Source organism: Euprymna scolopes, chromosome 33, assembly GCF_053919585.1.
Source record: "Euprymna scolopes isolate OS-2025 chromosome 33, ASM5391958v1, whole genome shotgun sequence".
In the NCBI taxonomy this organism is placed as follows: Eukaryota; Metazoa; Mollusca; class Cephalopoda; order Sepiida; family Sepiolidae; genus Euprymna; species Euprymna scolopes.
The window spans coordinates 39,398,924-39,543,102 of record NC_136514.1 but is presented as its reverse complement, the minus strand read 5'-3'; the positions used below and the strand labels follow the sequence as shown (position 1 = coordinate 39,543,102).

The 144,179-nt window shown below is 33.4% G+C and overlaps 1 pseudogene; it reads left to right on the top strand.

Moving 5' to 3' along the window:
• The first annotated feature begins 61,025 nt into the window (after nucleotides 1-61,025).
• On the top strand, nucleotides 61,026-61,165 carry LOC145258442 (U2 spliceosomal RNA; annotated as a pseudogene).
• The last annotated feature ends 83,014 nt before the right edge of the window (nucleotides 61,166-144,179 follow it).

The window sequence follows — 144,179 nt, the reverse complement described above, 5'->3', positions numbered from 1 at the left end:
CGCCTAATCTCCATTTGTTTATCGCTTAATACGCTAATGGCAGTTTGTTAAGCATATATATATATATATATATATATATATATATATATATATATATATATATATATATATATACATACACACATACATACATACATACATACATAATGGCTGCATCTTTCCAGATGATCACCGTCACATTGAGTTCTCCCAATCTTGTCGCCTATGCCATCTCAGATGACTCTGCACTCCCGCTGCAGATTTGCACATCTTGAAGGAGATGTGACATACAAATTGAGCAATTTCCATCGAGTTGACTTCCTCTGGAGGTTTAAGGGTATTTCTATTAACAATCACATGTCTTCTCAGACCAGCAGTAAACTTGCAAACTTTGCTGTATGTTAAACAGATCGTTTGGTTCGGACTAGTAGGTGCAAAGTTGACCTGAACAGGAGTTTTGTGCGACTTAAGATGGTTGACGTAGCCAGCTTTTGACAAAAGCATTTGATCACAAGTGTCGCATTTCAAGCTCTGTGTCAATTAAACCCTTGCGAAGCTCTCACTTCAGATTGCTGTGGGCCTGCTTTCTTTTTCTCTAGAGCATCACAACTTTCCCGTACAAGCTTTCGCCACTTCAGCCTTTGCAGAGTAAGTTCTTCTCATGTGTCGATGTCGATTTCTAAGACTTTCAAATTATTCTTTGTGGAGTCCCTGAACCTCTTCCTAGACTGGTGTTGAGGGCGCTTGCCATTTTCCAGCTCCCCGTACAAAAATTGTTTTGGCATGCCTACAATCTTTCATTCGCCCACCCAACGCATGTGAGCTCTGATTACAAAGATCTCAGCATTAGAGCAACATACTCTCACAAGGACTTCAGTATCGGGTACTTGTGCTTGCCACTTGATGTTTAAGATACGTCTCACGCATTTTTATTGAAATCGTTCAAGCCATTTATTTAATTATTTAATTTGATGCAATGTCCATGTCTCCGATGAATATAACAGTGTGGTTAGCATACAGGTCTTGTAAACGCAGATCTTAGTTTTGTTTGTGATGCCACGATCAGACCACACTCTCTTCTCCAACCTTCCAAGGTCCTGGATATGACCTTAAACTATATCCAATGGTGAGGCCCCAGCTTACAGGCCTTAGGGAGTGTGGAGCCACCCTTTAATTGCCATTGCTCTCAGGTCCACTCTGACCCGGAGTAGTAGTATCTGTTAACGTCCCAACTATGAGTTAAATAGAATACGACTTAAAAAAAAATATACTATATTAAAAAATCGTTCTTCAAAATCACCAGATTCGGCATTAAATAACCTGAAAAGGGTTGATATGCCGTAAAACAAAACAACCAACCAGCCAACCTTCCAAAAGCTACAAATGCCCTCTGAATTCGCCTGTGGATTTCAGTGTCAAGACAGCCATCCCTCGACAGAGAACTACTAAGGTGCACAAATGAATCAACTACTCCCAGTCTACCACCACAGTCACAATAAAATGTATACACTTTTTCAATTATCTCAACTTGCTACATGAATACGTTATAATACGTTCCCAAGGGAAAGTCACTTTCAGCAGGATTGAGCACTTCCCCTCTATCATCATGGCGTAAGAACATATCTTGACAGTCACCTACGAAACAGATAGTTAGGGCGAAGAGGAAGTATCGAGTACTGTACACGCTCACCAGATTTGATTCCCCCTCATGGATTTTCTCTTTGGGGGGCGGAGTTGGGAGGGCGGTGGCATGTTAAACACAGAGTGCACACCACAAAACCGAGCTACAATGAATGAGGTAAAAGCAATCATTGAAAGAAGATGTGTCAACATACTAATTGAACTGATTAGAAACGCTTTCGATTCAATCAGTGGGCGTTGTCAGCTATTCAAGAACCACAATGGCCAATAATTTGAACACTTTTGATAATTAACTGGTTTCTATATTTTTTCACATTATTTTGATGTATAAAATTTTTCTTTCTTATAAAAAAAAATGTAGGTTTTATGGTCATTTAAAGAGTGCCTACATTTTATTGGGGCACCCTGTATATAAGAAAACGACCACGGCTCTCAATTACGTATGTAACAGCGTATATTATTACTTTAAAGAAAACTACATTTTGGATGGATCCTCAGTCTACACTTGCGGTTCCACGGAAACATCGGAAATCTAATCAGTAAAGCGACAAATACAAACTGACCGCTCTTTAATGGAAAGTTTAAAAGAGGATATCCAACACGTTTGGGATGAGGACAATGTTCTAATGGTAAACAACACAGACTGGCGACCCGGCTGTTCCAAGTTCGAATCCAGTTCATTACACAAAAATCACTTAAGATGTTGGCAACCACCTCATGCCCCCCCCCCCCGTAATCCCCGTTGTCTTTTTAGAAAGAAACCAATGTCAAGAATAGAATCTTTGGGTTCATGGGATATGTTGATAATAATAATGATGATGATGATGGGCCGGTTGAAGAGCGGTCACGATAGAAACATATATTGATGCGAGGATCGTTTCAAAAGTTCGACTCCCTATTTTTAACCAAAAAACATAAAACGCTTTGCCACTCACATCTTCGTCGCCACTCTGAAATCGACGAACTCATCTTCCAATAACAGTGCCAACATCAACTGCATAAGCTTCATAAACGTTCAACATGCGCCGGTAAATGTTGATCGGTTCAATTTTTTGTGCGTATAGGAATTCAAGGGCGCATATGTGCTGCTAACGCCCTTCAATGACAGGGATTGTTTTCTTAGAGTTTCACACCGTAAACTTCTTCAACAGAGAAATGAAACTTTCAGGTCATTAATGCATGAGCGCAGTCATCATAACAATGCAATTTGCAATCATCTCTGATCCATTTGAGCGAGATAAAACAAAAGTGGGCATTACTTTGGAACGCCCCTCGTACAACACCACTATGAGTATGGATTCAGAAAGGTCCCATTTTTTTTTTTTTTTTTACTTACTTCGCATTAGAGATGCTGTGATTTTGATCTTATTAAAACATGAATCAAAAATATTCCGTCGGGGTTTCACATGCTTCCTAGGGGAACCTTTGAATTAAAAAAAAAAAGATAAATAGTCGCCCCCATACGTAATTATATAACGTAGACAAGGTTAGAAACACAGATAGAATCGTGTTAACTCAAAGCAGTGTAATAATAATAATAATAATAATAATAATAATAATAATAATAATAATAATAATAATAATAATAACAACAACAACAACAACAACAAAACCCTTGAATGTGGAAACTAACACACAGAAGCAACAAGTGCGGGCCAGACAAACTGATGCAAAGGCGAAACATGAAACACTACCTGGAACCAAGAACACTGAAACCCCATTACCACATCACTGTCCCCCCCAAAAATCGAGACCAAATAACCAGGTAGAGTCAAACCGGAAGAAAAGACCGATGAACTGACCAGACCTCAGCCGAATAAGAGCGAAGAGAACTGGGACCTTGGGGAGGCTTATTGCCACTCAACTCCCAGCAAAGACCAATAGCTGTTGCCAACGAAAAATCAATGGCAAGCAGCTGTTGCGGTAATGCAAATTTATTTGCAAATGTTATCAAAAGAGGTGGAGAGTATTGGAATCTGGGAGTCTTGTTGTCAAAAAAAAAAGTGAGAACAAACAGCCAAGTAGAGTCAACGAGAAGGGAAAGATCGAGGAGAGAGTACTGACCAATTCTCCGTTGGATAAGTGCAAAGAGAACTGGGACATTGAGGAGGCTTATTGTCACTCCAGTTCCAGTGAAGACCAATAGCCGCTGCCAACGAGAAATCAAGCAGCTGTTGCGATAATGCACATTTCTTTGCAATTACTATCGAAAGAGATGGAGAGTACTGGAAATCTGGGGAAACTAGTCACTCAGCTTCCAGGGAACACCACAGGCTGTTTTCGAGGAGAGAGCTTTGATAACCTGTGTGAAAGCTCCTTGTGAGCCAATACAACTACTACTACTACTACTAATAATAATAATAATAATAATAATAATAATAATAATAATAATAATATGAAGGTTGTTTTAAAAGTAAACTCTATTTTTTACTCAAAAGTTTAAGAACTACGAGGACGTAAGTGGTTCCATTTAAACGAGCGACCTTTTGTACCTCAGAATGTATTTTATCTACATAGTCACTTCTATTCCTAATGCACTGTTGTCAGCTTTTTGTTGATGACTCAATCGTAAAAGTCAGGAGAACTTACATCTCGGTCGCCACCCTGAAATCGAAGAACCCATCTCTTAACTGTGAAGACATCAACTGCACTGGCTTTGATAGACATTCAACAGGCGCCGGTGGATGTTAATCGGTTCAATTTTTTTCTGCATGATCGAATTCAATGACACATTACTGCTTTTGATGCTCGTCCATGACAAAGGCTGATTCTGAGCCTTTAACACCGTCAGTATCTGCAACAGAGAAATAAAACTCTCGTGTCATCAATGCATTAGTTCAGTCATCATAACAATGCATTTTGTCTATCCCCTCTGATTTATTCGGGCGGAGTGAAAATGAGGCATTACTTTTGAAACATCCTTTGTAGATAGACAGATATCAGTTTAGACGTATAATCATAAATGTAAGTGTTTTTAGAGGCGGCGATCTATAAATTAAAATACATTACGAAAAGCTTTTTTATTATACAAAAGGTTTATTCCAATAATTTATAATTCGTATTTATAATTTAAATACAATTTAAAGCATACGGTGCAGGCCGCTCGCGCGTAAATTAGCATAATATAGAGGTCCAATTGTCACAGACTATATGCATTAAATTAGGCTGTATTTCGGCGATAAATAATAAAATAGTCTAATCGGCTTAAATTGCACGAACGAGGTGGCCAGTTAACAGACCCATTTCGCGAATTTATTCGTTTCTCAAGTATTTCAAAATGATTTTCCAAATAGTTTTTATGTTTTAATGTTTGCACAATTTGCAAACGCAACTCTGATGTCAGTCTCTTCGTGATAAATTGCAAACCGAGCTGAACTCAAAATAACCGGTAATTTCCAAATCTGCAATTAAAGAAACTAGTATTGTCAGTTTAATGTAATGTAAGAAAAACATCCTGTATATCTGCCAGGGAATCTGTTTGTTATAATGCATCTCTTTCTTGTTTCATGCAATAATGCGTGTGTTTTTTTTTTTTTTTTTTGGGGGGGGGGGGTCATAAAACAATAGAGAGCTCTAGACAGTCAATATTGCGCAAGTAAACATATATTGGTATTATCCGTATATTAATACGATAGCGTATGTGTTATTTTGTGTGTCACGCTAACATCTTTTTTTTTCCGAATGACTGTCATTTAATCGTTATGACTATACATTTTTCGAAATAAATAAATTCTTCATAAGTTTTGGTTTCGGTTTCGATTAAAGCTGAATCCCCCAAGTCATATGGATATATATTTTTTTATATTTTGAAATCACTCCAAAATATAAAAGAATCGATAGAAAACTAACTCTATAATAATATATACGAAATTTGCCTTAATAAAATATCATATTTAATCGAACGGGCTACGCCGGGCGTCCCTGCTAGCTTAGATAAATACTTTTGCAGTTTTAACAAAAGAGCTACAATAATATCAGAGCGTCTCCATTTACGCTGGACACTCACAGAAAGTCAACATCGATATATTACATACGAAATAGTCCGCTGTGGAATTTCCACAGGTCCCGCTAGCATAGTTCCCTACCTTCGTAGCGAGCGTCTAGATTGCAAAGCACTCTGACTTTCTTGGATCTCTATTGAGCTGTGATACAATATATAGATATGGTATTCTATCTGTGTTTTCTGCTTTCCTGACTGGACTAACAAGAAAAAAAAAATAATAATACGAGCATGCATCTCGCTGCCGTTACATACAAACAAGAGGAAAGAAAGAAAGAAAAATCCGGGTCGGCATTTTTTTAAATTTTTTTTTTTTACCGCAAGCATTTAATACTAACTGATGAATGTGATGTCTGTACGAAGTCCATGACTCAGAGCCATAAAGATGGTTGGTTGGTTGTTTTTGTTTTACGGCATATCAACCCTTTTCCGGTTATTTAATGCCGAATCCAAAGATTTTGAAGAAAAAATTTTGAATAGAATATATTTGTTGTTTTCAAGTCGGTTTCTATTCAACCCATAGTTGGAACCCTAACAGATACTAACACTCCGGGTCAGAGTGGACCTGGGAGCAATGGTAATTAAAGGGTGGCTCCACACTCCCCAAAGCCCGCAAGATGGGGCCTCACCACTGGATATAGTTTAAGGTCATATCCAGGACCCCGTAAAGATGGATAGAGCGAACAAGAGCACGATAAACAAGAATTTTGTGTCCAGTCGGATACCCCTTTCATTCCACAAGCGGTGACGAAGGCTTCCAAAGGCACGGGGTTCCTTGGCAATCCTGTGAACAATTTTATTATCAAAGGATCCACTATGATTAACTTTGCTGCTGAGATAGGGAAACGACTAAACATAATTTATATCAAGACCATCCACATTCAGTTTACGCTCGGGAAATCTATACTCGGGTAGATTTTGTTATACGCCTTCAGCTTGCTTTTGAGTAGGAGAAGGCTGATGTACTACCTCAGTCTTTTTTTATGCTTATTGTCAGTCCAAAGATTCTACTTGCAGCTGGAAAGCGATTGAGAAGAGCCTGCGCTTCTTCGAAGAATGTTGCCACCAGATTAGCATCGTCGGAAAAAAGTAAATCGCGAATAACTTCGGTTCTTAGAAGAGTTTTGGCTTTGAAGCGTTGATGCTTAAACAATCCATCAGATGACTTAAAATGAAACCTGACACCCATGTCAATGTCACTAAATGCATGTTTCAGCATAAGTGAGAAGAAAAGCGCAAAGAGAACTGGTGCCATTACACAACTCTGTTTGGACCAATTTGTAAGACTGAAGGCTTCGGACATCATGCCATCAGAGATAACATTAGCCCTCATCACCTCATGAAAAAAAAAATAATAATCACGTTTATCATGCTTTCGGGGATACCAAGCTTTCTCAAGACTTGCCAAAGAGCGCCACGATTCACAGTATCAAAGGCCTTAAGCAAGTAAAAAAAAAACACCATATACAATTTCTGATTTCTCTCCCGGTCCTTTTCTGCCACTTGACGGAGTGAAAATATCATGTCACTGGTGCCGCGACCCGATCGAAAACCACACTGGTACTCAGGATACACCTCATCAACGAGATACTTGATGATTCTGTTTAGTCAGTTGAGAAGTAACCTTGGGGTATTGTATTCCACGGGCGGTCAGTTTTAGGAAAAAATCACTTTGTTCGTTGAATGTTCGTTTAGTTTTAGGCACATGGAAAGTAAGGGAAATTATAAATAGTTGCTGTAGCTAGAAAAGTGTTCGTTGCAAATGTTTAGTTTTTTAAGAGGGGCCTACCAGCCGAGCACCTACCATGAAAATAACGATAAATTGTTAGAAAGACCAGGGAAGGAGGGAAAAGGCTCTCGCTCACTAGATTTCGAAGACGATTTTGTACCCTGTCAAGGCAAGAAAGGTTGCTCTGAGCAGTCTCTTTCCAGATGTGGTTACAGTGTTCCAGCTAGGTAAGTAAAGACTATTTCTATCACTCACTCCAAGTTCTGTATTCAAGAAGGAAATTAAATTTTTGCATCTTATTATAGTCTAGCCCGGGTGTCCGGTGTTGCCCGGATGTTTGGAGGTGTGTGTTGAGCAAAAAAAAAAATAAGTGGTAGTAGGCAGGCAGGCTCGAACCCGTACCCCGAAGGAGGAAAATAACATGAAAAGACGTAACGTCTTTGTCGTTGCGTCCATCTACAAACCGGACGTGGCGAAGGTTTAAATTAAGGCTAATCAATCGAAAACAGATGATGACTTTCGAAAATATCGGCGAAAAAAAAACGACCTCTCCTTGTAGAAAAATGCCTAGTTGAGAATGAAGGAATTAATGTTTTTAGCCAATTTTTCGATATTTGTTGTCCGAAGGGTCGAACTTCAAAATGCTACCAATCTCGTGAAAATCCGTTGCCTCTGTCGAAAGTTTTAGGCATACATACATACATGATGATGATGATTGCAACGTCTTGTCAGACACTTAAAGTCCATGAGCCCAAAAATGATTTCCATCGCCACAGGACCATTTTAATAGACAAATGCCTGAGGGAGTATCTATACACAGATGATGTTATAGAGTCTTAGCTTTGTACGACAGATAAGTCTCTCTCTCGGTTTAAAATGTTGAGATCCAGTAACAAGCAAGAGCCAGATATCCAGCAACAAGTTAAACTGCAGACCAGCTTAATGCGGGTACTGGTCTCCCGCTTTATGGTTTTTTAAATCAGAGATTTACTTCTCCTAGAAAGGTTGCCTTCGCCACGGCTTGCTTGCATACATACATACATACATACATACATTTAAACAGACGGGTGATATTTATATTATAGATTAAATACGCTCGTTCCGGCGTGTTCGTTTTTGCATCAGATTTCAAGGGGCGAAAAATAAAAATATTTATCTGTTATGAAATCCTACATACTCTCGTTCCAACATGCGCCTTTTCTTTCTCACGTCAAGTTTCAAAGGACGAAATTCAAATGTTGGACTATTATTTACTACTAAATACTCTCGTTTCAGCGTGTTCTTGTTCTTTCTCACCTAAAGCTTCAAAGGACGAAATGAAAACTTTTGCATATTATTTACAACCAACGAAAAATACAAACTTGGGAATTAATAATAGCATTATTAAACCAATTTTTACTTTTAATGACGCTATAAACATACAAAGAATGGAATCGAAATAAACAGAATGGCCTTAACGTTCTTCGTCTGTAAATTTTGAATTGGCGATAATTTTTTGGCGTGTATGTTCAAAAGCCGAGACTACAATCGCCAGACGAGGATTTTCTCCCCCTCCTATTTAAACGTGATTTTGTTTTTCGCCTTCATCAAATTCTGTTGATAATTAAAAGCATTGTTTGGAATGTTTAGCCGCGTCAACAAGCGAGAAAATCTCATCTAACTCCGCCTTAGGTTCATCTTCTACGACACGATCGTCATCGCTCCGTCGATTGTGTTGCTGTCTCGACTGAACAAACGAACGAAGGGAATCTGAAAAATAAACCATCTAAAAAGTTAAAATAAAAAAAAAACACAAGCGTGCATTTAATATGGACGTGGCTTTTCAAACAGTGCCATGGACATTGTTTTTAGGGAAATTGGACTTTTAGTTTTAGACGTTATTTCGAAATTCGATGAAACGGACAAAAGTTTAGTGATCACAAGGAAACGTTATTCACACCAATGGAACATACTTGTAATTACTATTCTACGAAAATATGATCAACAATTTGAACGCAACCTAAATTTATGTCTGATAAAATATATATATAGTATAAAATATATATATATATGTAGATTAACACCAGTAGTCGAACGATTATATATATATATATATATATATATATATATATATATATATATATATATATATATATATATATATAATCGAACGATTATATATATATATATATGTATATATATATATATATATATATATATATATATATATATATATAATCGTTCGACTGGTGTTAATCGTGACACCCTGCACTGAAGATTCCAGAAAGGATGAAACACTAGTGTCTGTAGGTATTTAATTATTATAGTAAAAAACATAATTATGACAGCCCCTTTAAGAAATTGGTTTCTTATCCTTGAGCACTTTCGGTTGAATTAAAGTCGATCAATTTAGCTCTTATGCATAGATCATCGTATAACGATTAGATCACTGTCTGACAGGCGTAAAGAACATTTAAAAAATTATGTTAAATTCAACGTTATTTCACGTGGTTAATGGTAGCCGAATGGATACGGTCTTTGCTAATCGAGCCAGAGTTGTCTCGTGTTGCCGAGTTCGAATCGTTTGACTGGTGTAAATCGTGACACCCTTTACTGAAGATTCCCCAAAAGGATGAAACACTAGTGTCAGCAGGTATTTAATTATATATATATATATATATATATATATATATATATATATATATATATATATATACACGTAGATTTTGTTGTTGATTTTTAAACGATCTTATGATTAGCGTTGGAGAGCGTTTTTTTTTAGAAAATCGCCGATTTTTTATTTGTTATTATTATTTTTTAAATGTAATCTACGTATACGCATATTTCGGGGCCCTATTTTCAGCGTAACTTTACTGTTATTAATTTGTACTTATATATTACAGTCCGGCGTCTTAATCCATTACGCTATGAAGTTTAGTTTTTAACGTGTATATATATATATATATATATATATATATATATATATGTATATCTATGTATATATATGTATATATATATATGTATATATATGTATATATATGTATATATGTTTATATGCACATATATATACGCCTGCATATATATGTATATATGTATATATACATGTTTTTATGTATATATATATATACATATATATACATATATATGCATATATATAAATATATATATGCATATATATAAATATATATATATATATGTATATATATGTATATATATGTATATATACATATATAACTGTTTTAAGCACTGTTGATATATGGTATACAATATTCAAAGTTTAACGATTTTAATACAAAAACTAGTGCAGTCCTTATTTTCAGTTTTTCAATATTGAGTACTTTATATATACTATACACCTTTTGTACAGCACTAGATCTTGAGAAAAAGATATATAAACCTTTCTATAAACCAAATGAGAAACTTAAATTGCTCTTGACATATCAAAGGCCTTCGACAAGGTATGGCATAAGGGTCTACTTCACAAGATTTCCAGCTACGGTATAACTGGAAATGTTTTCTCAATCATTAAATCATTTCTTTCCGATAGGCTCATAAGAGTAGTGGTAGATGGACAAAAATCGGAGGCCTGCAATATAAATGCGGGAGTCCCTCAGGGGTCAATCCTGGGCCCAACTCTCTTCCTGATCTACATCAATGACCTCCCTAAACACATACTTAAATCATTCGTTGACATCTATGCTGATGACACGACCATCTACGGCAACACATCAAAGGCTGTAAATGACGAAGTTCTCTCTGATTCTCTCTCTCTCCTCTGATCTCGAGCGCGTGGTAGAGTGGGGGAAGATGTGACTGGTTACCTTTAATGCATCCAAAACACGAACTCCTATCCTTACATCATCAACGCTCTGATCCCCATCTGGCATTAATTGTGATGGATGGCTCTCGTCTGGGTGAGGCCCCGTGTTTTGACAAGCTTCTGGGTTTGACCTTTACTCCTGATCTGAAATGGAACACATACATCAAGTCTGTTGCCAAGGTCGCTGGAAAGATGGTGCGATCCTTCTACCGCCCCAAAAGATATCTCACTACTGATGCAATTCTCTATCTATATAAAAGCCAAGTACGTCGAAGGATGGAATACTGTTGCCATATCTGGACAGGAGCTGCTAAAAACAGCCTATCCTGCCTTGACAGAGTACAAAATAGACTTCGTGGCTTAGTGGGGGGTGCCCTTTTCTCTACCCTGCAACCTCTCTCCCACAGAAGAGACGTTGCGAGCCTATCCTTGTTTTATCGTTATTTCCATGGCAGGTGCTCGTCTGAACTCCAATCTCTGGTCCCCCCTCGCTAATCTTTCACGAAAAACACCCGTCTAGCTGAATCCACTGTCAAAAATTTCCCCCACTCTATATCTGTGCCTAAATCAAAACGCGGATTCCATGAACAAAGCTTCTTTCTTAGAACTGCACGCCTGTGGAACTCTGTTCCGTCTGCCTGCTTCCCGCCGGACTAAAACTTGGATGTGTTCAAGTCCAATGTTAACAAATTCCTAATGAACCGCCTCCTTAAGTAAACACTTCATCAAATCTCCACACTAACGCAATGTACTTGCAATAACCCTTATCCCTGAGTGGCTTCCGGGCCTTGATAAGTGGTGATCACTGTGTAAAAAATAAATAAATAATAAATACATGAATAAGGGTTTATGCCATCCTGCCACATTGTTAAAAATATGGTAGCTAATGTTGGCAAAAGGATATCAAGACATTCTTCTAATTCCATATTACAAGCAGAGCCATATTATAACGAAGCACTCCATAAAAGTGGATTTAATGAGAACATAAAATACTAGCAAACTCAAATCAACAAGAAAAAAAAACATAAGAGGCGGAATATAATTTTGTTCTCAGCCCTCTTCTCGCTTAAAACTGAAATTAGACTAGGCCATTTTCCTTAGGTTTATGGGTAAACATTTGCTACAAAAACACAGACTACATAAAATTTGAATAGGAACACTGTGAAAGTTAGTTACTTGACAACACTGTCGATTAAGTCAATCATCTCTGGAGAACCAAAGAAGATAAAAACTCAGGCTATTCTTACAGGTCCAAAAATGAGTTCCCACTAGGAGAGTGTAAGTCTGAATCCTTTGTATACGAAGCTACCATTACTGACTAATCTACAAACGTGTCTGAAACATACATTGAAATGGCGCGAGGTTTGTATAAACAAAGATTTTAATTACATGTGAGCTCCTTTAGAGTGAAGACAAGGATTAAAACAGCCTTACCTACCTGCGTGTGGGAGTTAAAAGAAAAGGGGGCACATTTTACTATTGAAAATTGAACACAAACCCTTAGACTCCCCTGAATATAAACAGTGCTCGCTTTGCAGTGCTGAAAAGTACCATATTCCACGATTCATTCAGGATCCAGTAAAAACAGTTGTTTAAATGTGCGGAGCGAATGCCTAGTGTAGCATTTTTTCTTAATCCCCCCCCCAAAAAAAACATAGGCTACATTTAAAATTATAAAATATAAATTTAAGTTTTTAAATTTTAGCTTTAAATTTAAATTTGATTTTAATTATAAATATAAATTAAATTTTACATCAGACCAATCTGTTCGATTAGTTTTTTAGAAAAAACTTCGAGAAGTAAAATTAAAATTTATATAAGATAAGTTTCTGCAGACTATTTAAAACAAATTTACACTCGACCTATATTAGATTAGGAGATTTGAAGGCGAATAAAAGCAAGTGTAATAGTGTGTAGTATAGAATAAGAATAAATTTAAAATCATGGATTACAATAGAAAAATGCGAGCATGAAAAGTAATATGGTTAAGCTTAAACATGGAAAAGAAAAGGACTAGTTGTTAAAACTAGAAAAAATGACAAGATATTCTAATAAAAATATAAATTCATAACTTAAAATATAGCAGCATTAAGAATTTTTTAAATTCAATTCATAACATTATATAATTAATTCTTAATACTGCAATATTTTTAGTTGTAAACTTAACATATTTTTACAAGAAAGTCTTTTCTTTTCCAGTTTTAACAACTAGTCCTTTACTTTTCCATGTTTAAGCTTAACCTTAATACTTTTCATGCTCGCATTTTTTTATTGTAATATATATATATATATATATATATATATATATATATATATTATTATTATTATTATTATTATTATTATTATATACTTATTGACTGCTGCCATGGACGTGCTTCAGAAGCAGAGATGTTATAAATTTACTATACTTTTTACTAGAATATCTTGTCCTTTTATTTTCCAGTTTTAACAACTAGTCTTTTACTTTTCCATGTTTCCATATATATATATATATATATATATATATATATATATATATATATATAATTTTCTGAGCCAGTTTTATTTTTATCATTTTCCAACAGATAATTAACAGAAAAATAAAAACGAAATTAAGTTTAGTCCCTATTTACTTGATTTCCCAATAGACACAGGATAAGTTTTTAATGTATGTAGGTCTATAACAGACATGACGGGAAAACAAATGAACACATATCTAAGGTAATGGCATTGTTGTCTTTTCTGAACCACTAAAGGAAGACCTCCAATCTGTAGTGGAATGGGGACATAAATGGATGGTCACATTCACTGCTGCCAAGACTAAGCTTGTTTCCTTCAATAACTACAAGAAACCTTCTCTACCACCAATAGCAATGGCCAAAGGCACAATACCTGATAGTACTTCCTTTAAACTCCTCGGCCTAACCTTCACAGGAACATGAGTTGGAACCGTTACATTAAGAGCATTGCCAGGACTCTTACGAAGAAGATAGGCTCTCTCTACCGTGCTAGAAAATTACTAATGCTTGAAAGTATCTTGCACCTCTATAAGGTCACCATTCGCCCATGTATGGAGTATTGTTGTAACCTTTGGACTGGTGCATCTGCTACTAGTCTCTCACTACTAGACAGGGTTCAAAAGAGAGTCGCCAACTTGATAGGTCCTGAACTGTCATCTAAGCTTAATCCTCTGTCCATCGACGAAATTTTGCATCCCTCTGACTGTTCTACAAGTATTTTAATGGTGAATTCTCCGACGAACTGTAAGCACTTTTACCACCTTGACGTAAATACCCCCGACAACAAACCCAACTAGCAGCTAAATCCCACCCCTACACAGTAGAGATCACTCGATGTAAGAGAGCTTTGTACTCCAGTAGTTTCTTCCCCAGAATCGCTAGACTTTGGAACTCCCTTCCGGGACCCTGCTTCCCTAACTGTACTGACATGCAGAAGTTCAAGTGCAATGTGAAACGACATCTTGCTGGACAACTCCCTACATAGTACCTCTGTAGCTTATGTCCTTTATAGTATTCCACTACATCAAAGTGACAATGTGCCTTGTTTGGGCTGAAAATGTAATAAAAAAGGTATATATACAAGAGGGATAAATTTAAATATCGTATAATATAAATAAAAATAATTATCATCCATTCGAATTAGACTTGAAAATATCCAATTTTAAAAGTGTTTGTGTGTGTGTGTGTGTGTGTGTGTGTGTGTGTGTGTGTGTGTGTGTGTGTGTGTGTGTGAAGTCGATCAGACCTTTACAAAATTGTCTCTCTTAAGCCGAGTTTTCGAATTAGTTAGGATAAAAGATAATTCCGGCTAACACCGAAAAAAAATAGTTTACATATATTATAATTATTAATAACAGAACAATTTAAACAAATTCTCCCTTTTTCTCTTACTTTTTTAAAATTCTTTTCCTTTTCTGTTTCTGTTTGTTTCGCGTCCAAAATATTGAACGGACAATTTCTTTTAATTAAATCATTTGAAATTGAAGGTTTAAAAAAACTAGATTTGAGTGAGATCTTGTAATGTATGTGTATGCTTCCAATTATAAAAAGATGAAATAGATCGGCTGAAGAGAGCTTGATATGGGGTCCTGAAACGGTTTCCTACTATCCGGTTTGAAACCGACGGAACAGATTACTTATCTCATCTAACCTTTCTGAATATACATATATATATATATATATATATAGTATATATAGTATATATATATATATATATATATATATATATATATAGTACTGTTTCATTGATTCATAACTCATCAGTGCGGCACGATATACACCTTTTCAAAGCCGTGGATCGAACCTGCAACCATCGTGTTTACAGCCGGCAGCTGTAACCATCGGACCACGAATCAATGCCCGCAAATATTTCTCCTCAAATGTCTATTAAATTGACATTTGCCCGTCGCTCAAACTATCAGTTTGTTTACAAACAAACAGTGGGCTTCGCTTAAATACGCGTTGGGTGAAGATAGATATTACGAAGTGCGCAACCCAAAGGGGGGGGCTTATTAGTCATTCACATACAGTACTGTTTCGTTGTATCACAACTCATCAGTGCGGCTAGACATACACATTTTCCCAGCTGTGGAACGAACCTACAACCGTGCTGTTGACAGTCACCTCCAAACACCCGGGTAACACCGGGCTGAAATTCTAGTATATATATATATATATATATATATATATATATATATATATATATATATATATATATATATTAGAAAAATAAAAGCAACGGGGTACCTGAAGCATCAAGCTGAGGTAGCGAACCCTGACGATAATATACACTGTTTTCGCCTTGAGTTTTATTTATAACGCAAGTAAACATCAAATATACACGATATTTTTTATTTTGGTTCTTAGTTGAAAATTATTATACCGTGTTGATTTTAAATTTAACTTGAACTTTAATATTATAAATTAGGTTTTTTTACTAAATAATTGGACAATCAGTTGTGATTTTTCTATCAAGATATATATGTATATATATCTATAAAAGTGAAAGTGTCTGTCTGTCTGTGTATCTGTGTATCTGTGTGTCTGTGTGTGTACATTTCCCTACGCAATAACTCTGTCAATTTAAGTCTACAGACTCGAAATTTGATATACAGGGTATTGAGCTTTTGAGAAAATATTTGTGATCGGTGTTCGGCCAGAAATGTGGCTGTTAAGATGTCAAAGTTCAATTTTGGGTCTAAACACTTGAGATTTTAGATATAGGTTCCTTCGACATGTATCTAGCATAATAACTTAATTGGAGCCGAAAACAATAAATTTTAAGGGGTCATAATAGGGGTCAAAGTTAAAAAACTTGACCACTTTTTTTTTTTTTTTGCTCAACATACATCTCCAAATACCCGGGCAACGCCGGGCACCCATATATATATATATATATATATATATATATATATATATATATATATATATATAAGCATAAAAAACCTCATCAGTATGCCCTGTATTGAAGAATTCAGGTGATAATTCATCTCCCTCTCAGTACAGACCAATAAGTCTCCTGTGTGTCATGAGTAAGTTGCTGGAATCCATATTAAATAGAGAAATAGTCAACCACCTCAGCAGAAATAACATTCTAAGTGACACGCAATATGGTTTCCGTTCTGAAAGATCTACCGCAGATGTGCTAACGGTTATATCTCATAGGATTAGTGAATCTCTTGACAAAGGCTTCCTTTCTATGGCAATTGCTCTTAACATATCAAAGGCCTTCGACAAGGTATGGCATAAAGGCCTACTTCACAAGATTTCCAGCTACGGTATAACTGGAAATGTTTTCTCTATCATTAAATCATTTCTCTCTGATAGGCTCATAAGAGTAGTGGTTGATGGACAAAAATGGCCAGTATTAATGCTGGAGTCCCTCAAGGGTCCATCCTGGGCCCAACTCTCTTCCTGATCTACATCAATTATCTCCCTAAATACATACTTAAATCATTCGTTGACATCTATTCTGATGACACGACCATCTACGGCAACACATCAAAGGCTGTAAATGACAAAGTTCTCTCTGATTCTCTCTCTCCTCTGATCTCGAGCGCTTGGTTCAGTGGGGGAAGACGTGACTGGTTACCTTTAATACATCTAAAACCAAACTCCTATCTTTACATCGTCAACGCTCTGATCCCCATCTGGCATCAATTGAAATGGATGGCTCTCGTCTAGGAGAAGCCCCATGTTTTGACAAGCTTCTGGGCTTGACCTTTACTCCTGATCTGAAATGGAACACGTACATCAAGTCTGTTGCCAAGGTCACTGGACAGGTGGTGGGATCCTTCTACCGCTCCAGAAGATATCTCACTACTGATGCAATTCTCTATCTATATAAAAGCCAAGTACGTCGAAGGATGGAATACTGTTGCCATATCTGGGCAGGAGCTGCTAAAAACAGCCTATCCTGCCTTGACAGAGTACAAAATAGACTTCGTGGCTTAATGGGGGGGTGCCCTTTTCTCTTCCCTGCAATCTCTCTCCCACAGAAGAGACGTTGCGAGCCTATCTTTGTTTTATCGTGATTTCCATGGCAGGTACTCGCCTGAACTCCAATCTCTGCCCCCCCTCGCGAATATTCTACGAAAAACACCCGTCTAGCTGAATCCACTGTCAAAAATTTCCCCCACTCTATATCTGTGCCTAAATCAAAACGCGGATTCCATGAACAAAGCTTCTTTCTTAGAACTGCACGCCTGTGGAACTCTGTTGCGTCTGCCTGCTTCCCACCGGACTACAACTTGGATGTTTTCAAGTCCAATGTTAACAAATTCCTAATGAACCGCCCATTAAGTAAACACTTCATCAAATCTCCACAATAACGTAATGTACTTGCAATAACCCTTATCCCTGAGTGGCTTCCGGGCCTTGATAAGTGGTGATCACAGTGTAAAAAAAATATATATATATATTTCTAAATTCCACACTTTTCTAAGTTGGTAACTTATTACTTTTCAAAAGGTAACTATTACAACATTGCTTTGTTCGCGACTAACATGTCTGCACAATTATGTCATTGCTACATTTTTAGTCACTTATCGGATAATCACCTTAAAAAAACAGAAAACATCATTTTAAACAAATTACATTATTCATACAAACAAAACGCTGTGCCATTTTTTCTCGTTACGAAGATCACGACATCACTGTACTTCATATATATACTAGCTGTTATTACTCAGCGTTACGAGGTCGAATCATATTGCCGAGTGGAGGCTTTTGTCACATAATATTTAAGATACACCGAATATCCTTGCTTGTTACGATTTATCTGAAAGTAGATCATATGTTGGATTTATGGAAATATAAAGCACATCTATCTTCATCTATGCAAATTAAACGAGAAATAACTCTCATTGCTTAAAAGAGGAAATAACTAACAGTTTGAATAAATAAAACTTAGTTCTGTTTTTAAACGTGGTGTCAGTAATAATAATTTAAAGTAAATTTAATTGATTAAAAATTAAATGAAAAATAAATTAAATAATTCAACTTCAAAACATATCTCTAAATAGAACAATAAAAACAATTCTGTTGCTAATGGTCATTAATAACATAGAGCTAATTATGAAAATACATTTTTTATTGCAAATGAGGTTACTTCCTGAATGTAGAATTCCTTTTAATAAATCTTATCTATAGAAATCATGCTAAAATGAAAGTTTTCGTTTTCAGTATGAAAATTAATTTGCCAAACTTTTATAACAAAGTGCGGATGCACCCATGTCAGCAGCAGCAGTAGCAGCAACCAACATATGCAAATGACCAAGCCATGTGCGAGAAATGATGTTAAAGTAAAGAAGAAGAAAAAACAATTATAAAAAAGAAAACCCTGACCCGAAAAGGACAGAGATAGACGTATTACACACGTGATCCAAATATGACAAAAACAAAATGACACGTTCTAAACATGGTCGGACAAAGACAGGGTATCACGTGTTCGACACGGCACAGTCTTCTTAAGTACATTGAAGATTATCGAACAAGCGACAATTTTTTTTTATAGAAAGTACCTGTAAATAAATGTCTGCTGTATCAACTGAAAATAAAGTGAGTCGAATTATTTCCTTGGATTTGTTTCCTTGCAACTGTCTGCATACAACGTGTCGGTTCCGAGTGTTGACATGTAACGACTATGTTACACCTCTTGTACGTATTATCAAATTGTGAACAACATTACGATAATTTACATTTATAAATTATTATATATAGATAGATAACAAGCAGACATACACTGCGCATATACTGATCAGAATAATTGATCGACAAATAGATGTATTCATTTTTGCGATTATTATTTTCATAAGATTCGATACGCGCGTGGAATCTTTAAAAATCGGACAATGCCGTGTAGAATGAATTGGCCGATATTAATGAATTGAAGTGTATCATTCCTGTCAATAATGGCGATCGATTCATCGTAAAGTACGAACGTAAATGATACTTAAGTGTGTATAAAGAAAGGCGGGAAAAGAATTAAACATCTATCGGTGCATAAATGAGGGAAAGGGAAAGGGACACAGAGAGAGAAAGAGAGAGAGAGGGTGGGTGAGAAGTTGAAGAAACGATAAATAAGAACTCAAATAGATAGGGAAAATAAAATTGGACAAAAAAGTATATTTAATTCGGAATCAAGCTATGAGTAGTAAATGTAGATTTGGATAATAGGCAAATTTAAAAATCAAGACGTTAAAAGAGAAAAAAGATGGCCGCCCATATATTTGATCTAGTTCACAATTTGAATATGAATGACCATTTTTACTCATTGCATATATATATATATATATATGTGTGTGTGCGTGTGTGTGTGTGTGCGTGTGTGTGCATATGTGTATATATATGTACACATATATATATACGTATATATGTATATATATGTGTGTGTATATATATACACATATATGCGTGCATGTGCATGTACCTGTTTGTCCATATATATATATATATATGTGTGTGTGTGTGTGCGTGCGCGCGTGTGTGTGTATGTATATATATATACATATATATATGCATATATATACATATATATACACACACATATATATACATATATATGCGTGCGTGTGCATGTACCTTTTTTCCATATATATATGTATGCATATATATATATATATATATATATATATATATATATATATATATATATATATATATATATATGATGGAGTAACTATCGCAAAACACAATTGCAACTACTCTTCGTAGTTTTTCGGATTTTTGTTATCATGTCCATATTCCTTTTATTTTTTTTTTTTTAAGGTGATGAGTTCCTATTCTTCTGACGAGTTAGGGCAGGATAGAATAAAGGATTGACATAATAATTATGTGATTTTTTTTCTGCGCTATGAAACAGTTGCTGTTAATAATTGAATATTTAAATACTGAAAGAAATAAACGGTAAGATGGACAACATCTTGGAATTTGGAATATAAACGTTGTCATTTATTTGTAGTTACATCGAGCTTCATAAATTAAAGTATTGGTATAAAGTATGAAATATTAAATAAGCATATATATATATATATATATATATATATATATATATATATATATATATATTAATTTTTTTTATTTGGGAAGTGGTATTATCCACTGGAGAGCCATGTATTTAACAACTGTCCTGTTTTTTAAATTCCGAAACACATACATGGTAATCAGCTGATGATCCCCGTTTTCTATTTACAAAATTTTAGTTAAGGTTTTCTCTTTTCATCCTTATGTAGTTAAATTTTGTTTTAAAATTGAAGATTTGTTCGAAAACGGCTTATGCAAATGCTAAGTCTATTTCTATTTAACAATTTTAGTTTTGTTTTTTGTTTTTCATCCTTAGATAAATGAATTCTCTTTTGCCATCATAAACTTTTTAGAAGTCGGATTATGTAGGCGCTAAGTCTGTGATAAGTTAAAGTTTATATTTTTTTAACTTCCGGGAATTTAAACTGCATTCTTTATTTTTATTTTTGCAATTTTATATTCAAAGCTTCATTAGACTATATATATATATATATATATATATATATATATATATATATATGTGTGTGTGTGTGTGTGTGTGTGTGTGTGTGTGTGTGTGTGTGTGTGTGTACTAGCATGGCGGCCCGGCGTTGCCCGGGTGTTTGGAGTTGGACAAAAAAGAAAAGGGCAATTTTTTTAACTTTGACCTCTATTATGACCCCTTAAAATTTATTGTTTTCGGCTCACATATGTAAACAGACAGACAGACGGACACACAGACACGTTCTGTATATATATATATATATATATATATATATATATATACACTTGTGCCCGATATTATTCATACCCCCCTTGAAAATTGAGTTTATTAGGTGTAACTTTGTAAGAATTTATTGTTTACGTCCATATTGATACATATTCTTAATAAACCTCTTCTGATCATTTTCGTCATTTTAAAATCTCGGGATACTTGTAATAAAAGAAATATACAGCTATTTATAAAATCTGCAATGTTCAAAAATAATCATACCCCCTTATTTTTTCAGTATTAATCGAGTTTCTGACTGTTTGTTTCCTGTTTGATTCTTATTTTGAATGCTTTTATACAAACTTTGATTAATTAAATCGTTTTTTGCATTTTTCAGAAATTAAAATGATATCAACTGAAAACCAATAAAAGAATAAAAATTATTAGAATGGGGAAGAAAAAAGAGCTTAGTAATGATCTTAGGACTAAAATTGTGAATTCACATAAGGATGGTTTAGGTTACAAGTCAATTTCCAAGAAATTTGAGGTCCCTACAGCAACAGTACAGAGCATCATCAAAAAATTCCAGAGCCACCACACAACAAACAACTTGATTGGTAGAGGAAGGAAAAGGAAACTGTCTGCTAGAGCCACCAGGAATATTGTAAGAAGTGTTAATGCAAATCCAACCACCACTACTAAGGACATTTTAGAAAATCTGGAGTCTTCTGGCATAAAAATATCAAGACAAACATTGCAAAGGACTCTGCATGAAAATGGTCTGAAAGGAAGAAGACCAAGAAGGACTCCATTGCACACCGGAAAACACCTTGCAGCACGTCTAAAGTTTGCTAGGACCCATGTGAATTCTCCAGAGTCCGTTTTCTCAAGTATTTTGTGGACTGACGAAACAAAAATTGAATTGTTTGGCCATATGGATGCTTCTTACGTTTGGAGGAAGAAAGGAGAAGCTTACAACCAAAAGAACACCATACCCACGGTGAAACATGGTGGTGGTAGCCTAATGTTTTGGGGGTCCTTTTCGGCTAGTGGTCCAGGTAGTTTGGTCAAGATAGATGGAACCATGAAGAAGGAGCAATATTTGGAGATACTCCAGAAAAACATTAGACAGGATGCGGAGAAGCTCCATTTAGGACCAAACTGGATCCTTCAAAAGGATAATGATCCAAAACATACTGCCAAAATAGTCAAGAAATGGTTTGAGGATAATCAAATTAATGTTTTGGAATGGCCTAGCCAGAGTCTCGACCTGAACCCTATCGAAAACCTCTGGCACATATTGAAAACTGAGGTTAAAAAGCGGAAACCTAGAAATTTGAGGGATTTGGAGAACTACTGCATTGAAGAATGGTCAAAAATCAGTGTTGATGCTTGTAAAAACCTTGTTGATAAATATCCAAAACGGTTACAGGCAGTTATTAAGAATAAAGGGCATGCTATTGACTATTAGTAAGAGAGGTATGAATAATTTTGAACTAGTGCCATTATTGTTTTTCTTTGTATAATGTTTCAAACTTGCATAATTTATTTATTTGTTGAGTTTAAATTAAATGCTTATGCTTGATTTATTGTTTGAAATCCCTTTAATATTGTCTATCTTCTGGTTTGAGCAATATTCTTATAGAAATCTCAAAGATCCGAGGGGTATGAATAATATCGGGCACAAGTGTATATATATATATATATATATATATATATATATATATATATATGAGTGAATGAGTGAGAATGTGTGTGAGGACACTTCTTCAACCTATATACTCAATGAATTTTAGATCTACAGAATTGAAATTTGGTATATAGAGTATTCAGATATATGAAAAAAAAATTTTAATCGTTTTTATCCGCGAAAAAAGGCTGCTAAGTGGTCAAAATTGACAAATTGGTACGTGATGGGTCATCGGATTTTTCTCTGCTTTTAAACTGTTTTACGAATGTGCATGCGTGAATCGTCCACATGAGAAATTACTTGCATTCAGAATAAGTAGACTTGAAAACACTTCCTAAAGATCGTGTCAAGCTGACCTAATGATAATTATACTTAAACCACTGTCATTAGGTTTTGGTTTCGATCTCAGCTCGAGTACATATTGTTTTACTTCCAAGAAAGGAAATTTTTTTGAAAAAAAAAAAAAAAGCCTGCATGCACATGTCTCAGTTTCTTTCTGTTCTTTTTTTTATTTTATCTTTTTAAAAAAGAATTTAACGGTATTTCTGTTTATAATAAATTAAAATTTTGCATTAATTAAAATATAATATTTATGCATATTTAGCGACCGAGCAACGCCGGGCGGTGTTCGAGTATATATATATATATATATATATATATATATATATATATATATATATATATATATATAAATGTAAATGTTGGTTTGTTCTAAACGAATAAAACCATATTTCTACGTTACCAATTTATTTGAAATTTTCAGACAACCCATTTTTAGAGTCGAGGTATGTTTTTATGTTATTAAAATAAATTTACCTTGCGAATTATTAAAATATTAAATAAAATAAATATATTTTCGTAACCGTTAGTGCGAATCTGTTCTGTTGATAAAACTGAACTTCCGGTTCGATTAATTTCACTGCCACGAATTGACGAAAGATTTCATTTTCTGTTTAGTAAGTAAAAAAAACAAAAAAAACATAATTCATTTGTTTATCTTCCATATTTTTTAATTTACACATTTTTTCTTTATTATATGAGGCCAAAAAATAGTTTGTCGCTTGCTTTTTGAGTTTTTTGGAATAAAAAAAAACACGATTTAAAAAAATAGCGCGGATCACTCTCTGCATTAGCACCGAAAAATGTTACTAAACATTTATTAATAATTTCTCACTTTTACAAACATTTGATTTTAAATTTCTTTTTAAATGACGACTTTTATCGACTTCTTTTTTTTATTTAAATATCCCCCCAAATGGTGTTTATTAGCCCCCCCTCCAAAAGTGATGTTTATTCCGGAAGCTGGTCTTAAGATTTGGAGGTTGGGGGGGGATTCCAAGGTGTACCTAAGCTAAAAAAAAAAAAAAGTTTTTTATGCGCAGATAAGCAACAATTTTTTTTATTAACTTTTTTATTTTTACTTTTTTATTTAAAAATTAGTAAATTTTAATTGTAGCGTCTACCCCAGAAGTAATTTTGACAGTGACATTGAACATTCACCGTTTCCGGAGAGCTCCAAGAAAAAGACAAAAAAAAATTTGAGGAGTCTATTCACGCCGCTTCTTAACCGAACGAATTTTCTAAAGAAAATTAATTTATCGTTTCATCCCAACTTATCGCCAAAAACATTTGACCAGTCGGGAAGGATTTCTTTATTTTCTTTATTTTCGGACTAAAAATAACACGAGTGTGATACACCAGGGCAAATAAATTCACACCTATTATAACAAGCTAAGTCTGATTATTTGTTTTTAATTAAATTTTAGGGTTTGTATTACTGTACACATAGATTCGAAAAAGTTGTCAAAAAACAAATATATAACAAACAAATGTTATCAAAGGCAAGATAAGTTACTTTTCTGCCAAACTGGATATATTTTTTGTGTTTTTATTCAATGTAACATATTTATTCAGCTCGAAAAACATACAGTGTTTACCGATGTATTCAAAAATTCAAGATGGCGTCTCACGCCCTCTTTAACACCGTAAGTTTGGGAAAAAGGTGTTATAAATAAAAAACTATACAAAATACTATTAAAAACCCGCCGAATATATGTCAACCTATGTCACGATAACATATATTGAGCGGGTTTTTAACAGTATTTTATCTGGTTTTTTATTTATAATACGTTTTCCCAAACTTACCGTGTTAAAGAGAGAATCAGACGCCATCTTGAATGTTCCAATACATCGGTAAACACTGTATGGTTTTCGAGCTGAATAAACATGTTACATTGAATAAAAACACAAAACATATATCCAGTTTGGCAGAAAAGTAATTTATCTTGCCTTTGATAACATTTATTTGTTATATATTTGTTTTTTGACAACTTTTTCGAATCTATGTGTACAGTAATACAAACCCGTTTTTCTTTTATTAATTTGTTAAATGAAAGTACAGATAACCCGGTCGGTTTCTAATGTGATGAAAATCTAGCCCCCCCCCCAAAAAAAAGGGGGTACTCTGGATAATAACAAAACATTAAAATTGCCTCAGTCTCGAAAGATTTCTTCTCTACTGAACGAGGAAACAAACGGTGAAGTGTAGTTCACCTTCTGTTTCTCTCCCCCTCTCTCTTCCTCTCTTAATCTCTCTCTATCCATCTCTCCCTTTCCCTCTCTCAATCTATATTTCTCTCTATATCACCCTCTCCATCTCTCTTTGAGCCCCTTTCTCTAACTCCCTCTATCTCTCTCCTTTCCTCTGTCTCATCCCTCTCTGTTTCTAACTCTCCCCCTCTCTCTGTTTATCTATCAATCCCTTTATCTCTCTATCTCCTTCTCTTTCTCTATTTTCCTCTCACTTTCTCTTTTCTATCTATATATCTTCCTCTCTATCTGTCCATCTCTAATCCCTCATCCTATTTTAGTCTCCTAAATTAATTACAGTGAATAAGGCATTGTCAAAACATGGATAAATCCTATTTTAGTCACCTAATTTACTGACTGTGAGAATAGAAGTTATTTGGAAATTACTGCTACCTTCAACAGCGCCAGAAGTAACTGGTAAAACCTTTCTAATTAAATTGATTTTGGCAGCCATTTGGTAACAAAATGACATAGCCTTAGCCCTTGCTGCATGAGGAATACCTGCGACCTTGCTTGCCAAGTAGAAGAATTATTTATTCTACTTTAAAACATTCAATTTTTCAAAAATCTCATCTTCGACATCTCAAAAACATCCAATATGGGGAAAATATTGCAGAAATGCAAACTTATTGTTTAGGATGAATGCACAATGGTACGCAAAAAATCACTTGAGGCTCTTGGTCGATCCTTGCAAGATTTGCGTGGCAATGTCAGACCATTTGGGAATGCAGTAATATTGCTTGCAGGAGATTTCAGACAAATGTTACCTGTTATTCTTCAATCAACACCAGCAGATGAAATAAATGCTTGCCTCAATTACTCTACTTTTTTGTTCCATGTGAAGCTATTAAACTTAACTCAAAATATGCATGTCCAGTTGCCGACTGTTCGATCCGCACAAAAACTTTTGCATCACTTGTGGAAAATTGGGTACGAAAAAGTGCCAGCTGATCAGAGTTAAGGGCAAAATTCTTTGACTTTTAACTTCTGTAATTTCTGTAATTTTATTTCATCAAAAGAATAATTAGTTTAAAATGTTTTTGCAGATATTCAAATTATAAGAATTCCATTTGACTGAGTGAATGAGCTATTCTTGCAGGTCAATACAAAGATGCCCATGAACTTAACGCTATTATTCAATGTAAAATTCCAAGTGAGGTAGTCAAATACAAATCCATCGACACTGTTGTGAAAGCAGATAAAGTGGTTAATTATCAAACAGCTATATTTGTCAGGGATGCCACCGCATGTATTGCAACTGAAATTTGGTGTACTAATTATCATGTTGTGAAATATAAACCAATCCAAGCTTTGCAATGGCACATAGCTTGCAGTAAAAAAATATTAACAAACAATATCATAGAAACAACAATCTTAACAGGACCTTTCACAGATGAATATATCTTCATTCCATGCATTCCTATGATTCCACCGGATACATCATTACACTTTAGGAAATTGAACTTTCCAATTTTATTGTCATTTGCAATAACCATCAACAAAGCACAGGGAACAATCTTTACAATTGTGGGCCTTACAGTTACACACTGACTGTTTTATCACATGGGCAATATATATTACGTATTCAAGAGTCACCACACCGGAAAATCTCTATATCAGCTAAGAAAATGGAACAACAAAAACGGTGTACCCATGCAAAATGGAAAATTAAACCTATAAGAAACTTGCTTTTTCTCATGTTGGAACTTTTTCCATTGCGCAATTTGAGCCACAGCAACGCTTGGCAGGGTACAGCTAGTATATATATATATATATATATATATATATATATATATATATATATATATATATATATATATATATATATAATGAAAGTGTCTGTCTGTGTGTGTATCTGTTTATCTTTGGTCTGTGTGTACATTTCCCTACGCAATAACTCTATTATTTTTTAGTCTACAGACTCGAAATTTGATATACAGGGTACTAAGATTTGGGAAAATCGATGTGATCGATTTTTTGCCAGAAATTTGGCGACTAAGAGGTCAAAGTTAAACGATTTAACCTTTGAGATCTCTACCAAAATCCTCCGACAATTTTGAATCGAAACACTTGAGATTTTAGATATACGTCCTTTGGACATGTATCTAACTTAATAACTTGATTTGAGCCCAAAACAATAAATTTTGAGGTGTCATAATAGGGTTCAAAGTTAAAAAAAATTGACCACTTTCTTTTTTGCTCAACATACATCTCCAAATACCTGGGCAACGCCAGCCATCCACGCTAGTATATCTATAAAAGTGAAAGTGTCTGTCTATGTGTGTCTGTGTATCTGCGTGTCTGTGTGTGTACATTTCCCTACGCAATAACTCTGTCAATGTTTAGTCTGCAGACTCGAAATTTGATATACAAGGTGTTGAGATTTAGGAAAATCTATGTTATCGGTTTTCGGCCAGGAATTTGGCTGTTAAGGGGTCAAAGGTCAACGATTTGACTTTTGAGAACACTACCAAACTCCTCTGACAATTTTTGGTCGAAACACTTGAAATTTTAGATATAGGTTCCTTGGACATGGATCAAATTTAAAAAAATTGGCCGTTTTTTATTTTATTTTATTTATTTTTCTATTTATTTATTTTTTATTTTTTTTTTTTTTGCTCAGCATATAACTCCAAACACCCGGCAACGCCGGGCACCCATGCTAATATATATATAAAAGTGAACGTGTCTGTGTGTCTGTGTATATTTCCTACGCAATAACTCTGTCAATTTTTAGTCTACAACCTTGAAATTTGATATACAGTGTACTGAGATTTGGGAAAATCGATGTGATCGGTTTTCAGCCAGAAATTTGGCTGTTAAGGGGTCAAAGTTTAACGATTTGACTTTTGAGAACTCTACGACAATTTTAGGTGTAATCACTTGAAATTTTAGATACAGGCTCCTTGGACATGGATCTAACTTAATAACTTGATTTGAGCCCAAAACAGTAAAATTTAAGGGATCATAATAGGGGTCAAAGTTTAAAAAATTAACCGTTTTTTTTTTATTTATATTTTTTTTTTCGCTCAGCATACACCTCCAAACACACGGGCAACGCCGAGCCGAAAGATATATATATATATATATATATATATATATATATATATATATATATATATATATATTAGTGAGTGATGTAACGATTCCAATATTTTTCCCCGATTCCGCTACAGTTACCGACTCCATACTAAATTCCCGATTTCAATACAATTACCGATTCCGATTCTTATTAAATCTTTAAATATTTACCTATAAAATGTTATTTTGTCCCGATTACTGTAAATACATCTCTTAAATGTTCACATATTTTCTCAAACGTAAAGGGGGTGATCTGGGGATTTTAGTCTCACTGGAAGTTTAAATGTATAAATATTTATTATTTTAATATTAATACAAGCAGTGGAAGATTTTTCTTAAACCAAAATCAAATAAAATAGATATTAAAGGAATCGGTTTTGGAATCGGAGAATAGGCGCAAATCTTTCTGATTCCGATTCCGATACCCCAAAAAGCTCCGATGTTCCGATTCCCGATTCCGATTAATCGTCACAACACTAATATATATATATATATATATATATATATATATATATATATATATATATACTAGAATTTCAGCCCGGTGTTACCCGGGTGTTTGGAGGTGTATGCTGAGCAATAAAAAAAACAGCGGTCAATTGACACTTATTATAACCCCTTAATATTTGTTGTTTTGGGCTCAAATTAAGTTATTAAGTTAGATCCATGTCCAAGTAACCTATATCTAAAATTTCAAGTGCTTAGACCCAAAATTGTCGGAGGAGTTTGATAGAGTTCTCAAAGGTAAAATCGTTGAACTTTGACCCCTTGACAGCCAAATTTCTGGCCGAAAACGGATTACAAACATTTTCCCAAAACTCAGTACCCTGTATATCAAATTTCGAGTCTGCAGACTAAAAGATGATAGAGTTATTGTGTGTGGAAAATGTACACACACACACACACACACACACACACACACACACACAGACAAGTTCACTTTTATATATATATATATATATATATATATATATATATATATATGTGTGTGTGTGTGTGTGTGTGTGTGTGTGTGTGTGTGTGTGTGTGTGTGTGTGTATGTGTGTGTGCTTTTTAGAACAGTTAACTTATGTTTTGTTTTTAAATGTCGCATTTTGCGTTTCTTTCTTCATGTATGCACTTTGACGAAGACTCGTTTTACAAAGACAAGAACAGACACGAGATGTTAGAAAAGCGAGCAGCAATGAAGCGAGAACGGCATTTAATCTATTTAAAATAACAAAAGTGGTAATATTAATAAAAGAGAAAAAAAAAACAGATTTCGCGCGCAATCCTACACGCATGCGTACAAAGAATCAAGCAAACAAAAGTAAAAATGTTAAAGAAAAAAAAAAGGCAAAAATCTGGCTTATTAAAACCGATGGACAAAAGTGAATTAATATACAAAAATCGCTTTGACAGAAGCAACCAGATTCTTCATGTACGAACGACTACGTTGCGTACAAAGACTTTCATCGCCAAGAAACAAAAACACAACCCCCTTCCAAAAAAAGACTAAAAAAAAAAAAAAAAAAGACGAAAGTGCTGGCACCTCCCATTGGACACACCCACTGACTCTTACTGTCACTTATCTACTTCAACAAAGCGCCAATATTTAAAACTCCATTTTTAAATGAGTAACTTTTGATATATTTGTAAAAGATTTTAGAATTCAATTAAGCTGTATTAAATGGTTAAGATACCTCAGCTAAGATAGTGAATCCCCGTTTAGTGATCGAATTCATATACAATCTAAACCATACACACACACACACACCCAAACACACACACACACACACACACACACATACACCCAAACACACACACACACATACAAATATATAGTATGCAAATATTAGTGATGAGGCGATTCTAATATTTTTCCCCGATACCGATACAAATACCGATTCTGTTCTAAATTCCCGATTCCGATACAATCACAGATTCGAATTACGATTCTTCATAAACCTCTAAATATTTAACTATTTAGTTTTTATTTTCCCCCCCCCCCGCCCGATTACTGTAAAAACACATGTTAAATGCGCAGATATATTCCTAAATGAAAAAAATACGCTTGTGTGGAATGATCTGTCATTTCAAGTTTTATTGGAAATTTTAAATGAATCAATGTTTATTAATTTATCGTTATTACCAACAATAGGAAGAGTTTGCCTTAACCAAAATAAAAAAAAAGACAATTAAAAGAATCATTTTGGCATCGGAAAATTAGGCACATATTTTTTCCGATTACGACACCTCTGAATTGTTCAATTTTTCCGATTCCCGATTATGATTCAGATTAATCGTCCAACCCCCGGCAAATATATAATATGAGAACATACCTATGACAAATAGCTTTTTTAGAGGCATCCATGTTTAGTCCCGAAGGAAATCATTTAACCTATTACTAAGCTACCTCTCCTCGTGTTATTTGACATTGCTGAAGTTAATACTGAAATATATACAAATTATACCATCTTGTTTTATAATCTATTCATATCTATAAAAGTGAAAGTGCCTGTCTGTCTGTCTGTCTGTCTGTCTGTGTCTGTGTACATTTCCCTACGTAATAACTCTGTTAATTTTAAGGCTACCGACTCGAAATTTGATATACAGGGTACTGAGATTTGGAAAAATCGATGTAATTGGTTTTTGGCCAGACATTTGGCGATTAAGGGGTCAAAGTTTAAGGATTATACCTTTGAGAACTCTACCAAACTCCTCCGACAATTGTGGGTGTAAACACTTGAAATTTTAGGTATAGGTTCCTTGAACATGGATCTAACTTAATAACTTGATTTGAGCCAAAGCAATAAATTTTAAGGGGTCATAATAGGGGTCAAATTAAAAAAAAATTGACCGCTTTTTTTCTTTTTTTTTTTTTGCTTAACATACACCTCCAAATGCCCGGGCCACGCCGGGCACCCATGCTAGTACGCATATATTTTTGTTTAATCTATAAATGTGAACGTGTCTGTCTGTCTGTCTGTCTGTGTGTATACATTTTCCTACGAAATAACTCTGTCAATTTTCAGTTTACAGACTAGAAATTTGATATACCGTGTACTGAGATTTGGGAAAATCTATGTGATCGGTTTTCGGCCAGAAACTTGGTTGTTAAGGGGTCAAAGTTCAACGATTTGACCTTTGAGAACTCTACTAAACTCCTCTGACAATTTTGGGTGTAAACACTGAAATTTTAGATATAGGTTCCTTGGACATGGATCTAACTTAATAACTCTATTTGAGCCCAAAACAATAAATTTTAAGGAGGCATAATAAGTGTCAAATTTAAAAAATATGACCTTTTTTTTTGTTTTTTGATTTTTTGCTCAGCATACACCTTCAAACACCCGGGCAACGCCGGGCTCCCATGCTAGTATGTGTATATACACAAAATACTGATTAAACATATAAATTAAATATGTTCAAACTAAACTAAAAAAATAATATTTTTCAAAAGTGCTTAATACATATGCAGAGCTTTCATAAGGTATAAATAAATATAATATATAAACAAATAATTTTTTACAGGGGAATCATCACTTATCAAGGCCCGAAGGCCACTCGAGAATAAAGTTTTATGAGTGCCTGTTGGTTACCGTGACAACAGCGTAATTGTTAGCGGTGGAAATTGGGTATAATTTGGTTGTTTATGCGCGGCCCAAGAGCTTGTTTACAGTGGACTTGAACACAACCATATTGTAGTCAGTTAGAAAGCAGGTCAGCGGAACAGAGTTTCACAGGCGGGCAGTTCTAAGAAAGAATCTTTGTTCATGGAATCTGCGTTTATATATAGGCAGAGATAGAAAGTGGGGGAAATTGATGATAGTAGTTTTAGCTAGGGGAGTATTTTGTGAAAATTTAGCAAGGGGGAGACATAGATTGAAGCTCAGACGAGCACTTGCCGTGAAAATAACGATAGATTAAAGACAGGTTCGCAGCGTCTCTTCTGTGAGAAAGAAATTGCAGGAAAGAGAAAAGTTCATTGCCTACTATATTTCGAAACAACAAAAAGGAAACAGATCAAAATATGCCTTAAAAATCTTGTTCCTTCTTTCCTGGCGTACTTTCGCCCGTTTTAATTTTTTAAAAGAGATGTTTTTTCTCGAAATCATTAAAGACATTATACTATCTCGATTATATTTAACAGTAATTCCATATTTACGTATATGTGAACGAGTTTTGAAAAAAATAGATATTCGAAGGTTTTTTTTTATTTAAATATCATCTTCAGTTGTCTGTTTTTGTTCATATGTCACTTCACTTCGCCACTTCGGTATGCTACATTGCTTACAGCCTTCTTAAACAAATACCCACAATGCTTCAAACAAGCTACCTCTCCCTTTTATCATTTAGATATAAACATATTTGTAAAACATGTTTAATCATTTCCGACAGAGAACTGATGCAATAGCTTGTTTCTTTGTTTGTTTTGGTAAAAGATAAAACTCGCGGTCAGAGAAAACGCGATAGAAAAAATTCTGAATTGCCTATAGATGTTTTTTGTTTTGTTTTTGTCATATATTACTGATATATTGGTATTATGCATATAAAATAGAGTAAAAATTTTTTAAATGTGTCAATTATATGTGAATAAGCCGAGGAATAATCAAAATGGCGACTAAATTTTATCTGATTTCATGTTTATCTAAAAATGAAGCGTTTTTTTTCAATTTTATATGCAAAATACTTAGTGGATTTTAAATTAAAATTATTCCTTATTTAGTAATATGTAACAAACCCCAAAACGTCCATGAGAACATATGATCTTTCCTTACCAAGCAAATGACCATATCGCAAACATCCATTGCTCTACACCACATGGAAGGGACAATACAGTCTTCAAATATTAACATCCAGCGAGGCATCTTTCAAGGCGATAGCCTATCACCACTACTATTTTGCCTTGCAATCGATCCACTTAGCAATCTTCTTAAAAAAATATGATGCTGGATACAATCTCAGTAGAGGCAGAAGAAAAGATGAGAGTAAAAGAGTGAATCATTTACTCTTCGTGCTGAAACTCAATGCAGAGACAGAAAAACACCTTGTCTCTCTCTCTGAAAGAAATTGTGAAGATGTTCTCAGATGTCTGTATGAAGTTTGGATTTGACAAATGTGCTAAATGTACAATAAAAAACGACAAAAAGACAACATCTGAACATCCTCGGATCAATGACAGCCACATTGAAGATTTGGGAGAGGATGCCACATACAAATACCTCGTTATCGATGGAAACGTAAATGTGGAACATGAGAAAATGAGACGTAGGGCAGAAAAGGAATACACAGTACGTCAGAAAAAAGATCCTCAAATCTGAACTAAGCCCCAAAACAAAAAGTACTGCTATAAATCCGTTTGCGATACCTGTCATCACATACGGTTTCGGTATTATAGACTGGCCTCAATAAAGCATAAATAGGCTCGATACAAAGACCAGGAAACAGCAGAAAGGTTTAGGCATAAAAGTTGTCTTTGCCATTACTTTAGGGAAATAGAACAATACATCATTAACCATAAAATCACCACCACCACCACGACTACTACTATTACTACCACCACCACTACTATATAAATTTTCTCTTAGTCTGTTCGCCTGTCTTCCACCTTTTCTCGGAAACTACAGTCCGATTTGGCTAAAATTTTGTATGGACCTTTATCATAAGGTGCAGCGAACAAAGTATTATGGTATGCATTAGATGTGTAGTTAGAAATTAATAAAGATTAGTGTTTAATGCAAAAATGAGCACAAAATTAACCATATCCAAACATCAATTTGGCAAAAGGCATTCATTCTAAGTAAACGGGCTATAACTTTTGCCCTTTTTAAATAGGCTAAAAAGTCTAGTTTCATTAATAGCACTCAGATTTCACACACGTTTCTAGTAATTTACCACTGTAAAAAAAAAATTATTTCTCTGGAGTGACAGCAGCTCGCCATGGATTTTCCAGTTCCATTCTTATTTTAATTCATTTTGTGGTCTTATACAATACATGGACAGGATATACTTACCACGAGAAGACGTGGGGTAGAGCTCACTGCATTCAACCATGCATATCGAGCCACTTTAGTAAACATGGGTCAATACATTAAAAGTTCAACGGACATGACGATGAGAATGGTGAAAGACCATCATGATCATCTTTCTCAACAAACCTCAATCACAAAGCTTGGTGCAAACTTTGGAGGAGTCATACCGTAGAATACTGTCGAGGAACATGATAAATTAGCGAGATTGCAAGAATGAAAGTTAAAAATACACCGAAATAGAGATAGAAACAAGAAATCAAGCATGGAAACAAAATAAGAGAGCAGGAAAGTTCATAGATAAGCTGAACCAGGAGTACATAGATAAGAATGCTTCACTCCAATGGCTCAAGAGTGGGAGACTTCCATTTGACCAAGAAAGATTCAATGTAGCCGGGAAAGATCAGGGCTTACTTACAAATGGATTTAAAAAATGGTTAGCCTACAAATAAATGGTCAGTGTAGGTTTTGGCACTTGGCAATTGAAAGTCCAAGCCACCTAATGTCGGGATGCTAAACCTTTTTGGCACATGGCCTTTACATTGCCCACCACAACAAAGTATGTAAATACCTCCATTGGAAGATCTATGAAGAGATGCAGCTCGACAGATCGACGGAACATATGGGAACATGAACCACCACTTATAACATCAAATATGGAAACGTAGCCGTGTGCTATGACAAACATTTACAGGAGGGCAGATATATAAAAGACAAGGCCATCAAGCCAGACATTGTGATATGGAACAAACTGCATTCATTATTGATGTCACCGTCCCAAATGACTATAGCATTAATAAAGCTGAACGAGAAAAGATAACCAAGTATTAGGACCTAAAGAATAATTTAATAATGACATGGCCTCTGAAAGAGATACACATTATAGCAGTCTTGATAGGAGCAACTGGCCTAGTGAAAAAGAATCTTAAGAAGTATATGGAAACTATCCCTGGAAGACCAAGCTGTAATGAAATACAGATTGCAGCCATAAAGGGAACAGCATGGATTGCAGCCATAAAAAAATAACATCTATTCTAAAAAGAACCCTCGGATATAAACCCAAATCGTAATGAAATCAAGTGCTAGCCCCTTCATCTCTTAAAAAATACTCAAGTAAAATAAATTAAAAATAACTAAAACCGTCTTTAGCCTACGCAGAACTTTGCATGTCTTTTCCTTTGACCGAAAGTTTCAATATTTACTAGTTTTTTTTTTATTTATTTATAATTAGTTTTGACGCAAGCAGATAGGGTAAATGCGAGGACTTATCTAAAAGTAAAGCCTCCTATTTTTTAACTAAAACATTAAAGGAGCCACGAAGATGGGAGTGGTACTATTGTAACGAGCGACCTTTTATGCTGCAGAATTTACTTTTCTACATAGTCACCACCATTTTCAATACACTTTTGCCAGGAATCCCATGACGCATCTCTACTTCTGACGCACGTCCGTGACAGGGGATGTTTTTGTAAAGTCTTATATAATCAATATCTACAAAAGAGGGATGAAACTGTTAGGTCATGAATGCATGTTTAGTCATCATAACAATACAATTTGTATTTCCTTTAGTCCGTTCGGGCAGAATTTAAAAAAAAATAGGAGGCATTATTTTTAGAACGCCCTTCGGATCCAGAAAAATTAACTTGCTTGGAATCAATATGTTTTACTTTTGGAAGGTTGTCTAGATTTTTACAACTGATTTAGGGTTTGTTTTTTGTTTTTTATTTTGTTTTTTTTTTGCATCTCTGAATCAAGAAATGGCGTCCGTTTCTCTCAACTAGGCCAGGTGTTTGTGCCAAGTTGATTTTTAAAATAATTAGATCATGTGATAAAGTCGATAACATTGTTATTACATTATCAGCTGATTTTTGTCAAGACATTATCCTAAATATGTTTCTAATGGAAAAGGTGTTTTACCAATAAAATATATTGATTACCTGATAGAAACATCGATCACTGTAGACTGAATGGTGGGCATTGATTAAGATGAGTACAACTAAATTGCAAGTTGTGTTGCCTTTGTTCAAACTTCAGGGATCGAACTTCGATTTCTTCGAACTCCTGGAATGCTCAACGGCAAGGAGGTCTCTCTTCAGATTAAAACAATACTCAGCTAACATAACTGTTTCCCAGCGACTCTGATACCTGGTCTCCATCTCTTTCAGGTTCTAGTGGAATCTTTCCCCCCTGTTCATTACTCATTCAACCAAGGTTTTCAGGAAACCGGTCCATATATAAAAATAGGTAGTGAATCTTGAAGCTAATGTTACAACCTAGGTTTCAAAAAGCAGTCAACATGTTGTTGACAGTTTCCCCGTAGTTCCTGGCCTTATTGTAGCCAAGAAAAATCTTCACTGCCAGAACAATGCCTTCCGCGCTTCCAGTTCCACTTCGTTCATTGAGTTTTCTGAATTTTCGATCTCTGATGAGCTGCCGGATCTGAAGACCGTCAAAGATACTAGCTTTCAACTTCTCCATGGTGTGACCACACCACCTGTGGTAGTCGAATTTTACATTAATAATTAATATAATAATTAATATATATGTGCATATATATATATATAAAATATATTTGTAGTCATCGACATACAGTCCTGTTTCGTTGTATCACAACTCATCAGTGCCGCTAGACCAGCACCTCTCCCAAGCCGAGGATCGAGCCTAGAACCTTCGTGTATACAGTTGGCAGTTTTACCGCTCGACCACGGAAGCGATGTCCGCAACTAATCAGTCCGAATGTCCATTTAAATAAACATCCGTCCGCTACTTGTAAAGTGCTCAAACGTTTGTAAACAAACCGCGAGCTTCGCATTTTTCAGCTAAATTAAGTAGCGAATGAGATTATTTACGACAGTGCTCAACCCAAAGAGGGGGGGGGCTTATATATATATATATATATATATATATATATATATATATATATATTTATATGTATAAATATATATATATATTTATATATATATATATATATATATATATATATATATAATTAATACTATAGCTGAGTGAAGTTTTTATTATGTGGACAATCCCGGGCAATTCTCGATTACTTTGCTAACTCCATTTTTTTGGTCAGTAACACAAACTAAAATAAGGAAAAATAAGTTCATTTGAGCGGATTTGAGATTGATAATAATATATTGATACTAATATTTGTTTTCTAATAAAAAAACATACATTTCGAAAGGATGGTAGTGAAACATCGTATATGCTCAAGTCATACTTCTAGAGTCTTGTCGGCGTGAAAACCACCTCGATGGAAAAGTACCTCGATGAGTGATTATGTACGCTGGGTACTGGATGTGATGCGGCGATCACTGATTGGCTGGAATGGACCTGAGAGTGCCAAACTCGAACCCGTCACTCCATTATATAAGCTTATGCACGAGCAATTTTGAACAGATTTCGGAGTAATAACGACGAGTCTTGACAGAAGAGAGTCTGAAATGAGCTCCTGGCCGCTGAGCCGTATGCCCGACGTGGAGTATCGCCATGTCATGCCATGGCACTAGCGAACTGAAAGACCATAGGCTGAGTACGCCTGTCATGTTATGGTCCTTAGACGAAAATAGATTCGTTGCCCGAGAAAATTTCCCAGCTACCAAAAAACAATTTATACCATCAACACTTATCGGTGACAGAAGTACACCTTACTCACGTATGTGAACCGATAGAGACGACATTAAAAAAAAAAAAAACGAACTAATTTGTTTGTGACTGTTGATTGTGCCACCAGTATCAAAGATTTACTATACATGAAAAGGGCATTTCTTCGTGACGATTTCAAACACCTATATATATATATATATATATATATATATATATATATATATATATATATTCATACCTTTGTACCATTGTATTATAACAGACTCTGTAATTAGATAGTTTACATGTTAATATATCCTGTAGTCGTAGAAGACTGTCTTCGTCTTCATTGATGTTTTTCTTAATGGCTGTACCGGGTAATGTGCCTTCAGTTGCAGGAGCTAACCTTGAGTCGGAGTGGCGGTGCACGAAATTAGTTTAATCACAATGTGGGGGGGCCGTTTTCTTGGACTCAAGAAGATCGATAGCGTCTATCGTGAACTCTCCGAGAAAGAGAGTGAAGAAACCAGAAGCGACCAATAAACCTTGTCCCCATGTAGGCGATCAAGGCCAAGCTATCGTGTTTTGAGACTAGTTCTGAGTGACTAGAATAGCTGTTGGATTTTCTTAGGCGTTTCGTGATCGGAACCGCCTAAAATCGAACTGATATATCGGCAAAAACCCTTCATCGGGTTATATCCGGCGCCGGGACCAGGATGTGGCCCTTGGAATTGTGTCATAACTGCGGTCGTCGTGTTGTAATGTTCAATACGGGAAAAGCCCGTGTAAAGTAAGTGAAGTTGTAACAATCCTTGTCCAGGGAACCACTTGAGTAAGCCATATGTGCAATGGTGGCGGATAGTTCTTTTTATATATATTAGACATTTTAGCTCGTTAAAAACAAACGAAATTTTTAAAGTTTTAAAATTATAAAAGTTTATGCCAAATTGATGGTTTAATCGCATTAAATTTATACTCGTTATTTTTCGCATTAAATACTTACCCTTATTAATCTATGCGCCAAAAGGATACCATAATACTTTGATTGCTGCACCTTATCATAGCAAATGGTTCAGACAAAATGTCAGCCAAATCGGTCCAGTTGTTTGCGAAGAAAATGGAACGCATAGACTGACAACAGACAGACTAAGCAAAATTATATATATATATATATATATATATATATATATATATTGTGTGTGTGTCTGTGTATGCGAGTGTGTCTGTTTATTTTATATATATATATATATGTGTGTGTGTGTGTGTGTGCGTGCCTAATGTGCATACATTCCCATATTGAATATATAATAATCTATATCTTACCTTGCCTCATGTGTGTCGTCGTTATGTATATTTTTATCTATTACCTCGACCGTAATCAACCCCAACCATCACCCACCGAACGCCTGACCATTTCTTAGATTCAATAAGTCTTTTCGCAACTTCACCTCCCATTGCGTAGCGGACGGGCGTTTTTCCGAACCGGTTATTACGCCGCCGACAGTCGAATAAAACATACACTCCCCAATCTACAATCCGAGCTCCGGCACGGTCGGCACCGCCTCGTAATTGATAACGACGACACGAAAGTATCTCACTCTTTTCAAAGATCTTTTCCAGAAAAGCAATGAATAGGCTCTTAATTATTGTGAAAAATTTAGCGCCATTCTTTTTTTTTTTTCATTTTTGTTTTCTATTTCTTTTTTATGACTTTGTCTTGCTTTTTTTGTTTTGTTTTGTTTTCTTATTTCTCAACACGGTCGCTGATCTGATTGTGAAACTTGCGAGAGGATACGTGCAAAGGTCTCTTCGTTGCTTTTCGCTTTGCGATTTTCGACTTTCTATTGCCTGTAGACGTTTTCAAGCCTAAAGCATCCGTAACGAAAAGCGATCGGGGTTGGACAGAGTATAAGAGAGAGAGAGAGAGAGAGAGAGAGAGAGAGAGAGAGAGAGAGAGTACTTGAGAGAGAGAAAGGGGGGTCGAGTTAGTTAGAAAAAGAGAGTATGAAGGATAGCAGAGCGTGACAGGAACAGAAAATCACTCGGACAGAGAGTAAGAAAGAAGTGAAAAGAGGGGAAGAACAAGGGATATAGAGATGGGAAACAGACTAGAAAGGTCTTAAAATGAGACTTAGAATGAGAAGGAGGAAGACAAAAAAGTAAATGCACAAAGAAGAAACAGATTCGGCATTTCTTTAAAAGACAAAATGAAATAATACATAGATAGAATTAGGATAAAAAGAGATAGATAGATAGATAGATAGATAGATAGATAGATAGATAGATAGATAGATAGGTTAATAGATAGATAGATATTAAGTGGAAATATATATATATATATATATATATATATATATATATATATATATATATATATATATAACTACTTCATTTACTCACATAAAATTAATATACAAAAGTATAAATTTATGCGTAAACTTTAAGTATTTACTTCAAAAGTGCCCAATACGTAGGTAGAGCTAGTTATTAATTTATAAAACATATATGGCGATTAAGCTACACTGAATATTCCGCGTTTCATCTACTCTAGGATTCTTCAGATAGATAGATAGATAGAGAGAGAGAGAGAGAGAGAGTAGTTTGAGATAGATAAATCGATATATATATATATATATATATATATATATATAGATAGATAGATAGATAGATAGATAGATAATGATTGATTGAGTGACTGAATGAGGGGGATACAGAGAACTCAAAAAGAAGACATAAATTTAGTACATTTAAAAGAAACAAACAAAAACAATGTAGGAAGATGAACAAATAGATAATAGAAAGAAACAATATAATCATAAATAAAGAGGGGGTGATGGTAAGAAAAGGAGAGAAAGAGAGGGCGATGAAAATGAGGTGTGCAGAGACATATTTAGAAATTCTTTATAGGAGAAATAGAAAAATAATATAAGAAAGAGAGAGAGAGCGTGAGAGAGAGAGAAAGAGAGAAAGAAAGAAATACTGAGAAATACAAAAATGTCTTCTCACTCTGTTTTTTCTTTTCCCTTTTCTTTCCCGTAATCACGATCTGCTAACCTCCTACCGCTCCTCTTTTAGCGGTAAATTTTAGCAAACAATTTTCCAATAATGTCACCCGTGCCAAAAACTTTTCTTTGAAAAGATTTCTCCGTTTCAATTTTTTTTTCTTTTTTTTCTATTACTTTTTTTTTTCTTTTCGTTTTTATTTCGTTTTTTTTTTTATTTCAGAAAAATGTCTATCTCAAGTTTTGATCTTTTCCGTGTACAATCAGATTTTCTTGAAACTTCGGAACTCAAGATTTTTCGAGAATTTTAAAAATGTATGATTGATGTTTTCAAGATGCATATTAATGCTGTTTGTACGAGAAACCACGGACGAAATAAAAGAAAAATGGTTACTTAATTCGACTTGAAGATAAGGGTTCTTGGGAATTGAAGTTTAATGATGGGACAGTAGGGATGAAAAGAGTACCAAGTATAATTTACAGGATATTGGATTTGAAAACAATTATGTTGTAGTTTGTAGGGAAAAAATCCCGGGTAACGTGTTCCAAAGGCAGGAATTTCTTCGAAAGAAACTCTGTCCGTACTATGATACTATTGATCCCCCAAGGATCACTGTTCTGCATGGAAGTAGCGAAGAAAATGGAAACAGCGAAGAAAATGAAGAAATATGATTTTAAAAAAAAAGAGGAAGTAAGTTTATCAGCAGAACAATGAGTAGAAATTGTTCAACAACACACGCAAAAAAAAAAAGCTGGAGTGAAGTTATGAACAAGAACAAAATGACCGGAGATATATTTAGATTTAGTTTGCGGGAAATTTAACGAATTTTACGACAGTTACGAAGTGGATGCGGAGAATCATGGGTTTGCGAGGGTTGCGGACAGTTATGCGTTGGGCATTTGTGATTTGGAGACAGTCGAAAACAGGTTGTGATTCAAGAGATATGGGAAAATGAGTTCTTGATTTCAGCGTTTAAAAGGTCGATGGCGTCATACACACGCATTTAGACTGCAGAATATGTCGGAGTTTGTGCCTTATTTTATTTTATTTTTCATACTTCCCAACTCGTGAATGCTCTCTCGCCACCCGCCAATGTTAGAGATGACGACATATACATAAGAGAAAACAAGGGAGAAGACGACCACAAAACAACGTTATGGTCGGCGGTGTTGGCGTGCGATGAAACACTTGCTTTTAATATACAAGGTTGCTTTGATTTTAAGTACGTAGAGGAAGAAAGGAGAGTTCCTTTAGGTGTTTTTAGAAGGACTAGTTCTTTCTGAGAAGGTTATACAGTAGGAAGACCAAAGCTTTAAGCGTAATCGAGCACCTACCATTGGAAATACCGATAGAGTAGGGAAAGACTATCAATGTTTCTTCTGTGAGAAAAAAGGATGCAGGAGAAAGATGTAGCAGCAGTACACTGTCTCGGGTCGAATCTGACTGTGTAGCAGGAATCAGCTACTTTCTGGGGCGGTAAAATGATTCAACCATTTTCCCACAGAATTTGATGTCTAAAGGATTTGAAAGTCAGTCCTAGGAGCTTGTCGATGCAGGGGAAGAGGTTTAAGAGTCATTCTATTTCAACTGAGGCAAAACAAGTTAGTCGATATTTGTGTTTAGAAGAAAGTTTAGAGATTTATCGAGTGTCGGAACAATTTGTATTCTTCGGATTACCATTCTGATCGTGAAAGTTATTTTCACAGCGTTTCTGTCGATGTAACTTCTTAAAGTTTATTTTGTCGAACTCAGGATTTTTTTCTGTCGAACTCGAAAATCTGCACGAAATTTCTAACGGAACCCTTTATTTAATGCGCAGAGGTATCATGTTTTCGTTCCGTCAAACATAACTTGATGGAAGTCAAAATTTATTCGTAATTGTATTTGGAACGTTGCCTGCACGGAAGATTGAACCTTCAACTTTCTTAAGAACTTTCACCATTGAATTTTACCAAATGTTTTATCCGTGCAGACAATTCTAGGATGATTTTTAGGAAGGTTAAACCTATTTTGTTTTCTAATATTTAAGCTTACTAGTTATCATTGTATATCACTATTTATCACTACATATTACTATATATAAACGGTTTTTTGTTAGAGGCAGCGAACTTTAAATTAAAATACATCGCAGCAAAATACTTTTATCATACAAATCTGTGGCTTATTACAGAGCTCAGGGTTTGGTATTTATAATTTAACTAAAATTTCGGGCATAATAGCGCTTTATGCTGTATTTTAAGTGGTCTGTTGAGTCTGGTTTATTAGCTTAGACATGATGCTGTACATATCCCAAAGGAAATTGATTTAAAGAGGTAAAATTGCACGAATGAAGGGGCCAGTTTATAAATCCATTTCGTGAAATTATTCGTTCATTAAATGTGATGAAATGATTTTCAAAATAATTTTCACAATTTGCAAAAGCTGCTGAGGTTCCAGTCTATATTGTCACACCAAGTTAAATTCTAAATAAACCATAGTTTCCAAACCTGTAATTAAAGACATTAGAGTTGTCAATTTAAAGTTCGCCGCATCTCTTCGTCTCTTTGTCTCTCTGTCTCTGTTTTCTCTCTCTACGAAAGTATAGATTTATGCGTAAACTTAAAGTATTTACTTCAAAAGTGCTCAATACGTAGGTAGAGCTAGTTAGTAAGTTATAAAATGTATATGGCGATAAAACTATATAAGCCTGAAGAATCCTAGAGTGGATGAAGCCTGAAGAATCCTAGAGTGGATGAAACGCGGAATATTCAGTGTAGCTTAATCGCCATATACATTTTATAACTTACTATATATATATATATATATATATATATATATATATATATATATATATATATATATATATTTAAAAGAGTGTAGCCATCAACAATTGTGGGTTTTTTTAAAGGTTTTCATCATATTTTTATTTTAAAATATTTTTATAACGCGTTTCGAGCTTAGGGTGTGCTCTCTTCAGATATTTTCGTAAAAAGTTTTTCTTTAAAATGGGAGTTTGTAGATATGCCTCCGCTGATATTAAATATGTTTTTCATAGTGGTGCGATGCGTGTGTTCAGTGTTTAGACATTCTGTCTCCAACTGTAAGTGTTTCACTGTGACCGGTCAAAGTTAGTTTCAAAGAGTGTTTTTTAGTCCATATGGTGAAGGTTTTTATGGCTTCTTTAGGGTTCTTTTTAAAGACTTTCTTTCCCCATGTATAGCATACACTCACACACAATCACATACGCATACATATATATTCATGTACATGTACACATGCACACGCACACGTACGCAGGCACACACACATACACACACGTACATACATAGAAATATATGTAGGAGCATACATATATACACATATACATACCCACCCACACACTCACACACGTACCCGCATACATCCACCGCTAACAATTATTTTTATTTTTTTATTTTTTATTTTATATATATATATATATATATATATATATATATACACTTTTTTCCCCCTACCAAAACACGCATGTATATATGCGCTTAATCATTCAGACATACGTACACGCACCCACACACACACACAAGTAAGATGGAGAATAGGTAGAAAATATATATACACACACATACACGCACATACACACATATATGTACACACATATATGTATGTGCACATACACTCACAAACATCCACATACTATGTAGGCACATACACATACACATACACATGCACACACACAGACATATGCAGGGGCTCACACATACGCGTATATCCATATTCGCACGAACACATTTACCCACTCATACATGTGCGTACATATGTATATATACATACATACACACACATACATACGGATGTGTATACATTCATCCACCCATATATATATATATATATATATGGGCACATGCACTCACAATCCCACACACACATACATATTCATACATCCCACCTTATGTATATATTGGTTGAAGTTTCCTTTCCAATCCATGCACATATGCATACATGGATTCGGTCACCCAAACATAAGTGCACGTATACATACAAACAAGATGTAGCATAGATAACAGATGATATATAATTATACACACACGCATACACAATCATATGTGTACACCCACGCACACACACATATACACACGCACACACGCGCGCACATACACATACATACGTTTAATTTCTAGTTGTTTGTTTAGTTAAGAGAAATGGTACTGTACTGGGTATGGGCGCGCGCACCCGCGAAAGTGTGCGTGTGCCTTATTGTGCTTTTTTGTTGTTTCGTGTGTGAGGGTGCACACCTACCCAAGCATGCATGCGTGTAAGTGTAGTTTGTGTTTTGCCTATTTATGTGTATAATTATGGAGAGACGTTTAAGGCGGGGTTAAACTTTGTTATGAAATTTTTTTCTTGAGTTAGCAAGTAGAAGTAGTTGTCAGTTTGGAAGATGGGCATTATCTCGAATCTGCCTCCACTGCATGCGTGTATATGTTGTGATACATGTAGGTGTCTATTTTCCGCGATTTTGATGTTGGATCGGTGTAGGGCTACTCTATTACTAAGGTTTTTTGTAGCGCCTATGTAGGATTTATCGCATGCTGGACATTTTATTACATAGATCACGTTTTTTGAGGTGCAATCTAGGTTTTTTTTAATTTGGAATGTTTGTATGGGGTTCGCAAATGTGTATGTGTTTCCCTCTAATATTATGTTGCAGACTCCACATCGTTGTTTGTTGCATTTTGTGAATCCTTTTGTTGCGTCTTGATTGAGTTTGGATGAGGTAAGAATGCGTTTTAGGTTTTTGGGTTGGCGTTTGCTTTTTATTAGTTTTGTTGTTTTAAGGAAATTGTTTAGTTTGCTGTTTTGGTTAAGTAGGACGAGGTTTTTCGTTATCTCTGTGAAAAGTTCAGGGTTGTTTGTGTTGTGTGTGAAGACGTATGTTAGGATTTGTTCTTTGTTTCGTTCTTTAGGGGTTCTCAAATCTTCTACTGGTATATTTGTCGCCAGTTGGATCCCTTTGTCTATAAGTTGTGATGGGTATTTTCTTTTTCTTAAATTTATTCGTAGTTCCTTGAGTCGGATTTTTCGAAGGTTATTGTCCGTGATTATGGTGCAGATTCTACGTGCTAGGGTGTAGGGAATTGATTTTATGCAGCTTTTAGGGTGGTGACTTTTAAAGTGTAGGTATTGTTGGGTGTCTGTAGGTTTGCGGTAAATGTCTGTGATAATGTTATTGTCTTTAATCTTTATCAGTATGTCTAGGAAAGGTAATTCTGTAGAGCTTTGTTCTATGGTGAATTTAATTTTTGGGTGTAGGTTCTGGAGTATGGTGTGTAAGTCTGTGATGTCCCCCCATGTGGGTTTCCATAGGATGAAGCAGTCATCTAAGTACCTTTTCCATGATTCTACAAACAGTATTTTAGTGCTGTGGCCAAATTTTTGTTCTATTTTTTTATATAAGGTTTCTTCTAGGTAGGCTAATGTAAGGGTTGCGTAAGTCGGTGCCATTTTCGTTCCCATTGCTGTACCTAGTGTTTGGATGTAGTTGGTATTGTTGAATTCGAAGGAATTATTATTTAGAATTATGTCTATACTATCGATAATGAATTGCTTTGTGAATCTGGGATGTAGTGTTTGTGCGTGTCTGTTGATCCAAAATAGTATTGCTTCTTTTCCTAATTCATGGGGTATATTACTATATAAACTACTAACGTCAAATGTAACTAATAGTGTCCCGTTTTCTACTGTATGTGGTAAGGTAGTAAGAAAATGGATGTCGTCCCTTATGTAGCTCTTAACTTGATCTGTGAAAGGTTGTAATAAGATGTCTATTAAGTTGCTAAGTCTGCTTGTCGGACAGGCTGGTCCTGCTACAATGGGTCTAAATGTAAGGTCGCTAGGGTTTGGAGCGCTAATATATTCTGAGTTTTGTGTATCGATGGCAAGTTTTATTGTGCCAGATTTGTGTATTTTTAGGCAGTCCGTAGAAGTTGTTGGTCTTTGTAATGAAATTTGTGAGGAAGTCCTTTTCTTTCTTTTTTAATATTTTGTTGTGTGTTGTACAAAGTTTTGTGATTTTTGAGATGGTGGTGTTATCTATGTTGGTACTAATGGGTTTATAGTAGTGTTTGTCATCCAGTAATTCTGTAATTTTTGTTTCATAATACGTTCTGTCCATGATTACTACGGCACTGCCTTTGTCTGCTTCTTTTATTATTATGTCATTATTATTACGGATTTTTTCGAGTGCTTGTTTTTGCTTATGTGTGAGGTTGCTTCTGGTTTTGTGTTTTTTTTGGAGGTTAAGGTTCCAGAGATTTACGAAGTAGCTGTTTAGTTCTTTTGTGTTGTTCTGTTTATTAGGGAAATATGTTGATTTGTTTTTTATGTTTGGGTGACCGAATCCGTGTATGCATATGTGCATGGATTGAAAAGGAAACTTCAACCAATATATACATAAGGTGGGATGTATGAATATGTATGTGTGTGTGGGATTGTGAGTGCATGTGCCCATATATATATATATATATGGGTGGATGAATGTATACACATCCGTATGTATGTGTGTGTATGTATGTATATATACATATGTATGCACATGTATGAGTGGGTAAATGTGTTCGTGTGAATATGGATATACGCGTATGTGTGAGCCCCTGCATATGTCTGTGTGTGTGCATGTGTATGTGTATGTGTATGTGCCTACATAGTATGTGGATGTTTGTGAGTGTATGTGCACATACATATATGTGTGTACATATATGTGTGTATGTGCGTGTATGTGTGTGTATATATATCTTCTACCTATTCTCCATTTTACTTGTGTGTGTGTGTGGGTGCGTGTACGTATGTCTGAATGATTAAGCGCATATATACATGCGTGTTTTGGTAGGGGGAAAAAAAGTGTATATATATATATATATATATATATATATATATATATATATATAAAATAAAAAATAAAAAAATAAAAATAATTGTTAGCGGTGGATGTATGCGGGTACGTGTGTGAGTGTGTGGGTGGGTATGTATATGTGTATATATGTATGCTCCTACATATATTTCTATGTATGTACGTGTGTGTATGTGTGTGTGCCTGCGTACGTGTGCGTGTGCATGTGTACATGTACATGAATATATATGTATGCGTATGTGATTGTGTGTGAGTGTATGCTATACATGGGGAAAGAAAGTCTTTAAAAAGAACCCTAAAGAAGCCATAAAAACCTTTACCATATGGACTAAAAAACACTCTTTGAAACTAACTTTGACCGGTCACAGTGAAACACTTACAGTTGGAGACAGAATGTCTAAACACTGAACACACGCATCGCACCACTATGAAAAACATATTTAATATCAGCGGAGGCATATCTACAAACTCCCATTTTAAAGAAAAACTTTTTACGAAAATATCTGAAGAGAGCACACCCTAAGCTCGAAACGCGTTATAAAAATATTTTAAAATAAAAATATGATGAAAACCTTTAAAAAAACCCACAATTGTTTATGGCTACACTCTTTTAAATATACATTTTTTCTCTCGTTGGAACTACACAACCATCACTTTAAATATATATATATATATATATATATATATATTTATATATATATGCATATATATATATATATATATATATATATATATATATATATATATATATATATATATACCTAGATAGTATAGGTATCATTAATTATATGAAATAAGAAAATAGTTGCACACTATTTGAAGACACTTATTTTGAATAGAAATTTGAAAATTTTGAAAATTTTAAAGTGTCAGGAAAATGATCAAATCATTTTTATGTCCTTTTGACACTTATTTTGAATAGACACCAACAAAAGAACATAAAAATGATTTTATCATTTTCCTGACACTTAAAGTTTTCAAAATTTTCAAATTTCTATTCAAAATAAGTGTCTTCAAATAGTGTGCAACTATTTTTTATTTCATATTCCTACTTAAAACAAGATCGAACGCACACGTCAAAAATGTATAGCTCGTACTTCTAAATTTCTTCTCCAGGACTTACCTCCTCCATAACAACAAAATGAAGAAAAAAACTACAAACTGACTAACTACCCTTATGAGGCTATTTTTAGCGAAATATTGGACTTACAACACCAACAAAAGAACACAAAAATTATTTAATAATTTTCCTGATACTTAAAGTTTTCTAAACTTTCAAATTTCTATTAATTATATATATATATATATATATATATATATATATATATATATATATATATATATATATATATATATATACTAGCAAAAGTACCCGTCGTTGATTGGGTTCAAAAACAGCCTACAGAAAATGGACTCTTATTTATAAAAATATGATAGGTTATGAAAAGGAAGGGTTGTAAAGAGATAGCTTGGCATTTGGGGGTATCAAAACCAAAGCAAAATATGATGAAAGTAAAAATAAAATAGATAAACCCCGTAATTTATTATACCATACCTGTTCACACTGAAACACTTATCACAATATTCTGTGGATCTATATTGAAAAACCTTGTTAAACTTTGTGACATATTTCCATTCTATGGAGGTCAGGCGCGTTCAAATGAACGTTAAAATTAATTTCACTCTAAGTACGGTTAATCCATTCAGTCCAGTTTATACTCCCTCATGGATGGCTATATTCACAGACAACACTTGGAAGCAGAATATCTAGGTGGCAATATGGAAGAAGCTGTTGATGCAGCTATATCAGAAATAGATTTCATAAAAGCAAGTTCGTTGAATGGCAGATTATTTAAAAGATTTACTGAATTAAGAAAAAATTGCTACTTCGTACAGACGTTAGGTGGCTCTCCGAAGTAAGTCTTTATAGACTTGTTAGTATGTGGCAAGTTGTACTGAACTTGTAAAAATTCAAATCTGAATCTGCTTACTCAACTCAAAACCAAAAGGCAAAAAAAAACAGTAAATTTTGGATAATCTGAATAAGAATGCAATTAAATCAAACATATTTTAATTTCGGTGACATTTTAAATTTGTAAATGAACTCATTTTTTTTTACATTTTCACCCCAAACAACGTTGCCACTTTGATGTAGGGGGCTACTATGATGGACATAAGCTACAGGAGTACTATGTATGGATTTGGGCAGCAAGATTTTGGTTCACGTTACACTTGAACTTCTGCATGTCAGTACAGTTGGGGAAGCAGGGACCCGGAAAGGAATTCCAAAGTCTAGCGGTTCGTGGGAAGAAACTACTGGAGTAGAAGGCTCTCTTACATCTAGGAATCCCTACTGTGAAGGGGTGGGATTTAGCTGCTTGTCGGGTATTTACGTCGAGGGGGTACAAGTGCTTGCAGTTCGTCAGAGCATTCACCGTTAAAGTACTTGTAGAACAGGCTGAGGGATGCAACATTTCGTTGATGGGACAGAGGCTGAAGCTTAGATGACAGTTCAGGACCTACCAGGTTGGCGAGTCTCTTTTTGGCAACGCAAAGGAAGGAAATCTGACCTTGTTACTCGCTCATAAAAGATTTACGATTTTATAAATAAGTTGAAATACTGGAAAATACGACTTGACAAGCAAACTCTAAATTTTAATAGCATCAGATAAAGTCCAAAATATGTCATAGAATGTGCTAAATATCTGGAAAGCCTGAAGAAATATTTTGAGAGAAGATATAAGGAACTCATCAACACAGCTTATCCAATGTGATTTCAAGATTTAGCAAACTTTGAACCTGAAGATACTATGAAGCTAAAGTAGTTCAACTACTTTTAAATTTAAAAGAAAAATTCAAAGTTGTCCAGAAGAATTCAAGATGTTTTTTTTTTTAGATATATTAAAATAAAATCAACAAGAACACAAATTTATGACTTTGTTGAGCTAAGTATATTATCCTTTTTGGATACCTAGCTAGTAGAAGCGGGATTTTCAGCTTTTGCTAAAATATTTTCAAAAAGCAAAAACAATTTGGATGTTAACTAAAGAAGTGAGGCTTAGATTGAAACTAAATAAAATGTTGGTTATTTACTTTAAAGAATTAATTAAAAAGTACCAAGAGCAAGGATCGCGTTTAATACAACCTTTTTAAACATTTTTTTTTCAAAATTCAAATGCTGATTTCATAACAGTTTTTAAAAAATTGATTTTGTAAATAGTTTTTTCTAAATTTTTGTAAAATTATAAAACTGATTTGATTACAGTTAATGAATAAATGATTTTGTAAAATGTATTTTAGAGTAGTTCAACTTTTTTAAACAATTTTTGTAAAATTATAAAACTGATTTGATCACAATTAATAAAGAAATGATTTTGTAAAATGTATTTTTCTTAATTTTTGTAAAATTATAAAACTGACTTTATCACAATTAATAAAGAAATGATTTTGTAAAATGTATTTTTCTTAATTTTTGTAAAATTATAAAACTGATTTGATCACAATTAATAAAGAAATGATTTTGTAAAATGTATTTTTCTTAATTTTTGTAAAATTATAAAACTGACTTTATCACAATTAATAAAGAAATGATTTTGTAAAATGTATTTTTTTAATTTTTGTAAAATTATAAAACTGACTTGATCACAATTAATAAAGAAATGATTTTGTAAAATGTATTTTTCTTAATTTTTGTAAAATTATAAAACTGACTTTATCACAATTAATAAAGAAATGATTTTGTAAAATGTATTTTTCTTAATTTTTGTAAAATTATAAAACTGACTTTATCACAATTAATAAAGAAATGATTTTGTAAAATGTATTTTTTTAATTTTTGTAAAATTATAAAACTGACTTTATCACAATTAATAAAGAAATGATTTTGTAAAATGTATTTTCTTAATTTTTGTAAAATTATAAAACTGACTTTATCACAATTAATAAAGAAATGATTTTGTAAAATGTATTTTTTTAATTTTTGTAAAATTATAAAACTGACTTTATCACAATTAATAAAGAAATGATTTTGTAAAATGTATTTTTCTTAATTTTTGTAAAATTATAAAACTGACTTTATCACAATTAATAAAGAAATGATTTTGTAAAATGTATTTTTCTTAATTTTTGTAAAATTATAAAACTGACTTTATCACAATTAATAAAGAAATGATTTTGTAAAATGTATTTTCTTAATTTTTGTAAAATTATAAAACTGACTTTATCACAATTAATAAAGAAATGATTTTGTAAAATGTATTTTCTTAATTTTTGTAAAATTATAAAACTGACTTGATCACAATTAATAAAGAAATGATTTTGTAAAATGTATTTTTCTTAATTTTTGTAAAATTATAAAACTGACTTTATCACAATTAATAAAGAAATGATTTTGTAAAATGTATTTTTCTTAATTTTTGTAAAATTATAAAACTGACTTTATCACAATTAATAAAGAAATGATTTTGTAAAATGTATTTTTTTAATTTTTGTAAAATTATAAAACTGACTTTATCACAATTAATAAAGAAATGATTTTGTAAAATGTATTTTTCTTAATTTTTGTAAAATTATAAAACTGACTTTATCACAATTAATAAAGAAATGATTTTGTAAAATGTATTTTCTTAATTTTTGTAAAATTATAAAACTGACTTGATCACAATTAATAAAGAAATGATTTTGTAAAATGTATTTTTTTAATTTTTGTAAAATTATAAAACTGACTTTATCACAATTAATAAAGAAATGATTTTGTAAAATGTATTTTCTTAATTTTTGTAAAATTATAAAACTGACTTTATCACAATTAATAAAGAAATGATTTTGTAAAATGTATTTTCTTAATTTTTGTAAAATTATAAAACTGACTTGATCACAATTAATAAAGAAATGATTTTGTAAAGTGTATTTTCTTAATTTTTGTAAAATTATAAAACTGACTTTATCACAATTAATAAAGAAATGATTTTGTAAAATGTATTTTTTTAATTTTTGTAAAATTATAAAACTGACTTTATCACAATTAATAAAGAAATGATTTTGTAAAATGTATTTTTCTTAATTTTTGTAAAATTATAAAACTGACTTTATCACAATTAATAAAGAAATGATTTTGTAAAATTTATTTTCTTAATTTTTGTAAAATTATAAAACTGACTTTATCACAATTAATAAAGAAATGATTTTGTAAAATGTATTTTTTTAATTTTTGTAAAATTATAAAACTGACTTTATCACAATTAATAAAGAAATGATTTTGTAAAATGTATTTTTTTAATTTTTGTAAAATTATAAAACTGACTTTATCACAATTAATAAAGAAATGATTTTGTAAAATGTATTTTTCTTAATTTTTGTAAAATTATAAAACTGACTTTATCACAATTAATAAAGAAATGATTTTGTAAAATGTATTTTCTTAATTTTTGTAAAATTATAAAACTGACTTTATCACAATTAATAAAGAAATGATTTTGTAAAATGTATTTTTTTAATTTTTGTAAAATTATAAAACTGACTTTATCACAATTAATAAAGAAATGATTTTGTAAAATGTATTTTTCTTAATTTTTGTAAAATTATAAAACTGACTTTATCACAATTAATAAAGAAATGATTTTGTAAAATGTATTTTCTTAATTTTTGTAAAATTATAAAACTAACTTGATCACAATTAATAAAGAAATGATTTTGTAAAATGTATTTTCTTAATTTTTGTAAAATTATAAAACTGACTTTATCACAATTAATAAAGAAATGATTTTGTAAAATGTATTTTTTTAATTTTTGTAAAATTATAAAACTGACTTTATCACAATTAATAAAGAAATGATTTTGTAAAATGTATTTTTCTTAAGTTTTGTAAAATTATAAAACTGACTTTATCACAATTAATAAAGAAATGATTTTGTAAAATGTATTTTCTTAATTTTTGTAAAATTATAAAACTGACTTTATCACAATTAATAAAGAAATGATTTTGTAAAATGTATTTTCTTAATTTTTGTAAAATTATAAAACTGACTTGATCACAATTAATAAAGAAATGATTTTGTAAAATGTATTTTTTTAATTTTTGTAAAATTATAAAACTGACTTTATCACAATTAATAAAGAAATGATTTTGTAAAATGTATTTTTCTTAATTTTTGTAAAATTATAAAACTGACTTTATCACAATTAATAAAGAAATGATTTTGTAAAATGTATTTTTCTTAATTTTTGTAAAAGTATGAAACTGACTTTATCACAATTAATAAAGAAATGATTTTGTAAAATGTATTTTTTTAAATTTTTGTAAAATTATAAAACTGACTTTATCACAATTAATAAAGAAATGATTTTGTAAAATGTATTTTCTTAATTTTTGTAAAATTATAAAACTGACTTGATCACAATTAATAAAGAAATGATTTTGTAAAATGTATTTTTTTAATTTTTGTAAAATTATAAAACTGACTTTATCACAATTAATAAAGAAATGATTTTGTAAAGTGTATTTTTCTTAATTTTTGTAAAATTATAAAACTGACTTTATCACAATTAATAAAGAAATGATTTTGTAAAATGTATTTTTCTTAATTTTTGTAAAATTTTAAAACTGACTTTATCACAATTAATAAAGAAATGATTTTGTAAAATGTATTTTTCTTAATTTTTGTAAAATTATAAAACTAACTTGATCACAATTAATAAAGAAATGATTTTGAAAAATGTATTTTTTTTAATTTTTGTAAAAGTATGAAACTGATTTGATTATAGTTAATGAATGAATAATTTTGTAAAATGAATTTTTTTTAATTTTTGTAAAATAATAAAACTGATTTGATCACAATTAATAAAGAAATGATTTTGTAAAATGTATTTTTCTTAATTTTTGTAAAATTATAAAACTGACTTTATCACAATTAATAAAGAAATGATTTTGTAAAATGTATTTTTCTTAATTTTTGTAAAATTATAAAACTGACTTTATCACAATTAATAAAGAAATGATTTTGTAAAATGTATTTTTCTTAATTTTTGTAAAATTATAAAACTGATTTGATCACAATTAATAAAGAAATGATTTTGTAAAATGTATTTTTCTTAATTTTTGTAAAATTATAAAACTGACTTTATCACAATTAATAAAGAAATGATTTTGTAAAATGTATTTTTCTTAATTTTTGTAAAATTATAAAACTGACTTTATCACAATTAATAAAGAAATGATTTTGTAAAATGTATTTTTCTTAATTTTTGTAAAATTATAAAACTAACTTGATCACAATTAATAAAGAAATGATTTTGAAAAATGTATTTTTTTTAATTTTTGTAAAAGTATGAAACTGATTTGATTATAGTTAATGAATGAATAATTTTGTAAAATGAATTTTTTTTAATTTTTGTAAAATAATAAAACTGATTTGATCACAATTAATAAAGAAATGATTTTGTAAAATGTATTTTTCTTAATTTTTGTAAAATTATAAAACTGACTTTATCACAATTAATAAAGAAATGATTTTGTAAAATGTATTTTTCTTAATTTTTGTAAAATTATAAAACTGATTTGATCACAATTAATAAAGAAATGATTTTGTAAAATGTATTTTTCTTAATTTTTGTAAAATTATAAAACTGACTTTATCACAATTAATAAAGAAATGATTTTGTAAAATGTATTTTTCTTAATTTTTGTAAAATTATAAAACTGACTTTATCACAATTAATAAAGAAATGATTTTGTAAAATGTATTTTTCTTAATTTTTGTAAAATTATAAAACTGACTTTATCACAATTAATAAAGAAATGATTTTGTAAAATGTATTTTTCTTAATTTTTGTAAAATTATAAAACTGACTTTATCACAATTAATAAAGAAATGATTTTGTAAAATGTATTTTTCTTAATTTTTGTAAAATTATAAAACTGATTTGATCACAATTAATAAAGAAATGATTTTGTAAAATGTATTTTTCTTAATTTTTGTAAAATTATAAAACTGACTTTATCACAATTAATAAAGAAATGATTTTGTAAAATGTATTTTTCTTAATTTTTGTAAAATTATAAAACTGACTTTATCACAATTAATAAAGAAATGATTTTGTAAAATGTATTTTTCTTAATTTTTGTAAAATTATAAAACTGACTTTATCACAATTAATAAAGAAATGATTTTGTAAAATGTATTTTTCTTAATTTTTGTAAAATTATAAAACTGACTTTATCACAATTAATAAAGAAATGATTTTGTAAAATGTATTTTTCTTAATTTTTGTAAAATTATAAAACTGACTTTATCACAATTAATAAAGAAATGATTTTGTAAAATGTATTTTCTTAATTTTTGTAAAATTATAAAACTGACTTTATCACAATTAATAAAGAAATGATTTTGTAAAATGTATTTTTCTTAATTTTTGTAAAATTATAAAACTGACTTGATCACAATTAATAAAGAAATGATTTTGAAAAATGTATTTTTTTTAATTTTTGTAAAATTATAAAACTGATTTGATCACAATTAATAAAGAAATGATTTTGTAAAATGTATATTTTTTAATTTTTGTAAAATTATAAAACTGACTTTATCACAATTAATAAAGAAATTATTTTGAAAAATGTATTTTTTTTAATTTTTGTAAAATTATAAAACTGACTTTATCACAATTAATAAAGAAATGATTTTGTAAAATGTATTTTTTTAATTTTTGTAAAATTATAAAACTAACTTGATCACAATTAATAAAGAAATGATTTTGAAAAATATATTTTTTTTAATTTTTGTAAAAGTATGAAACTGATTTGATTATAGTTAATGAATGAATAATTTTGTAAAATGAATTTTTTTTAATTTTTGTAAAATAATAAAACTGATTTGATCACAATTAATAAATAAATGATTTTGTAAAATGTAATTTTGTAGTAATTTAATGAAGTGGACCACAGAACATTCCCCTAGGATTTGTGGTCCATGTAATAAAAAAGGTTGGACGTCACTGACATTGACTACAATGTATTTTGGACTACATCACTGCGAAGAGGTATGTGAACCTTCTTTACCAGTACACCGCAGGGGAAAGTCTCCGGCTAGAGTAAGCAAGCAATCGATTTGATGGAAAAATTGAAGATTTCACTGATTTAGATGACAATAAAACTATGGGATGGCGAAACATTTGTCAATCCTCATTCAATATTGGACAACGTCGAGTACTCCTGCTTATATATATATATATATATATATATATATATATATATATATATATATATATATATATATATATACATATATATATATATACATATATATATATATACATATATATATACATATATATATACATATATATATACATATATATATATATATACATATATATATATATATATATATATATATATATATATATATATATATATGGCACGGTCGTAAAATACTCTAAAATATGATATTTTAATCCATACAGATTTCGTATGTGTTATTATTATAGAGCCAATCCTCTAGGGATTATTATAATTCATTCAATATATAGTAGTCGTCCCATTACATGGCCCAGTCGTAAAATACGTTTATATATTATATTTTAATTTATACGGATTTAATATTTATTATTATAGAGCAAATACTCATTTTATTATTATATTGTACCCAATATAAAGTAATAATTTCAAACGTTTAAAAAAATATGACTTGGTTGCCATCAGCTAGAATCGAAACCAAAATATATAGCCAGTCAGCCTTTTCCCTTGACGTTTGTACTTTGTCTTTCCGCAGAGCAAAACTTATGAACACAACGCTGTAAAATGTATAAATATATATTTGCGCATGTGTGCAAGAGCATTTTAAGTCGACTTACGCCTGTTAAGTGTCAATTTTCTTTGGAATTTTGACCTCTAGGCAGGTATTTCTGCCGGCTAAAGATCAAATCAAATTTGTTACACAAGTCCAAAACCCTTATATTTTAAGATTCACATCTGCAGACCAAAAATTGACAGAGAAGTTTTGTAAAAATCTTTCATCAGCAGACAGGCAGACAGACAAGATCTCTTTATATATATATATATATATATATATATATATATATATATATATATATATATATATATTTGATTTCATTAAATCACTATAATTTTATATATATATATATATATATATATATATATACATATATTATTATATTATATGTATATTCAAGCAAGTATTATTAAATGCAGTGAAGACACTTTGCTTTATGATTCTTTTTTTTAATTTTTCGATTTTTTTTTTATATCGAAATCAAAAATATTAGTAAAAGTTCCATAATTGTTGTTGTCACGAACGCTTTCGATTCGTCCACGAATCATCTTCAGGTGTTGAAGTAAAAGTGCGAAGGTGCGAAAATGAGAATCAAACGTGAAAAATAAAATATACAGTAAACAGCGTTAGGTGATGATAAGTTAAATATATAGAGTCAATGACAAGTCGATTTAAAATATAGGTTGATGAAAAATTCGAGTATTAAAATCGGCAAGTTTGTGAAAACGTCTGTCCACTCCGAACTACCCAAGACATTTTAGAACGTTACTGCTTTTCTCAAATGCAATATCATTTTGAAGAGTTCTAATATATGACACTTCAAGTACTTTTAATTTTAGTCGCGTGCAAGCGACTCTATAAGTTACTCCGTCGGTCCGTCGGTCGGTCAGTCTGTCGTTCTGTCCGTAACACTTTTGTGCTTGGCCTTTTTGGTTAAGATCAAAGGACTGTTGTTAATAGATGCTCTTCTTAGCTTTTTAAGCTTTTTCTTTGCCTTTTGGCCAAGATCAAAGTTGAAATTTTATTAATATTGTAATCTTTTTTGTATTTTTTCATATAAATAAAAAATGTTTTAAAAATTGGGTTTAAGTAGGAGCACCCTCCCCCTCCCATCACACACACATAAATACAATTTTAAAGGAGTAACCATTATAAAAGATGCTAGCTGAGAGAAAAATTATTTAAAATTTACAACAGAGACGAGATGGATAATCCAACCTAACCATCCCCCTTCTTTTTGAGTTGGCCTTGTGCCTAAGTTTTTTGTTCATTTTCCTACTTGTATTTTTCTTCCTGTGAATAAAAAAGTTAATATCTCAAAGTGTAGTATCTGTTCCGGCAGATACTGCAAGCAAAGACCATATGTGGGGGCAACCCCACATATAAGACCTTGGTCAATGTAGGGGCAACCCTTCATACCAATTGTCACTATCCAGCTCCCCTACTCCCCGGGGAGTTGGTCCCCATTTCCCATTCACTTCTCACATTAAAAATCGGCCTTGTGCCTAATTTGCTCGGTGGGGGAGCAAATAAATAACACCTTTTTCTTGGCCTTTTGGCAAAGATCAAAGTGTAGTATCTGTTCCGGCAGATACTGCTAGCAAAGATCATATGTGGGGGCAACCTCACATATAAGACCTTGGTCAATGTAGGGGCAACCCTTCATACCAATTATCACTATCCAGCTCCCCTACTCCCGGAGTAATTGGTCCCCATTTCCCCTTCACTTCTCACATTAAAAATCGGCCTTGTGCCTAATTTGCTCGGTGGGGGAGCAAATAAATATCCTTTTCTTGGCCAAAAGGCCAAGATCAAAGTGTAGTTGTTTTATCACCCCATGGTCACCCCCTACTCGAAGGTCGCCGCCTATCCCCACCCATCTTTCCTTTTTTTGTTTTTGACAATTATTTATTTTTCCTCCTTACACTGAATAAAAATTCTTCCCAATCCCCACTAAGGATCTTCCCGCTTGTTTTCGGTGCCCTGGAAAACAGTAGGCGATCTAACTACTTAGATTAACTCAGGAAGGGACCTTACTAACAATGCACTAGGCAATTTTATTTTTTTGTATATTTTTTCTAGATTCCCCACTCCCCAACACGAACTGTTTCTCTTCCAAATTCAAGAACCTTTTATTTTCCAATAAATTGAACTTTTTTCACACGCACACACACACACACACACACACACACACACACATTTTAATAATAAAAAAAAAAATTTTACACACACACACACACACAGAGAAATTGTAAATATATTCTTTTTTGCAAAAACGCTGGGGTTTTCATTAGTTAGTTTAGAGTCCACAGAGTAAATGAGGTATTGTGGTAAATGTTGCCAGTCAAGAGTAAAGTCGCCAAAGACTCCAATTTTCACTTTAGTAACAAAGACCCTGCAACACTGCCCATCCCACTTCTTGTATGGCCTTGTGCCTAAGTTTGTTTACAAATGTTAATTTTTTGCTTTTTTTTTTTTTGAATTTCTGATTATTTAATTGTAAAATGTTTTCATTACAGAGATGAACTTTATAAAAAAGATCAAAGTGTAGTATCTGCCGGACAGATACTGCAGCAAAGATCATATGTGAGGGCAACCCCACATTTAGGACCTTGGTCAATGTAGGGAGAACCCTTCATACCAATTGTCACTATCCAGCTCCCTTTCTCCCCGAGTAGTTGGTCCCCATTTCCCCTTCACTCCTCACATTAAAAATCGGCCTTGTGCTTAATTTGCTCGGTGGGGGAGCAAATAAATACCAACCCCACGTATACGACCTTGGTCAATGTAGGGGCAACCCTTTATACCAATTGTCACTATCCAGATCCCCTACTCCCCGAGGAGTTGGTCCCCATTTCCCCTTCACTCCTCACATTAAAAATCGGCCGTGTGCCTAATTTGCTCGGTGGGGGAGCAAATAAATATCACCCTTCATACCAATTGTCACTATCCAGCTCTCCTACTCCCCGGGGAGTTGGTCCCCATTTCCCCTTCACTCCTCACATTAAAAATCGGCCTTGTGCCTAATTTGCTCGGTGGGGGAGCAAATAAAAACCCTTTTCTTGGCCTTTTGGCCAAGATCAAAGTGTAGTATCTGTTCTTACTACATGCTGTACGTTTATGTTTGTAAATTTGTGATATAAAGTGGGAGATCACTTTTATGTATTAATTTAATGTAAAATGATCACCCACTTTACAACCAGTCAGTCTCAAAGCCATTCACGTCATTCTCCAGATCATTCAAGTTGTTTTTGAAGGATTCCAGTTATTTTTTAAGCATTCAAGTCATTCTTAAGTTCATTAGTCATTCTAAGTCATTTACTTTTTATTTATTTAAGTAATTTTAGTTTATCTTTAAGAATTCCATGCCAATCCTATATTCACGCATTCATTCATTACACGAGAGTACACGACTAATGGCTATCGGCCTTGTTTTTTTTAAATAGGTCCTTTAGTTGGTATATCATTTCATTATTTTCAGCTAAAATAAGAATGTCGTCCACGTAGGGTACATATATATGGGGCTTTATATTATTTATAAATATTATGTTCTCTACATCAGCCCTGCAGCATTCACTAAGGGTCAGTCCAAGGACTGATCCCATTGCCACTCCGTCTATTTGGGTATATATGTTGCCGTTGGGGTCATAGAAGGATACTTCTGTAGTACAGATTTATAGTAATTTTTTTAACACTCTTTTATTAATTTTAATTAATTGACGGGTTATTATAAATGTTGTTGATAATCATATCTATTGTTTCTACTACAGGTACATTTGTAAATAAACTTTCTACAGCGAGAGAAGCAATTATTTTGTTTCTGGTTGCAATGATTTTAATATTTTCATTAATTCGTGTGTGGACTTTACTCTGTATTTACTAGGAATATACGGGATAATAAGTTCGCTTAATGTTTTTGTTAGACGATAAATGGGAGTAGGTCGGAGTAAGAAATCAGGTTTATGTATCTTGACTGTGCCATATAGCTAACCAGGTTTATAGTCTCCAATTATTTTAGGAAGTTGATAATTACCAATTTGTGCATTATTAGCTGTAATTTGTTTATTGACTTGCGTTTTAAGTGTATTTGTAGGATTTTTACTATCTTGTTTTTATATTTCGTATTATTATTAATAATATTTTTAAGTTTTACATCATAATCGGATTTGTTAAGAATGCAGGATTTTTACTATTTCTTTTTTTCAAATTCGTATCATTATTAATAATATTCTTATGTTTTTTTTATTATAATCGGATCTGTTAAGAATAACAAAGATATTAGATTTATCAGCCTTTTTTATAACTATATTAGAATGGCTACGTAGTACTTTGGCGGATTTTTTTAAAGGCAGTAGTTAGTATTGAGTTGTGTTTTTTACAAAATCGAGTTTTTATGGCCTCTGCTCTTAGAATATCCCTTAACCGAGGGTGAGTGGTAATTTGTTTTCTTTTTCTAGCTTAGCAATGCGTCCATAGAGTAATTCTATCTCGGATTTTTTTATTTTGATGGTTAAATTGTGGTGTGAGATGGCAGTTATGTTCCAAGATTCAAAAACTCCTTTTGTGGGTCAGTCAATATAAAATCGTGTGTTATTAGTTAATATGATAGATCCATGGTATGGAGATGGGGATGGTCAGTGGCTGCGAGTGTTTGTAATTAGAAGTGATGTCAGTAAAGCGTTGTTAAAGTCCAGTGTATTAGTCATTGATAATACGGTCCTTCAGGTTTTCTTCAAGTTCATGTAGTTCTATTTGTATGTATGAGAATTAATTTTGGGGCGTTTTTGATTTGCCTTTTCACCAAATCGATTCTTAAATTGCATACTTTACCTTCCCATTGAGCTGCTGGATCATGTAATTTGAAATCGGTATATTTAGGCAGCATTTTTACATTCAAGCAAATATTATTAAATGCAACGGAGACGCTTTGATTTATGATTCTTATTTTTTAATATTTTTCGATTTTCCATATAATCTTCTTTTTTTTATATCGAAATCAAAAATATTAATAAAAGTTCCATAATTGTTGTCAGGAGCGCTTTCGATTCGTCCACAAATCATATATATATATATATATATATATATATATATATATATATATATATATATATATATATATATATATATATATATATACAGTGGGGAAAATAAGTGTTGGACACATCCCATTATTCTTTATTTAACACATTTTTTATGCAGCGAATGACGCGACAATTTAACAAGAAATAGTTACTCATTTAACAATTACAAATAACCTTAGAAATTGGAACATTTTAATGCATAACAAAAATTATATAATAAAAACGAGAATAGCCTGGAAAAAAAGTGTTGGACACACTAACACAATTTCATCTAATATTTAGTTGAAACCCCCTTATTGGCTATTACAGCTTCGAGGCGTTTTCTATACGACGAAACTAATTTGTGACAACGTTCAGGCGAGATTTTGGCCCACTCTTCAACACATACTTTCTTCAAATCCTGAATATTACGTGGATTTCGCTGGTGGACCATGATTTTGAGCTCTCTCCATAGATTTTCTATAGGATTTAAGTCTGGGGACTGACTGGACCACTTAAGAACATCTATTTTGTTCTGTACGAACCAATCGGAGGTTATTTTAGCAGTATGTTTGGGATCATTATCTTGTTGAAACATCCATCCCTGTCGCATACCTAACGCATTGGAAGCAGGCAAGAGATCATTTTCAAGAATTTCCCGATATTTGGCTGCATTCATCTTTCCATCTGTAATATGAAGTGGCCCAGTACCATTTGAAGAGAAGCATCCCCAGAGCATGAAATTTCCACCACCAAACTTTACAGTGGGGAGGGTGTTCCTGGAATCGTGCGCTGTGCCATCTCTTCTCCATACACGACGTACAGAGTTAATGTCGAAAAGTTCAATTTTCGTCTCATCAGACCAGATCACATTCTTCCAGTAATCATCTGTTTTCAATAAGTGGTCTCTTGCAAACTCCAGACGAGCATTAACATGACATTTTTTTTAAATGGTGTCTTTCGAGGTGTACGCGATTTAAGACCGTTGCGTCGGAGTACATTACTAATCGTTGGTTTCGTTACTACTATCCCTCCTTTTTCCAAATCTTTCTGAAGTTCGCCTCGTGTTGTTCTCGGTTGCTGCTGAACTTTTCGTACAATCTTCCTCACTGCTCGATCCGACATCTTGCGAGGAGCTCCGATGCGCGGACGGTTCACGGTTGAGTCATGCACCTTCCATTTCCTAATAAGGTTTCCTATGGTGCTTACAGGAATTTTGAATTGAGCAGATATACGCCGATAACCAATTCCATTCTTGTGCTCGGCAATAATCTTATCACGGACGACTTGAGAGAATTCTTTACGTTTACTCATCCTTAGAACCTTCACGCGTGATGGCTTACTGGTGACTAACGTGTTCCAATACTTTCCAACGACGTAGAGTATGGTTGTGCTGAAAGAAAAGAGAACTCTTTAACTTCCGCTTGTACCTTCCGGAAGTGAATTACTTCCCTTGACTTTTTCTTTCCTTCTTTCTTTCCAGCATTATTTATAAAAAATAATAATAAGATATAATTTAAAACAATGTGTCCAACACTTTTTTTCCAGGCTATTTTCGTTTTTGTTATATAATTTTTGTTATGCATTAAAATATTCCAATTTCTAAAGTTATTTGTCATTGTTAAATGAGTAACTATTTCTTGTTAAATTTTCGCGTTATTCGCTGCATTAGAAATGTGTTAAATAAAGAATAATGGGATGTGTCCAACACTTATTTTCCCCACTGTATATATATATATATATATATATATATATATATATATATATATATATATATATATATATATATATATATATTAAAGTTAATGTTTGAAAATACATGTTCTTTTACTTTCTTATAAAAGTATATATTACAGATCTGTATCGTTAGAAATCTTCGACAAACAGTAATAATATGTTATCACTGTATTTTTCTCCATAGAATTATCTGAAGAGTTTGCTACATTCCAAAATACAATGATACCATATTTTTACTGTTTTCTTCTGTGAAAGACAAACTTTTTTTGAGTCGGCTGACGAGGACTTGTGGTTTTAATCAACCGTCTGTCCGAAACGAAAATCATCTGTATAGTTCTGTTGTCATTACATCACGAATGATGAGACCCTCGCGACTGGTTATGAAGATCTCTCTCTCTCTCTCTCTCTCTCTCTCTCTCTCTCTCTCTCTCTCTCTCTCTCTCTCTCTCTCTCTATTTGTAAAGGCTGGAAATCATGCGCAAATATATTTAGGTATTAATTAAAGATTATACATAAAGAGAATGGGCAATAACACAGCATGGGCAACGAAACAGAAATAAAATATAATATTCAACAAGTACCAAGTATATTCAAATTTACTTTTTTTATCGACCTGTCTAGTTTCCAACATTATGTGCATAGTCCTACAGAATGTCGCCACCACTGTAAATTATCTGCATGGATTTTTGACAACTTAGTAGCCTGAATCTCATGCGTCTGGTTTCGACCGGAAAGTAAATTTTATATATATATATATATATATATATATATATATATATATATATATATACATACATACCGGTGACCGAAAAGAACGGTTCCCAACTCTAATTAGGTCCTGTTTCTTAGTGCTTTGTCCGAATGAAATGAAACGTTGGTCATAACTAGTTTATTATATTCAAAAAATCACATCAAAGCACTCGGGTCTTTGGCCTTTTTTTTCTCTCCGTTCTACAGCATATGTTCTAGATGGCCTCGATTAACCTTTTATTTTTTGGGGGTCACCCTGTATATATATATATATATATATATATATATATATATATATATATATATATATATATATATATATATAAAGAAGTTTAAATGGTTGTGACACTGGACATGCTAATGTTTTAGACAAATGGTTGCTTTCCACAGAAGAAACCAGTCCTCAAAAATATCAGGCTCTTCTTTTATTGAGCACACTTAATAACCTCGTTAAATTTATTCGCTATCACTCTCGAATACCTTTATCCTGGTATATATATATATATATATATATATATATATATAGTCATTCACATACTGGACTGTTTCGCAGTATCACAGCTCATCAGTGCGGCTAGACAGGCAACTACCTCAAGCCAGGATCGAAACCCGACCGCCAAAATGACAGTCAAAGCTTCTAACCATTACGCTATACGGCTGCTGCTGTGTGGGTAGTGAATTAACGACGTTTTGACATCGTCCAAATGCCGAAGCTCGATTTCTTTACACAAAGAACATCGCTTACTATGCTAATGACAGTTTGTATATCACTTCCCAATATGCTCAACTCAAAAATAAGGAGCAGTATAGTAATCTACATACAGTACTGTTTCGTTGTATCACAGCTCATCAGTGCAGCAAGACAGGATCGAACAAAAAAACAATGGGCCACACAAATTTTATACATTTTATTGCACTAAAAGCTATATTGAACAAAGAACAATTGAACAAGGAAACTTAAAGGAAACTAATAACACAGAACAGGACATTTACTTTAATAAATTCTTAGGATGGAATCGCATTCCCTTTTGATTTCTTCATAAGATCAATCCTTTTAGACATGCTCTCATCCAAAGTAGGACACTGTGAAGAGGAGATGCTATTCTATTCGCTTTGCACAGCTTCCTACAGTCTGTCATTATTCTCAAATTTCTTCCGCCCAATCCACGACCAAATATTCTCGACTGGGTTTAAATCGGAGCTTCGACCTGACCAAAATATCATATCAATTGAATTATCAAAAAATCATTTTTTGTGACTTTAGCGGTGTGTGTCGGGACATTATCATATTGAAAAATAATGTTCTGGGATATTCCCAGCTTCTGGATACTTGGTAACAGTCCTGTTTCTAATATTCGAATGTATTCCTTTGCATTGTGACTTCTCACATCTAATAAGTTCCCCAACGCCTGCTGCAGTAAAAGTTCCCCATACCATTATCCCTCTATTCCCATGTTTAACTGTCGTTTTTATGCAACTTGCCGAAAATCATTCTCCAGTTCTTCGATTACACCGTTCAGGAGCATCAGGAGAATCACTATCAAGACAAAATCTTGATTCTATCTAACCGGAAAACATTCCTGAACCAGCCTGTATCTTTCTTGCCATAACACGAGAAAAATATATTTCTATCATTGATGTTCTTAGAAAAAATGGCTTCTTTGTACGCCTTTTAGGGGAAACCCCCATTTATTTCATTTGTCTAGATATTGTCTATCAAGAAAGAGAATTTCCAGCTACTGTTTTGAATTTTTTGTTACGGTCAACATAAGTTTTCTTTCAATCCTTCAAAACGATTAATTTAAGCCTTTAAAATATCAAAAATCTGCTTGTAAGTCATTTTGTACTGCCTGAATCGTACAATTCGTTTTTTTTTTATATATCCTCGCCAAGGTGTGATCTTACAATTTTTAGGATTAAATTTTTCACTTATTATTATATGCTATAAATATAATGATCTGCAAAACAGAAATTTTCTGTTAAAATTAACAAAAAATTCATGGAAAAATATTGAAAAATCGATTTCTTCCTTCTTTCACTCTTGGCCAATTTTTTTTTTTTTTTTTTTTTTTGCTCATGAGTATATATACACAATTAGGTAATGAAAAGTGTCGAAATGTCATGGCTTAAAATGTTATTTTTTCTTCTTTTTCTCTTTTACCTTTCCTTAATTTTCTGGTGAGATAAAAAAAGTTATATATGAGTTTTATTTCTCATCTTTTATTCAATATATATATATGTGTATATGTGTGTGTGTGTGTGTGTGTGTGTGTGTGTGTGTGTGTGTGTGTGTGTGTGTGTGAATATATATATACGTGTGTATATATGGGTGTGCGTGTATTACACTTAAGTGTTTCTTGTTTATAATCAGAACGATGACGAGTCTGCGTGCCGATTCATGTTACGTATGAGAATGCCTACGTAACATAAATGAGGTATGTAATTAGATGCTTTCCTTTTTTTTTTTTTTAATGTACGCACAAAGTTGCATGAAGGGCTTGATGAATGATTGATGCACATTTTTAAGTTGCTTGCTGTTCAAACGGTCGAGCACATAAAACGAATCGAACTTTGTCAATTAATCGAAGTTTCGTGGAAATCAAATTAAGCTTAAATTTTAGAAATTCGCATTTCGTTTAATCAAAACTTTTATCGGCGCTTTTCGTTGTTCCTTTCAGCAGCCTTTCTATCTCCCTCCCTCCATTTTACACACACACACACACACACACACTTATATATATATATATATATATATATATATATATATATATATATATATATATATATATATAGAAAGAGAGAGAGAGAGAGAGAGAGAGAGAGAAAGTGGTATCACATTTGGGTGGGGGGCGGTCATGAGACATTGGGAGGGGATGCGTGATGAAGGTGTAGAACTTGTAGATATGCAGCTTCAGTGTTCTTCATTCCCTGTAACGCTTCTTCATTATATCGTATACTTGTATTATTCTCCGCATTCAAGTGTTTTCCTTAATATTTCAGTCGTTTTCATTATCGTTAGTCGTTGTATTTGTGCAACCATTCTCCTGATTCTAATTTCTCCCTTTCTTTTCTCAAAGTTTTTCGGAATTGTTTCTAGTGCTCCTACTATAATAGGTATTATTTTGATTTTCTTCATCATCCAAATCCTTTTTAGCTAGCTCTGTGTATTTGTTCCGTTTCTCCTTTTCTTTCATACTCACCCTGTGGTCAGTGAGGACAGCAAAATCTACGATTTGACAGGATTTTTCTTTCTTGTTAATTATTATGAGATCTGGTCTTCTTGCTTGGATGGGTTTGCCCATCTGTATGTCCATGTCCCATAGGATTTTGTGGTTCTCATTTTCGAGTACTGTTGCACTGTTGCAGGTTTATGCTTTTACCATTTGTCTGTACGCTCAAAATGCAGCCGTTTGCACAATTTGCACTGCACGCCCTCCCCACTTGGTCGTGCTTGTTTTTGTATTCCTTTTGGGCCATTTTGCTGCATTCGCTTACTATATGGTTTATCGTTTCGTCTCTTTGTCCACATAGTCTGCATTTGCTGTTTTCTTGTGTTTTATCGATTTTTGCTTTGATATGGTTGGTTCTTATCGAGTTATCTTGTGCTGCAGTTATTAGAGATTCAGTTTCTCGGTTTATATGTCCTCTTCGCATCCATGTCCAGGTGTTTTCGTTATTCTCATCTTTTGTCATTCTTATGAATCTTCTGTGGGGTTGTTTCGCTTCCCATTTTTCTTTTCTCGTTTTGTCATTTGTCTCTTTATTTTCTGTTTTGTCCTTTTTTTTTCCAGTGTCTCTCGCTGTCATAATTATCCTTTCATTATTTTGCATTATGTATTTTTCTAGTTCTTTTTCGTGTCATTCACACAGTCTTCTATGCAGACCAGCCCTCTCCCGCCGTATTTCCTTTTCACGTAGAGTCTGTCAATTTTTGTCCTTTTAGTGTAGTGCATTATGCATGGTCATGAGTTTCCTGGTCTTCTGGTCGAGTTGCCTCAGTTCTTCTTTTGTCCACCCTATAAACGGTCCAGAATATCTTACTAGTGATACTGCCCATGTATTTATACCTTTTATTGGGTTTCTTTTATATAATTACGTTTCCAGGAGTTTTCTTGTTTTCCTTAGGTATTCCTTTCCAATTCTCTCTTTCATTTCTGTTGCTTTGATGGTATTCGCTTCCAGAATTCTCAAGTGTTTCTATTCGTCTTGTTCCCCTAGTGCCCTTGGGTAGTTCCACGTATTTTGTCGTTTCCAGTTTTCCCTTTCTTATAAATAGTAGCGCGCACTTTTCCATTCCAAATTCCATTTAGATATCTTGGCTATTATTATTATTATTATTATTATTATTATTATTATTATTATTATTATTATTATTAAACGTTTAAGCCCGTTAAAACCAGGCAAGCGTTAAAGCCAATTGATTTATAATTATTGCTTTATGCCAAATTGATAGTTGAATATGGTTAAATTTGTGCTCAATTTCCATATTAATCAAACAGTTACCACAATGCTTATTTCACGGTGCTTTATTATAACAAAGAACCTAAAAAAATTCAGTCAGATCAGCTCATTAGTTTCCGAGATAAAGTAGAACGGCAAACAGACAAACAGTCCGACAGAGAGCAATATAATATATATTTTAGATATAGATATTATTCTTATCAATATTATTCGTATTATTAATCATTATTATTGTTCATGTATTGTGGTTATTGTTGTCCATCGATTATTATTATCATTATTGTTCATTGGTTATTATTATCATTATTTTTCATTAATTTTATTATCATTATTTTTCATTAATTATTCTTATCATTATTGTTCATTAATTATTATTATCATTCTTGTTTATAAATTATTATTAGTAGTATTATTGTTCATTAATTATTATTATCATTATTGTTCATTAATTATTATTATCATTATTGTTTATCAATTATTATTATCATTATTGTTCATTGATTATTATCATCATTATTGTTCATTAATTATTATTATCATTATTGTTCATTAATTATTATCATTATTTTTCATTTATTATTATTATCATTATTTTTCATTTATTATTATCATTATTTTTCATTTATTATTATCATTATTTTTTTATTAATTATTATTATCATTATTGTTCATTAATTATTATCATTATTTTTCATTTATTATTATTATCATTATTGTTCATTAATTATTATTATCATTATTGTTCATTAATTATTATTATCATTATTGTTCATTAATTATTATTATCATTATTTTTCATTAATTATTATTATCATTATTGTTCATTAATTATTATTATCATTATTGTTCATTAATTATTATTATCATTATTGTTCATTAATTATTATTATCATTATTGTTCATTAATTATTATTATCATTATTTTTCATTAATTATTATTATCATTATTTTTCATTAATTATTATTATCATTATTTTTCATTAATTATTATTATCATTATTGTTCATTAATTATTATTATCATTATTGTTCATTAATTATTATTATCATTATTGTTCATTTATTATTATTATCATTATTGTTCATTTATTATTATTATTATTATTATTTTTCATTAATTATTATTATCATTATTGTTCATTAATTATTATTATCATTATTTTCATTTATTATTATTATCATTATTTTCATTTATTATTATCATTATTTTTTTATTAATTATTATTATCATTATTGTTCATTAATTATTATTAATATCATTATTGTTTATCAATTATTATTATCATTATTGTTCATTGATTATTATCATCATTATTGTTCATTAATTATTATTATCATTATTGTTCATTAATTATTATCATTATTTTTCATTTATTATTATTATCATTATTTTTCATTTATTATTATCATTATTTTTTTATTAATTATTATTATCATTATTGTTCATTAATTATTATCATTATTTTTCATTAATTATTATTATCATTATTGTTCATTAATTATTATTATCATTATTGTTCATTAATTATTATTATCATTATTGTTCATTAATTATTATTATCATTATTGTTCATTAATTATTATTATCATTATTTTTCATTAATTATTATTATCATTATTTTTCATTAATTATTATTATCATTATTTTTCATTAATTATTATTATCATTATTGTTCATTAATTATTATTATCATTATTGTTCATTAATTATTATTATCATTATTGTTCATTTATTATTATTATCATTATTTTTCATTTATTATTATTATTATTATTATTATTATTTTTCATTAATTATTATTATTATTATTTTTCATTAATTATTATTATCATTATTGTTCATTAATTATTATTATCATTATTTTCATTTATTATTATTATCATTATTTTCATTTATTATTATTATTATCATAATTTTTCATTTATTATTATCATTATTTTTTATTAATTATTATTATCATTATTGTTCATTAATTATTATTATCATTATTGTTCATTAATTATTATTATCATAATTTTTCATTTATTATTATTATCATTCTTTTCATTTATTATTATTATCATTATTTTTCATTCATTATTATTATCATAATTTTTCATTTATTATTATTATCATTATTTTTCATTAATTATTATTATCATTATTGTTCATTAATTATTATTATCATTATTGTTCATTAATTATTATTATCATTATTTTTCATTAATTATTATTATCATTATTTTCATTTATTATTATTATCATTATTGTTCATTTATTATTATTATCATTATTGTTCATTTATTATTATTATCATTATTGTTCATTAATTATTATTATCATTATTTTTCATTTATTATTATTATCATTATTGTTCATTAATTATTATTATCATAATTTTTCATTTATTATTATTATCATTATTTTTCATTAATTATTATTATCATTATTGTTCATTAATTATTATTATCATTATTTTCATTTATTATTATTATCATTATTGTTCATTAATTATTATTATCATTATTTTCATTTATTATTATTATCATTATTGTTCATTAATTATTATTATCATTATTTTTCATTTATTATTATTATCATTATTGTTCATTAATTATTATTATCATAATTTTTCATTTATTATTATTATCATTATTTTTCATTAATTATTATTATCATTATTTTTCATTAATTATTATTATCATTATTGTTCATTAATTATTTTTATCATTATTTTTCATTAATTATTATTATCATTATTGTTCATTACTAATTATTATCATTATTGTTCATTAATTATTTTTATCACTACTTTTCATTTATTATTATCATTATTTTTCATTTGTTATTATCATTATTGTTCATTAATTATTATTATCATTACTGTTCATTAATTATTATTATCATTATTTTTCATTTATTATTATTATCACTGTTGTTCACTAATTATTATAATCATTATTGTTCACTAATTATTATTATCATTATTGTTCACTAATTATTATTATCATTATTTTTCATTAATTATTATTATGATGATTTGTGTGTGTTCCATGTGCTTGCCCCTTTATTACAAAAGCGTTTATCTAAGTAAAAATTTAGAAGATGTCGGCCAATGCAAACATGATAAAAATGAAAATCTAATTGCAAAATGCGGAATTAAAGTTTGGCTCGCAACGATTTCAAACAAAACAGAACGAGGAATAAAGATTAAAGTCGTAGATGAACAAAATTAATTAACAAAAATGACAACGTGAATAACGCGAAACTTCGAAAGGAAATTCTAAATACACAAATGGAAATAAATTAATGAATAGATCGAAACTAGAAATAAACCATTGTAGAAAATAAATAGATTCCACTTATTTATTTCATATTTCTATCCAAGATGGTGGTCATGTGACAGCAAGTCGCTTGATAATGAATAGATTATACGAGGTGCCTTTAATAAGTTTGCAGACTTATTTCGTATGGGCACTTTTATTAATAGTGCACATATGAAACTCTAGTCCTTTTGGAAGTAATCCTCTCCGACTGTAATTCACAAATGGAAACACATTAATGAAAAGATAGAAAATAGAAAAAAAATCAATGTAGAAAATTCAGAAAAGAAATGTTATTTGCTCTCCTCATTTATTGATTAGTTGACTACGTTACAATATTTGCTTTGGTCTTTTGGTCTTACTAGAGATTCCAAGACAAGGAAGTATCCAGCCCATTTGTTGTTACGATAGTCAACATACTTATAAGCCAGTGGGCCTCGAATATTGTCATTCTGAATATTTGGTTAGTAGTTAGTTGTATGAGGAAGTATCCCCATGCTAAGTATTGAGGACACGACCCTATTATTAGGAATAAGAACTATTCAATGGCGTCACTTCCGTCCATGAGGTCACTTCCGGGAATGAGAAGCGATTTACGACGGCGTCGGTGACAAACACGCGAAGCGAATCGTCGTTCACAGCTAGTCCTGCCATGAGCATAGATATTGTTCAATCTCTCTCTCTCTCTCTCTCTCTCTCTCTCTCTCTCTATATATATATATATATATATATATATATATATATATATATATATATATATATATATTATTTTTAAAATGTAATTATCTACTGACACGTGTTTCGTCGTCTACGACTCACAATAGTGGCTGAATCTATCGAGATTAGAAATCGAGACCCAACGTGTCAGTGGATAATTACATTTTAAAAACAATATATATATATATATATATATATATATATATATATATATATATATATATATATATATATATATATATATATATACCGCTCCCCATGTGGGGGTTCCAAATTGGTTAAAGTGAAAATTATTTCCAACTCGCATTTATGTAAAAATGCACTTTCGTAAATTCATTCAAAACGTATCGTAAAAACAAAAAAAAATTAACAGCCGAAATTCTGTCCAAAAACGAATCACAAAAATTTTCCCAAATCTCAGTATCCTGTATATCAAATTTCGAGTCTGTAGATTGAAAATTTACAGAGTTATTGCGTAGGAAAATGTAAACAGATACACACACACACACACGTTCACGTATATATATATATATATATATATATATATATATATATATATATATATATATATATATATATATATATATAATACTATCAAAAGTAGCCGTCGTTGACTGGGTTCAAAAACAGCCTACAGAAAATGGATTCTGATTTATGAAAGTATGATAGGTTATGAAAAGGAAGGGTTGTAAAGAGATAGCTTCGAATTTGGGGGTATCAAAACCAAAGCAAAATATGATGAAAGTAAAAATAAATAAACCCCATAATTTATTATATCATACCTGTTCACACTGAAGCACTTATCAGAATATTCTGTAGATCTATATTAAAAAAAAACTTGTTAAACTTTGAAACATATTTCCATTCTATGGAGGTCAGGCGCGAACGAACACCCCACAATTTTATTATACCATCCTTATTTAAGTTAAAACATACTTATCAAAGTAGTCTTATGTATATCTATATCAAAAACACTTGTAAACGTTTTTAATTTTTTTTAATTTTTTATTTCCATACTTTGTGGACCATGCGCGAACGTAGACCCCACAATTTTAATGAACCACTGTTCTGCCAGATCAAACATAACCATTCCTGTGTCTCGATACATCTTCTATCATTATATGTAATCAGTTTTTTAAAATAGTCCACAATATAGGAGCCTATTCAGACACACACACACACACACACACGCACAGCTTTATATTATATATATATATATATATATGTATATATATATATATATATATATATATAACATTTCTGTAAAAGTCTGAGGGAGCTACATGACGACCAAAAAACGGTCGTGTAGCCGAAACAATGATGTAACTTAACAGAAAAATGCGGTAATAAAAAATAAAACGTATATATATATATATATATATATATATATATATATATGTATATATATATATATATATATATATATATATATATATATATATATATATATATATATATATATATATATATATATATATATAAGCCAATGCGCCCTTCATCAATTTTCTCAAGCTTATTTTCAACCACTCGAATTACCAATATACATCATTGGATTTTCGCTTATATTTTAATCTGTAACCAACCCACGTATTTAGAATTCTTACCACATTTTCTTCCTCTTACGTGGAATATCCTTTTGGTTTACATATTTCTGAGTGATTTTTTTATAACTTCTCTCATATTTTGAAGTTTTCAATGAATGTGCTAACCAGCAAAATTATAGCCAATCTATAAATATTATTTTGATAACTATTTTTCCTACGAGGATAAGAGGTATTGTTTGAAACGCCATGTCGCTAGAGTCATTTGTACATACTTTTAAACTAAAATGATAGGTTTCAATTTGACCTACTCCTGTCTGGGTCAATTATATTTTTTTTAATTTTAACCGCTTAGCAGCTATTTTACAGACTAAAAACAAACATCAAAATAACACTACAAGTCCAAATCCCCTATATGGTAGACTTTCCGCACACACATAGCTATGTTTACGGACTAAAAACAAACATCAAAATAACACTACAAGTCCAAATCCCCTATATGGTAGACTTTCCGCACACACATAGCTATGTTTACGGACTAAAAACAAACATCAAAATAGCACTACAAGTCCAAATCCCCTATATGGTAGACTTTCCGCACACACATAGCTATGTTTACGGACTAAAAACAAACATCAAAATAGCACTACAAGTCCAAATCCCCTATATGGTAGACTTTCCGCACACACATAGCTATGTTTACAGACTAAAAACAAACATCAAAATAACACTACAAGTCCTAATCCCCTATATGGTAGAGTATCCGCATACACATAGCTATGTTTACGGACTAAAAACAAACATCAAAATAACACTACAAGTCCAAACCACGTATATGGTAGACTTTCCGCACACACACAAACAAGGTCAATTATATATATATATATATATATATATATATATATATATATATATATATATATATATATATATATATATATACTCTTCAGAATAAAATTATCTAACATCAACTGGTATGGAAACATGTGATTATAGGTCTTACAGAATATTATTGGCAGTAATATTCTTAAACCTAAACTTAAAAAACTTTTAATTGTGATTTTCCATGTGTCACTGACTTTAGCAAATAAGGTGTGAACCATTATAATTATTTGCTAATATTTTCTCCTCTAAAGAGATGGTAGACATCGAAATCCTATAGGATAAAGAGTTGTAATATTTCAAATGTATTCTTTGTCTTACATAGAATAATAAAAATCTTTTGATTTGAAATTTAACCATTTCACGTCATAAATTTTCACATTTTTTGAATGACTAAAATTATATATATATATGTGTGTGTGTGTGTGTGTGTGTGTGTGTGTGTGTGTGTGTGTATGTGTGTGTGTGTCTGTGTGTGTATGTGTGTGTATAAATATATATAAATATATTTGTGAGTGCTAGAGTCTTCATCCTAAATGCTACGCAATAATCTATATATCTATAAAAGTGAACGTGTCTGTCTGTCTGTCTCTGTGTCTGTGTGTCTGTCTACGCAATAACTCTGTCAATTTTTAGTCTACATACTCGAAATTTGATATACAGATATACAGGGTACTGAGATTTAGGAAAATCGATGTGATCGGGTTTCGGCCAGAAATCTGGCTGTTAAGGGGTCAAAGTTCAACGATTTGACCTTTGAGAACTCTACCAAACTCCTCCGACAATTTTGGGTCTAAACGCTTGATATTTTAGATATTGGTTCCTTGGACATGGATCTAACTTAATAACTTGATTTGAGCCCAAAACAATAAATTTTAAGGGGTCATAATAGGGGTCAGATTAAAAAAATTACCGTTTTTGTTTTTTGTTTTTTTGTTTTGTTTTTTGTTTTTTGTTTTTTTGCTCAGCATACACCTCCAAACACCCGGGCAACGCCGGGCCGAAATGCTAGTGTACTATATAGAAAATATATGAGTAGAAATGAGTGTAACCGTTAAATGAAATCAGCTAACAAGAAACCATAAAAAATGAGTAGATAATTAATTAAAGTTCGTTTTTCAAAGAATTTGCAAATTAATTAACCTTTATTTAGTATCGCGCATATTTCATGAGAAGTTTGTCTTAATAATTTTATAAAAGAAAAGGTAAGACATTTACTATCAATGTAGGTACGATGAGAAACTTCATTTTATATCGGAGTCGTCAGGTGAAAACGTATTGCAGGGCAGAGGTTTTAGTCATATAATAAGATACACCAGATATCCCAAGTTGTAACGATTTTCATGAAAATTTACCATATTTTGGATTTTTGGAAACATAAAACATAGCCATCTTCATCGATGAAATTAAAACAGGGGAACAAGTGAAGCATGCATGCCCCCCACCGAAAGTTCGCAGTGAATGAGGCATAAAAAAATGACTAAGTTCAGCATCCATCCCCCATTTAACCCCAAAAGTTCCCGGGGGTCGTCAAATCCTGGTGAAAATAAACAAACGGTTCAGGTTTTAGGTCTTAACATATGTAAATTTGAGTTCTGCACTATACAAAAAAGAAATGACTAAGTCTGTCATTTGCCCCCCCCCATTTAGCCCCAAAAGTCCCCAATATCTAAAATTATTTAAATTTGAGTTCAGCGCCATGCAAAACTTCTAAATAGGCATACACAGAACGTTTTGGACAAATATGGTAAAATAGTCCCAAAAATGGAGTGTTTTTATTAGCCCTAAAAGAGCCCTGGGCACACTCAAGAGTTATCGCAAAGTATAGACAAACAAAATTATATAGAAATCCGTTAGTTACAACTTTTCAGAAAGTTTTATAAAAATCCAAGGCATCAAAAGCACAAAAGTGTCAATTTTAGCTATTTTTACCCGAAAAGCACTCCTAGGGAGTTTTCCCGGAAAATCTGGTCTGGTCCTTTTTTTTTCTCATATCATGATTAATATATTTTCAAAATTTCACAAAATTCCAAGGCGTAGTTTTTGAGAAAAGTGTATACGGACGAACGGACGAACGGACAAGGGTGAATTTACAGGTCTACCCTCCTTTTGTCTAGGGATCATTAAAATCTCATAGCTTGAGGGGAAATAACTTACTGATAAGTTAAATGAGAACTTACTTCCGTTTTTTAAACGCAGCTGATTATTAACAATTAAAATATAAATTAAATGAAAAATAAATTACATAAATCAACTTTATTTAATATTTCCAAATACAATACTTTAAAAAATTATGTTACTTATTTCCATTTAAATTTAAAACTAATTATTAAAACAGACTTTTAAAATGTGATATGCAAATGAGATAATCCCTTGAATATTGATTTCCTTTGAATAAATAGTATATATAGAAATCATTCAGGAATTAAAGTATATAAGAGTCCGTTTTCAGTATTTAAATCTATTTGTTACAATATTTTATATATTAACCAAATTGTGAACAGAAATGCGACTTTATTATAATAGGTCTATAGGATTCATTCTTAAACTAATTAACCGATCATTATGAATTTCAGAACTCAGCTGCAAGACACAAGGGTGGATAATGTGGTCTATATTTGATTTAATTTAGCTTATGCAAGGCGGGAGGAGGGCAAATATAAGTTGGGAAGCTTTTTGTAAAAATTCAATTACCTCCGATTGTTGTCAAATTTTAAAAATAGTTATTTAAAGATTTTTAGAGGGGGTGATATCAGAATGACTTTGTAAACAAACAGACAGGAATATTACCTTATTATAATAGACATATGTTTTTCTCCTACCTCATTTTTAATTCTCCTCCTACTCCTTTGCTCCTTTTCTTCTTCTTCCTCTTCTTCAATTACTACTGTCGATTATTTTTCGGAGTCTTCTTCTCATTATTATTATTATTATTATTATTATTATTATTATTATTATTCGCTTCCTTCTCTCCCAATTCACTTATCTTCTTCTTCTTCTTCTTCTTCTTCTTCTTCTTCTTCCTTGCTTCCGACCGCCTGAAAATCAGAGGAGGGCATATTGAGCAGTACCCTGTTCCAACTCCCCACCGTAAATGTTTCAGCCCCTCGGCGAGTTTTCCAATCATTCGGTCGCTTGCGATTTGAACGATGTCGGCTTAATCTAATTCCACCAAACGGATAATCGAAAATTATACGGATCAACTTTTCGGTAGCGCCGCTCTTAGTTAAAAGTTTCCAATTCGAAAAATCTCTTGTTTTATATATATATATATATATATATATATATATATATATATATATATATCCACTCCCGTCCCCAGACATCGCCAAATGACAATTTAACAACCTCTTCCCCGATTAAACACCCCGCCCAAATATCACTCGAACACTTTATTGCAAGATTACTTCTAGGTTTTACTTTTATGATTCCGTTTATTTATTGATCTCCTTGCAACGCATTTTATCTATCTATCTATCTATCTATACATACATACATACATATATATGTATATATTAATATGTATCTATATATATATATATATATATATATATATGAGGTATATATGTATATAAATATGTATATACATATATATATATATATATATATATATATATATATATATATATATGATTAAATGAAATATGTAGAAGGCGGTACAGTTCAGAGGTAACGGAAAGACACAAACTGAAGCAGGTGAAAAGTTTTATTAATACAAATTATAAATACATGTTTACATATTCATACATTTCATATACAATATAAACCTTTTCACCTACTTCAGATTGTGTCTTTCCGTTACCTCTGCATTGTACCGCCTTCTACATATTTCATTTAACTACATACTATACAATGCTTCAAGCAAACTACATCCATCGCTTATATATATATATATATATATATATATATACATTTATATATATACATTTATATATATATATATATATATACATTTATATATATATATATACATTTATATATATATATATATATATATATATATATATATATATATATATATATATATATACATTTATATATATATGCAGGGTGACCCCCCCCAAAAAAAAACACAGGGTATTCAATTGTTTTTCTGAGCATTTCACAGTCAACGGAGGCCAAAGACCCTAGTGTTTTGATGTGATGTTTTGAATATAATAAACTAGTTATGACCAAAGTTTCATTTCATTCGGACAAAACACTAAGAAACGGGGCCTAATTAGAGTTGGGGCCGGGTTTTTTTTTTAGGTCGCCCTTTATACATATATATAAATGTACGTATATATAAATATGCATATATATGTGTATATATATCTAAATATACATATATATATAAATATACATATATATAAATATATATATATATATCTGCGTATGTGTGTATACATATAAGAGTCCCTGTTTAGATTGAGAACTGTCATAAAAGTATTCCACCCGCTGATTTAACGATTAAGCAAAGCCCGCTGTCTGTTTGTTTGTGAACAAACTAGTAGCTCAAGCACTGTTAAGCGATGGGAAAATGTTTATTTGATAGACATTTGCTGAATAATTTACGAGCACTGATTCTTGGTTTAGTAGTTAGACCTGTCAATACGATAGTTGTAGGTTCGATCTAAGGTAAAGTGCTACTCTAGTGAGTTGTGATATAACGAAATTTATACTTTCGTATATTAATTTATGTGATTAAATTAAGTAATTATATATATATATATTAGTATCATATGTATGTATGTGTATATATATATGTATATATATATGTTTAGGAATGAGATTAATTTCCGACACCCAAAATAAAAAATATAAGTCAAAACTTTTAAAATGGAATTATTTATTTTATTGCGGACTATTATCCTCATCTTTATTAGTTGTTGTTTCACTAAGTTACGGCCAACTATTCCTCTAGTAACCGCGACGGGATAGGAACTCCGAATCTCCTAACTGCATTCTCAGCAATTAATACCATCCATACTTCTTGTCGTCTCATCAATTCCAATTAAATAATATGTATGCCATTCGGTACGAACTCGACCATGGAAGATCAGATAATAAATAAACGTGGATTCATAAGAGAAAAAAAAATGCAACCTTGATCGCCATTCGGGATCTGTTGGGCAGTGGATAGAGACGTTGAATCTTTACGGTTTCAGGTGAGAATTGTCAGAAGGTAGTCGTTTCAATCCTACCCAAACCCGGCAAAGGGAATGTCTCTATTTTTTTTTTAACGTATCGTCTCCCATTTTACTTTAAACGTATTGACTCCCATTTCACTCGATTTTATTAATAAAAAAAAATAGGAAGACCCTGGATCCATCCAGGTTACGAAAAGTGAGGGCGAAACCGGTCAGCTGGCTTCCCCCATTATTTGTTTTATTTTATTTCCCACATTTAATCATGACCATCAAAACGGGTATTTCTTTTCATGATTGCCATATATATATATACATATATATATATATATATATATATATATATATATATATATATATATATATCAACTGAAAAGGCAGTTCTTCAAGGCAGTCGTAGAATCTGTTCTTGTTTACGATGCTACAGCCTCGACTCACCAAAAGATTGGAAAGAAAACTAGACGGTACACACACCCGTATGCTACAAACAGTATTATATATATATATATATATATATATATATATATATATATATATATATATATATATATAATATATATATCATCTCACGAAGCAGCAACTTTATGACAACCTACCTGCCATATCTAATACCATCAGAGAAAGACGCCTACGATTTGCTGGTCATTGTCTGAGGAGCAAGCATGAATTGGTGAGTGATGTATTGCTATGGACTCCACGACACGGACGCGCAAGCAGAGGACGATCTAGATCAACGTACCTCCAACAAATAGCACACGACGCCAACTGTGAACCTGAAGATCTGGGGCAGCTGATGGAAGGCAGGACACTCTGGAGAAAAAAGAGTCAAATTGGTTCGGGCAAGGAGCTCGTCCTGATGATGATGATGATGATGATGATATATATATATATATATATATATATATATATATATATATATATATATATATATAATAAAAGGCGAAACCATAGGGAGGTGAACAACTTTGCATTTAGAAAAATAGTTAGCTTATCTTTAATGTCTAAGGCCAATTATAGGTATAGTGACTAAGTGTTCAAAATACTGGAGATATAAAGTTAGCTCAATTGTAGTAGAAAGTCATTTGCTAGAGCTATACATATATAAGTAACTCATATGATTTATGGAAAACTCATTTACTTAAGTTCCAAGTATTCAACATTAACACTCTGAAACGATACAAACATTTATTGAAATAAAGAGGAGTGCAAATAGCGCAGAGGGGTCTGAAATTCGAGTATTGTTTTCATTTTGGAAAATGTTAGGTCACCTTGTACTCTGTCGACGGTATCACAGCAAATAAGATAGCCTCGTCTGTTTTAGCCCCCATACCATACCATACCATACCATACCATACCAGCGCAGCCGCAACCGAGATTCAACTCACTACACGAGTTTGTAGCGAATTGAAATCTTATCGGTAGCTGAATGTTTAATGCTTCGACAGGACTATCAAGGTTATTTTTATCGTGACGCCATCACTAGATTGGGTGCCTACTACGGCTTAAGGGTGTCCCATCTACCCTCGAAAGAAGGATACGCCGCGCCAGTTTCTCGACCTAGTATTTTACCTCGCAGTACATACAGCGACTCGCCTTCCCAAATGGTCACCCATCTGGTACTGGCCCCTCCTCTAATATTATTTTGTCATTATTTTTTATATTTACGACCTTTTGAGCTATTCTCGGAATTACAGTGTGGCGTCATCTTTGTGCCCCTACTTACAATATATATATATAAAACAGGTAATTAGTAAAAACTTGAAGAGAGTGCTCAATACTATTGCAGAGAAAATATGTTTTTTTTTATTACCGTTTTATCTGTTTGGCTACATATGTTTCAGATGTTGGACCATGTTTACGATCTGACAGTTTTCCAATAACTAACAACCACTTCTACGAGGCCTGATGAGGCTGTTGGATCGTAAAAATGGTCCAACATCTGAAACATATGTAGCCAAACAGATAAAACTGTAATAAAAAATAAAACACACATATATATATATATATATATATATATATATATATATATATATATATATATATATATATAACAAATAAATGCTGCAAAAAATAAATAAATAAGTTACTCTTCTCCTTACCTGGATAAGTTTTTAGGGTGCTTGTGTGTCTATTTTACCACGCTATATTTTAAATAGTATTTTACAAGTTCAATTTTCACAATATACTTGTTTATTAAAGTGTTAGGTGAAAGTACACAATTATCAAAAAAAAACTCACTATGCTAAGAATGAGTTTATATATTAACGTTAGTATGTTAGCACACTAAAATATTAACGTTAGTATGTCAGCATACTAAAATATTAACGTTAGTATGTCAGCATACTAAAATATTAACGTTAGTATGTTAGCATACTAAAATATTAACGTTAGTATGTCAGCGCTGTAACATATATACACAAGTACCGTTATTAGTGTTTTTACTTATTTTAAGGCGTGTTTTTAGTTTAAAACGAATAGTGCCAAGTTGTTAACTTAGAACAAGAATTAAATGACACTTAAAAATAAGTTAAGCAGGAGAGCAACTTATTGTGGTTAGGGTTAGGGTTAATAATAATAAATGCCTAAAATAATTAAGCTCTGCTGTTAATATCCATGTTCATTCAACAGGGTCATTTTCTGCTGTGACATGGTCGGCCAAGTGCAACGTGAGCTAACTTCTCCAAAACTGAAAATGAGGCTCGAATTTTAGATGAGTCTGCGCTACTTTCACCTAAAGAACAAGAATTAGACGACAAAAAATTTTAAATTATAGTTAACGTTTATGCAACAATAAGCATTATGTTCCTTTAGTCTTGATTATCGTATAAATTTTATACACACACACACACACACACACACACACACATATATATATATATATATATATATATATATATATATATATATATATATATATATATATATTTAAAAGAGTGTAGCCATCAACAATTGTGGGTTTTTTTAAAGGTTTTCATCATATTTTTATTTTAAAATATTTTTATAACGCGTTTCGAGATTAGAGGGAAACACATACACATTTGCGAACCCCATACAAACATTCAAAATTAAAAAAAACCTAGATTGCACCTCAAAAAACGTAATCTATGTAATAAAATGTCCAGCATGCGATAAATCCTACATAGGCGCTACAAAAAACCTTAGTAATAGAGTAGCCCTACACCGATCCAACATCAAAATCGCGGAAAATAGACACCTACATGTATCACAACATATACACGCATGCAGTCGAGGCAGATTCGAGATAATGCCCATCTTCCAAACTGACAACTACTTCTACTTGCTAACTCAAGAAAAAAATTTCATAACAAAGTTTAACCCCGCCTTAAACGTCTCTCCATAATTATATACATAAATAGGCAAAACACAAAATACACTTACACGCATGCATGCTTGGGTAGGTGTGCACCCTCACACACGAAACAACAAAAAAGCACAATAAGGCACATGCACACTTTCGCGGGTGCGCGCGCCCATACCCAGTACAGTACCATTTCTCTTAACTACACAAACAACTAGAAATTAAACGTATGTATGTGTGTGTGCGCGCGTGTGTGCGTGTGTATATGTGTATGTGCGTGGGTGTACACATATGATTGTGTATGCGTGTGTGTATAATTATATATCATCTGTTATCTATGCTACATCTTGTTTGTATGTATACGTGCACTTATGTTTGGGTGACCGAATCCATGTATGCATATGTGCATGGATTGGAAAGGAAACTTCAACCAATATATACATAAGGTGGGATGTATGAATATGTATGTGTGTGTGGGATTGTGAGTGCATGTGCCCATATATATATATATATATGGGTGGATGAGTGTATACACATCCGTATGTATGTGTGTGTATGTATGTATATATACATATGTATGCACATGTATGAGTGGGTAAATGTGTTCGTGTGAATATGGATATACGCGTATGTGTGAGCCCCTGCATATGTCTGTGTGTGTGCATGTGTGTGTGTATGTGTATGTGCCTACATAGTATGTGGATGTTTGTGAGTGTATGTGCACATACATATATGTGTGTACATATATGTGTGTATGTGCGTGTATGTGTGTGTATATATATCTTCTACCTATTATTCTCCATCTTACTTGTGTGTGTGTGTGTGTGTGGGTGCGTGTACATATGTCTGAATGATTAAGCGCATATATACATGCGTGTTTTGGTAGAAAAAAAAAAAAAGTGTATATATATATATATATATATATATATATATATATAAAATAAAAAATAAAAAAATAAAAATAATTGTTAGCGGTGGATGTATGCGAGTACGTGTGTGAGTGTGTAGGTGGGTATGTATATGTGTATATATGTATGCTCCTACATATATTTCTATGTATGTACGTGTGTGTATGTGTGTGTGCCTGTGTGCGTGTGCATGTGTACATGTACATGAATATATATGTATGCGTATGGGATTGTGTGTGAGTGTATGCTATACATGGGGAAAGAAAGTCTTTAAAAAAGAACCCTAAAGAAGCCATAAAAACCTTCACCATATGGACTAAAAAACACTCTTTGAAATTAACTTTGACCGGTCACAGTGAAACACTTACAGTTGGAGACAGAACGTCTAAACACTGAACACACGCATCGCACCACTATGAAAAACATATTTAATATCAGCGGAGGCATATCCACAAACTCCCATTTTAAAGAAAAACTTTTTACGAAAATATCTGAAGAGAGCATACCCTAAGCTCGAAACGCGTTATAAAAATATTTTAAAATAAAAATATGATGAAAACCTTTAAAAAAAAACCCACAATTGTTGATGGCTACACTCTTTTAAATATACATTTTTTCTCTCATTGGAACTACACAACCATCACTTTAAATATATATATATATATATATATATATATATATATAAGTGAACGTATCTTTTTAGTCTACAGACTCAAAATTTGATATACAGTGTACTGAGATTTGGGAACATATTTGTAATCAGTTTTCGGCCAGAAATTTGGCTGTTATGGGGTCAAAGTTCAACGATTTTACCTTTGAGAACTCTGCCAAACTCCTCCGACAATTTTAGATCCAAACACTTGCAATTTTAGATATAGGTTACTTGGATGTGGATCTAACTTAATAACTTGATTTGAGCCCAAAACAAATGTTAAGGGGTCATAATAGGGGTCAAAGTTAAACAAATTGAGCGCTTTTTTTTTTGTTTGTTTTTGCTTAACATACACCTCCAAACACCCGGCAACGCCGGGCTGAAATGCTAGTATATATATATATAGTTATAAATAAAAAATATGAAATGCCCTTAAATATGATATTTTGATTAATGTAGATTTCGTATTTATTATTATACTAGCATTGGTACCTAGCGTTGCCCGGGTCGACATGAAGTTCGGTTTGGAACGCACCTGCTATACTGAAGATATTGATCACTTTCATCATGGGTAACGTCGATATCTCCACAACAATTTCCAAAATTAAAGAACGGATAAAAAAATGAAAATGTAATCGCCCCCCCCCCCAAAAAAAAGTACGTGATAACCTCTCCACCAAATGATTCGGCAGAAGGGATACAAAGAGAAGAATCTATCTCCGGATATTGAGCACTTTTTGTTGCTCGGAATCGTGTTGTGTTGTATGGATGAAGTTGTTTGGGGTCGTGTCAGATCGTGTTTGATCGTTTCGGGTCATATCGACAGAATTGTTCATGATCGTGTCGGTTCGTATCGACAGAATTGTTCAGGATCGTGTCGGTCGTATCGATGGAATTGTTCGGGATCGTGTCGGTACCTATTGTCTCCCCTGTTGCTGCTATGGTTTTTTTTTATTGTTGCTGTTAAGCATCATTCATTCATTTCTGATACTTCAGATAATTATTGTTGGCATTCGTTTCCCCATCTTTTTTTTTAGTAGGAATTCTTTCCAAAAACACATACAATACTTACAGGAGGAACCACGTGACGTTTGTTAACGTCATTAACTGAAAGTGTTTCTATAGAACAAACTGGATTCGAACTCGGCACACTCACGTTATAAGTTCGTATCGTTAACTATTTAGCCATCGTCATCTACCTGATGTTATATTTATTTCGATTGATATCCTTATCAGCAACCATTAACGGTTCGTGCATGCGCAGTATAAACATGATTATTCCATTAAGAGTTTTGATCATTTTAGCATTTCCAATTAATATTTAACTCAATAATGGTAGTATGGGTATCAGGAATCTTTAATTATTAATTAATATTCTGTTTTTTTTCTATTTGGCTTGAGAGGCCCATCCTATTTTTCCTCTGACGAAACTGAAGCTGACATTTGCAATTGACTAAATATAAGAGTGCACGACAACTTTTTAACAATTTAAATAGTTACATGTGTTTGCCGGCATATTTATTACATTTTTATAAATCATTTTGCTCTAACTGGGGATTGCATTCGCCCGCAATTTGACACATTCCAACCGATAGACCTTTTTAAGGTTCGAGTCGTCCCTTTAAGTGCAGTCGTCCCTTTAAGTGCAACTAGTGGTACTTCTTTTGCACTTGGTTCATATTTTTCTCTAATTCTGTTTTCATAAATCCGGTTGCTCCTATAATTATTGGAATGATGGAAAATCTCATCAGTATGCCCTGTATTTAAGAATTCAGGTGATCGCTCATCCCCCCTCTCAGTACAGGCCAATAAATCTGTTGTGCGTCATGAGTAAGTTGCTGGAATCTGTGTTAAATGGAGAAGTAATCAACCATCTCAGAAAAAAAAATCTTCTTAGTGACAAGCAATATGGTTTCCGTTCTGCTAGATCTACAGCAGATCTGCTTACAGTTATATCTCATAGGATTAGCGAATCTCTCGGCGGAAGCAACTTTTCTATGACCATTGCTCTTGACATATCAAAGGTGTTTGATAGGGTATGTCATAAAGGTTTACTTCACAAGATTTCCAGCTATGGTATAGCTGGAAATGTCTTCTCAATTATTAAATCATTTCTCTCTGATAGGTTAATAAGAATAGTAGTTGATGGGCAGAAATCAAAAGCTCACATTATTAATGCTGGAGTCCCTCAGGGGACCATCCTGGGTCCAACTCTCTTCCTGATTTATATTAATGATTTTCCAAATCACATCCTTACATCATTTGTAGACGTTTATGCTGATGACACTACCATCTATGGTAGCACATCTAAGACCGTAAACGACCAAGTTCTCTCTGATTCTCTCTTCTCTGATCTTGACCACGTGATACAATGGGGAAAGGAGCGGCTGGTTACTTTTAATGCATCTAAAACCAAGCTTCTATATTTACATCATCAACGTTCTGATTCCCATCTGGCATCAATTGAAATGAATGGCTCTTGTCTTGGGGAGGCCTCATGTTTTGACAAACTTCTGGTCTTGACTTTCACTCCTGATCTTAAATGGAACACGTACATCAAATCTGCTGCCAAGGCCGCTGGAAAAATGGTGGGATCCTTTTATCGGTCCAGTAGATATATTACTGCTGATGTAATTCTCTATCTATATAAGAGCCAGGTACGTCCAAGGATGGAGTACTGTTGCCATATCTGGACAAGAGCTGCTAGAAAGGACTTGTCCTGCCTTGATAGAGTTCAAAATAGACTTCATAGCCTCGTAGAGGATGCCCTTTTCTCTTCCCTGCAACCTCTATCTCACAGAAGAGATGTTGCGAGTTTGTCTCTGCTTTATCGTTATTTTCATGGCAAGTGCTCGACTGAGCTTCAATCTATGGTCTCCCCTCGGCAAACTTTTACAAGAAACACTCGTCTAGCTGAAAACACTATCAATAATTCTCCCTACTCTTTATCTGTACCTAAGCCTAAACGTAGATTCCATGAACAAAGCTTCTTTCTTAGAAGTGCATGCCTGTGGAACTGTCTTCCGTTTTCCTGCTTTCCAGCTGACTACAATTGGATTGTCTTCAAGTCCAACGTAAACAAATTCTTGATGAGCCGTTCCACTTAAGTTAACAAATTTACCGAATTTCCATTACTAACAATTACTAGATTGTCCAATTGACTACTGTACACTCTTAACCCTTATCCTCGACCTGTCTCTGGGCCTTGATAAGTGGTTATGCCTATGTAAAAAAATGTTATGTGGATACACGAAATTATATATATAAATATATATATATATATATATATATATATATATATATATATATATATATACACACACATACACACACAAGACTCCAAAGGGAAGACCAAGAACGAGATGGAGGGACGACTTGATACAACACATGGGTCCCACATAGCAGCGGATAGCTCGGGACAAAGATAGATGGCTAAAGTCCAAGGGAGAGGGTCCTCACTGATTGATAAAACCCTTATTGATATATATATATATATATATATATATATATATATATATATAGATAGATAGATAGATAGATAGATAGATAGATATGTGTGTGTAATGAAATCAAAAGGACGTAGTGTTTATCCGATATACGCAATAGTAAACTTCAATCTAATATAAATACCAGTGTTTATATATAGATAATTTAATCCCAACCGAATAAAAAAGCTCAATACGCCGTAGAGAGTAGAGCTTATTATAAGAGAAAGAAAGTTAAAACTGTAAATTGAACTTTACAATCAAAATTTATTGTTCGACTGAATACTCCAAATAAACAATTTACAAAGTCCTTATTCCGTGGAGTTTCAAAGAATGTAATTCTTGCTATTCTCCTCATCAGAGACAAAGAAATCAGCAAATTATATTTGTAGCAATGTTAGAATTTGATAGTTATGGCATTAAGTGAAACCGCAATGTATCGCAGTCATAAATTACCAATAAAAACAAGTGAAAAAATGTTGGATATGTAAAAAAAAAATTAAAATAAAAACAAAACGCGCATAATATTTCATCTTGCATACAAATTTTCTCAAGGTAACCCGAAAGGCGAAAATAGTTCATTAGAGAGAATGGCGTCCAAAGTTAAGTCCAATGCCATGATGTATATAGTCCGGTTGTAAAGTTTTTTTTTTAAGCAGCTGAAATAATGGAAATTGTCTTTTTCGGACAGTGCAGTAGCCCAAAGAGAAGTTGATTTTCAGTCAAATGGGATCGAAAACTAAAAAGAACAAAAAACCAGCATGTTACCTTTCATCGCCGGCTTAATTAGAAAAAGTCAATAATTTTTAATAATTTTGATTTTTAAAATAATAATTTTAGGGAGAGTATTCAGTCGAACATTTGATTTATATTGTAAAGTTCAACTTACAGTTTTAATTTTCTGTTTCTCATATATATATATATATATATATATATATATATATATATATATATATATGACTACCTAATTTGATTATATAAATTAAAATACGAAGATATAATTTTATGCGTAAATTTTCAGTATTTACTTCAACAGTGCTCAATACATAGGTAGAGATAGGTTATAAGTTATGAAAATATCTATGGCAATTGAGCTACACATACACACACACATATATATATATATATATATATATATATATATACCTTGGGTTACCTTGAGAAAATTTGTATGCAATATATTAATATATATATATATATATATATATATATATATATATATATATGAGATAAGGAGAAAGAGAGGAGAGGGAGAACAAGTGACTCCCTGGACACTATGCTGGATGCTACAAACACACAAACTCGTTTACTATTTATCATGGCAATTAATTTCAACCGATCAATAGTCATTTGCATAAATTGAATATTAGAATTTATTGCAGGGAACTGACGTTTCTTCATCTTTATCAAATGATTGAAAAGAAGGATTCCTGTTGTGGAACAATATCTATAGCCATTTTTGCTGAGTGAGAGAGAAATCAACAAGCGAGAAGTTGTCATTATTTACTTGTCCGTGTGAATTAAATCTTAAATCTATTTATTTTTTAGATGTAAAGTATTATTTCTTATCATTATATATCACTATTTATTACTACATAAACATATATACATTTTTTTTTACATGGGGGTCACCACTTATCAAGGCTCGAAGGCCACTCAGGGATAAGGGTTATTGCGTGTACAGTAATCAATGAGATAGTATTGAAAATTTTATATATATATATATATATATATATATATATATATAATTATTTTTTTACTATAATAATTAAATACCTACAGACACTAGTGTTTCATCCTTTCGGGATTCTTCAGTGCAGGGTGTCACGATTACTACCAGTCGAACGATTCGAACACCGCGACACGAGACATCTCTGGCTCGATTAGCGGAGGCCGTATCCATTCGGCTACTATTAACCGTGTGAAATAGCGTTGAATTTTAAACATTTTAATTTAAATGTTTTTTTTTTATTACGTCAGACAGACAGTGATCAAATCGTTATACGATGATCTACGCATAAGAGCTAAATTGACCGACTTTTAATTCAACGGAAAGTGCTCAACGATAAGAAACGAATTTCTTAAAGGGGCTGTCATATATATATATAATTTTCAGAATGTGCGAGATTATATAATTATTTCCAAAGGCAAATAACGTCGCAGCTCAGAAGTGTCATGACAGCCAACAAACTGGAAGTCCAAGACTCAAGTTTCGTCCTCATTTGGGTTCATTAGGTAGACTGGAAACCCGAGCCGCTTGCATGCGAGGCGAGTGTTCTACCACTTGAACAAAGCCGTCACACAAGAATGTCTATTAACTAACACACATCAAGCGGCGAAATCCGACTATGGAACGGACCTACTGCGTCTCGAACAAGCAATGTGGTCATCCAACCAAGCTATAACCCACGCCGATATCTCACAAGTAGGAATTTTATACTTGCTAGGACGATGTCATCCAACAAGCTCACCTAGCGAGCAATTAGTAATAGAATTTTTAGATTGTGAGAGATTATGAAATTATATATATATGTGTGTGTGTGTGTGTGTGTGTGTGTGTGTGTGTGTGTGTGTGTGCGCGTGCGTGTGTGTGTGTTTTGTTTTTCTACTACATCGTGCCCAATTCTATGTGAAAATAACATCCATGATGAGAACAGTAGTCCGAAGAATCCAAATACTACGAATAATCAATCCTTATCTAAAAATTCCGGTGTTCAATAGAAAGATTCCAGAGTTTGACAAGATACACTTAAAGAAGGTCGAAGGTTATATCAACCGAAACGTTTTGAAAATAACACTCAAGATGAGAACAGTAGTCCGAAGAGTCAAAATAATACGAATAATCAATCCTCATCTCAAAAATACAGGAACTTAATCTCCGGTTGATATTTAGTTACTGTTCAAGTTTAACGAAAATAAAAGTAAATTAGGTTTCGAACAAAACAAAATTATCCCCTTAATTAGGAATAAACAGGACGATAAATCAGTTTTAATTGAAGTCTTTTCTTTTTTCGTTTTTGTTTGTTTGTTTGTTTTTAAATTCATTTTTTTGTTTGTTTTTAAATCTATTTTTGAAAAATTGTCATTCGTTCGTTATTTTCTGAAAAATCATTCTTTTTCTCATGTGTTTTATTTTGGTTTTGTTTTGTTTTGTTTTTAATATTTACGTCCGTGCGGGTGTGCGTGCACGCGCGTTTATGTGTGTGCGTGTGCGCGTGCGTGCGTGCGTGTGCGCGTGTGTGTGTGCGTGTGTGTGTGTGTGTGTGTGTGTGTGTGTGTGTGTGTGTGTGTGTGTGTGTGTGTGTGTGTCGTGCTACGTGTATGCTGTGTACATGAAAAGAATGTTCGCGACAACGAAAGGCTGTCTTCTAAAAAAAAAAAAAGGTTCCGAATTAAATATTTAAATTGGTAGTTTACATTGGCGATTAAAATTTAATTTCCACCCATCTTAGCTTGTCATGCGTCTGCCGAGTGATAAATGTGTTCGTCTTCAACAGCACAATTGCCCAACCCCATACAAGTGCTGCTTGGACAAGAATAAACACACACATTATTTATATATATACATATATATATATATATATATATATATATATTTATATTTATATATATATTTATATTTATATATATATATATGTGTGTGTGCGTGTGTGTGTGCGCGCGTTTGTGCGTGTTTCTGTGTGTGTGTGTGTGTGTGTGTGTGTGTGTGTGTGTGTGTGTGTGTGTGTGTGTGTGTGTGTGTGTGTGTGTGTGTTTCACAGTACCACCGATCGTCAGCGTGACTGAGTTTGGTAAGATTCGAACACTGTAACTTATACTAACACTTCAAATTAGTTTAATTGCTTATCCTATCTTGGGAAGTTTTTAATTCATAATCCATAATCCATAATCCATAAATAGACGGTTTTGTAATTCTGAATAAAAAATTCAGGGCATTTTTACAACAAAACGAAAAAGTGGTAAAAAAAAAAACAAGTTTGTAACAAACTAGCGCGGAGACCCGACGTTGCCCGGGATTCAATGATGATCAACGAATATTTAACACTCCTATATCCGTGAAATCGCCCGGGAGGAAGTTTCACAGACCACGCCATGCAAAAAAAAAGTGTAAGTTTTCAAGTCTTGCAGTTAATGAAAAAAAAAATTAAGAAATTTACGTGCGAAGTTTGAACCTACAGACTACTTCATGTAAAAAAAAACAAAAAAAACACGCTATCAACTTATTCAGAGTAGAATTTTCATGGCCCGTTGTTCTATCATTGTTGCTAAGCAACGACATGGAAAAATGGCTTTACCTACGATGGATAAATTAAAATAACGGTTTCGATTATCGGTAATTATCGGGGGTATTCTGAGACATACCTTAACAAGATCACTCCCAGACTTATACACTACACTAAAGTTCTGTAATTTTCAAAGAAAATCTGTTCAACCGTTTCGGGATCTATAAGGAACGAACTCATACACACACCCAAAGTTGCATTTATATAATTGTAGGGATAAATGTTACCAAATGCGAGACATGTTACTCCTCTACGTAGCTAGATAAGTGTTTAGTATTTTAAAACGTTTATTCAGTTCGAAAAATAACTAGTGTCGAGTGTTATGTGAGAACAAGAAAAATGGCAGACCTTTGGAGTCTGGATAATCGCTCAAAAATAGAAAATCAAAAGAAAATCAAAGAAAATACTGGTAAAATTTCAACCAACAACTGTTATCGTGGCATTTATTGGATGCGTTTCTACCATTATTTTGTTTATGTTTTTATTTCTGAGCCATTATCGAGACTTCAAAGATACAAGAGTTACATGTCAGCCATTTGTTTTGTTCTCGCGTAACACTCGACGTTACTTGTTTTTTCGGATTGAATAAACGCTTTAAAATAACAAAACACTAAAAACGTATACATCTAGGTAGAACAGTTACTTATATTTTTTTTGACTCCTTTTTGTTTTTGCTGTAAAATTGCCCAAAATTCAAATTAGCCAAGGAAATCGGTTTTTGCAATACTAAACATTTTTATCGAATCATAACACGACGTCACCAAACGCTGTTACGTTTCAAAAACAAAATCCATCTATGCAATCAATCTACCGTCCAAATAAGATCGATGGAAGTAAAATGAAAACAGAATTCAACTTTTGATCACAAGGTGTTCACGTTTCATTTTTTGACACGCGTTTATCCGGGTCATATATAATTTTATATCACACTAGCGAGGGCTGGGTTGCCGGGCTTTGGCCGGGCGTAAAATACGCTTAAATATGATATATTAATTTGTCCAGATTTCGCACATATTGTTATAGAAATGTAATTTCAAAAGTTAAAAAAAAAAAAAAATTGGGTGCCATCAGCTAGAATCGAAACCGAAATTTTACCATTCACAGCTGGTGACGTCGTCATTGTACCAACGCGACACGAACATGAACCGATTAAAATCTAAAAATTAAAAATAAACTAAAATGAATGTACAAAATGTTTAATAATTTTTTTCAGTTTTGACCTCTTTTTGACTCCTTAAAAACAATTTTATCCGGCTAAAGTCCCATAAAAGAACCGCCCGTAAAAAAAATCCTATCATTTGAGGCCCCTAGCGCCGTTCTGCGACTTTTATTTTCGGAGGAGATGGAGTTTGAAAATTTGAAGACAGACATACCGATAGACAAACCGATAGACATATAGCCGTTTTTATATTAAATTAAGTATATGTTTACAACTTTTTTCTTTTTTTTTAGATGCGATGAAGTTTAAATTAAAATAAATCACAATATATATATATATATATTTTTTTTTTTTTTTTACGAATATGTGATATATTCCAAAAATTAATTTTTGCCATGATTAACTTAAAAACAATTTCGGGCAGCATGGTCCCCGTGGCGGTATTTCGACAATAATACATCGAATGTTATCTTCTAACGGTGTATTATGTTTGGTTTATCAGCGTAGACATTGGACTTTACATATCTCTAAAGAATATAATTTAATGAGAGTTAAATCGCGCGAACGAAGTGGTCAGTTGACAGGTCAATGTTTCAAAAACGATTTTCAAAATAAACTTGCACAAATTTCAAATGCTGCTTGAGTGTCAATCTGTTCGTGATGAATTGCCAAACTAAGCTGAAGTCAAAATAACCGATAGTTGCCAAGTCTTCAATTAAAGAAAATAGAGTTGTCAATTAAAATTTCGCCGTGTCGTATAATTGTGTGTAAAGGATTGACTTCTATCATGAAAATAGCGCTAGAGCAGAGAAAGACTAGCGACCTCTCTTTTGCAGCAAATAGTCTGTAGGGAGACGATTTCGAAGTCGGTTTTGTAGTCTGTCAAGACAGGAAAAGGATGTTCTGAACTGCACTCTAGGATATGTTTCAACATTACTCTATCTAATGACATATTTGACTCTTCGGTTGAGGTTGGCGTAGGCAGCGTGATACGTTTGTAAACGGTAGAATGATTCAACTCTTTTTCATCAGCAACAAATATGATTTTTAAGTCTGAAGGGAAGATCAAACCCAGAAACTCATCAAAGCAGAGAGAGAGAGAGAGAGAGAGAGAGAGAGAGAGAGAGAGAGAGAGAGAAAGGTCATTTATTTTAATTGAAGTAAATCGATGATCCGAGCGTTGGTAGTGAAAAGAGAGAATGCTGGTTTTAGCCTTATCAAGAGCAACCCTTTACTTTATTGCGCCACGTGCCCCGGTTCGGACGAAAGAAAATAAGAAAGATTTTTGTCATTAATGTCGCTGAATTTTTTTTTTTTTTTTTTTTTTTTTTTTTTTTTTTTTTTTACAAAGGCATCACCACATTATCAAGGCCCAGAGGCCACTCAAGGATAAGGGTTAAAGAGTGTACAGTAGAAGTTGGTCAATATAGTAATCATTAGTAATGAAAATTTGGTAAATTTAATAACTTATATGGAACGGCTCATCAAGAACTTATTTACCTTAGACTTGAACACAACCATATTGTAGTCAGCTGGAAAGCAGGAAAACGGAAGACAATTCCACAGGCGTGCAGTTCTAAGAAAGAAGCTTTGTTCATGGAATCTATGTTTAGGTTTAGGCACAGATAAAGAGTGGGGGAAATTATTGATAGTGTTTACAGCTAGACGAGTGTTTCTTGTGAAAGTTTGGCGAGGGGGGACCATAGATTGGAGCTCAGTTGAACACTTTCCATGAAAATAACGATACATCAGAGACAAACTCGCAACATCTCTTCTGTGAGATAGAGGTTGCAAGGAGGAGAAAAGGACATCTCCTACGAGGCTACGAAGTCTATTTTGAACTCTATCAAGGCAGGACAAGTCCTTTCTAGCAGCTCCTGCCCAGATGTGGCAACAGTATTCCATCCTTGGACGTACCTGGCTCTTATATAGGTAGAGAATAGCATCAGCAGTGAGATATCTACTGGATCGATAGAAAGATCCCACCATTTTTCCAGCGGCCTTGGCAACAGATTTGATATACGTGTTCCATTTAAGATCAGGAGTAATGGTCAAGCCCAGAAGCTTGTCAAAACTTGAGGCCTCCTGAAGACGAGAGCCATTCATTTCAATTGATGACAAATGTGGATTAAAATGTTGATGATGTAAAGAGAGAAGCTTGGTTTTAGATGCATTAAAAGTAACCAGCCACTCCTTTCCCCATTGTACTACATGCTCAAGATCAGAGGAGAGAGAATTAGAGAGTACTTGCTCGTTTACTGTCTTAGATGTGGTACCATAAATGGTAGTGTCGTCAGCATAAATGTCTACAAATGATGTAAGGATATGATTTGGAAGATCATTAATGTAGATCAGGAAAAGAGTTGGGCCCAGGATGGATCCCTGAGGGACACCGGCATTAATACTGAGAGCTTCTGATTTTTGCCCCTCAACTACTACTCTTATGAACCTATCAGAAAGAAATGATTTAATAATTGAGAAGACTTTTCCAGCTATACCATAGCTAGCGATCTTATGAAGTAAACCTTTATGCCATACCCTATCAAAGGCTTTAGATATGTCAAGAGCAATTGCCCTAGAAAGATTGCCACCGTCGAGAGATTTGCAAATCCTATGCGATATAACTGTAAGGACATCTGCTGTAGATCTAGCAGAACGGAAACCATATTGAGTGTCACTAAGAAGGTTATTTTTGTTGAGATGTTTGATTACTTCTGTATTTAACACAGATTCTAGCAACTTACTCATGACGCACAGGAGACTTATTGGCCTGTACTGAGAGGGGGATGAGCGATCACCTGAATTCTTAAATACAGGGCATACTGATGAGATTTTCCAGGGAGATGGGAAACTATTCTCCTTAAGACAACGTTTAAACAGTTTTGTAAGTATGGGCGCTAGTTCAGGTTGAAGTTTTTTGAGTACTATAATTGGAATACCATCAGGGCCAGTTGCTTTACTGGAATCAAGGTTTTTGATTAGCTTGGCAACATCACGTACAGATATACGTATATCACATAGCGTGTTTTCTGATACAGGAGGAAATATTGGGGGTTGGCGGTCTTGGTCGCAAAGGGTAGAATTAGCTGCAAAGTTCTTGACAAAGAGTTTGGCTTTGTCTGATGCTGACGAGATTACCTCAGGTCCATTGATAATAGTTGGGATGGAGCACACGCTTCTGTTCAGGATTCTGTTTGCTATTTGCCAAAACTGGTGGGAACCAAGCCGCTGCTCAGCTACTTTGGACTTAACAGATTGAGCATACAACTCTCTTGCGTTCCTTATTACTTTCTTACAATGGTTGCTGGCAGTCCTGAAAACGGCTTTAGTTTCCATACATCTATTACGTTTGAAGCAGTGGAAAAAGTGATTTCTGTGCGCAATGGCAGCAGCACATTCTGGAGAGAACCATGGCTGGCTGTTAGGTTTTTTCTGAAACTTTTTAGAGGGTATGAAATGGTCAATACCTACAATTAACCATTCAGTTAGGTCTAATACTATAGAGGACACATCCTTTTTAAACATGGAATGCAGAGGTAGATCAGATATAAATGTACGGAAGCTATCCCAGTCAGCCTTAGTGTATCGATATACTGTACGATGAAGTGGTACGTCTGGGGACTTATTACATTTCATTTTTATCTTAATTGATACAACAGAGTGGTCGGAAGATCCAAGAGGCGACAGAACAGAAACTGAACATAGTTCAGGGCAAGTTGTGAGAAAAAGGTCTAGTAGGCTCGCATACTGGCCGTCATTATCGGGCACACGGGTAGGTTCCTGAACAATCTGAGTGAGGTCATAGGCAATGGAGAAATCATGACAGAACCTCCCCTCATCATCGGTCTTGTTTGAGTGGGTCAACCATTCGACGTTGTGAACATTGAAGTCTCCACATACGTGAATGTTAGCTGAAGGATAAGTAGAAAGGACTTGGTCAATTTTCTCAGATATGCTTTGAAAGATAGTAACTCCGCTGTTGTGGGGGCGATAGAGAGTAAATATAAATGCAGTAGTGTGAGCTAAAGCAACCCGGAAGCACATATAGGGTAAGTTAGGATCTTCCCTGGAGATGTCCCTCCCACATGGAAAGCTATCTTTAATATAGGCACATATTCCATGCCCATGGCGATCTTGGGAGTCAGATTTAGAAGTTAAGTTAGAGTATCCTGTAATTGCAAACTCATCTAGGGAAATAGCCTGTCCAATGCCAGTTTCACTTAAAAATAAAAGGTCTGGTTTAGTCTCCTGTAATTGGGTTTCAACCTCTGGAAGGTTAGAACGTAGACCCCTGATGTTGGAGAAGGAGACATGGTAGTAGGGGTCTACGTTGGAAGTTGGAGAACCGGGTTTAATCGTGTATTTTTTCTTGAAACTTGTCATGATGAAATTTTGGAATTTGTGGACTAGGTCGACAGATTTACTTAGAGCAGGACAGAGAGGGGAAACTAAGAGAGAAAAAGAAACGAAGAATTTTTTTTTTTTTTTGTACCACATGATAAGGTAAAGCCGTAACAATTACCCACTAGTATGGCATCGAGAGGCCCCACCAGAAGCTACTGCATGGTCCAGATTCCATTCACCAAATGGCAATACAGCAGCCCCAGTACTTTGCACCTGCTGATAGGACAGCCTCCTTAGTGGTTAATCCAAGGTTCGGGTCCCTGACTATCAGGCGGATAACGTCAGCCCAGACAAAACGTTTACCTCCAGCACCCTTACTAGTGACATGGCTACAAGGATAGACATAGAAACAGAAAATTTCCACCAACTCTGCCAACTGTTCGCGCAAAAATACTGCCAACCTAGAAAACAGCTTATTCTTCTCCCTTTGTCAGAAAAATCACTCATTTAAAAAATGAGGACTGAGGGACAAATAAGAAGAAGCGAGAGTAACAGGAGCTGCCGATAACGCATCCACAATGCGTTTTCTACTCTCCATTAAAAAAATAAATAAATAAAAAAATAAATAAATAAATAAAAAATAACTATTAAGTATTGTACTTAATAAAAGTCCAACGGACCTGTTTAAGGGAAAGTATGGTGATAGATTCCCCTCCCACGAACTAAAAATGAGTACAATTAGGTAATCTATTTTTGCAATCAACTCGGTAGATAAATAAACATTTATGGACGAGAAAAAAAAAAAAAAAAAAAAAAAAAAAAGAAGCTAGCATTTAATACAACAGAAATACATAAATTAAATACTGAAATAAAATGTAGTTATTAATATTTGAATCTTAAAATAAAAAGTGCGAATTAGTAGAGAAAAAAATCACTTATCACAACAACGCATTCCGTCTCCAAACTAGTGAAGAATTTAACTTTTAATAGCGTTCAGAAGATTTTTTTTTTTTTTTTTAAATTAACCGTTAAGAGAAAGCGTGATTTTATTCTGAACTTTAACTAATCACGTTTTAAGCAACTTATGATATAAAACAAAATCGGATGGGGGGGGGGTTCTTCCGAAGCTAGTTGGTGACGTTATAAGTAATTGCGAGATAAGATGGGAGCCAGAAATTAGGGGTACATGTCGACAAGTGATCTTGGAACGTGATAAGAGAAACCATTGATAAATATCAGGAAGAGAGTTGGGTTCAGAATGGATTCGTGGGATACGCCGATATTGATATAATGTGATTCAGATTTCTGTTTATCAATGACTACTTTTATGTTTTTATAATCTTATCAGAAAGAAAAGAGTTCATGATAGAATGGATATTTCCAGACATTCCATGGCTAGCTAACTTCTGAAACTTATCAATTGTCTTTCATATGTCACAGGCTATTGTTAGATGCTGTGAGTCCCGGATAGCGCCGGATAATCCGATGGGTCGAGGAAACAAACAAAGGATGGCGCGGCGATATGTTATTACAGGTTTGTTGCTATTGAAATAGATGCACGAGGAATGATATTGAGATGGGGGAGATAAATAGTTTAAAATAATATTCACATTTATTTATGGGCCTGGGTATCCGGCGTTACCCGGGTGTTTGGAGGTTTGTGTTGAGCAAACAAAAAAGTGGTTGTAGGCAGGCAGGCCCGAGCCTGTACCGCGAAGGTGAAACAGAACGTGAAAAAAAAAGTGATGTCTTTGCCGTTGCGTCCATCTCAAGACCGGGCGTGTTCAACGTAAAAATTAAGACTCGAAAAGAGTGGTTGACTTACGAAAATATCTGTCAAAAAAAGCGATCCCTCCTTGTAGAAAAGTGTCCAATTGAGGGCGAGGAAATTAATATTTTGGGCAAATTTTTCGATATTTCTCGCCCGAAAGTTAAAAACTTGTGACGGGTGGTACAGTTATGAAATAGCCACGCTGATAAGTCTTGACTGGTATGAAACATGTGCGTCTGTTGATATAAAAATAATATTTATTATAAAATAATTATTTCAAGCTTACTTTTAATGTAGAGCAATTTGTTTAGAAAATGTAAAAAGCTTTTAACCCAAGGGATATTGCTAAGTTCACTCTCTGAAAGTTTAACACAAAGAAAGGAACACTGCTCTATAATATAAAATGCAGGTGTTTATGTGTGCATGTCCAACTAAAAGTAAAACATTACGAAACAAACACCCACAAAGTTTCAGTTTACTTAATATGGGTTGCCTCGGATGAATAATATCAAAAAATTATTTTTAAAATACATATTCATTATTGATGTTAAACTGGTGCAGGTTTTGCCAGGGTTGGAGGATCTGCTTCCCAGCCACCAACTAAAGGGAAGTTATTTTAATTTTTTCTCATGGAGTCAATCTACTTATGTTGACCCATACCCTGAGTTATCTGCGTGTGTGTGGGGGGGTGTCAAGCGAGAGAAATGGGGTGGGTGCAGAAATAAAGAGTGCGGAGAAAGAAATGGAAATATGTTGCACTTTTATATCAGGTAACGCGGGGTAGCCCTACTTGTAACAAATAAAGCAACTTTTGTATTTGGCTGTTAAATTGGTTATTTTTGTTGGGAGAGGGCGAAATCTATTTAATAATACACTTGTTTCTGTTATATATTGGCTAGTAGAGTGGATGAGGTAAGTAGAGATTATGCTAATTAGTATGCCTGTGTAACTGCTTGTCGGTCGCCCGTCTTAAGACTAGGTTAGAAACAGAAGAAATAATTGCAATAATATTGGTCTCTCCCCCCCCATGAACGACCTCTTCTAAATAAAACCTTTGAAAGCCAGCAAGTCTCAATTGTGTGTTCATGCACGAGTAAAGCGAATCTCAATAACCATAAGGGAATCGGGATCAACGACCCACGCATGGAAAAGCGACGACCGGAGAATGAAGATGAGCAATAGCGCAACGTATGTATAAAAGTCTATATGCGAATGATTTTGTGTGAGGTTTAAAATGATGTAGTCTCTACATCATTCCCTGCGCCGGCTGAAATGTTTAACTAAGTCTACAAATAGGTACTGTGTTTCAGTAGTAATCTCACATTGGTTAGATTTGCTGTAAAAAAAAAAAAAAAAATAACAACTGTATCAAGCTAAAGATTCATTGATTAAACCCAGTATTTAATTTCGGTGCTAGACACCAAGAGAAATTTTCCACCAATTTCTTACATTTTCTTTTTACTTTTACCAAATGTTATTAATTCTTTGGATTTGAATAATTACTCTAGAATTTAAGAAAATGCAGATTTAATAAAAAAAAAAAATCTGCTCTCTAATTTTCCAAGACCATTAATTCGCGAATAAACATTTTTGTGAATATTTTTTGTTTTACTTAAACGCCGATTTTGTCTTCTTGTGTCTTGACACTTTGCTTGTGCTTTTTAATTCATTTACGAAAGAAATCGTCAATCTGTAGAAAGAAAGAAAGAAAGAAAGAAAGAAATAAAGAACGAAAAAATAAAGATGCGAATACAGTTTCCTGACGAAAAAATTCAGACATGGTCGTCAAAAATCAATTAATATAAAAATAATAAAAAAAGAGAGGAATCATATAATATTAATAATAACTAGCGGGACCTATGGAAATTCCACAGGGAACTCATTCACATGTAATATATTGATGTTGGCATTCTGTAGATGTTCAGTGTAAATGGAGACGCTCTGATATTATTGTAGTTATTTTGTTAAAACTGCAAACGTATTTATCCAAGCTAGCAGGGACGCCCGGCGTAGCCAGGTCGTAAAATACGCTTAAATATGATATTTTAATTGTTGCAGATTTCGTATATATTATTATAAATTAATGTTCTATCGATTTTTATATATTATAATCTTGCGATTTCAAAATATATATATATGTCTATATAACTTGGATTCATCAGCTTGAATCGAAACTGAATCCCAAATTTATATATATATATATATATATATATATATATATAAATTTAGCGATAATCGAAACCGAAACCAAAACTTATGAACAGTTCATGATAAAATTATCTATAAAAAAAAATAAATTACTGAGGTGCCATCAGCTATAATCGAAACCGAAACCAAAACTTATGAAGAATTCTTGGTAAAATTATTTATTACAAGAAATGGAAATACGTAACAATTAAACGACCCAGATGTAAGCATGAACACAGAAAATAACACACACACTATCGTATTAATATATATATATATATATATATACATATATATATATATATATAAATGATGATAGTAGTAGTAGTAGTAATAATAATAATAATAATAATAATAATAATAATAATAATAATAATAATAATAATTACGCGTTAAAATGAACATTAAACTGGAAAATAAATGAATGCAATATAAAAAAGCAAAAATGAAGAAAAGAATGAAAAGATGAACAGGTCAATAAAGAATAAAACTAAGTGAAAATAAAAGGAATGAAAAAAGCAACACAGAAAAAATTTAAAAAAAGTAAAAAAAAAGATTGAAAGTAAAAAATAATCATCGAATCACACAGGACGACAGAATTAAAAACAAAGAAAGAAAGAAAGAAAGATAAATAGGAGAACAGAAAGAAGGAAATAGAAATGAAAAGAAGAAACTAAAAAAAAACAAAGAAACAAGAAAACAGTAAAAAAGAAAAAAAGAATATGATAGGTACTCGACTGAGCTTCAATCTAAGGCCCCCTTATAAAACTTTCGCAATAAATACTCCTCTAGCTACAAAAACTCTCAACAATTCCCTCACTCTCTATTTGTGCCTAAAACTAAGCATAAATTCCATGAGTTTCTTTAATAGAAGTGCCTGTCTGCAGAACACAATACCTTAGGTCTGCTTTCTAACTGACTATAACATGATTATTTCACAGTCTGATGTAAATAAGTTCTTGTTGAGCCATCCTCTCAAATAATCAAATCATTCTCAAGTTCCGCCATTAGTGATCATCACAGTGTTGTCTTACCGTCTACCTAACATTAATTAGCCCTAAGCCTAAAGTGACCTCCTGACCTTGATAATCAGTGACCCCCCCCCATATAAAAAATTAAAAACTGAAAGAATGAAAATTTGCGACCCATTAAAGAAAGAACGGCATTTAACAATCAAATAACCCGTTAAAAAAGCATTAAAAATACAAGGAAATAAAAAAATGAGTAAAACATAAAAAAGGAAGAGAAGCGAAAGATAAAAAAGGTAAAACAAAAAAGAAACGCTATGAGAAGAACAATAGGTATGTGTAATTTATAATATAAAGGACAATTGTCTGTATGTATAGTTGTATATCCGGATAAAACAAAAAAAATGACTAATCAAATACCCACAAAGTTGATATTTTCTTTATTGGCGTAGCCCTGAATAAATAATATTCACAATTTAGAAAAACACTATTTATTCTTTGACCTTAAAGTGATTAACTGAAAGGGAAATATTTTGACTTTTTAATCAGGGAGTAACTTATCGACTCATTCTTCAAACAATCTATATAAAGGAAAAACTGTCCGTGCACATATGTATGTATGTTCAAAGAGAGGAATAGACTGGACAGAGAAGAAAGCTGGAGTGGCGATATGATGAGGAAAAGACAGAAAGTTTGACTAATTTGTCTATTTTTTTGTTTTTGAAACACAAACTTTTATTTATTAAGTACTAGCTAGGGGTACCCAGCGTTGCCCGGGTGTTTGGAGATGTGTGTGTGTGTGTGTGTGTGTGTGTGTGTGTGTGTGTGTGTTGGGGGAGTAGATAAAAAAAACATATTTTTTAAAAAAAGTTAGCCAGGTATTTGCAGGTGTAAAAGAAAAAAAGTTTTAGTAGGAAGGTAGGCTTGAACCCCGAAGCCTTGACGCGAAGGTGAAAACGAAATGGAAAAAGAACCTTGAGACCTAACCATCTCGGCAACGAGGGGAGAGGGAGTGATAAGTGTCTTAAATTAACATTTATAAAGTGAAATTGACAGGTACGAGAAAGTTGAGTCACGTGATGCTTGACCTAGTTTTGCACTGAAAGTCAGTTTCTGTTTCCCCCGCCCCACCATTCGCTTAAAAGCGTAACAAAGATGCAGCGATCAAAAATTATCTCGAAAATAGCTCGTAAAAGTCGGGCAAATTAGAGATAGCCGCTACCCCCGTTCTTAAGTCGTAGATATTATGATTTAGACATCATATGAAAAGTTTTAAGGAGTGAGCCGACCGAGAAGCCCGGAGAAAAAAAGCCTTTGGCGAACATACACAAAAATGCACACACACACACACACACACACACATTTCCGTTTTTATATAAATAGATTTATTTTTTATGCATTCTTATTAGATGACAGGAGTGTCCATGATCTCTTGAGACTGAACGAAGGTATCGATATGAATTTATATATATATATATATATATATATATATATATATATATACACTAGCAAAAATACCCGTCGTTGACTGGGTTCAGAAACAGCCTACAGAAAATATACTCTGATTTATGAAAGTATGATAGGTTATGAAAAGAAAGGGTTGTAAAAAGATAGCTTCGAATTTGGGGGTATCAAATCCAAATCAAAATATGATGAAAGTAAAAATAAAATAGATAAACCCCATAATTTATTATACCATACCTGTTCAACCTGAAACACTTATCACAATATTCTGTGGATCTATATTAAAAAACTTGTTAAACTTTGTGACGTATTTCCATCCTATGGAGGTCAGGCGCGAACGAACACCCCATAATTTTATTATACCATATTTCTTCAAACTGAAACATAATTATCAAAGTATACTTACGCAGATAGATATGAAAAGTCTTTATTAAAGTTCGTGCCTATTTCCATTCTATGGAGGCCAGGCGCGACGGCAGACCCTACAATTTTATTATACCATCCCTATTTAAGCTAAAACATACTTTTCAAAGTAGTCTTATGTACATCTGTATCAAAAACACTTGTAAACGTTTTTTTTTTTTAATTTTAATTTTTTATTTCCATACTTTGTGGACCAGGCGCGTACGCAGACATCACAATTTTAATGAATCATCATTATGCCAGATCAAACATACCCATTCCTGTGTCTCGATACATCTTCTGTCATTATATGTGATCAGTTTTCTATAATAGTCAACCATATAGGAGCCTATTCGTGACCAGACACACACACATACATTCAGCTTTATAGAGAGAGAGAGAGAGAGAGAGAGAGAGAGAGAGAGAGAGAGGGGGGGGGAGAGAGAGAGAAAGAGAGAAACAGAAAAAGGAGAGAGAAAGACAGACAGACAAATAGACAGACAGAGAAATGTGTATATATAAATATGTGCAGAATCAGCTTTCGTAAATAATTGAAATAAGTCACTAGCAGGGGTAAATAGCTACGTTGTTTTATGAATTTCTGACTAGTGACTTAGTGATTTAGTTGCATATTTAGAACCATTCATCAGTATATTAGTTTTTTGTTTCGTTTTTTTTTTACCATTGATGGAGGGAAGCATTTGTATTACCTTTCGTCTTCATCACTCAAGTATAAAACGAATAGCAGAAATCCATTAGTTTCATACAGTATATTTGTGTTTAAACCGTTTTTTTCTTTACCAAGAATTTTAATACGTTCAGATCAATTAAAATCCGGTAAATTGCTCATATACTATTAAATTATAAAGTCAGAATAAGATGACTTAATTTGTATGCTTCAAAATCACCAGTTCTTATAATCGAGCATTCATATAGTGTTTTCATAAAATCAAGCCAATAAAGATACTGCTGGCATCACTCGCATCGTTGTTGTCTTGATTTTGTGAGTATATATATATATATATATATATATATATATATATATATATATATATATATATAGAGAGAGAGAGAGAGAGAGAGAGAGAGAGAGAGAAAGAGAGAGAGGGGAGAGAGAGAGGAGCAATATATGTGTGTGTAAGTAATCATACAAACATATATATATATATATATATATATATATATATATATATATATATATATATATATATATCACTGTTATATCACTGTTATATCATTGTTGTTCCATTTTTCTTCAATCGAAGTTCTCAGAAAACAAAGTGCCCCCTTCCTGGAGGCTAACACTTGATCTCTATATGAGACGTACAGATATTCAAATATTCCATTAACGTTCTCCTTTACATCTCAAACCCTGTGTTAGATTGAAAACATAATTTCCTCATTTGACCAAATTTGACCGTTTCAATATATTATAGGATATCTTTGTTGTTGGTCCCTTGGTTTCACTGGATTCTATAAGTGGAATTCATCTATTCTGATGGATTATCTAGCTTCGTGCTGTTACTTGAGGTAACATTAATTGGAAAAGGTGCACCATTCCTCGTAAAAGCCAGTGTGAGTCGGTCATAGCGAGGAGAGTTGTGATTTTGAATATTTGGTCAGGGTTTACTTGCAGGGAAAGTATCTTCATGCTAATTTGTAATGACAAATTCTAGTACAGTGAGACCTTAGAGACTAAGGATAGTGTCTAGTGGGCCTTCAAATTCTCTCCAGTGAGCATTCAAAGTATCTCCCGTGGCCAGTCAAGTTATCTTCATTAATTGTGTGTGAGATTTTATGTGCAAATAATGTTTTCACATTTCACCAAAGCATTTATTATATTTATTTTCTTCTGGTCGAGTGTGTACTGCTTATTACATTGTTATTATTTTTCTTTGTTTTTTTTTTATTTTGTTTTCTTTTTTTTAAATATTACGTTTCATTGTATAAATAGACATTGTCTGGAAATTGCTGTAAACAACTTTGATACATTTGTGTATACTTTTATTTAGAATGAGCTTTGAAAATGAACTCAATCCTTATAATCATATATGTGTCTTTAGTTTGGGTTTATGGTTTTTTTATCTATGTGTCTATGTGTGTGCGGTTATAATATAGTTATGTGATTCTTCTGATCGTTTATTTTTCTCTTTGAAGAATGAAAATTGAATGAGCAAGACGGATTACCTGAAGCAATATTAGAATATATATATATATATATATATATATATATATATATATATATATATATAAATATATATATATAAATATATATATATATAAATATATATATATATATATAAATATATATATATATATAAAAATATATATATAAATATATATATAAATATATATATATAAATATATATAAATATATATATATAAATATATATATATATAAATATATATATATAAATATATATATATAAATATATATATATATATATATATATATATATATATATATATATAGAGAGAGAGAGAGAGAGAGAGAGAGAGAGAGAGCTTTTACATCTGGTTAGGATTATTTTATAAATATATAAGTCTTTAATATTTATAATATGTTATATCTTTGTAAACATTATTATAATTCTTACGGACATATATATATATATATATATATATATATATATATATATATATATATATATATATATATATATATATATATATATATAATTTATCGACTTATGGTTCTTCCCTTTCACATACTTTGGTTTCTGTCCACCTGTGTGTATTGATCTACCAACCGCAAATTCCTCCCTCTAACATTGCACCAGCCCAACCCCATGTCTTAAGTAACCATCATTCATCTCGCACCCCTTTCTTTCGTCCTCACCTTCCCATCAACGTCCTCTTGCTCTACGCTTCTTCGTCCGCACCTCTGTGCCTTAAAACGCCGCTATTTGAAGTGAAGTGTTCGCTGCGGAACCGACCAAAAGGGGATTCTCCTTCGCCGGAAAACCCGGTATGCTCGTTCGACACTGTAACGCGCTTGCATTTGAAGTGAGATGAATGCCGCGTGTCCAAATTGGACCAGGTCCGAGCGACTACATCGGCTTGGCTATTTGCCTGAATGGTCGGACTCCCTCCATTATCCACCATCCTACCCTCAACTGAACAACGATCCCTGGGGGCTGCCGACCAGAATTACTTAGCGGTCCACTCTTCAGCCCAGAGGTAGCAAAATTTGGTGGAAGGGATGATAGAAAGGTACGAGGGGTGGGACGAGGAATGGATGGGTAGGTGTGGGGGAGGTAGATACAACTAACTTGTATTTACAGATGTCCAAAAAAAAGGGGGGAAATAGTGAGCCGGGGGTAGGAGATTGCACTGATGTCGATAAGCGTTCTGATAAAGGAATCCACAAGCAATACAAAGAAGCGGAAAGATTCACATAAAAAAGTCTTTGATGGCGATCATCGCAGCCGGTTCTTTTCGTCGACCTAAAGATGTCAAATTAATACGATTCGATAAAAATAAAAAAACAAAACTTTTAAACAAATTATTTCAAACGAAAACAGACTGCACCCGTCGTTGTCCACGAGTTTTTTTGTTTTTTTTTTACACAGTGATCACCACTTATCAAGGCCAAGGAAGCCACTCAGGGATAAGGGTTATTGCAAGTACATTACGTTAGTGTCGAGATTTGATGAAGTGTTTACTTAAGGGGGCGGTTCATTAGGAATTTGTTAACATTGGACTTGAAGACATCCAAGTTGTAGTCCGGTGGGAAGCAGGCAGACGGAACAGAGTTCCACAGGCGTGCAGTTCTAAGAAAAAAGCTTTGTTCATGGAATCCACGTTTTGATTTAGGCACAGATGAAGAGTGGGGGAAATTTTTCACAGTGGATTCAGCTAGACGGGTGTTTTTCGTGAACAAGGCCCAGCGGTCACTCGAGGATAAGGATTAATGAAGTCATGCGTTCCACAAGGACGATCAAGTCTGTTTGGAAAGGAGAAAAATTTAGATCAGCCTGTTTTTCCTGTTGAAATGAGATAAGTAGTTACCTACCTTTTTCGCTCTCCTCAACTCCAGATCAGAGAAAATAGACTATACGGTAATATTAAAAAAAAAACAGATGTTTATGGGTACATAATTTTATTAAACAGCTGAATAATCCTGGGCGCAGTGCCATTATTATCAATTGTTGAGATATTTTTTTATATATATATATAGTTTTAACATATCTTATTAAAGAAGAAAAAAATAATGAACAGAAACTACGATACACTTCAAAAATATTCATTCTCTTTAGCTCTAACTTTTAAAAAAAAACACAAATTAAACAAAAGTCGGGAAAATAAGATAAGGGATAGAGAAATAATAATAATAATAATAATAATAATAATAATAATAATAATAATAATAATAATAATAATAACAACTCTTGAATGTGGAAACTAACACACAGGAGCAACAAGGGCGGGCCAGACAAACCGCTGTAATGGCAAAACCTGAAACACTAAATGGAACCATGAATACTAAAACCGAATCTCTACAAGTTCTCTAACCCAACCCTACCCGGTCCTGGATATGATCTTAAACTATATCCGATGGTGAGGCCCCAGCTTGCGGGCTTTGGGGAGTGTGGAGCCACCCTTTAATTGCCATTGCTTTCAGGTCTACTCTGACCCGGAGTAGTAGTACCTGTTAGAGTCCCAACTATGGGTTAAATAGAAACCGACTTAAAAAAAAAATATATATATATATATATATATATACTCTATTAAAAAATTGTTCTTCAAAATCACTAGATTCAGCATTAAATAACGTGAAAAGGTTTGATATGCCGTAAAACAAAAATAACCAACCAACCAACCAATCCTACCACAATCCCCCCTTGCCACATCACTGCCCCCCTCCCCAAAAGAGCGAGACGAAATAACCAAGTAGAGTCAAGGAGGAAGGAAAGACCGATGAACTGACCAGACCTCAGCCGAATGAGAAGAGAACTGGGACGTTTGAGAGGCTTATTTCCACTCAAATTTCAACAAAGACCAATGGCTACTGCCAACGAGAAATCAGTGGTAAGCAGCTGTTGCATTGATGCAACTTTATTTGCAAATGTTATCGGAAGAGGTGAAGAGTACTGGAAACCTCGGGAGACTTGTTATCAATCAGCTTCCAGGGAACACCATAAGCTGTTTTCAGGGGAAAGATCTCTGAAGACCTGTGTGAAAGCTCCTCGTGAGTCAATAATAATAAACTCTATTAAGATGTCTTTCAGCCGACACTTTTCAAAATAAATGTCAGAAAAGGCGTGCAACATTTTAAAAACGTGGTCAAAAGACCATGAACTACTAGCGAGGGTAGACAGAAATCAAAAATACTATGGGAGAAAGGAAAAGAAAAAAGCAATTTTATCGAACACCCATAAGTTCTAAATTATGGTTGTGTACTGCTTACACAGAGACGGCTTATGTAAATAATTAGACACCGCCTCGAGAATTTTTAAGTGAGTTTTCGAGCATGCTATGTGTAAGATATAGAAAGTTTCATCCGTGTACAATTCAGCGCAGATCTGGCACTGCAATAGATGTTCACTTGTACACGTCCGGATGTTGGCCATTTTTTGTGCCTAATATCGAAGGAGGGACATGTTGGGAAATTCTGACCTCCAAGCGATGAATGGTATGCCCCACATAGTTAGCCTCGCACTTATAATATGTAGTAATCAATAGTGATATTTACAACCAGAAATAAAAACGGTTTAAGGCTCCTAAAATTCGCAATAGAACCGTTCGCAAGAACCGGTGGCATAATGGTTAAGATAATTTATTTTTTAATACAATTTTAAAGTTATATTATCCGGAAGGTTGAAGGTTCAATTTTCAGCGTAGCGACCGAAAAATACAATTATGAACTTTATTAGGACCTCTATCTAACGGAATGAGCATGCTACCTTGTGAAGTGAATAAGGGGTTTGGTTCGAAATTCCGTTCAGATTCTCGAGTTAGACGGTAAGATTTTTGAACAATGTCGTAGGTTATATCAACCGAAACGTTGTGAAAATGATTCTCAAGATAAGAAGAGTATAATCCGAAGAATCCACATAAAAAGAAATCAATTTATGTTTGTAATATTGAAGTTTATTTTTTTAGGATTTCAAGTGTTCAATACATTAGGGTCTTATAATACTAAAATATCATGAATTACAATACAAAGACCAGATGTGATATGAAATCAAACCAAAATATAAGGACGACCAAATCTGGTTTAGAACAGAGAAAAATTAGGATCAGCCTCTTTTTCTCAGAAAAAAAAACTGTCTTTCATCACTCTCTTCAACTCCAGATAAAAAAATAAAAAAAATAAGGAGTCAATAATAAAAAAAGAAATCAATTTATATATATATATATATAGTAATCTTTATATATATATATATATATATATATATATATATATATATATATATATATATATATATATATATATTATATAAACAAGGCAAAATGTGTGTGTGTGTGTGTGTGTGTGTGTGTGTGTGTGTGTGTGTGTGTGTGTGTGTGTGTGTGTGTGTGTGTCTGTGTGTGTGTGTGTCTGTGTGTGTCTGTGTGTGGCAAAAACTTTCGACAGAGACAACAGATTTTCACGAGATCGGTATCATTTTGAAGCTCGACCCTTCGGATGACACACATCAAAAACTTGGCCAAAAACATTAATTGCTTCACCCTTAACTGGGTACTTTTCTACAGGGAGGGTTAGCAAAAAATCGTTCCTTCATGACAATTTTAACCAAAAATGCATGTGCAAAAACGTTCTTTCTTGAATTAGTTTAAATACAAAAATACAAATCTGTTGCAATCTGTTGGTGTAAACCTATGGTATTTAGGTCCAGAGGGGAAAAAATGCGCCTCTTTTATTATATACAAGATGATATATATATATATATATATATATATATATATATATATATATATATATATATATATATATATATATATATATATTACAAATTATTAACACATCTAAAAAAAAAGATTTATGAAACAATTTTAACTTAACAAATGTCAACATTCACAAAGACCAGAAGCGATACGAAATCAAACCACAATATGAGGTAGGTCATGATTTCTACGAGGAGGACTAAGTCTTGTTTAGAACAGAGAAAAATTAAGACCAGCGTCTTTTTCTCTCGAAAAGCCTATCTTTCTCGCTCTCCTCATCTTCAGACCAAAGAAAAGAGGAAAATAAGGATTCAATTTTATATATATATATATATATATATATATATATATATATATATATATATATATATATATATATATATATATATATATAAGAAAGAAAAAATACCCTGATTATATATGTAGGGGAAAATATGTTGAAATATATTTTAATTAATGCAGATTTCGTATTTATTAATACAGGGAAAATTCTCTACTGAATATTATATTCTACCTAATATATAGCCGTGATTTCAAAACTTTTTTTCTTTTTTAATGACTTGGGTGAGATCAGCTATAATCGAAACATTATTATTGATTAAATTTCTTCAAGCTATGAATGAATTTGCACATGCGCAAGCATAATAGAAATATGCTGGCAAGTTAAAATGAACATTTTTGCATTTCAGCTTGCCGACATATTTCTGCATGCGTTATTCATCCATCAAAACAAAGATTTTACTCGGTCTAAAACAACATTGGTGTATGATTAGTTTCTGGTAATTTCAGTGTTATGTGACCTGTAGTTTAAGAGTTTATCGGTTAAATATTTTCACACAGGCACACACACACACACACACACACACACACACATATATATATATATATTTATAGTGATGGACGCAACAGCAAAGACGTTATGGTTTTTTTTCACGTTCTTTTTCTCCTTCACTGTACGGGTTCGAGCCTACCTGCCTGCCTGCTTACCACTTTTTTTTTTTTGCTGAACACACACCTCCAAACATCCGGGCACCCAGGCTAATGTATAATATAAATCTCACCTATCTGTTTAAATGTATGTATGTATGTATGTATGTATATCTGCCTAAAACTTTTGACATAGGCGACGGATTTTCACGAGATCGGTATCGCTTTGAAGCTCGACTCTTTGGACGGCGAATATCGAAAAATTGGCTAAAATCATTAATTACTTTACTCTGAACTGGGCAGTTTTCTACAGAGAGGGGTCGATTTTTTTCGCCGATATTTTCGAAAGTTACCCCCTCTTTTCGACTGACTGGCCTGAATTTAAACTTTCGCCAATTCCGGTTTGGCGATAGACGCAACGGCAAAGACATCACGTTTTTTTTGTTTGTTTTTTTTTTCACGTTCTTTTCTTCCTTCGCAGTACGGGTTCGAGCCTGCCTGCCTACTACCACTTTTTTTTTTTTTTTTTTTTTTTTTTGCTCAACACACCTCCAAACACCCGGGCAACGCCGGGAAACGCCGGGCAACGCCGGACACTCAGGCTACAAAATTTGTATTAATCAAAATATCATATTTAAGCGTATTTTACGACTAGGTAATACCAGGCGGCCTGCTAGTATCTATATATAAACGAATCGCTGGCTATGGAAGCTTCTATTCCAACTGCTCCGTCACTAATTGAGAAAAGTTATATCATTTTGAATTATTTCCTTGCAAACATTTTTTTCTGCTGAATAATTGGATTATTCTTCTTTTTTTTATTCTTAATTTTTATCGCTTTATAAATATTGTCTATTATAATTCAGCATATTATTTATGTAAGCATTGCATCCTATAACTAATTTGCCTTCCGGACAATGCATTTTTCATTGCTCATTTCTTTTCTGCATTTTAATAACTGTTTCCACTAAATTTTATGCATATATTATTAATTTTCATATAATGCCGTTCCAAGTTATGCCAGTAGGAGCAAAAATCATGGCTTCGCTATAACAGTTATTTTGCTAAAATCTTTTCTCTAATGAAAAGAACGCATTCTTTGAAACTCTACGGGTTAAGGAATTCTTAATATTTCTTTTCGAGTAACCTATCGAATAATACATTCTTATAAATTATAATTTACAGTCTTTAATTGTGTTTTTTTATGACAAGCTATAATCCCTATGTTGGTTGTACTACGCTTTTTTTTTTGTCTGGTTGAGATTACTATGCATGTAAATATTAATATCTTTATTCTCTTTACATGTAGTTTATAGGAGCTTTGGACTTGTAAACTTAATATTTAATTCTTGATTATATATATATATATATATATATATATATATATATATATATATATATATATATATATATATATATATATATATATATATATAATTTGAGGTTGCTATTTTCCAAACGTAGGGAAGCCAGTGAAATATAACGAGGTTCAACAAACTACTGCTTATGTAAAGACAAATATATATATATATATATATATATATATGTATATATATATATATATATATATATATATATATATATATATATATAATTATTTACTATAATTAATTAAATACCTACATACATTAGTATTTCCTCCTTTCGGGAATCATCAGTGCAAGGTGTAACGATTAACATTGGTTGACTGATTCAAATCCATTCGGCCACCGTTAACCGCGAGAAAAACTTTTGAAATTTAAACATTTATTTTTTAATGTTTTTAACATCTTTCAGAGTGATCTAATCACTATATGTTAATATCTGCATGCAAGCTAAATTTACCGACTTTATTTCAATTGTAAAGTGCTCAACGATAAGAAACGAGGTGTCTTAAAGGGGCTGACATAATTATTTACTATAATAATTATTAAATACCTAAGGACACAATTGTTTCATCCTTTCTAAAATCATCAGCGTGTCACGATTAACACCGATCGACCGATTTGAACCCGGCAACGAAGGCATTTTTTACTCCATTAGTAAAGACCAAGAAGTATTGGGACGATCGGAATCGGAAAAATCCGAACTTTTGTGGGTATTGGGATCGGTATCAGAATTGGAAAAATTATCGTCTAATTTCCGATTCCAAAACGATTTTTTTAAATTTTTAAATAAAAAATGAAACAAGCACAATTTTTTTTATTAGAAGTTGTTCCTTTACAGCATGAGGCTGACAAGGGCCACAGAATGGGTTATAAATCTCATTTACAGATTTAACAATAATTAGGAGGGTTTAATTTATTTTATTTATTGGTCATTTATCTCTTCTATTCTTTTTCTATTCTATATAAATAAAATGAACTCATTTTTTCCCATCGGATTTTGACCTTAATAGGATTAAAAATCAAGATATTTCATGCAAATATAATATGCACAAACGGCAGAACAATATCTGAGGTGTGTTATAGGCTTATTATTTCTCAAATTCCTCGATAATCTTAGATTGCTATACTTTTTCTGCTGAGAAGTCACGGCCAAAATCGGTTAAGATCAATGGAAGTGGTAAAATATTTTCTCTCTAATAAATTCCTCCTCCCCCTGCCACCACTTAACACCGTTTGGGGATCGTTCACAAGGAACAGTTGAGAAGAGAACACCGGTTTGGCTTCGTAGTTCTTTCATGTGAAGTTATTTAAAATCACTAAACTAAGCTGCAGTGCTCTGTGGCGTAGTGGTTAGCGTGCTGGACAATTCACATTATATTTTCACGTTCGCGCCGACCTACCGTAGTCGTTTTTTTTTTTGTTTTTTTTTTCCTAAACAACTGGAATGGACTTTTCTTGGTGGCCGAACTGTTAACGTTGCAGATGTTTTTTTCTTTTTTTTTCACACTTTATTTTCCTACTTTTACTCATGACTCCGGGGTTGATCCTTCCTACTTACCTACCATAACATTTTTTTAAACTCCCCCCCCGTCCCGGAAACAAACACTCGGGCAACGCCGGGTACCCCCGCTAGTTGAGAAATAATTGCCTATTGCCTTTGTAATCGTTTAGCATCTATTCGCTAAAATGTCTATGTGTCCTCATCCGAAGGAGTTTATATGATTATTAAAATGTTTTAAATGCTCTGGGCGGGTGGGGGTGGGTTAAATTTCGTTGGCCCCAGCTGTATATTAGGCTGTCTATCATTGGCTTTTTCTTAAATAATTAAAGTTTTATGGCACCTCTTTGGACACAAGGACATCCTTGCGGCTGTGACAATTGTTATTCCAAACATATTTGAAAATCCATTCTTGGGTGTAGCCTCTCCAAACCTAACTTAATTTATTTTAATTAATTTTTATTGTAAACAAAGTAAATATTCTAGAGTTCACTTGTCTATTCATTATTACAGATTTTAAAAAGCTTTTCACACCTGTTTGATAAATACCCATATCGTGTCTATTAGAAACTTCACACTTTAATATGAAAGATTTAACATGCTTGGTATTTTTTTTTTCTGGCGCTAGTTTTGTCTGATCACTACATCCTTTGAAATATTTCAAGTTTCCTTATATTTTGTTTGTTTTTTTGGCACAAGTGAAAATATACCTGAAAAGCTCACAAGTTTATCAAAGAGCAAACATTGAGAAGTTTGTTTAACTTAAAAAAAAAACTTTCATTTACATTTAAAATACCAAAAAAAATAAAAGAATCTACTTTTTAGGCGACTTGACCTTTTGGTCAAGATCAAAATGTAGTATCTGTTCTTCAGATGCCGCACTTCCATTTCTTGTTCTCTTTCGGTGAAGGAGAAATCCTTCACGACTGAGACAATTTTTATTTTTGTACCTTTTCTCCACGTTAAACTTAACTTAAAAAAAACTTTCATTTGCATTTAAAATACCCAAAAAAAAATAAAAGAATCTACTTGTTAGGCGATTATGTGTGAGCACACTGAAACATTATTTTAGAATTTAGAATGGGGGTTCAGTTGTGCATATAAATATGTAAACTGATCCCATTTCGGTACATTATAACTTTTTAAGCAGTTAAGTAAGTTGTACTACTAATTCTAAGGCCGATTAGCAAAATTATAAAATCACATGTAATTGTTACATTTTTCGTATTGCTACCCGTACTTAGGGTTATTGGTAGCAAAGGAGCATGGTTTTTATGGCTTTTAATCATATTATATATTAATAGGATAGTGTGTGTGTTATTTTTTCGTTTGTAACAATGGAAGGATGGCGTTGTTAATATTTTGTTCTTACATCGTTTTCTCATTTTACCCACCAATCGTCGACTATTTTCAACTGTTTCTGAAAACTTTCAAGTAGCACGCTGTATACTAACGACGAACTGATACAATTTGGCTTTGTTTAAAATCAAAATAAACCTTTTGTTGTCTTTTAATTTGCATTATATTACAAGAACATTTGAGAAAAAATATACCTGGAAATTACCCGGGGATTCATGTAATAATTTGAAAATAAACAAACAAACACACAAAAAAAAAAATCACTAATTAAATATTTATAAATATTAAACGAATCGAAATCGGAATCAAGAATCGAATCGGAATCGAAAATTCAAAACGGAATCGGCAATTGGCTCGGAATCGGGAAAAATTTTAGAATCACCCCTTCACTAGTAAATGGAAAGATAATATAAATATTAATATTTTATATATATATATATATATATATATATATATAGAGAGAGAGAGAGAGAGAGAGAGAGAGAGAGAGAGTGAGAAAGAGAGAGAGTGAGAGAGTGACCCCCCAAAAAAACCGGCCCCAACTCTAATTAGGCCCAGTTTCTTAGTGTTTTGTCCGAATGAAATGAAACGTTGGTCATAACTATTTTATTATATTCAAAACATCGCAACAAATCACTAGGGTCTTTGGCCTTTTTTTCTCCGTTGATTGTAAAATGCTCAGAAAAACAATTGAATGTCCTCTGTTTGTTTTTGTTTTTTTGTGGGGGGGGGTCATCCTGTAGATAGATAGATAGATAGATAGATAGATAGATAGATAGAAAGAGAGAGGTGTGTGTGCGCGCGCGAGAGAGAGGGAGAAAGGAGTGGGGGTATGTACATCGTACTGAATGATAACTCGGTTTAGTCATGCCTGTGTTCGGTGTGATTACGGTTTAAAGTCATATAAACGAAAGCGTAAGTATGCACGTCGTTCAGCTGCAGCTGTCTCTCTGACCATCTTTTTACAGTACGTTTCCGTAACATCAGATAGGGTGATAAGTTTTGGAAGCTTTCAAGACAACTAAATTATATATCAAGGCTCTTAATGGCGGTGTCTCTAATGGCGAGAACACTCAGCCGGAAGTGAAATGTATCACACTAATGCAGTCGCGACGACAGCGACTTAATTATATTGCCGTTAATGCTTCGACCGCTACACTTGTTTATTTGAATCCGGTTTTATGATAGAGATAAGTAAATATTTCATTGTTTGAGTATAAGTGTGCGTTATGCTTTAATTGAAATGTCGTCTGCTATTAAAGTGTAAAGGAAAAGGAATGCAGTACCATCGTTTGTCGTGTTCGACGAGAACAGCGTTGTATCCTATAATCTTAATCATACAATTCTTCGATTTCGAAGATGGCTCCACTGATGGTTTTCTTATGCCAAATTCTCAAACAGGGCCTTTTTTTTAATTATTATTCTGCGAGTGAGAGAGAGAATTCTGTTTTCTGAGTGCTGGGATTGCAAAAACTAGCGTTCATTTCTGTGGGCCCAATTCTGAACTATGGCAGCTAGAAAGGCTGTGAACGATTTACTGAAGTTATTTGCATCTCTCCCCCACGGCGGGATGATGTGACACAAGGATCGGAAAGTGTAATGTTAACAGATATCTCGCTGGTCAACTGTCCATATTCCCTTGTTAGACACAGTACCAAATAATAAATCTTTGTGTTCTGAATAGCAATATTCCTTGTTTGGGGTGAAATAGATTTAAAAAGAAAAAAACTATATTATAATTTCTATAAATAATGAAAATATTCGCATGTGTCTGGGGGGTTTTTCACGCATAATTTAACACACACACACACACACAGACATATATATATATATATATATATATATATATATATATATATATATATATATATATATATATATATATATATATATACTGAAGTAGACATACTTGAGATGAAGTTTACCTTCGAAATATATTTATGAATTCCAATATAAATTTCAAACAAAATAAATATCTGTTTATTTTGTAATAATGCGTTGTTTCGGCTTCAAACGTATCTAATACGTATTTAACTTTATTCAAATTCAACCAACGTTTCTATAAAAGGAACACAGACCCTAACGTAAATTTTGCGTGACCAACCTACCGTTCCGACGCTTGAAAAGACTACCGTGAAAACATCAAACTGACTTCTACTTGCTGATTTTATGCTCCAGCAACAACATGGCAAAGACAAAAGAAGACATACTGAAGATGAAGTTTACCTTCGAAATATATTTATGTATTCCAATATAAATTTCAAACAAAATAAATACCTGTTTATTTTGTAATAATGCGTTGTTTCTGCTTCAAACGTATCTAATACGTATTTCATTATATATATATATATATATATATATATATATATATATATATATATGTGTGTGTGTGTGTATATATATATATATATGTATATATGATTGTTGAGCTGGATTAAATCCGACGATATGAAATAAAATGGAGGTGGAAGGACCTGAATACTCAACGTTTCGCCCGATTTATGCGGGCTTCTTCAAGAGGGATGGTCATTGACGAGAGAGTCGGGGGATTGGGGCTATATATAATAATGGGGGAGAGCAACGTGTTTTCCTTATGTAAATTAGATGTCATATATACATATATATACATTTTATGAGAGAAAATAAATTAGAGTAAACTAGTGTGGTGGATTACATCTAAAAGTTAAAATATCGTAGAGATTAAAAAAGTTGCGCCTGGAAATATAGCGGTGATAGATTAAGTAAATAAAATGACACGAGATTACGAAGGAAGTTTTTTTTTTTAATCTTAACATCGTGTTCTTGTTCCGGCAGCCATCTTTATCATATGATTATACTGTCATGCATTTTTTTCTCATTAAACAAACCATATCTATTTTTTCTGAAGAATATATGCACGAAAAGAGACGTTATTGGCATAATACTAATCGTTTGTTGCTGCATAACGAAACGGATCTGTAAACAAGTACAGAAATATTAATAATATACTGGAGGAACTTTTTTGCGTGAAAAATAAATATTTAGACATTAGAAAGTAATTATACTGTTATATATATATATATATATATATATATATATATATATATATATATATATATATATATATATATATATATATATATCAGACTAATGTACTGTCTCTCAATGTTCAATTTAGGGGTGGGAAGTAATTGTTGTCATGATACCATCCTTCCAGGCATTACCATCTCCTTTTCTGAGGTAATATAGAATATGTTCTTTCATTAGACCATCCTTCCAATTATTGACTTCTCCTTTTGGAAAGGCAATATTGTACTTGATCGTTCATCATGATGCTACCGTCCATCCAGGTATTACATTCTCCATTGTTCGTAAAGTGTACTATCATTTCTTCTGCCATGAAAACTTCCTTTCATCATCTTCTTTTGGGTGTAGTAGTGTAATATATGTTTAAGAGTAATTAGACCATCCTCTTAGACAGTATTTTCTCCTATATTCGCTTGCCTTTGGGGAAAAATGCCGGTCAAGAATCCGTTCTTGACAATCCGTCCGATAGGTGATGGGCCATTTACGTGATCCACTACCTGTAGGACTGAGGTATGCCACCTGGGTATTACCTAGGAGGTCCATCCCCTCAGGCAAGTTTATTGCTTGTTGCCTGAGGCGCCCTTATGTGGATGCCCAGGCAATTTTGCTAAGCTAGAATGCCCTTCCTTTAGGGGCGCTAGCTGGACATCCCCACATTCCGTACTTGCGTCACATCTAGCTGAAGTAGGCAGCAAATCACTATCTACCCTCCCATCATTTTTAATGTTGGGGATGAGTATCCTTGCTGCTTCGGCGGATTAGAGACTTGGGTGGAAAATAGCAATTAAAAATCTATTCTTGATAATCAACCTGACAAATACGGGGGCAGCACTATACCTGTCGGACTGAAGTACTGGGTAATACCTAGGAGGTTCACCCCTTGCCACTCGGATTTCGGGTGGAGCAAGTTTATTTATTGCTGCCCGAGACGCTCCTAACAGGCAATGCCGATGGGGACGCCCAGGCAATTTTTGCTAGGCCAGAGTGCCTCTCTTTTAAAGGTGCTGGCTGGACTTTCCGATCTTTTGTCACATCTTGCTGAGGTGAGCAGCAAATAAATATCTACACTCCTATTATATCAAAAACATTGCATATATTTTATTATAATAAAGTAACTTAAAAAAAAAAAAACAAGTCCGTTGTTTATTGGTTTATATTTACATATACAAAGACTGTGTTATTACTTGTACGACTCCGTCGAGTTTGGATCAGTTACATCCCTTTAATTATTGGCAGAGTTACGAATGTGCTGAGAGATGGTCGAATTATTATGTAGATGCTTTACGCAATGATTTCACACGCCTCCAGTTATAAGAAAAAATCAGATGGTTCAAAAGAAAGATGCACACGGGCATAACGTATAAACAAATAAACAGATAACGTTGTATCTTCCGAGACTTTTGGTTGATAATGATCCATTTTAACGTAATTGTTTCTTTTTTTTTTTTTTTTTTTTTTTCTTTGTGAATGTCAAAACCTTCCTCGTCGCGTGTCAAAGCCGGGTATGTGGGATTGTCATATTGAGTGGAATGGGAAAAGGGTGGCGTGATGGGCATGGGGTTAGGGATCGGAAGTAGAAAGGTTAAGGGGCATTCGTAATTGAATTGTTGACCACGGCGGCGAGTGAAAGACCAAAACAGATGATGATGGTGATTATGCCCCCTTCTGCTGATGCTGATGCTGATGCTACTGGGGCCGTTGCCATGGTGGCTGGCCCTTTCTTCAGTTCGGGATTTTCCAGAGAATTATTGTGTATTAGATATTCCTTCCCCAATAAGACCCGTTTGTGGCGCAACTCTTTTTAACTAGACTTCTAGATGTTCTCTTTTATGACGTTTCGGAATTTTTGAGATGAGGATTCGTTTTTCGTATTATTTGGATTCATCGGACTACTGTTCTCATCTTGAGTGTGATTTTCACAACGTATCGAATTTCTCTTCTTTTTCTTTTTAATTTTCAACCCGTTTTGTTCAAGCTGGGGATGGAGCATCCTACCGGGCGCTAGACATTCGTCCGCTATCTCAAACATTCCAAGCAAGACATCTTTTTTTCTTCTTCAATTCTAACCGTCCCTCCAAGAGTAATTCATTGCCAGGTTGATTGTTAAGAGTGGATTTTTGCACTTAGTTCGCCGGGTATATTTGACAGGTAGCTTTTAAATTCTCTTCTATAGGTTCGGTTGCTTCTATAATTACTGGAATTATAGAGATCGTCTTAATATTCACGTTTCTTGTCATGCCTTATATAAGACCCTGGTATTTCTTTTGTTTATATTCATCGGTGTTTTATATATAGTTGTTATATTCTGGAGGGTATAGGGAATAGTGTCAAGAAGGAGATTCGTGTACGTGATCGTCTAGTTTCTAATCTTATTGTTCATGTCTTCGTGGGTGTGTGTTTGTGTACATGCATTTCTTAACATACCTTTTCATTCATGTGTCGTCGGTTGTTCCTCTGGTTTCATTGTCTCTTGGAGGGGAGCTGGCCTGTTGGATGAAGAATTCACTCCAAGATGATAATTAAGGTTTTATGTTTTTATTCACCTTCCAAAGGTCGACACAGAATGGAGGTGAACCTTGCTTGTTTGATGATACACGTCAGCGTCCTCCCCAGCCCAGGGGGGGACAGCTGAAAAGCCGCCTGTCTTCTTCAACACCCGAAACCAAACTGCCTAGAAAGAATCAGCTAACCTCATCACATGACACCACGTCATCTGGTCAGCTGACCCTTCTTTTGCAAACGTGTCCACTGTCCACGTTATTCACCTCTCTCTCTCTCTTTCCCTCCCTCTCCCTCTCTCTTTCTCTATTCTCTAATAGAGACACAGAGAGAGAAAATAGAAAGAGTAAGAAAGCCAGAGAGGGGGGGAGAGATACTCTTTAACATAGTTACTTTCTGTCTTTGATCAAAGAAACAGAAAGAAACAAAGGCCTTGATTTCTAGTGTTTCCACCATCCATTAAAAAAAAATATTTCAGTTTAAAAATCCCCCCACAGACAAAGTGTCTTATATATATATATATATATATATATATATATATATATATATATTTATATATATATATATATATATATATATATATATATATATATACGTGCGCAGATTATGATGTTATAATCATAAGATCAAACTTTGCTGTCTTGACATTTACTCTTTATATAAATGTTAATTTCAACTGTATTTCTCGCGGTTAACATTGGCCTGCAGTTTGTTGCTTGGTAATGGAGTCTGAGATGGCTTCGTAGCCGGGTTCGAATCTTCCGACCGTATGTAATCGTAACTACTTGCACTGATGATTCCCGAAAGGATGAAACACTAGTATGTGTAAGTATTAACATAATAATAATAATAATAATAATAATAATAACAATAGCAGTAGTAGTAGTAGTAGTAGTGACCCCAAAAAACAGACGAAATTCAATTGTTTTCTGAGCATTTTACAGTCAACGGAGAATAAAAGGCCAAAGACCTTAGTGTTTTGATGTGATGTTTTGAATATAATAAGCTAGTTATGACCAAAGTTTCATTTCATTCGGACAAAACACTAAGAAACGGGGCCTAATTAGAGTGGGGGCCCTTTTTTGGGGGTCACTCCCCCTCTCTTTCTCTCTCTCTCTCTCTCTCTCTCTCTCTATATATATATATATATATATATATATATATATATATATATATGATTGCAATAGGATAAAAATCCGACGATATGATAAAAACGGAGGTTGAAAGAACTAAATACGCCGGTTTAGTGCAAGCTTTGTTTTGTGAGCATTTTACATTTTTAGTCGCGTGCAAGCGACTCTATAAGTCACTCCGTCGGTTCGTCGGTGGTCGGTCAGTCGGTCTGTCGGTTTGTCCGTAACACTTTTGTGCTTGGCCTTTTGGCCAAGATCAAAGTGTAGTATCTGTTCCGGCAGATGCTGCAAGCTATGACTAGCTAGGACTAGCTATGACTAGCGAAGACCAGATGTGGGGGCAACCCCACATGCCTGACCTTTAACCAGCTCCCATTTCCCACCTCTCGGGAGCTGGTCCCCTTTTCCCCTTCCCCCTCCCTTCACTCCTCACATTAAAAATCGGCCTTGTGCCTAATTTGCTCGGTGGGGGAGCAAATAAATACCATCTGTTCCAGCAAATACTCCAAGCAAAGACTATATGTGGGGGCAATCCCACATATAAGACCTTGGTCAATGTAAGGGCGACCCTTCATACCAATTGTCACTATCCAGTTCCCCCCTACTCCCCGTGAGAGTTGGTCACCATTTCCCCTTCATTCCTCACATTAAAAATCGGCCTTATGCCTAATTTGCTCGGTGGGGGAGCAAATAAATACAGATTTTTCTTGGCCTTTTGGCCAAGATCAAAGTGTAGTATCTGTCTGGCAGATACTGCAAGCAAATACCATATGTGGGGGCAATCTCACATATAAGACCTTGGTCAATGTAGGGGCAACCATTCATACCAATTCTCACTATCCAACTCCCCTACTCCCCTGCGAGCTGGTCCCCATTTCCCCTTCACTTCTCACATTAAAAATCGGCCTTGTGCCTAATTTGATCGGTGGGGGAGGAAATAAATACCCTTTTCTTGGCCGCGTGTAATTGTAAGGTAAAGGTTGCGTAACCTCTAAGCACACATCTCCTGAATCAGCACTGTGTAGATCCAGTGACAAGGAGTTCGTAACTTTCAGATTCCGAAACGGCTGAACAGATTTTCTATAAAATTTACAGAACTTCAATGTATAAGTCTGGGAGTGATCTTAGTTATTTTTTGTCTCAGAATACCCCCGATAATTACCGATAGTCGATAATCGAAACCGTTATTTTAATTCATCTATCATCGGTAAAGCCATTTTTCCATGTCGTCGCTTAGCAACAATTATAGAACAACGGGCCGTGAAAATTCTACTGTGGGTAAGTTGATAGCGTGTTTTTTTTAATTTTTGTTGTGTTTTTTGTTTTGTTTTTTGTTTGTTTGTTTATTTTTTTTTGCATGACGTTGTCTGTATGTTCAAACTCCGCATATAAATTTCTTTTTTTTAACTGCGAAGAATTTTATAAGACTTGGAAATTCACGTGCTTTTTAGCAGTGCAAAAGTAAATTATGGTTCTGTTTTTGAAGGTCCATTTAACAAGCAACTGGTCCTAAAGAAATTGCAAAACAGTCTACACACATATTTAGTGAACTTATGATTCAAAGGTTTCTTACATGTCGGTTTAACAAAACATAGGTCCCCAACAACCATGCACAAGTAGTATAAGATAAGGAATATTTCGATACATTTGACTAATTGTAGAACTATACAGCGACAATCACATAAGTTCTTACAACGAATAGATAGTCGATGCAGATCCTGTGGTTTCTTTCCCATACGGTTCAAGAAATCATATCTCCCAAAGCCTCGCCAAAGTAGTTGGTTTGGGGCTGTAAGAATAGCTGCTAAGGTGATAAATCAGAGAAATTGAATTGTTGCTGACACGTTGGAGCTACGTTGATCAGAAAGGTGTCAATATAACCGAAATTTACTAAAATAATTTTAAGAATTGTAAAAAGAAAAAGAAAATATTGGAATTACTAAAGATACTGATAAAAAAAAATAAGCATAAAAAAGGCACCAAAACAACCCCTATAAAGGGCCAGGTAATACTGCTTGTATAACATATAAATTAAATGCGTCTGTAGTTAGGTTTTTAACGTTTAATTTAATAGCTTATTAAATTATTATTGTTTATTATTAATTATTTACCTGATTATTATTATTATTATTATTATTATCATTTGATTGTATTATAATAGCATATTGTTACAGCTTAGTTTATTACATGTAACAAATACAAAGACCTTCTCGACAACTAATTGCCATGACAAAAACACTCTACCTGGGTGACTATCTTTCTAACTCCTCAACCCAACATTCACAGCCAACATAAAGTGGAACAAATATATCGAGGGCACTGCCAAGGTTGCTACAAAGAAGATGGGCTCCCTCTATCTGGCTAGAAAATTACTTACACCAGAAAGCATCGTATATCTTTACAAAGCCACAGTTTGCCTGAGCATGGAGTATTGTTGCCACATCTGGGCTAGTTCATCTACGACTAGTCTCTCACTCTTAAATTGCGTCCAAAAGAATCTCAAATCCAAATATAATAATAGGTCCCGCATTATCAGTCAAGCTCCAACCTCTGGCCCATCGCTGCAATATCGCATCCCTGTGCATTTATTTACTTTAATGGAGTCTGCTCTGACGACCCCATATCACTTGTACCCATTCAACTTAAATACTACCTACAAACTCGACAAGCAGCAGAATCCTATCCTTCACTGTTGAGAGATCCCTAGATGTCGGCGAGCTTTCTACTCAAATAGACTCTGGAATTCACTGACTGTACTAATCTGCTAACGTTTAAATGTAATGTGAATAGACATCTCGGTTCTCAACTCCTACTCCCTCGCATGTTGCAATCGGAGTTTGGGGTGAAAAAGAGTAAAACAAAAAATGTGAATTTTTGCTTTCGATGGAATTTTCTTTTTACTTATGTGGAAAATTTCACATTTATGTTTATTTTTATCTACTAATACTTCAATAAAACGAATGATAAAATGGGGAAAAAAGATTTTTTTTAAGTGCAAAAAGAAGAAGAAGAAGAAGAAGAAGAAATAAAATAGGAATTAGAGGAGAGGAAAAAGTAGAAGAATTAAAAGATTAAGAAAGAAAAAAGGAAGAAGAAGAAGAAGAAGAAGAAGAAGAAGAAGAAGAAGAACAAAAGAAGAAGAAGAACAATTAAAATATGAATTACAATAAGAAGAAAGAGAAGGTGAAAAAGAAAATGGTGAGGAAGAAAAAGGACATTATGCAAGAATCAAAATGGACCAAAATGAAAGCAAAGAAAGAATGCATACAAACAAAGAAAGAAAAAAAGTTGGAGAATGAAAGAAAGAAATTGTAAAGACAACCAAACATACATTTCTATTCATTCATTCCGAACCCCCGAGGAGTCGTTGGGCACAGAGCGCTTCATTTTGGCCGTTCACTTCCCGAACATCTGTGTACGTCGCGGTTTTGGCGCTGTGTTAATCCCAATTCGATAAAGACAAAGTCCCGGGGATACATTGCGCTCAAATATCGAATATTGAATAATAATAATAATAATAATAATAATAATAATAATAATAATAATAATAATAATAATAATAATGAGATTATACAACCAACGGTAACGCTGAAAACAGCTGAAATCTTAAGGAAAACTCTTGAATGTGGAAACTAACCTGTATAAGATTCAAACGCTAATCATCACATGGAAACTGCAATAAAAGTAAAACAAAGACGATAGCGGAAACCTACACGGAACCAAGAGAACTGAAACTGCAAAATATGTAATATAACTACGCCCTCTCCTCCCCAACCCGGAAAAATTGCTGTGCCTGCGTAGACAGACGCCAAACCAAATGGAGGATTGTGAGGATAAAATGACTGAGGAGAGAAATCTCTAACCAGACCTCTACTGGTTTAATACGAAGGGGACTGGTACCTTAGCGGGGCTTGTTGTCACCCAAACTCCAGAGAACACCACAGGTTGTTGACAGAGAGTAATTTGATCTGTGTAAGAACTCCTAGTTAGTACAAATAATAATAATAATAATAATAATAATAATAATAATAATAATAATAATGTTTGCGTATGTGGGCATGTGTGTACTAGAAAGGACTGTCACCCCACCCCTCCTTACCCTCGCCCTCTACTGACCAACGACCTGGCATTTAACTCAAGACAGGAGCCCAAATAGGGACGTTTAGCACGCTCGTGACAGAAAACTCTATTAAAGAAACCAACGAAATGTGAGTTTCCTTATTTTTTGTTAAAAAAAAAAAATAAATGTTACTTAGAATTTATTTCAGAAAACTGTCTTTGTTTCGATATAAACGCATAATTCTGTTTGTCAATGCAAATTTAATGAAAATCTTCTAAAAATGAATGCAAAAATAACCAGACAGGCGACTGGCGAATTATCTAGTTAAATGTTAGTTCGAATTTATAACAGAAACCAGTCCTTTTACAGATATAGACGTAGAAATTTGCCTCGTCTCTGAAGGAGGAAATTAAATACTACCACAGCGACGGGGAAAATTGCCTTCCTCTTTTCCCATCCAACATTTCCAGCGGCTAAGCAGTATGGTGTAAGGTAGACCTATCTTCAAACCCCCTCTTTCAGAGCATTACTTTTGACTTCTACTAAGTAGAATACTTTGTTGGAAATTTAAAAAAAAATTATTTTAATTTTTATTTTATTTATTTCTTTTTTCTTTTCTTTTTTGTTCATGTCCCATATGTATGTGTGATACCTCTTGTATACATGGGAGCTTTACACTATCCCTGCGTCAGAACCACAGGTAAAATAATTCTGGGCTTGGTGCTGCCACAAACACCAAAATATGAAAAATGTCAATTACAAATTATCCAAACCATGGGACCCAGAAGAAAGATCTGGGTGTCATGATCGGCAGGTGCTCCTTCGGTAGCCAGCATGGGGGACCCGGTCGTCATCCTGCGAATGTTGGCTAACTTTGTAGTTTCAGAAACTCAAATAACATGGACGCTGAACAGGTTAGTATAACCTCTAATTTCAGGGAACAAAATTATACCGAAAAACCCCAGCATAGCCATGATAACCATCAAAAGGAAAAAAAACGAAGAAAGAAATGGACAACAAAAGAGAATAGACTAGTAATGGAATGCTATTATAGAAGTCATCCTAAATATAGATATGGAGGTTATCGGAAACGAATGACAGAACTATGGGACCTATCCAGTGACAATCATAAGACAGAACAAAGAATTGCGGACCAAGCAAGACTGATACTCAAGACAGGTTGACTTTCTAAACTAGAACTAACAGAAATTCAGCGAAAAATAAATGATGAAACTGAACAAGAAGCATCCCCCAACGAAACCGCACGTAGAGAAACCTCACAAGTTGAAGCTTCACAAATAAAAACACCAAAGGCCGAGGACCAACAAAGAACGAAGTCTACAAACGTGGAAACCGAGAACAATGAAACAGAACTAACAGAGAATTAAGCAAATAAAATAAACAAAATAATACAGCTGATGAACGAGGAAAAAACAAAGCTCCCATCGTTAAAGAACCAAGAGCAGAAGAAATTAAAAACAGAAACAGAAAAGATTAACAAGCTCCTCCCACACATCCCGACAAATACAATCACAGACTTAAACAACCTCATTTACGCAGACGCCAAAATGGTGAGTATGAATCTCAAATCAGAAAAACAAACGGGGACAAGCGGACCGACAAAACCTGGATGGGAAATAAGACTAGAAACTCAAATACACAAACATAGAAAAGAAACCAAAATGATCAACAGGAAGAAAGCAATGTGGAGAAAACGGAATACTGGAAATATCACTGGCAGGGAGAGGCTAAACAAAAAACATTAAAAACTGGACCAAAAAATATAAGCAAAAGAAGCGAGATTGAGACGATATAGATATAAATCTGAACAATGCAAGCAAAACAGAACATTTGAAGCTAATGAAAGCCAATTCTACCAAAATGTGAACGGAAGAAAAACAAAAACAGAACAACCAAATCCGACAAAAACAAAACTCTACTGGAGTAAAATATGGGAAGAGCGACAAGATCACAACAGAAATGCCGAGTGGCTGAAAGACATGAAAGAAGAGTTACACTAAATAGAAGAAGGAACAGCGAATGAAATCAGCAAGGAAACCCTAAAGAAAACCATAGGAAAAATGGCAAACTGGAGAGCACCAGGGCACGACGGGATACATGCATACTGGTTCAAAAAATTCACAACCTTACACGAAAAACTAGCCCAAAACTTGAGAAGATGTATACAAGAAGCAAGCGTACCAGACTGGATGACAAAAGGTAGAACCATACTGCTGCAGAAGGACAGGGAGAAAAGAACCGTCCCTGGCAACTATAGGCCAATCACGTGCCTACCCACCATGTGGAAGATACTGACAGCACAACTGACGGAACAAATCTACCACTCCCTGAATAACCGTGGACTCATCCCCGAGGAGCAGAAAGGATGCCAAGAAGGAAAAAGAGGAACACATGACCTGCTATATATAGATCAAAAGATCCTAAAGAGGTAAAAAGGAGGAGAAAGAATTTGACCATGGCATGGATCGACTACAAAAAAAAACGTACGACAGGATCCCCCAAGCATGGATAATAGAATGCCTAAAAATATATAAAATACCAAGCGGGATCACCAATGTAATAGAAAATGCAATGAAAACATGGAGACTGGAATTGACAGCTGATGGACAACACATAACAGAAATTAACATACAAAGAGGCATCTTCCAAGGAAATTCACTATCACCATTACTGTTCATCATAGCCATGATGCCCCTGAACAGTATTCTGAGAAAGTGCCAAGCCGGATACAAGTTCTCCAATACAGAGAAAAAAATGAACCACCTGATGTACATGGATGATCTGAAACTTTTTGCAAGGACCGAAAAGGAGCTAGAGACACTAATTAACACTACCAGGATCTTCAGCCAAGATATTCAAATGGAATTTGGAATGGAAAAGTGCTCACAACTAGTTATAAGAAAGGAAAAACTGGAAACGACAGAAGGCATGGAATTACCCAACCAAACAGAAATGAGGGCACTAGGAGAACAAGACAACTATAAATACTTGGGAATTCTGGAAGCAGACACCATCAAAGCAACAGAAATGAAAGACAAGATTGGAAAGGAATACCTCAGGAGAACAAGAAAACTCCTGGAAACAAAATTATATAGCAGAAACCTAATAAAAGGTATAAATACATGGGCAGTATCACTAGTAAGATATTCAGGACCATTTATAGGGTGTACAAAAGAAGAACTGAAACATCTCGACCACAAGACGAGGAAACTCATGACCATGCATAATACACTACACCTAAAGGACGATATTGACAGACTCTACGTGAAAAGGAAAGACGGCGGGAGGGGACTAATCTGTAAAGAAAACTGTGTGAAGAACACGAAAAAGAACTAGAAAAATACATAATGCAAAACACTGAAAGGATAATTATGGCAACGAGAGACACTGAAAAACAAAGAGACAAATGACAAAACGAGAAAAGAGAAATGGGAAGAGAAACAACTCCACGGAAGATTCATAAGAATGAAAAAAGATGAGAATAACGAAAACACCTGGACATGGATACGAAAAGGACATATAAACCGAGAAACTGAATCTCTAATAACTGCAGCACAAGATAACTCGATAAGAATCAACCATATCAAAGCAAGAATCGATAAAACACAAGAAAACAGCAAATGCAGACTCTGTGGACAAAGAGACGAAATGATAAACCATATAATAAGTGAATGCAGCAAACTGGCCCAAAAGGAATACAAAAACTGGCATGACCAAGTGGGGAGAGCGGTGCACTGGGAATTGTGCAAACGACTTCATTTTGAGCGTACAGACAAATGGTACAAGCATAAACCCGCAACAGCATTCGAAAACGAGAACCACAAAATCCTATGGGGCATGGACATACAGACGGACAAACCCATCCAAGCAAGAAGACCAGATGTCATAATAATTAACAAGAAAGAAAAATCCTGTCAAATCGTAGATTTTGCTGTCCCAACTGACCACAGGGTGAGTATGAAAGAAAAGAAGAAACGAAGCAAATACACAGAGTTAGCCAGAGAGTTAAAAGGGATTTGGACGATGAAGAAAATCAAAATAGTACCGATAATAGTAGGAGCACTAGGAACAATTCCGAAAAACTTCGAAAAAAGAATGTCAGAAATTGGAATCAGAGGAATAACTGCAAAAGTACAACGACTAACGATAATGAACATGACTGAAATATTAAGGAACCCCCTTGAATGCGGAGAATAATACAAGAAGACAATATAACGAATAAGCGTTACAGGGAATGAAGAACATCGAAGCTGCATATCTATAAGTTCTACACCCGCATCATGCATCCCCCCCCCATAGTTTCACCATCGCTCCTCCCAATAAAAAAAGTGACACCAAAAAGCTGAGAAAGGTCAAGAAGGACTGAAAGACCGAGGAGAGAGCGCCAGCCAGACCTCGGTTGGACAAGTGCAAAGAGAACTGGGACTTTGGGGAGGCTCAGTGCCACTCAAATTCCAGTATAAATCAATGTCCACTTCCGGCGAGAAATCAATGATAAGAGGCTGTTGCGATGATGCAAATTCATTTGCAAATGCTACCGAAGGAGGTGGAGAGAACTGGACGTCTGGGGAGACTTGTTGTCATTCAGCCTCCAGAGAATACCACAAGTTTCCAATCAGATCGTTTGTTGACTTGTGTGAAAGCTCCATGTGAGCCAATAATAATAATTAGCGTGACCCGTGGAAATTCCTCAGGAGACTCATTCATATGTAATATATTGATGTTGGCATTCTGTAGATATTCAGTGTAAATGGGGACGCTCTGATATTAGTGTGCCTATTTACAATGCCTCCCCACGGGACAGAGTTAGACACCAGGGTCGTTTTTTAACGTGGAGAATATTATTGTAGCTCTTTTGTTAAAACTGCAAAAGTATTTATCCAAGCTAGCGGGGACGCCCGGCGTAGCCTGGTCGTAAAGTACGTTTAAATATGATATTTTAATTCTTGCAGATTTCGTACATATTATTATAGAGTTCATTTCTACCTATTTCTATATATTATAGAGTTGCGATTTCAAAAGTAAAAAATATATCCATATGACGGGTGCATCAGCTTGAATGAAAACCGAAACTTATGATATATATATATATATATATATATATATATATATATATATATATATATATATATATATATATACATACATGTAACTTGAGTTCCTTCAGCTATACTCGAAACCGAAACCAAAACTTATGAAGAATTCTTGGTAAAATTATTTATTACAAGAAATGGAAGTCCATAACAATTAAACGACACTCACTCGGATGTGAGCGTGACACACAAGATAAATTAATAGTACACATGCTATCCTATTTATATATAGATGCTGCTGCTGATGATGATGATGATGATGAGGAGGAGGAGGAGGAGGAGGAGGAGGAGGAGAAGAAGAAGAAGAAGAAGAAGAAGAAGAAGAAGAAGAAGAAGAAGAAGAAGACGGGGTGGTGGCAACATCGCCGGATGAAAAATAGAAAATTTTCAAATACGCAGTTGCTTAGTAAGTGAGATTTAGATTTTAGACAATAAAAGTGAAATACAATATAACATATTTTGAATCTTTATTGATACTTTTACCAGATGAAGTTTAACAATGTTTTTTTTTAATATTTTATTTTAATGTTTTATAACAACTCATTAATATACTTTAATCACTTTTCTAATGAATGTATTCTGTAATCGCATCCGTTAGGAGTTTGAGGAAACGTGAAGGTAACCATTTGTTATCATTAAGGCTATGACAACAGCATATTCTTTTCATTCTTTTTTACTTTCGGGTATATATTCTACATAGACACACTTAATCAACCGAGAACCACATTACTCTATATAAAAATATATAAGATATTAACGGATATATTACTCAAGAGACAAAACAATGAAAAGAATATGCTGTTGTCACAGCATTAGTTATCATTACTCCTAGATCCATGCAAAGGTTTCAGAATCTGCTAAAATTTCTTTGCTATTGGTATATCATCAGAAAAACAAAATACAATTATCTCGTTACATCACATTATAAATTTCAACCCGACTGGGCTTTATCAAACGAGAAGTGCTAGTCACCTTTAGCGTCTGATTGTGTCTTTTTCGACCTTTTCCCCATTTCTTCGTTCTTGTTCTTTCTCTCTCGCACTACACTTACAATTTCTCCGTCCTTTCCCCTCCCTGCTTTCTTTTTCTATCTTTTATTTTCTCTCTCTCTCTCTCTCTCTCTCTCTCTTTCTCTATCTATCTATCTATCTATCTCACTCACTCACTCACTCTCTCTCTCTCTCTCTCACTCTCTCTTTGTCGACCTCTAAATTATCTTTCGTTTCCTTTTTCCTCCATCTTTCTCCTTTTGCCCCCCCCCACTTTTTTTTTTGATAACAAAAACTGTTCTATATTTGTTCCATTATCATAGTCAGACGCTAAACCTCACTAGCTTTTTCTCGTATGATAAAGAGTTGATATAAATTTATAATCAATTCGTGCTAAGTTTATGCTGTGTTTTTCTTTTAACTTTTATGAATGTTTTGCTACGCATTGAGCTCACCCATTTTAGATTCGCTACAGAAATTATTCTATTCATTACGGATTAATATTATACACACACACACACACACACACACACACACATATATATATATATATATATATATATATATATATATGCATTTGGACGATGTCAAAACATCGTTAATTCATTACCCACACAGCAGCAGCCGTATAGCGCAATAATGAAAAGCATCATTTGGGCGATCGGATTTCGATCTGGCTTAAGGCAATTGCCTGTCTAGCTGCACTGATGATTTGTGATACAGCGAAACAGTACTGTATGTGCATGACTATATATATATATATATATATATATATATAACATGAAAATCGTTCAAGACAAGACATAAAGCCACTTGATGTAAGAAGCAAACAAGAACGAAAGATTATTATCACAAAGACAGGAGATGACTATTGACCTTAGTCTTGAAAAGGAAGAGAGTTTCACAACCTTACAATTCGTGGAAAAAAGCTACTACAGGGTGGCCCACTTAAAAGTAGCCCAGAAATGTAGTAGAGAGGAGAAACATTCTTTTATTATTTAAATTACCTGTAGCATTGTTTAAACTACTGCAGTATGATGAAAGAAGCTCGAAGTGCTCCTTGTCGACATCTATTAATTTCTGGGCACGTTTTACAACGTTTGCAGGTACTGCCTGTAGATCTTCTCCGGTGATTATCCTTATAACGTTGGTAATGTTCTTCTTTAGTTGATCTAGATTGTGAGGATTATTTGTATAAACTTTTTTGTTTTAAAGTTTCCCAAAGATAATAATCACATTATGACAAGTCCGGAGAACGTGGTGGCCATACTCCTTTGCTTATTGTTCTCTCTTCCGTAAACATGTCATGAACTCGTGTCAGTGATCTGTGACACGTGCGGCATGTGTCGCCATCTTGTTGGAAAAAGAATTGCATTTTGCCTTGTGGTGTCAGTTGGTCTATAAGAGAAAGATTAGAGAGATTGGCCTACTGTTAAGTGGACCATCTTGTAGATTAAGAAGCTGTATTACAATAAAATATTAAGATAGGGAATTGATGGCTAATCAAACGAATCACATGAACAGGAACAAAAAAAAAGGCAATGAAATAGATTAGGCAACTCTGAAGAACATATGTCAAAATAGTATTTCTAAAAAAAAATGTCTGAGACTAGTAACATCGCCTCTATCAGAGAGAGAGAGAGAGAGAGAGAGAGAGAGAGAGAGAGAGAGAGAAAGAGAGAGGGAGAGAGAAGGAGGGGGTGCAGTGCAGAAGTTAACTTTGGAACTACCAAAAACAGTCACAATCGAACTGAAAACGCAACATTCATCCACGTCTCCGACCACCATTTTTGTTTTTACTATCCAGGTTACTGAACGTTACACACGTGTTAATATGTAGCCAACGTCACAAGGAAACCAAGACACGAAAGAATTCGACTCCTTTTTTCCATTTTAAACAACAGACTTTTTTTTACTTTTAGGGACTTTTCTAGAATAACGCCTTGTCTCTTGTTCAAAACTCCTCTCGCACTCCAATGTGCTTAACAAGACTCTGCCGTGTTGAACACGTGATACTCCGTCTCTCACCGGCCATGTTTAGCACGCGTCTTTTCCTCTTGTTCTCAGGCCACCTGAGTAACATGTTTATCTCTATCTCCCTGTAACATCAAGGATCTACGTTTTTTTTTTCTTTTTTAATATAATTTTTCTTTTTCCTTCCTCGCTGTGACGTCACCTTGCACACGGCTCGGTATTTACATACATTGGCGTCTGCTGCTGCTGATGCTGATGCTGCTGTTGCTGTTATACGCGCGTTCGCATTCTGTTAAATTGCTATTTCCACTCACCACTCCGTTCTTTCTTTCCGATAATCCCGGGCAATCTCGCTACAAAGTTATATAGATTTTAACATTTAACATTTTAAGCAGAAAGGACGATTGTAATTAACGATGAATTTTCGTTTGTGATTAAGCTACTGAGTAAAGTGACGTGTCTGGTCAAAAGCATGCACTCAATGCTGGTGACAAGACAACGCCGTTGAGCTGGATACCTGCCACGAATGGATAATACGAGATTGCCGAAACTCGGGTTTTATGGCGAATTATGCCAGAGCAGACAAAACGGAGGCGCTCCGCAAAAGCGCTACAAGGAGCAGGGGCGACATTTGCGCGCAATCAACATCCCAAAGAAAGACTGGGAAGGCAGGACCAAAGTCAAGGACAGTTGAAGGGCTTTGTTAAAGTGAGGCACTGAAACTTTCGAAATCAACAGAAGAAAAGCTGCAGAGGAAAAGCGTAGAAAGAGGAAAGCGTTGTTTGCCCAGGGGCATCTTCCCAGGGATTCTCATGCCCTGGGTGTCACAGAGTGTGTATGTCGAGGATTGGCTACCCAGTCACCAGAGGGCATGCCGCCAAGGACAACCTTCCCATCGATCCTCGGATCCTTGGAACCAGCCAAAAAATGTGACGTGTATCGAGATTGGTTCTCCTTATTGTGTGTTCGCCGTCAAGGCAAACGAGTCTGACTGCTTAAACACTACAACTAATCATTCCAATTAGTCAACTTCCCGACACCCACAACCGACCCACCACAAAAACGTTTTTCATTTCTTTTTTTTTTTTCAATCGAAAGGTTGCCTACCAAGGGACCAAATTAATTACCTTGTTGCATATGCAATTAATCAGCGAATAAGTATGTTTATTAGAACATAAGTTCATTAACACCAACTAATTGTCTGATTAATTGGTCAAATTGGCGTTTTGGTTTCTTTTCCTTTTAAATATCCAAAGATCTGGAAAAATAAATAAATTCACTCTCAGATCTAAATTAAGATTTTATAACAGTAACGTCTTGTCTACGCTGCTATATGGTAGTTAAACTTGGCATCTCAGATTCAGTTAGAAATTGGACGCGTTTGATTCCAAGTTCCTGTGAACGTTCATCCGGCTCGAATGGAGTGATCGAACCACAGACTAAGAAGTCAGCCCGCGCTAACCAACAGGCGGTATCGTCAATAATCTACAAACAACGTCTAGGCAGATTAGGACATGCCCTAAATTTGCAAACCAATTCTCTCATGGACCCGTGATGAAGAAGAAGAAGAAGAAGAAGAAGAAGAAGAAGAAGAAGAAGAAGAAGAAGAAGAAGAAGAAATGAACTGGAGGCAAAAAATCGAGAGAGATTTGATCGCAACGGGTAGAAGCTAGATGTTGGCTTCAGACAAAACGAGTGTGTCCTTGGATTGCCTAATGCGTCGCAGGACGCGGTGGCTCCTAAGTTTAAATAACTCAATGAAACATTTAATTTATACACTAAACATTTTTTCCGCGTAATAATAACTAAAATATACCGCTTTAGTAATCTTAATATTTAATAGCAACATTACTTTGATGAAGCTTTAGTGTTTCTATATTTTAAACAAAACTTGTTTATACCTTCTCATTAAGCGGTGTTGGTACAGCATTAATATCTAGCTTCTACCGTTGTATTGCTTGCAAGAATACAAATATTTGTAAAATTTCGTGAAAAAAATATGCTACTTAGTAAGTAACTACGATGAATGTATTTAACAATATAATTCACTTTGAACTAATACCGAATACCTTTTAAGTCTGATTGTCTGTGGATTATAAAAATATTTTTATATAATGTATTTTCAAGTTACCAATTAGTATTGTAATTTAATTTCATAAAATATGTATCTAATCTTATTTTTTTGTTTGTTTTAATCGTTAAGACTTTCTCATATTGCTATTCCAAAAACCACTGCCTTTACTCTGTTTGCCGAGTTTTTTTTTTGGGGGGGGGGGTCAACTAACTGCAGCTTTGTATTTGTATACACGTTGATAACTTTAGATTTTAATATAATAATTAGCATGATTAAAAAAAATTTTTTATTAAAAATGTAAAACTTATGGGAAAAAATCTCATTTTCCTTACAGACACACCATCTCCATTATAATAAGATATTTTGTTATGGCTCTTTGTAAATCTACACGTTTTACTATTTTCTCCATGCAAATGTTAAAATTATTATTATTATTATTATTATTATTATTATTATTATTATTATTATTATTATTATAATAATAATAATAATAATAATAATAATAATAATAATAATAATAATAATAATAATATCGATGCTGTTCCCTGGAGTCTGGGTGACAAAAAGTCTCCCCAGATTTCCAAAAATCCTCACCTCTTTTGACAAACTTTGCAAATAAATTTGCACCATCACAACAGTCGCTTTGAATTGAATGACTCTCGTCTTGGGGAGGCTCCATGTTTTCACAAGCTTCTGGGCTTGACCTTTACTCCTGATCTGAAATGATACACGTACATAAAATACGTTGCTTAGGTCGCTGGAAAAATGGTGGGATCCTTCTAGTGCCCCAGTATATATCTCACTGCTGATACAATTCTCTACCTATATATGAGCAAGGTACGTCCAAGGATGGAGTATTGTTACTCCACCTGGACAGGGGCTGCTAGAAAGATCTTATCTTGCCTTGACAGAGTTCAAAATAGACTTCGTATCCTCGTAGGGGATGCCCTTTTCTCTTCCCCGCAACCTCTTTCTCACAGAAGAGATGTTGCGAGTCTGTCTCTGGTTTATCGTTATTTTCATGGCAAGTGCTCCAATCTATATGGTCCCCGCACGCTACACTTTCACGAGAAACACTCGTCTAACTGAAAACACTATCAATCATTTTCCCCACTCTTTATCTGTGCCTAAATCTAAAGTGGTTCCATGAACAAAGCATCTTTCTTAGAACTACACACCTGTGGAACTGCCTTTCGATTGCCTGCTTTCCAGCTGGCTACAATATGGTTGCCTTCAAGTCCAACGTAAACAAGTTCTTGATGAGCCGTTCCCCTTAAGTAATTCAATTTACCAAATTTCCACTACTAAAGATTGCTATGATATTGTCCCATCGACTAATTTACACTCTTATCCTCGAGTGGCCTGTGGGCCTGGATAAGTGGTGACTCATATGTAAAAAAAAAAATGGAACAGAAACATGTATGCACATATGTAGCGAATAATATTTGTATAAATAAACATACTATCATTACGCTATGCTTGTCATTGAAAACTTTTTGATAAACAGTTTCAGTGGATTTACATCTAGGAAAGAAAATCATTATATGTGTGTATGTGTCTGTTACAAATATCTGACATATTTTATTATAATATATAAAATTATTTTCATCTTTCGTTGTTCGCTTTATCGCTATTTTTGAAGCCATTCTGAACATTTTACTGCGTAAAATGTTTACATCTTCCTTGTCGCCATTATTATTACACGCCCCATCCGACCACTTCTAGGTTTTTGGCGATCAATTAATTAAGGTGTGTGTGTATGCGCGCGCGTGTGTGTGTGTGTACATATGAATGTGTGCGTGTATGTGTGTGTATGTGTGTGCGTGTGTGTGCGTGCGAGTGCGCGTGCGTGTATGTGTGACAGTTGTACGGGCGTGCGAGGCAGGGAAGCACTAAAAAAAAAGTAATTAAACGGAAAGAAATTAAAAATTATGAGGAAAACTTGTTTAATTGGCAAAGGAAATTTAAAGAAAAAAGAGGGGGGGCTTGGAACTATTTAAGGACTAAGCACTTTGTCAGAAAGTCGACTATTACGAGGATAAAGTTTGCAATGGAATAATTTGTGTCCGATAGAAAATAAAACGTTTTTAAGCGGAGTTATTTTTTTTTATCACTAAAAATTTATAAAGAAGACAAGAAGACTGGCGCAAATGAAATAACATTTTGTTTTAAACTTGGAAAATTAAGAAACAAAAAAAAATGAGAGCCAGAAAAATAGGAAAAATGGTCGATAAAAATTAAGCGCCAAATTAACGATAGAAAAAAAAATTACAGTTTGAGAAAAATGGCGGAAAAAAAATGTTGTATAGGAATTAATTGAATAAAGAAAAAGTATAAAGAATAAAAGGTTCAGATTGGAATTAAACAAAAATAAAAATTATACAAAAGACGAAGGTAATAGTAACAATAGTATCAGTAGTAGTAGTACAAGTAGTCGTAAAAGTAGCATAGTTATAGTAGTAGTCGTAGTAGTAGAAGTTATAGTAGTAGTCGTAGTAGTCGTAGTAGTATTTATACTAGTATAAGTGGTCGCAGTATCAGTAGTAATAGTATCAGTAGTAATAGTATCAGCGGTAATAGTAGTAGTAGTAGTAGTAGTAGTAGTAGTAGATGGGTAATAAAAATATATGTGTAGGAGGAAAAAAAAGAGAACAAAGTTTTATTTCAAGGAAGAAAAAAAAAATGGATGGTAAATAAGAATGAGACGTCCTCCCACAAAAAGAAATATGAAAAATTACCAAGCCTCATCCTAAAAGATTCCAAAAACAAGAACAATAAAAACAAAGAGCAATACCATTCGGTATTTACCCGGCAATAGAAGATCAGATAAGAACACAAAATTTGATTTATAAGACCATAAAATCCAACCTTGACCACCCCTTTGGGAACCGTGACGCAATGGATAGGGGCATTGTCTATACGGTTCCAGGTAGACATTGGTTTCAATTCTGCCCAGGTAGACTAGAGGATTAGTTAGCCAAAACTAAGGCAATAATTACTGGGGATACATTTAAAAGATTCACCTCTTCTATCCGGTCGCGGTTAGTCACCTGAAGAAGGCCAGAGGATGAGTTAGCCGGAACGACAGCAACTATGAAGATGAGGATAAAACTCGGCAAAAAAGAAAATGAATACTCAAATTATGAATGCTCATTTCAAAGGGAGGTTTAAAGAACGGAAAAGACGACGAAAGAGAAAGAGTGAGTTTAAGAAAGTGGGGAAAGGAAGGAAGAATTTTTTTACTTTTTTTTTTTTTTAGATGTAGAAAGTGAGTCGAAAATAAAAAGTGATTTGAAAGAAAGAAGAAGAAGAAAAGAAGAAGAAGAAGAAGAAGAAGAAGAAGAGCAACAACAACAACAAAAACAAAGTTGAATAAGAAAGAAATAAAGAAGGGATAAATAGGTGTTTGAAAACAACAACAACAACAAATAAAAGAAAAGACAAAAAGAAAGAATCCAACAAAAAGAAATAAAAACTAACGTTAAAACGGAGGAGCGGGGTAAAATGTTTAATAAAAAAAAAAGTAAAATAATAAGGGCGACAACAAAAACATCGAAAGACAACTAACATTCCAAGCAAGTGAAAAACAAAGGAGTTATGGAGAGAATATGTCGTCTGCTGGGTTGAGATGTGTACAGAAAACTTGTCAGTCAAATGAACGAAGCATTATGGCGAAATCCAAAACCTGCCATAATCCCTAATTACATCGACATAATTAATATTGTTTGTGCAATTTGTAATTATTACGAAAATTACAATGTTTTTTTTTTTTTGTTTTTTTTGTGTAAAGCAAGGTTTGAAAGAATTATCTTTAAATATAAATCCTATATTATATTTCTCGTGAGTTTGTATGTTTCTATGTTTACATATACGAGGTGCCTTCAATAAATTTCCAAATATTTTTCGTATGGGCACTTTCGTTGATAGTACACAGATGAAATTCTAGTCCCCTTCGAAGTAACCTCCTCCGGCTGCAATGCACTTGTTGTACCGTTCCAACAACTTCTGGAAGGTGCCATGGATGTCCTCTTGTATAAGCGTGTCAATAACACCCGTCACACCCTCTTTCATCTCCTCAATTGTCTCATAACGACAGCCCCTGAGATTTTCCTTGAGCTTCGGGATTAATCTAAAGTCACCGCGAAAAAGGTTTGGACTAAAGAGATTGTGAGGAACTTTCTTGACCACATCTTTTTTCGGATTTTCTCTGAGTACCATTGGGCCAAACTTCGCGCAAATCATCCGCATTTAAAGTTTCTCGCGAATAATTGTGTGTATAGTTCCCGCACTGATATCAAACTTTTCACTTAATGTCTCTATAGAGATACGATGGTCCTTATTCATGAAATTCTTTATTTGGCCAATCAACTCTGGTGATCTTACTTCCTTACTCCTCCTACACCTCTCATCATCCGTTACAGACCTCCTGCGTTCCTTGAATCTCTTATGCCACTCTAAAACTGATGCTCGATGCATACAAAATCGTTCAAAATCAGTCTGAAGCATTCTATACGTTTCTGGTGCATTTTTCTAAGTTTAAAACAAAATTTTATTGTATATCGTTCTTCTAAAGTGTCCTCACGTCCGGATTGCATTTTTGAAATTCACCAGCTGTGGCGATCAGGCTTTAGCAAGATATATTCCTATTCCTGCTGTAACTATTCATTTAAACCTGAAATCATAAAAATTGGTCAGTCATCTCAGAAGATGTATGGCAATAAAATATTGAATTTTCAAG